Source organism: Enhydra lutris, unplaced genomic scaffold (assembly GCF_002288905.1).
Source record: "Enhydra lutris kenyoni isolate GAN:26980312 unplaced genomic scaffold, ASM228890v2 scaffoldscaffold1, whole genome shotgun sequence".
NCBI lineage: Eukaryota > Metazoa > Chordata > Mammalia > Carnivora > Mustelidae > Enhydra > Enhydra lutris.
The window spans coordinates 32,183,126-32,327,304 of record NW_019154085.1 but is presented as its reverse complement, the minus strand read 5'-3'; the positions used below and the strand labels follow the sequence as shown (position 1 = coordinate 32,327,304).

At 44.7% G+C, this 144,179-nt stretch overlaps 2 protein-coding genes across 2 annotated transcripts in view; one reads left to right on the top strand and one right to left on the bottom strand.

The window, feature by feature from the left end:
- LOC111141388 (phenylalanyl-tRNA synthetase beta subunit) overlaps positions 1 to 15,958 on the top strand; it is a 72,430-nt gene extending 56,472 nt beyond the window's left edge. The window contains exon 17 of the mRNA XM_022493899.1: positions 14,436 to 15,958. Coding sequence (XP_022349607.1) covers positions 14,436 to 14,587 — 152 coding nt within the window. The 3' untranslated portion in view covers positions 14,588 to 15,958. The remainder of the gene's footprint in view (positions 1 to 14,435) is intronic.
- Positions 15,959 to 25,184: 9,226 nt separating this feature from the next.
- On the bottom strand, positions 25,185 to 131,849 carry LOC111138525 (sphingosine-1-phosphate phosphatase 2). Its single transcript, XM_022496306.1, has 5 exons — positions 131,631 to 131,849; positions 87,575 to 87,733; positions 53,565 to 53,744; positions 50,919 to 51,008; positions 25,185 to 25,736 (listed from the first exon to the last, which is right to left on the bottom strand). The coding sequence occupies exons 1-5, from the start codon at positions 131,847 to 131,849 to the stop codon at positions 25,185 to 25,187; spliced, it is 1,200 nt and encodes a 399-aa protein (XP_022352014.1).
- Positions 131,850 to 144,179: the final 12,330 nt, after the last annotated feature.

The window sequence follows — 144,179 nt, the reverse complement described above, 5'->3', positions numbered from 1 at the left end:
TTCCTCCATGTGGGAGAACTTGGAAATTATTTAAGTGTCCTGTTCCAAATGTGTCTTTCTACTTATATCTGTATGGACTCATTATTTCTTACTCAATATTTTAATCCATTATAACCATTTCTTGTGATGCTCACATTGTCCCCAGTTTGGCAAGTGAGTGTCCTTCAGGCTGGCTTCTGTGTCCTTTTTTTTTTCTTAAAGATTTTATTTATTTGACAGCGAGAGAGGGAGCACAAGCAGGGGGAGAGGGAAAAGCAGGCTTCCCGCCGAGTGGGGAGCCTGATGCAGGGCTCAGTCCCAGGACCCTGAGATCATGACCTGAGCCGAAGACAGATGCTTAATGACTGAGCCACCCAGGTGCCCCTTCTGTGTCCTTTTAACATGTTCCTGTTACTTATTACCCTTCCCTTGCTTTGGGCACAAGAAGATGTTCTCAGGCTTATCTGGAACTTTTCATTGCCCCATTTCTCCATCCTGATTCTGTTTGTTAGGGAGTGGTGTAAAAGCCAAGATTTAGGGTGTGTTTATTGCTCTTAGGGGTAAGATTTATTTGCATGCGTATGTGCATGCACACACACATTTTCTTCCATTTGTAAGTATTGTGAAGACCGTAAGTCCACAGCAGTTCCTCCATTCCATGCAGACCTTCATGGTTCATTCCAGTTTTCTCTTGGTCCATATTTGTGTGTCTCTTCAGCAGAGAAAAACCTGGCTTCTGTTATTCCTAAGTTCTTTATTTACTTGAACAGTGACCCTGTTTGTAACCTGACTCCGTCTTTCCCCTTACAAGTTTGCTCTGCTCATCACTCTGCCTCCCCATCACTCTGCTTACCTGTGGATACCCTCCCCACCCCCTTAGGTTCTGAAGCTCCTTGCTGAACTTTCTCTTTCCTGATCTGGGGGACACACGGTGCCTAGGGTGGGGATTTCTGCCTGAAAAGTTCTGGAAGATAAGGGAAAAGACTGTAAGTCTTGAGAAACCTTTTCATTATTGTTACTAAAGTGAAGAAGGGGAAATGGTTGTATACAGGGCATGGAGGAGGCTTTTTCTAAAGCTGGTGATAATATAGAAAACATTTCTGGGCTCCTGTGTATTTTTGGTGGCAGACCTGGAAGCAGGTGTATCTCCAAGTGGCCCTGGTTCTTTTTAGTGAGAAATCTAATTTAGATCGCCATCTGGGTGCTGAACTTGCACACTGCTACTAAAGAAGTTGTTCTTGAGGCGCATGGGTGGCTCAGTGGGTTAAGCCGCTGCCTTCAGCTCAGGTCATGATCTCAGGGTCCTGGGATCGAGCCCCGCATCGGGCTCCTTGCTCAGTGGGGAGTCTGCTTCTCTCTCTGCCTCTGCCTGCCTCTCTGCCTGCTTGTGCTCTCTCTCTCTCTGTCAAATAAATAAATAAATAAAATCTTTAAAAAAAAAAAAGAAGTTGTTCTTAGGACTTTGGTGTGTAGAGCTGAGGAAATTGGTTTTTTTTGTTGGTGGTGGTGGTGGCTTTTTTTTTTTTTTGGTCCTCTTTTAAATGAGAAAACATTGAGTTCATGTGGATATTTCCAATTTATGTTTAGGATTAGAGGATTTTTACTTAATATACTTGGCTTTATATTTATAGCTCTTTCCTTTACATTGAAAATCTCGGTTCCTAATGAGCTTATGTTATTTGCTTACTCTACGTGTTTTTCTTTCTTTTTTTTATTATGTTAGTCACTATACAGTACTTCATTGGTTTTTAATGTAGTGTTCCATGATTGATTGTTTATAACACCCAGTGTTCATTACAACATGTGCCCTCCTTAATACCCATCACTGGGCTAATCCAGCCCTCCACCCCTCCCCTCTGAAACCCTCCGTTTGTTTCCAAGAGTCCATAGTTTCTCATGGGTTGTCACCCCTCTGATTTCCCTCCCTTTATTTTTCCCTTCCTCCTTCTTACGTTCTCCATGTTATTCCTTATGTTCCACATATAAGTGAAACCATATGATAATTGTCTTTCTCTGCTTGATTCATTATACTTAGCATAATCCCCTCCAGTTCCATCCATGTCAAGGCAAATGGTGGATATTCATCCTGATGGCTGAGTAACATTCCATTGTGTATATAGACCACATCTTTACTCATTCGTCTGTTGAAGGGCATCTCAGCTCTTTCCATAGTTTGGCTATTGTGGACATTGCTGCTATGAACATTGGGGTGCATGTGCCCCTTCTTATCACCACATCTGTATCTTTAGGGTAAATACCCAGTAGTGCGGTTCCTGGGTCATAGGGAAGCTCTATTTTTAACTTTTTGAGGAGCCTCCATACTGTTTCCAAAGCGGCTGTACCAGCTTGAACTCCCACCAGCAGTGTAAGATGCTGCTTAACTTCCTAAATTTAGGGTAAAGAGGGTTCCCCTTTTTCCACATCCTCTCCAACATTTGTTGTTTCTTGCCTTGTGAATTTTTGCCATTCTGACTGGTGTAAGGTGGTATCTCAGTGTGGTTTCGATTTGAATTTCCCTGATGGCTAATGATGAACATTTTTTCATGTGTCTGTTAGCCATTTGTATGTCTTCTTTGGAGAAGGGTCTGTTCATGTCTTCTGCCCATTTTTCGACTTGATTATTTGTTTTTTTGGGTGTTGTCACGCTACGTGTTTTTCGAAAATGAATCAGTATGATTATTACAATAAATTAAATGTTATCCTCTGTTTTCTTTGTACTTAAGATATAGCTTACAAAATGAAGTGTATTAGAATTCTAGCTTCCATTTCTATTCCCATCATACTGTTCCCTCACTGCCTGTATAGGTTATGATTTTTATTAGTTTTCAGTTACCTTTTATAGTTTTTTAAAAATGCATGTGTGTATTCTCCACGTTTTTGACTCAGGAGTTGATACTTTACATAAGGTTTTTTCTGTACCTTGTTTTTTTACTTAATCTGCACCTGAAGCTCACTGCAGCCACACAGGGAGGGAGATCTGCCGCTTTCTTTTTTCAGAGCGCTGCTTTGGAGTGCCACAGTTGATTCGGCTAATTCCCTGACGATGGACGTAATTAGGGTCTTTCCAGTCTTTGCTGCTGCAAATAATGCCACGATGACTAGCCCTGTGCATATGTTATCTGGTATTTTTGCTAGTGTTTCTTTGGGACAGATTGCTAGAAGTATGGGATTATTGGGACAAAGGGTAAATTCATATGTTTGTTTGATACTGCCAAATACTCCTCCAGAAGGCTTGTGTTCTAGCATTGTACAAACCCAGCAGCACTGGATGAGAGGACCTTTTTTTTCTGAACTGTGTTCACAGACTTGTCAGACTTCTCTATTTGGGGGATAGTCTTTCAGGAGGAAAAATGTATCTACTATAGTTTTAATTGGTGCTCTCTTATGAGCAAGTAAACATATTTTCGTGTTTTAGGACATTTTTATTTCCTTTTCTGTGAATTGCCTGTTCCTGTGTCTTATTTTTTCTTTAGGTATGTTGGTCTTTTTCTTCTCTGTTTAAATTTTTTTTATGCATTTAGGGATATTAACCCTTTGTGATGTACATACATCACACCATTCTTTATAAGTTCTTAAATTACCTTTTTTTTTTTTTTGGTTTTTGCCATGTAGATTTTTATGTAGTAAAATTTGCTTTTTCCGTATTGCTTCTGGATTTTGGGTCCCAAAGTTTCTTCTACTCCATGATGAGGGAGGAATTCCCTGTGCTTCCTCTAGTGCTTAAGTGTTTCATTATTTTACATTCACACCTCTTACCTGTTTGTAATTTATCCTGAGTACATTTGAGGAATAGATCCAGTTTTTTCTTTTTCCATATTCTTTGGAGAGTTTGATACATGCTGTTTTCCAGTTACTGCTCACTTGCTTGCTTTCTTCTTTTTTTAAAATTTTTAAATTTTATTTATTTATTTATTTATTTATTTATTAAAGATTTTATTTATTTGACAGAGAGAGATCACAAGTAGAGAGAGAGAGAGAGAGAGAGGAGGAGGAAGCAGGCTCCCTGCCCAGCAAAGAGCCCGATGCGGGACTCGATCCCAGGACCCCGAGATCATGACCTGAGCCAAGGGCAGAGGCTCAACCCACTGAGCCACCCAGGCAGCCCTTCTTCTTTTTTTTTTTAATGATGCTGCTTAACTTCCTAAATTTAGGGTAAATGCTTTTTTGGAATGCATGAAAGAATAGAAGAGATCTGAACTTCTATCTTTGGTATCTTTAAAAGATAGAATGGTTTTTGGAAGTCCTCTGTTAGAGTGAACAGGTACAGAAGAAAACACGAGGATATCTGAATGGGTCAGACTATTTGAGGAAAAGAAAACTTCCTTTGTTCAACTCTTGGGAACTATTTTAAGAAACTGGCAAGCAGAATCAAAGTTGGCATGATAGTCTCCTTAATCAGCCCAGCCTTCTTAGTCCATTGGCAGTCTTTTCCAGCATTAAAATAAATGTCTTGTTTATATGTAAAGGTAGGTAATTAGAAACTGAGGTGAGACCTTAATCATGTAATATATTGGTAAGATTCAAAGATACTCCAAAGGAAACATCTATACTGTAACTGGGGAGTTTATAAAACCTTTAGCTGATGGTGTATTTATATGTTGGCCTTATTTTGTAATTGTTTGTGTCAAAGTAGAGGACTCTGTATATGGTCCCATCTGTCCTGGAGCTGGAGCAAATGTTGGTATCCGTCATCCTCTCAGAGCACCTTGCAACTTAATAACCAGTTTCCCATCCAAGGACTTTGTTTAGAGTGATGTGTTTGTGGGGTTGTTGATTTTTGGTTTGGTTTGGTTTGGGTTTTTTGCTTCTGTCCTTTTAGAATAACAAAGTCATTCCACTCGATGCCAGCACCTTTCTCGCAGCCTCGGTTTTGCTCCCTCCTTGCTTAGTTGAACCAAAGGTATAGATTGATGTAGTAACTCCCACTGTTCGATAGCTAATAGCTTACTATCTGTTACGGTTTAGGAAATTAAAAGGTTGTTAAAAATCACTGACCAACATCGTCCCTTTTTTTAGCAAGCAAGACCCCGGGATCTTTAATAACCTATTGCTTGCTGATTTTTATTTATTTTTATTTTTTATTTTTTAAGATTTTATTTATTTGTCAGAGAGAGAGAGAGCACAAGCAGGCAGAGTGGCAGGGAGAGGCAGAGAGAGAAGCAGGCTCCCCGCTGAGCAGAGAGTCCGATGCGGGACTCGATCCCAGGACCCTGGGATGATGACCTGAGCCAAAGGCAGCGGCTTAACCCGCTGAGCCACCCAGGCGGCCCTGCTTGCTGATTTTTAAATATCAGCCCATAATCTGCTTTGTTTAAAGATGAGAAATGCATATTTTACTGTCACTTTGGGGCATTGGGGAGGCCGAACCATAATCACACGTTCGTTAGATATCTGTCTTCTCCAGAGCTGCTCTCATCCGCCAGCACCTTTTCTCTCTCCCCACATTGTGTAGAGAGACCGTTTTCTGCCATTTAGCTCAGTCTTCTGTTACCATTGCAGGAATGCCACAGATCGACAGTCACAGTGTCCCAAGCTTTTAAATAAATGATAGAAGGACAAATTAACTTCGTCAAGGCCCCAATCGAGAACTTGGATCTTGAGGAGTTACTTTGCTTTACGCTGGTGTTGAATAGCTCTGGCCTCATCTTGACCTGTCTGAGAAAGCAGTGCTCACGGTCACGAGGGTGACGGTGACGTAGCCGTCGTCTCCTCCCTCCTGGAAACAACTCTGAGAACTGCAGGCGCAGGCAGGGTGGGGTCAGGAGTGGAATCTCCTTGCCGGGGGTTATTCTGGCCTGACAGGTCAGAGGTGAGGTGGCAGCTAGTGTTCGAGGACCCCTGGCCTCGCTGTGCTGCAGCCCTTGCAGGCCGTCTGTGTCGCGGGTGTTCGTCCCACTCGCCCTCTTGCTCTTCCCTGTTTCCTTCTGTTCCCTGAAAAACATTTTCTTCTCAGCAAAGGATCTGACCTCGGTTAAGTTGGTGCATATCAGTGTGAACTTGAGAGATGCTTTGATTTTTAGCTGTCTTTCTAATTATGAAGGAGCAGAAATATGGTCCCTTTATAACAATTTCAGGTATTAGCACAAAGAATGGGGGCTAATTCGGTGGAATAGAAAAATCTCCCTGCCCTCTGAAACCATGCCTTCGTGAGAGCCATTCTCTTACGTGAAAAACGCATATTCGGGAAGAGGTGGAAGGAGAAATGTGGGGCCCACCGCACTGCCCAGGGTAATAGCAAATACAGGCAGTTGTTTCCTTGCCTTAGTGTAAAGGAAGACCGTGACTGTAGCTTCAGGATTTTTATTTCTTCTGAGTTGATACTGAAGGCCATAAAGAGTAAGCACTGGAGCAAACATATCAGATAAAATACTTTGCCCTGAACAGTTCCAGAATGTCCTGTTTCTACGGCAAGACCTGTTTTGAGGTGTCTAACATTCGTCAGTATCCGGTGTGTCTCTTATCAATGCTGTTATCTCAGCCACTGAACTTTGGCACTCACCTTCCGGAAGAGAAAAGTTTCTGATTATTCTCTTAACTCCTAAAGGCTCCTGGCTTGTTTGAATTACATTCGCTGAACAGAGGCCTTCTCTTAAAATTATTTTCCTCGGCTGCTTTGAAGCATTTTGTTTTCACCCACCAGTAGAACTAAAAAAGGTAGTAGTTGGTACAATGCAAGGGAAAGTATTTCTTAATTGGTGTCACACAAGATGGGATCAGCATAATCCTTATTAGTGTAAGTTTGTGGTTTGTTGCTACTACCATTGCTAGAAGTCTGTTGTTGAACACTTATATATATAAAGAGCTAGACAAGGATTTGATTTTTTTTTTTTTTTTAACTTGTGTGGTATTACTTTTGGCTAAGGGAAAGAAACCAAGAAAGAGCAAGAAGCAATGTATATTGTAGAAGCCCTCTGTATAACAGTGGATAATTGGAAATGACGCCAACATAACATACTTTTAGAGTCTGGCAACACTATGGCACATAAAATGGAAATGTTAAAAATCTCTTTACATGTATGAATATAAACTAAGTTGAAATGCAGATCCCGAGATGGTAGAGACACCATTTAAGATGACAGGAAGAGTACGTTCTGTTAGACCCTCGGATGCGTGGTCAGCTGTGGTACAGTGAAAACAACCCTGGATGTGCTCCTGGTGATTTAGGACTCAGTCCTCTCGTGGCAGCGTCTTCATCTCTAGTGGGAATGGTGGGGTCTGTCCGCCTGGACCACAGAGTTGTTGAGAGTCCGGTAAGCTTGGGACAGCATTTTGGAAGAGCTCCTCTCCAGAGTAAACCCAGGGCAGATTTCAACTCTGCCCTTCAGGGAAGTATCCCCGGAGACAAGAGTCTCCACGCTGCTGCTGCCTGGCTGGGTGGTTTTCCTCACCTCTTCGGTACCGTTTTCTCATCTCTAAAACAGAGCACAGACAGGGTCTTCAGAGCCCCCGCCAGTGTGCAGACCTACGGGAGTTTCTGCCTTGGCACCAGGCTCTGCTGCGAGTTCGGACGGACCTGCCATTCTTCCTTGCCTGTTTAGTTGGTGTCGCTGTGGTGCTGACTGAGCTGCTGACGTTATTCTAGCTTTGTCTCGAGAATCTGGAGTTTATTCTTGAAGGGTGCCTGTGTTGTGTGAGATCAGAAAAACGTAGTTCTCTTTTCCCTGGAAGGCCTGGGGGTTTGTTCCGTTTCGTCAATATTATGTTGTATTCATAATTTTACAGAGCGTACTTGGCATGTCCTAAGGTTAGAAGTTGTCAGGTTTTGTTTTGTTTCGCTTTTCCCTCTCAAGTTTTGTTTGTTTATTTTATTTTAAACCAGAAGGAGTTTGCAAACATGAAATGGACAGCTTGACCAAAAGTTTGAGAACACTATCCTGTAGGCCATCTGTGTCTCTGGGCCCCACACAGTGAGGCACCCCTGTCGGTGGCCGCGGCACCTTCAGCGTGCTCTGTAGCCGATACTGTTGCTCGCCTTGGGCAGGTCTCCTAATCTCCTTGTGCTTCGTTTTTTCCCCATCTGTAGCTTGCTTGTCCTCAGGGGCTTGGCCAGGGCTGCGCTGGGACTGAGGAGGCACTGCCTTTCCTGGGGATGGAAGGAGAGGAATAGAAGGCCGGGTGCTCTGGCTTTAACAGTCTCTGTTTCTTTCCTTTTTCTCCTGCATTCCCTACTTGTCAGCAGTAATCAAACTCTGCAACTAAAGCCCATCCATCATAATTACACATTGGAAGTTCTGTTTACTGCACTTTGGCCAAAGGTCTGAATTTGAATAGTAAGTTAACTAATTGTGAAATTATAGATATAATCTTATTTACTCCATATTCCCATTTTTCCCCAATTAGCCCTGTAATAATCTGTTATTTCACTATAATTGTGGAGAAATTAATAAAGTTGTTCATATTTGGCTTGAGAAATTGTCTCCTTAAAGGATTTTATAAGTGAAAAACTAGAAAAGAACCATTTAATTGGCCCAGGAAGGCAGGTGATCCATACCTTTTATTTCTGAGGCTGTAATTCTAAAACCATCCTATGAGTGTTTAAGAAATGTGACAGTTTGGGGGAAATGATTTACATGTCAGGTAGTGGCATTATTTTAGAATAGGAATTTCAAAACCAGTAGAGATAGCGCACTTTTAAATCTGGAGTTAAAAATCCTTTGGTTTTATACAAGTAAATTTGAGACTGATTTAAAATCGTTATTGGATGGATCACATTTAAATTCTTTGAACATTGCTGACCACCTTCAGGTTTTTAAATATGAGTGTGTATGAAAGGCACGTAAGATTAGACTTTAAAGTAGATCTTAAGAAATGTTAAGTGATATCCATGGAAATAAATGGCAAATTTCTCTATACAAAATAAAACTGGGAAACTTCGGAGTTCTGATTCTAAAAACTTATCATAAGGTTGATTGTGGTGATTTATTTTAAAAGGTTCTTTATTGAAGACATTTCTCCTTTTTATTCGAAGACTAGATAGTCTGGGCTCTGCTGATTACTTTTTAAGAATAAAGGCTCCAGGATCCAGTAGGGGTTTTGTCTGTCTTGTCTCGATAGGATGTTGCCATGAGCACAGGCGTCCTCCCTGGGCCCGTGCTGTGGGGTTAAGCAGGCACCCGGTCTCCTCATGTCCGGTTGCCTTCGCTTTAAGAGTTAATGATGTCTGCAGGTGTGTTGGGATTAGCACTGTAAAGTTGTGTAAGGGCTTTTTCTTTCTTTTGATCTTCTGAAAGGGATGAAAGATAGCCATTAAACTCAAGGGATTAGGTCCCTTCTCTTTAAAGACTTTAGGTACCATAAATATTTCACTTAAGATGTAAGGTGAAGAATTGTATACGTCTGAGGGAAAATGGGTGTTTTATATTACCAGTTGGAAATTATTCAGTCTCCACTTACAAATTAAGTGATCTTTGTAGAGATATTTTCTCCCAAACTGTAGTGGACTGAGATCGGGGGAAATAAATTATGCAGGCATATATCTCAGTTATTCTGATTGTTTTCTGTTCTATTCCTACCTTTTTCTTTTTTATAAGTTAATATGTTGCCTACATTGTGTCTCCCCCTTGCCCCTTCGGATCTCCCCACTTTGTATAACTCTGCTTGTACGCTCAAAAACTCTTGCCTTGAAAACTTGGAGAACAACCAGCCATGCTCCCATGTTCAGTTTAAGTGTGTGCCGTTTTTTTTTGTTTTTTTGGTTTTTTTTTAAGCCCTTTATTTTGTCCTTCCTCTTCCTTTAAACAGACGCTACTCGGAAAAGGAAAGGGAGGTTGAGGTGCTGGCAGCAGAGTTAGACAGTCGTGGTTACTCCATGCTCAGAGAGCTGGTGGGAAACCGGGAGACGTGTCCTGTGTAGGGAAAGGAAACATGATTTGAGCCCTCTTCCACTCCGACCTGTGCCCCACTCTGTGCCGTGCTCTGCTGGCTTCACTCGAGAATGGAACACTGGGGATTTTTTGTCCTTTGTGTTTTTCCTAGGATAGACTGTTCCACCATGGAATGGATTATTTTATATATATCTAATTGTATTTAGAATTAGGGATTTAGGACAGGTAGGCTTTGGTAGGGCCATCCCTAGGACCAGCCTGTCAAGTGATTATTTCTATTCTATTACGCATATTACATCATCGGTCATTTAGAACAGATTTAAAGCACACTCAGTTGGCCCACTGGTCTCCTGTATCAATAGAATTATGCATTTTGTATTTATTGGTATTTAAGCCGACAGTGATGGTTTCTCTTTTTTGCTGTGACACATGAGATATACACTCAGTCCTTTCTCAGAGTTCCTTGCCCCTTTTCATTTTGTTCTTATCTTTCTTTGGAGAAAATCGGGGTGATGAAGGCAGGTAACAGTATGTAGATTTGAATCCCGAAGCATGTCTTAGTGATGTGAAGAGAGGGGAAAATAAAATTGTGAGTCAGATGGTTATTAGAGATGGCGAACTTAAGTACCAGATGAATTAGTTGAATATAGCCAGTGGCAGGGGTTGAAGATTAAGGCATTAAGGGCCTCATGCTTGATAACCTGTCCCGCGTTCGGATAGGGGTCTGCTCAGTTACCGCCCAAAACCTCTACTTCCGATGCTTCATAAAATTACAGGAATGACTCGTTGTGGAAAGCTTATCCGAACTTTGGGCCTATAATACGACTCTAAAAAGAAAGACAGGGGAAAAAGAAACTGTGAAAGGTGTTTGGCAACGAGCAAGAGTGGGAGCTCACAAACTCTTTGAAGGTCAATTAGCCAGAAAATGCGCTAAAGACTGGGTGCTGGGCTGCGTTACTGGCCGAGAATTACCCCCAAGGTCCTCAAAGTGGTCCTGCCGCTTGAGCACAGAGAGACAATTACAGACCTCGAGGAGATGCTACAAAAGCTTTAATTAAGGGACTTACTTACACCCCACTAAGTTTTGGAAATTAAATTCTTGCTTGTGCTTAACTGATGTTTCTTTTGTCTGGGCTTCCACATGGATTTCGGCAAGAGAGCGCTATTTTCCCCCAGGTCTGTTTTATGTTGGAGGCTGTTTCACTGTGATGGATACCAGCAAAGCGGAGCACTTAATCCGTGTCAGGAACCAGGTGGAAAAGTGGGCTGAGGGGCTTTGTGCCGTGGAGTGTTTGGGGCACAGGTTGAAAATTGGAGTCTTTACAGCAAACCAGGAACTCTTTTTGGGCTTAGACACGTGAAGAGTAGGCAACTGTATTTTTTAGATTTTGAGTTTTAGATTTCCCATTCATAGGACAACATGGTTTTCCTTGAATTGACAACGTTGTCTCTGGACCCAGCAGGCTGCTCTTTCTCCAGAGGCACCTGTTTGGTTTTTGTTGAGGGGGTTAGAGTGGCCTCTGACTGCCATCCGGGTACGGTTTTTCACAAGCCCAGACCCAGACTGTGGCTCTGTTTGGATGTGACTTCTGGAAAGGCTGGTTGAAGTTGCCTCCTGTCCCGGCTCTAGAGTGTTAGGATCCATCCATCCACCTGAGTTACTGAGCACCACCACAGGGCTGCTGATGGGAGACGCCTTTGTCTTTGAACTCGGGCCGAATTGCCGTCCCAGCAGGTGCCCTTGTTTCGGTAGCAAAGCAACGCTCTCTTGACTGCCTTCTTTGGAGCGGTTCCTTTCTGCTGCCCAGTTTGGTTGCAACCACTCAGTCTTGTATTTCCTTTCAGGATTTCTAGTCCACACCCATCAGTCAAGTCCCTTTTGTGTGCCTCGCAGCTTGTGCGTGTGAAGAACAAAATTGCAGCCTTGCTCTAACTAAACAGAGAGGAAGCACATCCTAAGGGCTTCGTATCATCATCTGACTTTGTGAGAAATGAAAAATGGCAAGAAAATGATCATGGTCGTCATAGGCTAAAGTGTGCGGTTTTCAGCAAAGTTTATGCAGAAATCCATTAGTGAATGTCATTGTTACGAGCGGTGGGGGGGGGTTAGCTCCGGTTGAGAGGCCGGAGGACCCCTCTGGCGCCCGCTCGGTTGGGAAGCAGCTCCTCTGCAGTGAAGCCGGGGTGTGATTTGGGGTGTGACAGGGGCTCTGACAGATCTGTGTGCGGGGCGGAGAGTTGTTGATACTTACATCAGGTAGAATACTCTCCTACTTGAGTGTGTTTTAAATAATGCAAGTACAGATTTCAGTTTTCTTTGCTTTTCTTCAGAAAGAGGGAAAATTGTATTTAGTAATAGGAACATTTTGTTTGACTGAGACCCGACTGGTTAATGAGCTAAAGCCAAGCGTGGTCCAGACTTCCGGAGAAAGGGGCAGAGACGGCATTGTGACGCCTGCTCACCGAAGAAGAACATAACTGTGTTTCGCTAAAAAGTGCTGATTCAAAAAGTTGTTTTATGAAGTAAAAATTCTAAGGTCTTATCTCTTAAGCTTTATTTTGCTAACATTGTTAGAACTAGCACATCTGGCTTAGATTCTAAAATAGTCTGGTTTTATGCTTCAGTTAAAATGAATCCAATCAAATTGGAATTTGTAGATAAAAAGGAAGGATTTTGATACACACTGAGGATTCTTAAACATGGCAAGGTTACCAGAGAAGACCTTAAGCTTCCTTTCTGGATGACCTTTAAAAATAGGTTGGTTTTGTTTTTTGTTGTTGTTGTTTTTTCCAGTTAGTGAAGGCTGTTCCGCTATAGTTCTGTAAAAAAGGGGTAACGCATGGTGAAGTGAAGGTTTCCTGATTCTTGGTTACACTGCTTAGCATTAATGCTTTATATCAGCTTCACTTTTTTGTCGTTTGAAGATTTGGGCCAGGGAGAGGGGCAGAATTTTGTAAATTGGGTTTTTGTTTTGATAGTGTTAAAATAGGCCATCTTGGGACACCTGGTGGCTCAGGTCATGATTCCAGGACCTTGGGATCGAGTCCCATATCCGACTCCCTGCTCAGCGGGGAGCCTGCTTCTCCCTCTCCCTCTACCTGCAATTCTCCCTGCTTGGGCTCTCTCCCTCTGTCTCTGACAAATAAAAGCTTTAAAAATAAGTAGACCATCTTTATTAGATTTAGTGCTCTTCATATCTCACTAAGGCTCTACATTATCAGTTCAGTTGGGTTTCTGTGTTTTTTGAGTTCCCTCTCTGCGCCCGTCCCCAGATGTGGAGTAATGTGCGGGCCCTCTATTTCAAATGCAGTGCAGTGAAAGTCTTGCTTTAATAAGACAGTGGGGCAGAATTGTTTAGTTTGAGGGCTTGTGGGGAACAGGCCACCTTCTGTTCCAGCCCAGGGTGCTTTGGGGGTTAAGAATGACAATTAAAAATGTTTTTCAGGAATATAAACACACATCCTCCTAGGCTGACTGTGAGGTAGGTGGAACTGTCCTGCGTCTTTACGGTGTGGCTGGTACTGCCCACTTTTTAGCAGAATGCCCTCCCCTGCCAGTGCTGTATTTCTTCATCCTGCTGACCTTGGAGCCATTAGTAGAGACTCAGCAGTTTATTCTTTCATAAAGAATGCACTCACTCTGAGATGGCAGGCTGCAGGCTTGTGGCCCAGCCCTGCTGGGTATTTTTAGTTCATGCCGGTAGGGAGCTGTGGGTCTGATCCCTTTTCAAGTTGGTGGCAAGTGAAAGGAGTCAGCTTTTTTTGAATCTTGAGTACGGCACAAGCACTGAAGCATTGATGAACTCTTGTGGCCCTCGTCAGTCAGCGAGTATGGAGTGGGCCCGGATGGTTGCTTGTTTTTAGCTGTTTGGATCTCCATGACGGTTCCTGGTTCGCTGAGCCCTCGCCCCGTGCATTGATACCCAGAAGAAGAGAGCACTTCCCACCTGCCTTAAGTAACTCGGGGCTCACCCCAGACTGGTTTGGTGCTTGCCTTTGCGAGCGTGGGTTTTACGGAAGGTGCTCTGAAACTACTGAGAAAGTTCTTTCTCCAGCAGGAATGTGGGTCGCATTCGGGTAGCAAAGCTCGAGCCTGCCGGTGACCGTGCGGCTTGTTTCTCTGTGTAACAAGGTAGAAAAGTGAGTTTGGAATCGTAAATGGATTCAGGCTGGACTTTTTATCCAGCAGGTAGGACTATGGAAAAACCTGTTTCAAAACAGGTTCTTCCCATGCAAGGTCATCAGTTTTACATTTCCTTTCTCCCCTTTGTCCTTCCTCCCTGTGGAGCTCCCCAAGGACTTCTCTAGCTGTGCTCCTCCAGCCTCTTCGTCTTGATCCTGCCTTCCTGGAGCCCCATGATTAAAACAAACAAACAAATGAAAAAACCCACAAAAACAAAAACCCATGCAGGGCCCTAACTTGCATATTTGCCCTTAACCTTTTCCTTTTAAGAGTTTCTTGCTGTAATACCAAATATTTCAAGATTAGAAAGTATGAGGATGGCACTTTTATTTCCTAGCCAGTTGGTTTTAAAGAACTTACTTTTCCAGCAGCCTAATGAAAAACTTAGGTGTTAAAAGTCTGTTGATGCTTTTGCCAGGAGAAACGTTGATTTCTGTCCTCTTTTTCAGGCCCTGCTTTCTTCCCTGGGAGATGCGCGGAGATCTTTGCCAGGGGTCAGAGCATCGGGAAGCTTGGGGTCCTTCATCCTGACGTCATCACCAAATTTGAGCTGACCATGCCCTGCTCCTCCCTGGAAATCAATATTGAGCCATTTTTGTGAAGATGGGGCTCCGCTGTGTGACTCTCTCCCCGAGTGTCCCCTTCTCCTTCCCTGGTGTCCTGTAGCCCTCCCCACAGGGAGTATCCATTTACGCTTTAATGTTTAATAAAGTAGAAAGTGATTCTGGCCCGGTGGATAAATGCCGCCCACTCCCTGCGTTAGGCCAGCTTGTGCGAACACGGTGTCCGTGAAGCTACATGGTTAGGAAGAGCCCAGAGGAGCACAGGACTGGAGGCTTACGGATGAAACAGCAGGAGAGCAGATTTGGACGCAGGGCGCACGAGTAGGAGCGATGGAAGATTTCCAGTCAGTGCTCACATTTGACATTCAGCATTGGGAAACAGTATTTTTAGGAGACCATTAGGAAGCAGTGACAGTCTAGCAGTTAGTCTTACAGCCGTTGAAGTTATTTTAAAGTGAAAAAAAATGTTGCAAGTATTTGAAATATTTGAATGTGCAGAGGTGCTTTCACTCCCTGATACCCTGAGACCGAGCACCTGCTGCATAGCTGTGTTCTGCCGGCCGAGTTACACATGGTGACAGCAGCGCCCCGGGAACATCGGAAACGGTGAAAAATTACTTCTGCCCTAGGCCATACATTTCACTGTAATCAGTATTATAAAATCGTGGCGTTAAATATTTAATTGAGCAACTAGGTTCTGTCTTCTTTTATAGGGAAGTATTGGATCTCCTCTGAAGCTAATTTTCTGTCAGTCCTCCTTGTCTTGCCTTCTAATTTACTTTTATACTTTGATCTAGACTCTTCCAGTAGGTACTGATAGTGAAAAAGCTAGGTCTAATGTTTCTTAGTTACTGTTAAGATGACATGAAACACAAAATGTAAAACCTTAAGTTCCAGTAGAAATAGCTAACGGAGTGAGGAAGGGTTATGTTTCTGGAGCTCTGCTGAGCCTACTGTGAGGAGCCCCGCCCCGTGACTGCCTTGCCTCAGGGCAGCAGCGTCCGACCTGGCAAGATCTGTGCACATACAGACTGTCCTGTTCTTTCCCAAGTCTGTTGTAAGCACAACCTAACAGCATTTAAAGGAAGTGAGATAGGCTCACAAAAAAACCTCAAAAGGTTTGTATCCAGCATCCTTAGAGATTTAAACAGATATTTCCCCAAAGAAGATACAGGAAATAAGCATTTGAAAAGAGGCTCACCGTCCTTAACTGTCAGGGACACGCAGATAGAGACCACAATACAAATTGAAACGGCTAAAGTTTGAGAGACTGGTTCATACCCAGTATTGGTGAGACCAGGGCGTGGGACCTCCATGCCCTGCTGGTGGGAACAGAAGAAGGTTATTTATAGTAGCTACCACCCAAATGTTCATTAGCAGCTGAGTGAATAAATTCTACTACATCTGTATTATGAGTATTTCTTTTCTTTCTTTTTTTTTAATGAGTATTTCTTGGTAATAAAAAGGAACTGCTGGGTGCCTGAGTGGCTCAGTCAGTTAAGCGTCCAACTCTTGATTTCGGCTCAGGTCATTATCTTATGGTCATGAGATCAAGCCCCTTGTCAGGTTCCATGCTAGGCATGGAGCCTACTTAAGATTCTCCTCCCCTCCACCGCTGCAAGAGCGGGGAGCGGCGGCGGAATGAACTACTGAAGAATATGAATGGTTCCCAAGGCTCAGCAAAAGAAACCAGACCCAAGACTACTTGTGATTCCATGAAATTCTAGAAAAGTCAGACGCAGTTTGGTTGGCTAGAGCTTGTGGAAGGGAAGGGACTGCAAAGGGCACAGAGGAAGCCCTTGGGGACGATGGAAAGAAGCTATTCCCTGATAATTTGACACAACAGATATATGCATAGGGTAAAAGAGCACGAGTTTTTTTTTTTTTTTTTTTTTTTTAAGAGCATGAATTTTAGAATTGGTATGCCTGCTCAGAGTGGCTTACTGGTCCACTGCTATTAAGGAGATACTTTCCCCCGGTTTCAGGTTTGCTGGGGGTAGTCCTGGTTTGTGGGCCACGTGGTCGCCGCTATTGAAGTGAGTGGGGCCATTTGCTCTGTTAGCAGCCAGCCGCCTGGGTGTATTTTGGTGGGTCAGAAACGACTTGTAATGAAAACCCACTCATCCCTGATTGTTGATCCCAGCATGAAAGGGGAAAGATCAACTCCATCCATCATGGGGAAGTTTCTGCCCTCCGAAGCAGGAAACCGTAAGAAGAAACACCACTTCGGGTACTTGAGAAGAGATGACCCTCCAGTCTGGGCCTTGAGGTTCCGCAGGAAGATCAGGTCACACTTGTCCTGGCAGGGGCATTTGGACTGGAGCCCGGGCAGTCGGTGGGCTCTGCCAAAACCTTTGCTGGAGAAGACACACGCCTTCTTAGGAAAAACCGGGAGCCCGAGTATCAAGAGGGAAATCAGAATTGGTGTCTTGTGTTATCTTACAGAGAGCTTCCACTGAAGCCTGATGTTCCTGCGTCGCTCTTCGGGTTACAAAGTATTTTCACATATGATCTCATTTCAGCATTTTTTTTTTTTTTAACAATGAGAGGAGGTAGTCAGAAATAGGAATTCTCGCTGCTTGATGAGATGAGAACCTTAGCCCTCAGAGAGATTAATGATGTGCCCAAAAGTCCCATGGGTAATAAATGGGATTGTGACAATGAGTACAGATTCAGTCGATTACAGTGTTTTGTGTCATTTTCCTACTTTTCCAAAATGTTGAAATTTGAGTTTTTTTTATAAAAAATTACTGAAAAACACAAAAAGTTAAAAATCTTAACTACTTTAGGAAATTGTACAAAGTAAAATCTTCCCAAGCTAATCTACCCTTCCTCCCCCAATCTCCTACTAAAGTAACTAACCCCTGTTAATAATTTAGCTTGTGCTCTTTCTGACATTTGTCTTAGTTTAGACCGTCATACCCCCTCGCCCCCTGACACACACACGTGCGCGCGTGCACGTGCATGCGTGCTCTTGGTTTTTGGGTCATACCGATGACTACTGATTTGCAACACGTTTTGATTTCTATTTTACATGGTATGTCTCACGACATTTCACTTGGCATGTCCCATTTTACTAGGTCAGTCCCTCTAGACCCAGCTCCTTGTTTTAAATGATGCACTACTGTAGGCTGGCCATAATTTGTTCAGCTTTTCCTCTGTTGACATTCTCTTGTTTCCAACTCTGTAATTACAGTGACCAATGGACTTCCATATGCCTCCCCCTAAACCAGCACTAGTTGGAGGCCACAAAAACCCAGCCCTACTGGCTACGTGAACCTCCACATTTGGTGTTTGGCAGACACATTCTGAGAGGCATGGGGCTGCTTGGATAGTTCTTAGATGTGACTTCTGCACTCGAGCAGTGTCTTATCCCAATAGGTCAGAGTCCTAGAGGTAGCAGATACTCAATTACTATTACCTTTTGAACAGGAGTAGCCCAACTAGGAACCAGCTTGCCCAGCTGCCCTTCTTGCCCTCAGCCGTTCCGGAGCTCATCAGGTTGGTAAAAGAGCTCTGTGTATGATCTTGTGTCTCAGTCTTAGCTTCCGTTCATGCTTGATGTTTCCTGTAAATACCACAAACCCCAAGTTCTTGAGTTGGCTCTTTGGTCCATTTTATCCAAAATTGGCAGACAGATGCCTTAAAGGGACACAAGTGCCTTCAGTGAAATATGCCCTCAACTCAACAAAAGCACGGGACACATCTGCTATCTTCCAGGTTGTGGCTTACAAGGAGCTTGAATAATAGTACTTAAAAAAAAAAGAGGCTGGCATACATAGTGGAATTTGATGTGGCAGTACACCTCTGGGACAGTCAGCAGCAGCTCCCTAAGGCCCCCGAGCACAGTCAGCACGAGGCAATGGGCCTCCTCGGATAAAGGGGGGAGGACCCAGGCAGCCAATCCTTGACAAACAAGCGGGGCCGCGGGAAGGCAGAGCCGACCCAAAGTGATTTTAGTTTCCACCAGGGCCCGCTTTGTTGTCAAGTGTCATAGTCTCCTTTAACTTTCTAGTAAACACAAAGGAATAACTGCAGACATGACAGCTCCACTGTGGGTTGAACAAATATCTCCAGCAATGAGTTCAGTTGAATTGTGTCTGGCTAAAGCCCTGCACGACTTTTCTCCCCCCGTGTGACTGATGGCAGCGTTCAGATATGCTCACGTTCTCCATTCAAGTTTTACACTCGTCCGTAAGGTTTGGCCTCTGTCGTCTCTATTTAAGGGACAGGAGTTGATTCTCCATTAGAAAACATTCTGAATTGCCCCCCTCGGAGGAGGCCCTTGTAAGAGGTAACCACTGCAGTGTCCGAACTACAGGACTTCCCAGCCATTCAGAGCAAAGCTGTCCTTAGGACAGAAAAGTGAAGATATGGAGGAAAGGCACTTGTTTGATAACAAACCTCGTATCAAAAGAAATTTCCTGCATTCCACAAGGCACCACTTTTTGTCATGAGGCATGAAAGCATGTCTGAAAACACCCCACCTGCTTCAGGCCAGCTGGAAGGCAGCTGCAAAGGGTGCAAATGTGGTAAACCCAAACGTGAATGCTGGACATACAGCGAGTAGAAGGCCAACCAGAGATGGACGGGTGTAGACATTTCTCAGGTGTGCAGAACACCTAAATGGAGAGTTTGCGGGGGGGGGGGCAAGGCGGTTGAAGCAAGATCAGCCAGATGGAAAGGCGCCCTGTGAGCAAGCTGCGCAGTGGGGAAGAGAAGGACCCCGTAGGAGAGATGCCTTCAGGAAGTCGCTGGACCCGACCGTCTGCAAAGGCCCATCTCCAGGGGACTAGCGGTCAGCCTGTGCACGTCTCTTACAGAGGAGACGGCCTCTAACCATCCACAGAGACCTGAAGGAACTGACGGAACCGTTCCCAGAGCTCACTGAGGCCAGCCACAGCTAGAAAACCTCAGATGTCACAAGGCAATGCAGAGAAGTCCCAGAAGGATTTTGCCTCAGTAGCAGGGAAAACCAACTCTAGACCAAACGCCGCTCCAGTTCCACCTCATAAAGCTTAAAAACAAGACCCAAAGAAACTATTTGCAAGGAATGAACTGCATCCCAGAACAAAGCTTAAGAATATTTACAATATCACTAAATATCCACCACCCAACAATGTCAAAGTCACAGTATTTGGCAACCGATCAAAAATTACCAGGCAAGCCAAGAAGCTGGGAAATACCACCAATAATGAGGAAGGGGGGAAAAAACGAATCAGAAACTGACAGGGCAGAGATGATAGAATTAATAGGGAGGATACTCTTTTTTTTTTTTTTTTTAAAGATTTTATTTATTATTTGACAGAAACACAGCGAGAGAAGGAACACAAGCAGGGGAGCAGCAGAGGGAGAGGGAGAAGCAGGCTTCCCGCTGAGCAGGGAGCCCGATGTAGGGCTTGATCCCAGGACCCTGAGATCATGACCTGAGCCAAAGGCAGACACCTAATGACTGAGCCACCCAGGCACCCCAAGGGAGCATATTATTCTAACTGTATTCCATCTGTCCAAGATGCTAGAGGAGAGATGAACACGTTGATAGAAAATACATATTTTCACCTTCTAGACATAAAAACTAGGAGATAAAGGAATAAAGCGAAAAAAATAATACCAATACCTACGTAGTAACAGCAGAATTGACTTCGTGAAAAGTTGACATTATGCTATGGTTTTCCATTCACCACAAAAATAACTTTCCAGCGATGTATTCTTACTGGCACCAACTTAAGATGGCTCACGAGGACGGTTCGGTGTGCCCCGGGCATCCTTTGCCCCCCTCCCAGCACTGCTCGGCAGGTCCCCACGTGACCGAGATACACCGCAGACCTGAATCCCAGGAGGCTCCAGCCCTTTCGGATCGCAGCTGCAGGTCCAGGGCCTGAAGGCGGTGGCGACTGAGCACCCTGCCCTGGCCTCAGCCATTTGATGCTGGCTTTGTGAGGAGGCGCGTTCTTTGAACACCTCCACTGGGGTCCCCCGGCAAGGGGACCCCGCTGTCCCCGCACCAAGGGGTGCAGCGAGGCCAGCAGCTGTGCTGAGTGTGTGCATTAAAGGAGCGTCCCAGCCGGAACTCCTCGCTGCATCCTTTTGCTTTGCTTGTTTGTTTTTGGATGCCACATAGACAGGCGTGGAAAAGGAAAAACGGTTTCTGGCTTCATAGAGCTCCCTTGTCTCATGTGGCTACAGTTTTAAAATGTAACATTCTATTCATGGTCCGCATCCAACTCTTATTCTTCTTCATATGCGTCCCGTAAATAGTCAAGTCTGTACTACAGGTGCGCCCCGCTGCAAGAGAACAATGGACACATGGTGTACCCCGAGTAATCCACTGAAGAGCCTGATGTTTACAGAAATGAAGGATTGCCATATGATTAAAAATGCCATTTATAACCAGCAAATCCCTGGGTGCACTTAAAATTCAAGTTAAAAAAAAAAATCGAAACAGCTTTTAGGCAAACATCTATCCTCTAAAACTAGATACATCTACGCCACTTGGTTCTGGTTAGCCTGTTACTAGAGAACCGGGGCTCCGTTCCCGGATAGAGGGATGTGAGCGAGCACATGCACAGGTCTCCTGAAGAGCCAGGATCAAGGTCAAATACTTTTAAATCAAGTTCCACTGGAGAAGTTCGGGGAACTGAACCAAGAGAAGAGGGGGAATGGGACCAAGGACAGGGATGGAGTTCCTAGCAGCCATCACCTCTGCTGAATGCCGAACAAGAGGCCCTGGGAATGAAGCTAAGCCTGAGGGGCCAGGTCCAAGATGGCGGAAGGGGAAGGTGCCCACTGCCGACTGTTTAATATTTGAATAAGAAATGGTGGAGGAGACTAGGAAATCACCTCTGGGTGTCACCTCTTCTGGAATGGTACCACGGGGACATAAAACGGACTAAGGGGCTTTCTCACCCCTCCTTCCTGTTCCTGTGATTGGGTTCTGCAGGGTCAAGCCCCTGGCTCATCCCTGTTCCAGCACCACACACAGTCGCCAGTCCCTGGGTTCGGTTCGGATTCTCCTTCTAAGAGCTGCAGGTGTTTGGGGGAAGTGTCTCTGGCAAGCTGCCCCTCGCCACGGAGGATCCTCTCCTACCTACTTCTCATCACGTCCCTGTGCAAACCCCATCTGCTCTGGAAGCCTGGCTCACATACTGCCTCTCCCCGGAACCTTCCTTGAGCTGCTGCGGGCCTCGGGCAGGAATTAACCTCCCCTTCCTCCCCTCTTCTCCATTTCCCTGAGCCACAGTCCCCTCTCTCCTGGAAGAACTACACAGGGCAGATCAGGTCCCATCCAATGTCCCATGTCCGTGGTACCCAGCAGAGCAGGTATTAAAATTACAAATAGGCTCCTAGCCCTGACCTTGCCAATGAGGGTCAGCTCTCTGTACCATTTCAAGTAGCAATCTGGGATGCTTAAAGACAGAGCATATCATTGTAACCGTGTGAATATGAAATCGGGTCATGTTCATCTGGCTCAGCAGTGGACTCATTCATGAAAACCTTTAAGTTACCTTAACTAGCAACACCGTAACATTTACTTTTCAACACAAAGTAACATTTATCTCTGACCACACTAAGGTAAGTATCAAGGAGTTATGGGAGGTGCTCATTCCTCTTCCTGTTCACATCGATGGTGGCCATGAGACTCCCCAACACCTGCATGCGACTGAATTAGGACAGCGACAGAAAACTGGATAGCCTGTCATTTCTTTTTGCCACCTCTTTTCAACTCAGGTCCACTGAACCCTGAAAACCCTGAAAAATCCAGGGGAAAAAATCCAAGGAAGCCCAACACTGGCCTTTGAAACATTTAATAAGAAGTCATAATCAAACACAAAATGATTTTATTTTAAAAAGAATAAATTTACATACAGTACATAAGCAAGACAGCTGAAAGCTTCCAAAATAGAAACCGGGAGCATATGGCCCCAAAACACCACATGCTTTGATTACACCCGGGAAGCAGGAGATGCCTACTTGGGGGAGAAAAATCCCAGGTTACAGTGCGACCTTCAGGCATGTTGTAGAGTGACTTCGGCCACAGCCATTTAAGGGTTTTTAGTTCAGGATCCCATCTGTGTTTCCTTCTGCATATTCTGTTGTGGTGCAGGCCTGAGCAAAACCAGCACGGAGCGACAGCTGGTTGTAAGGACGCTGCAGGAGGGCCTGGCCCAGAGTGGAAGGGGGCTGGGACGGTGGGACGCTGGGAGGGCCTGCCCTGCCCGTAAGGACGAGGCCATGTTCTGCTGAGCTCCTGGAGGTGCCAAGTCGTCTTGAGGGCTTTGAGGGTTCCAAATGCAGGGTTGGCCAGACCCCAGGTCCTAAGTTTATCTTGGATACATCATGGTGAGTTTGACTTTTAAAAGACTTTTAAAAGTCTTAATCTCCAAGTCTCCGGCAGAAGAGGGGCTCTGGACCACGACCGAGGCTACGCCAGCAGGGGGCAGTCTCTCCCCAGAGAGAAAATCCAAATGTCTCCAAGGAGCCGGTAGGCCTGCTCTTTGAAGGGATAGGGGTGGGGTGTGTGAGAGAGACCTCGGGCCTGGGAGGGTATAACAAGTGCCAGAGGAGGGCCAGTGAGCAAGAGTAGGAAGCAGGTAGTGACTTTTCCAGTCTGTTCCTGCAGAGCAGTAGAGCTCAAAAACTAAAATGGTCTTCACCAATATACACTCTTTTAATTTTCCAGTTGCAAAACGAGATACTTTAAAAAATGACCAACCACGACAAGCCCTTGGGTTGTTCTTTAAGATCCAAAGCTAATCACCCTCCATCCAATCGTGTAAATATAGCCTTAAATACATTGACACAGCTGATTGCTGTCCTATTGTTGGGACTTAAAAGGACAGCATTAAAAATCACACGCACACAATTGAGTGAATTGCCAACACCCACTGCTGTGACAATTACGGCCCCTCCTCTCAAAAGATGTAAGTGGGAAACCCTGATCCTTTTGCTAATTAGCTTCAGAAAAAGCAACTAAAAATGATGCAGGAACATGCCTCGTCTGCCGTGTGGATGGCGGGGCTGGCCCAGGGCAGGGGTGCCTGTACGTTGCCACAAATACTAGGCAGAGTTTGCTCTAAGACAGTCAAATAAATGGCAGGTCCTTTTGATTCCTGCCTCCTCTAACTACGAAAAATGTCAGAAGGATTCGAAGGAAAAGCAGAATGGTTTCCTCAACATTGTTCTCGGTAGACCTGAGCACTGAGCCAAATAGCAAAGGGGACCTCGACAGAAAGCTCAGGGGCCGTGTTTGAAATCAGGACCAACGGGGTTTTCTGTTTTCACACTGGAGGCAGAGGGAAGAGCCCAACCCTGAAGTAAGTGCCCAGAAACCAGGTGCTGGGATTCAAGTCCCTGGTTTCAGTGGCCCAGGTCCCACACTGCAGAAGAGACTTCCTGACCACGCATTTCTGCTAACTTTTCAGAGGACTGTTGATGCGCGTTCCTGGTCCTTCAGAGCGGAAGATGTGCCCCCGGAGGGCGTGCTCCCCTGACACGGCCTTCCTACGCCCCGTGAGGACACACGCAGGCTGAAAGGCTGTGTTGAGTTTGGTCAGCCTGTCTTCCCAACAGAGGCTGACCCCGCTCTTGCATTAATTACATTAAGTGCATTAATTAACACCGCCACGAGATAGGAGGTAGGGAGATGGAAAGGGAGCCCCCGATACTATTTAGTAGGTGAAAAAATCGGTTTACAGAAAGTTAACAGAAATGCAGGAGCAACATCCCGGAGGCCACTTTCCTCCTTGTCGGGGCCCAGGGAGGGTTCAGTTCATGGGTTGTATGGGGCCGCTCTTGCAGGCAGATGATGGCGCCTCCCCAGTTTGTAGGGAAGCATGAAACACCCAAATACGGGCCGAGGGCTCGCCCCAAGTTGCGGCGAAGCAGGAGAGAACAGGACACCCCGGGAACCCCGACGTACAGAGGTGCGGGCAGCCAGTGGGTTTCCTGGATCGGCAGAGTGGGGAAACACGACCCGGAGTTCTGCAACACGCACGGACACGGACGAGCGGATGCCCCCAGAAAGCGGGGCTCCGGAGGGAAACAGGCTCCTGCCCACGATCTCCCACGGGTGCTCCCGTCTCTTACCACCCCATGGTGCGGTCCGCGACGCTCTTGCCACCTGTGTGGGCACAGTCGAGTCCTCTAACAAAAATGTCACCCTGTCCAAGGAAGGCAGTTCTACACGACGCCACCCCTTCTCCGGACCCTAGTCCCAAGTTTGGACATGAGGCTCTGTGCCAGGCAAGGTCATAACGGAAGAGAAACACTGACCTCCAGCCTCTCAGATCATGCCTGTCTCTTCTGGATCGCCCAAACCAGGCCACAGTTCCTTCCGGCCCACGACTAGACCAAAGTCCGTCTAACAGGGCAGGAGACCCTCAAAGAACAGACTGTGGGCTTAGCCCGGCTTCCCCTGCAGCAAGATGCTTACAGACTGATGGTCCTAGGACACAGGACTTCCTTTCACACGGCAGCAACCCTGATCTCAGCTATCAGCAAAACGGACATGTGACTTAGGAGTTCTTTTTTTTTTTTTTTTTTTTAAAGAAAAATGTATTGTCAAAACTTGCCCACCTCAGCCCTTTCCTGTTTGGGCTCCCTGGCCCAGGGGACTCCCTTCCAACTCTTTGAGGTTCAGAGCAGTCCCAAAAACCTGTGCAGCATGGGCACAAAGGTAGTAGCACAGAGTCCCACAGACGCGTAGGTGACAAACTTGTAAGGCACTTCGATCTCTAGTCTCCGCCTGGCCTCCTTGTTCCTGGTGACCACCTTGAAGCAGGAGTACAGCACCTGCAGGGAGAGGTTTTGTACCAGCTGACGCACTAGAAGGATCAGCACGATCCCCACGGCGAATCTGGTCAGTCCCAAGACCAACATGTTGGTGGTGAGTGGCGGGATGTTCTGAACGACAGGGAGAGCCTCGACGGGCGCGGACGCGAGCTGGAAGAAGTGGTTGATCCAGAACCCGAGAGTCACCCCTGCCCCTGCAGCTAGAACAGTAGTGGTGTCCGCTCTGGTGGGGCTATAGCAGTCAGACACGGGGTAGTTGTAACACAGGAAGAAGGGCACCACGATGACACACACGGGGAAGAGGGGGCTGGCCGAGTCCAGGCGGTCGATAAGGGTCCAGGCAGGGTAGGTGAGGACGATGAGGACTGCAGTGACCAGGATGCCACCCAGCACATCCTGTGGGAAGGAGAGAAAAGAAGGACGTAAGCCCCCGTGGTCTGGCATAACTGTGGGTCAAGTACGGCCGCTTTGACATCGGAAGTACAATTTTGGCATTGCTTTACTTGGCATTGCTTTGAAAAGTGTAAAGTTGCAAAGATTTGAGAATGGGAAGAACACTCATGATATTCACGTTGTGTATTTCCCAGTTTTCTCGTCCTGTGGACAAATGTTTTCATGATGCGCAGCTCTAATGCCATTTTTTCTCCATCTTCTATCATTTTAACATTGGGTCGCAACGGTTGTCATCATCTTTGCAGAGGCGGTGTCGTCCTGTCTTGGCAGGTCAGGGGTGCGGGCTGGCAGGGGCGGGGGAGTTAGCTGCTGGGGGCGCCCTGTGCATGCCGCCAGCGGCTTCCGTCCCTTCTTTTTTTTTTTTTTTTTTTTTTTTAAATATTTTATTTATTTGACAGAGAGAAATCACAAGTGGAGAGAGAGAGAGAGAGAGGAAGAAGCAGGCTCCCCGCTAGGCAGGGAGCCCGATGCGGGACTCGATCCCAGGACCCTGAGATCACGACCTGAGCCGAAGGCAGAGGCTTAACCCACTGAGCCACCCAGGCAGCCCGGCTTCCGTCCCTTCTAAGGTACATTTATTTGGGGTGGTTTGGGAAGACATTCTGGATGGGGTGCTGCCAGAGCCCCACCTGTCTTGGCACCATTTTCAGAGACAGAATTTCAAACAGCACGCAGACTGTTTTAGTGAGTGGGTGTACCAGGCTTGTCTTCACTAATCCTTCTTTAGGACATTTTAGATTGGGGTCTTCTTTCTTCCATTCCTCCCTTTCTCCTCCCCCTGTGCCCTGCCCCACTCTATCCCTCCTTTCTTTTCTTAAATGCCTATTTAAAACATCTTTAGGGGTGCCTGAGTGGCTCAGTGCCTTAAGCAGCAGCCTTCGGCTCAGGTCACAATCCCAAGGTCCTGGGATGGAGCCCGGCATCGGCATCGGGCTCCCTGCTTGGTGGGGAGTCTGCTTCTCCTCTCTCCTGGCTTGTGCTCTCTGTCACTCTTTCTGTCTCAATCTTTCAAATAAATAAATAAAAATCTTAAAAAAAATTTAAAAGCTGGTGGACTTTTTTTTTGCTTTTACTAAATGCCATTGTTGGGGTGTCTGCTGCTGTGTGTTAAGCAGAGACCTGGACGCTTACAGGCTCCCAGTGCCCCCTCCTCCGCCCCCCACAAAGCGTGCTGGGAGCGCACCTCTCGCCTGCAGGCTCTGACAAACTCAGAAGCCTGAAAACATTCTGCGGATGAAGCAGTAGAAGGGAAAGGGGACTCCTGCTCACGCAGTCGTATGAATGCAAAATGGCACAACCCTTACGAGGAGGAAATTTTTGATTGAACCTCTGACCTACAATCTCTCTCTGGGACTTGACCATAGAGATATGCCTGCCTGCATCTGAAATGAGGTGTGTATTTATAAGTGGTCCTTGTGGCAGTGTCTGTGCTAACCAGGGACGAGAAAAACGCTGCGTTCCCCTGAGAAGGACCGGTTAGATCTCACTGTGGTATAGTCGGTCACGCAGTGCAATATGACATGGATGAGGAGGTTTCATTTGGGACATAGGATTTTTTTAAGGACTTATTTATTTGAGAGAAAGAACGAGAGAGAGAGAGAGAGAGAGCGCATGAGCATGTGAGGGAGGGGCAGAGGGAGAGGGAGAGCATCTCAAGCGAACTCCACACTGAGGACAGAGCTGACGTGGGGCTCCATCTCACGACCCCGAGATCACAACCTGAGCTGAAACCAAGAGTCATAAGCTCAGCCAACTCGGACCCCCAGGAGCCCCTCTGATGTGGGATTTTTAAAAGCATGGTGCAGTGTGTGTGGATGCTACCGTTTCCATTTTTAAAAAGATAAGGAGAATATATAGATACATTCTTACTTGGATATGCCAAAAGTTCACTTGACTGGCAGAGGACACAGTGGGCAAGGAGACCCTTCACAGGATGCCCCCGTGTGCATCTGGAACTTTGTCATCATGCAAACACATTGCCTCCTTTAAAAATTTTAAGTGAAATAATTCAGTCTCCCCTCTACCAACAGGATCTGCCTTGGATTCCCATATGAAGTGGGGATCCCAGCTGAGCCCAGCTGTGTCCTCCACTGGGGCCTTGGCATATCTGGTGAACGGGGGGCGGGGGGGGGGAACGGCCCACCAAAATGTCACCTGCTGAGGACTGAGAACACGTGTTTTGAGGGAAGGAGGAGACCCAGGTACAATGAATTCATTGAACTCAACACCCCAAACAAGCCTTTACTGTTAGTGGGGAGAGAAGATTCTACCACTCAGAGGGTCTCCTGGCAGCCCCACTGTTGTCCCATCTGAGCTCTGAAGAAGTCAGGACAAAAGAGTCCTTTTGCCTCAATGTATAAAACTCAGACCTGAAGAAGGCTGTTTTGGGACCCCTCTGGCCAAGGACTCTCCAAAGGGCAGAATCCATCTGTGCTCATACCTCCAGGCCCCAGTGCCCCATGTGAGCACTGGATAATACCCCTTGGCAGGACATGGTTCATGACGGCCCCTGAATCTGTCTCTGGCACAGACTCCTCGACCTGAAGGGGCGGCGGAGAAGCTGGTGACCGGCAGGCCAGCAGGGAAGGGGGCTGACGGGGCAGAGCCACGGTACTTAGAGTAACACACGCCTCTCCTAGACCCCCTGTGGGGCAGTCACTGCCAGGATCAGGGAGCTGCTGAGCCCCGAAGGCAGTGGGCAAGCCCAAGGTGCTCGAGCTCATGGACTGGTCAGGAAGCAAGAATTGCAGCCAAGCTGTCCCGAGACCACCCTGCTGACAGCAAGGAGGCATGAGGGGGCTCAGACTCGTTCAGAAGTACCTGCCAGTACTCCAGAAATACTTCGTGGGGGGCATTTCAGTTAGGGGTGGGGACAAAGTGCAGTTTTGCCGGGGTGGGGGGTGAGGTGTGGAGTGATCTTGTAGGTGTTCAGGGAAATTCGCATGATCCATATTGCTACTGGGGTGCCCCGGTGTCCCTGGCCACGGAAGCTCAGAGTCCTGCTGGCTGTACCCCACTCCTCCCTCCTCTCGCTGCCCACACCCCCCCAACTATATTCCAGAGACTCCTCCTTCAGTAAAATCCCTGCTCCTGCTGTCGCGATCCAGAGTTTGAACCTTCAAGTCACCTCCTGCCTGCCACTCTCCCTCACCCAAACCTTCACTGACTATCCTGAAGGCTGTTTCAATAGCAAATGTTTTCCGATTTTTCGGAATGCTTTGCAGTCATCGAGAAGGATTATTAAAATGCAGATTTCAGGGGTACCTGGGTGGCTCAGTGGGTTAAGTCTCTGCCTTCTGCTCAGGTCCCGATCCCAGGGTCCTGCTATCCGGCTCTCTGCTCAGCAGGGAGCCTGCTTCCCCCCCTTCTCTCTGCCTACTTGTGGTCTATTAAATAAATAAATAAAATCTTTTTAAAAAATGCAGATTTCGGGGGACTGAAGTGGGCCCAGGGGTCTGCACTGAACACCTGCCCTAACACCGAGGCAGGGAGCCCAGATAAAAACCCTGAGAAATACCAGCTCACAGATTGAGAGAGTCCAGCGTGATATGGGTTTGATTAGTCTATCATTCTAGGGCTTTCACTCACTGCTTTCCCATTTGAACTTTTCCACTGCACTTGGATAGAGCTGCTTGCTTTCCCCAAACATGCCCCGTACAATTCAGTCACCCCAGGTTTGCATTCCTTTTATGTCCCGTACACTTTAACCATCTCTATCAAGATCCTATCAGTGCATCTAAGGCTTGGCTCAAAAGCTATTTCCTTTCCAAAATATCCTTGTGTATCACCGCAGCTGGAAATAACCTCTCCCTGAACTGAACGCCGAGGCCCTTGCTCAACATCACTCAGAAAGCCCTTCCCTTCCCTTGCCTTTGCTGCGGTCCTGCGTCCACATGCTTTCCCCTGAGTTGATTACAAGACTCTAGTCAACAAAGGTGCATTCTCTTGCCCCTTGGCATTGTCCTCACTTCTACAATAGAGCCAAACACATAGCAGATTCCCAGTTTATAGTGATTAGGAGAATTTAATGCCTTTCTCTTATCCTGAATATCCCTAATCGGTAATACCCACTGTTTTGATACATAAAAGAAAATTTGCCTCTCTTCCTTCCTTCTGTCTTTTTTGTCACTGCAGTTACCAATTCCCAGACATCTGGTTGGAATATTCTTCATAAGCTAATTCTGTTCCTCTTCAGTGCATCAGGAGACTAGACGCTTTTGGTCCATAGCCCTAGCATTTGCAGCAAAAATAATCTTTGCCAATATGGCTGCTGGCATGGAGTTTTTTTCCTTCCAGCCACATGGTTGGATTTTCTGCCATAAAAGGTGATACTGTAATAAAGACTTTTAGGTTTTTTTGTTTTTTTTTTAAGAAAAATACTTGAACCATCTCAAATGAGCTTTCCATTTGGGGCTCTAATGGTCTAGTAATAAAATGATCCTAACGTCTCTAATGTTTGAAAATTCAAGAACAACTTTTTATACTATTCTCAAGCTACTCAGACTACAGGGACTGACAAAACTTGCCATCTCAGAATTGCATCTGCTGTTTTGATGTGAGCACATTCTAAACAAAGAGGGGAATTCTTTGGAACCTCTACCATTCGGCACAGTACATGGGGCCAGAGAGAAAACAGTTCCCAGGTCTTGGGGAAGGCGAAGATGGGCTGTGGGCAGAAGTCAGTGCACAGGGCACACGGCAGAGGTGGGCAGCCAGCAGCCAGCCCTGGGACAATGCTGTCCTGAGCAGGTGGATGTGACAGGGAGGGCAGAGAGAAGAGAGGGAAAGCCATGTGTGGTTTATAGGGAGATGTGGACGGCACAGGAGATCGGGGAAAGGGAATGGGACTAACACATGGTAAGAAAAGACATGACAAAAATGGCAGAAGAGATATTCCTTACTTTGGAAAAAAAAAAAGGTTTAAAACATTTTTCACAGAATATAATTGGACTGTGAAGCGTACAAAATATTCACCACCTTGATCCGATTATTCCACTCCTAGGAGTTTATTCTAAAAAAAAAAAAAAATTAAAGAAAATAATAAAGCTGTTCACAAAGATTTGTGTAGAGGAATGACTCCATTGGGTTAGTTCAATTCATACCAATTAAGTCCAAAAAGTAACAGTGCTCCATGACAGAAAAATTCAGGAACACAATCAAGTAAAAATAGCACAAGGAATGGGGCATGCATCATAATAAGAAAAATAATCTAGAAAGATATAAAATCAAGCATACTATAAGATAAAATATGTAATAACATGCAATAAATAAATAATATGCAATAATATAGCATGAATATTTGAGAGGATACATTTCTGGAGCCTTATTTTTTATGGTTTCAAAGTAACCCAAGGTGAGATAATATCAAGCAGAATACATACTTTGCATAAAGGATGCTCGTAGTTTTATAGAAATACATACTTGCATGCATGGGTAAAATATCAGAAGAAAATCAACTAAAATGTTAAAAGCAGTTTTTTTCTGTTGGCGTATTACAGATGATGATTGTCTTCTTTGTGCTTTGTAGTATTGTGTAAATTTTCTGGTCAACACCTAGTATTTTATTATAATAAAAATATAATCCAGGTGAAGAAATCAGGATGTTAAAATTAGACTGTTTTGAAATAGATGAAAACAGAAATAGTTACCTGATGCTTACAAAATGTTCGCATGATGCTAAGAAAGGAAGCGCCCCCAAGCATGATATGACCGTCTGCATTACCATTCCTCTAGGATGTAACTACGTTGAAAATAAGGCACGTGAGATCTGTAGTCAGGGCTTCCCTGTCGAGCATATTGTTCAAAATATAATGAACCTTTAGTTCCATTTACCATCCTGGGTTTGAACAAAACCTTTTCAATTATTTGGAAAAAGTCATCACACAAGACTAACATTTTCCAAGTTAGAAGGCAGAAGGACGACTTTTGTACCTATTCCCATTTTCAGTTATAAGACTCAGTACTTAGATAAAAGCTTGAGATTTATTTTGTCTCATTACAGAAAACAAAAATTAAGACGGGCAATCTGGAGCGTTCTGGAAAGAAATGCTAATCAAGCTAGCCCAAAGCATCAGGACAAACTCCAGCGAGTGCTTATAGAAACACATAAAATCGTGTTTTTATTCTTAGCCAAACAGAAACGCTCCTCCTGGTCAGCACCTCCAGATATTTCAAGGCACAGGCCCCCACCCTGAGAACGAACGGTCAGCGTTTCTGAATTCTGACCCTACAGCGCGACCCCAACGGCAGCTTCCTGCCGCAAACTCACATTCCATCTCCAAACATCTTCACTGAAGAATGCTACTGAGCAGAACAACACAAGGTTAGCTAACTAGAAAGAAGGGGGTAGAAGAAACCCATTCATTCGATTGTTAGGAAAGAATGCATTCAAGATCTCGGAACTATTTATGCCGAGAACTCTACTCTGGGATTCTGCCATCTTCCCCTCAGCAGGTCCCCCGCTGAGAATGTGAAGGGCCCTCCGCCCTTGGCTGCCTTCACAGAGCAGGCCGCAGCCAGGAGCGGAGGAAAAGCCAAGACCCACTTCTTTGTAGGCACAGTGAATGCCCTCAGTGTGGGCAGACCCCGACGTTAAAACAAACTGGAAAAAAAAAAATCCAAACTCCTACAATCATTCTAGAAAATAACTTTTAGTTATCGATCAGCATTTCCTAGTTAACACACTCTGAATACGTCCTCATTTCCATGCTGGCTCACAGTTAGTTCAATTTCTGAGAATAATGCCGATGAGATTCAGCAGAAGCCAAATGGCAAGAGGGAGGCAACGCTGTTCATGAATATGAATATGAACGATTATGGAGAGAGACCTACATGTTATGTGATTAACATATGTATAGGGGAGAAAAAGCGAATGCATAAGTTCAAAAAATATTAATTTCCCATTGAAACACAACAGCGTTCACAGGGACCAAGCAAAGGCAGGAAGACTGACCTTGCCACATGGTGTGAACACAAGCGGTCGACTCTCCTGATAGTCATGGCTCTTTGAGGGGGGGCTCTGTCGCTGATCCCCCCCTTGCCACGACTGTCTCCTGAGCCACCTGACAGCCAAGCACAAATCTAGGACTAAGGGTCACTAGGCATGGAAATCTACGGCCATAAAGAGAAAGCTCTGAAAAGGACCTTTTGAAAACTCACCAAGCTCAGGAGTAACTATGTGAGATAGAAGAAAGCAAGCCACCTTTCACCTTCTGCAATTTTAAAATAAATGCTCACTTTCTAAGGGAGCACATTTAAACCTTCATTAGAAATTATGCTAATTTGTTTTTTCTTTTTTTAAAGAAAAGGGTTTTCTGTAAGCGTGTTAAGAGAAATGACATAAAACTTGGGCATGAGGCAAAAACCAAAAAACAAAAAACCTCCTTTCAATGTCATATGCCGGAAAAGGCCACCCAAGGATTATAGAAGGGATGGTGCTCTGTTCACTGTTTACTACTGATTGGATAGAGGTCTTGGACTTCATGATGTGACCGGCTAGTTGCTAGATTTTTGTTTGTCAGAGATGCAAATAATTTCTGTCCAGTGGAAAGGATAACCTCAAAGTTGACAGTTTGTTGCCCTATAGGACAGGAAACAATTTTGTATATAACCCAGCAGTCTCAAAGTAGTATTTCTTTATTAAATTATCTATAAATATTTCATGCCATATATCTTGTAGTTTCCTTCATTAACTAATCAGGTGAATAAAATTTTTGACACTTTTTTTTGTTTGGGCAAGAGTTAGGATTATACCATTGTAGATGATACCCAGGCAAGTAAATAATTATTTCCATGTGTATTCATTTGACTAATTATCTTGGATGACTGAATATGTGCATTCCCTATACTGACCACCACTCTCACCTCATTTTACTTTGTCCATCTCTTAAAATGGCACTGCTTTACTAAACAAGTAAAAAAGGCTGGTGCCGTGTTTCCTAATGTGATGATGTAATAAGATACCACTGCATGCTTCTTATAATACCAATATTAGCTAAACAGATACTTCGGTATGTACCCCTGAGCCTCAGTCCGCACGCCGCGTGGTTTCGGAAACAATCGCTAGCTTGTCTTGGCTTCACAGAATCTAACAAGTCCAAACAGCAGATCTTCACGGGGCAGACAAAACTCCCCCACCCACAATTCGCATTAATATGCAGAGCTCTAACTATAATGAATCACAAGGCTTGGCAGGTCACTGGGATTAAGACAGGAGATCAAGCAAGCTTCGAGACAGGTTATAACATCATTTTTGACAACTGCTAAGCAGCCTGTTAGAATGACAAGCATAGGGAAGGGCAACCTGCTAGAAGACACAAAAGGCACTGTCAAACATTTAAGCGATTTTTCTCCAATCTGGGTGGGCAGAGGGGCCTCTGAGCAACAAGAGAACAGAAGAAAGTCATGTTCGATGTAGTATTATTGAACAGGCCCATGCAGGTTGAAATTTAATTGGCATTGTCCCCATAGTTGCTGGGATATTGTATAGAGGCTGTTATGGTGCTTCTCAAATTGTATCTTGCATTAGAATCTGCTGTGAGGCTTCCTAAAAGGCATGTTCTGATTCAGTGGGTCCGGGTGGGGCCTGAGAGTCTGCATTTCTAACCAGCTCCCAGGGGATGCTGAGGCTGCTGGTCAGGGCCCAGTCTCACCTTGCTCAACCCCTGAGGCCAACATGGGCTTTTCTCAGTGAATGTAGCAGGTCAGGGCTGCTGGAGGGCTTCTTTGAAACACACACAAAAGACTAAAACTTCTGGATTATAGGAGTACCATACTTGAAAGTGAGCGTAGAGTTTTTGAAAGTCCTAAGGTGATCCTCTGATGTAGAAACTCTTGTGTATAAAGACGTACGAGAGAGAGATCTGAGAATTCTTTGTTGGCCTAGTAACAGGGGTGCTCACAATTGGAGGGAAAGAAAATCTGTTCCAGCCCTTTGTCACTGACCTTAGGAAACACTGGCTTGAACCCTCGAGTCCTGACCCCCTGTGGAAACACAGAAATTCTAGGCATAACCTGTGGCCCTTGCATCACGGTAGGAACTAGAGATTAGGAACCTGGAAAAACACGAGTCTTGCTCTGTAGACTATCCTAGTGATGTCAAATACGGCCCCGCAGTGTCCTTGATGAGGCTGGACGATCCCAACTACAGGATTTCCACTTCCTCGTCACTAAGTATGTGCTAAGTGAGAAGGAGGCAAAGCCATGTCACTTTATGAGAAGTGAGAGCCAGGATACAATGAGGCACAAGACTGGTACGTGGGCGACCCTTTGTTTTCACAAGTGCGGGGAGATCTCGGGGTATGGTACAGAAAACCATCTACGCACATGAAATAATTTTATGGAGGTTTCCATCTTTTTTTTTTTCTTATTTAAAGAATCAAATCAATTGTTGCACTTACAGGAACACTTGAGTGCATTAAAAAATATGATACATGAAGTATTTACTTCCTTTCCCATGTGAGCATGTTTTAAGGAACATTCCCCACAGACATACCTTAAACACGGACCCCAGTGGTGTTTTGAGATCAAAATTAAATTCTGGAGCTTGTGCTGATTTTCAGAGGACAGGATGCAAGGCAGCTCCTTGACTCCTCTCTGTCTGTCTGCTGTGGCCCAGTTGGGTCTGTCAGATCAACAGCAGGACAGACTGGGGTCATAAGACCAATTCTTGGGCAGTTTTATGGCTGTATTGGATAAACACCCCCTTTGCCCTTTTTGGCTAGAGAAACACTGCTGTTGCTCTCTGCAGGCAACGTCGTCCAGCTCAACTCAACTCTTCGAGGTGAGCTTCTCATTTTGAAACAGCACTACAGAGAAGGGCTGGGTGTATAGTAACTCTGTTGAGAAGTGGCTTCCCTTTGTCAATCAGGTTTGGGAGGTAGGATTACAGCAACGAAGAGGAATTTTGCTAATCAATGGTTTGCCAATTTGATTGATTCTCAAACAATAAACAGATAAGAGATGTAAGCTCTTTGAAACTCACGTATCTGTTTCATTGCCAAAATCCATATTAAGTGTTGCTTCTTGAAGAAAAAAAAACACAAAAAAAAACGAAACAAGACAGTGCAGGGGAATACTAAGAAATGCAAGTACCCAGTCAAAGAAGTTATTGTTCATGACACTAAAGTCTGAAATCTCCCTTCTAGGAAATCCTCATATAAATAATAATAGAGCTCAAATATTTATTAATGCATCCATTCAGGAGCAATCATGTGCTTTTATTTTCAACTGGCTATTACACACCAAGAAATATAGGAGGATAGAGGGAGAGTAAAATGCAGTCTCTGTACATTAAACAAAAATAGCTTTACTGTTTTCGTCAAAAACAGTATTACAAGTGCATTGCAGAGGCCTCTGTCCGTAACCACCCCCTGACACACATGATTTCACAACTAATGGAGCCATACTCTATAAGCTGTTCCATGGAGTTCCAAAGCTTTCTTTCATTGACAATATGTCATACACATTTTTCCATGATTACAAGCATGACTCATTAAAGCATTACTCCAATGGCTATGGGACACTCCACTCTGTGGAAACACTATACGTTACTTAACTAGATCTGATCGATGGACATTTAGTATATTCTCATTGTTTGCTTTTAAATGCATTAATAACATCCTGGAGGGGTAGTACAGAATGGTAATTAAAAGCATGAATTCTGAAGTCAGACTGCTTGATTTTCAATCTCCATCCAATCTCTTACCAACTACAGAACCTTGGTCAGATTACTGGACCTCTCTCTGCTTCCTCTGTAAGCCTGGGATAACAACAGCACCTCCCTAGTAGGGTTGCTATGAAGTAGTCAACTGTCCTGTGAAGAAGTCAATGCATGCAAAACACTGAGAATGGTGCCCAGTAGGTTATAAGTACCTTATAAATGTTTGCTATCGTTTTCATTTTTACACTTGTGTGATTATATGCTTTAGAGAAAACTCCTAGAATTGGGCTAGAAGCCCAGAAGACGAAGAATGTACACTTTAGACATCCATATATTCTGCAAAATGCCCTCCAAAAAGCCTATACTGATGGGTTATCCATAGCTCTAAAAATAGTCCTCCTTGCTTGGCAGATCTGAGATCTGAAAACTCACTGTTATCTGACCAAGCCAGTTATACCAACTTAGTACATACTGTGGGCACATGGAAATGGCAAGAATCCAGTTCAGGGACACTGAAGGACAGGACACAAAGAATTCTATACCTAGCAAAAATATCCTCCAAAGAAAAAACCGAAAGTGAAACAAAGCCTTTTCCAAAAGAAACGAAAACTGAGAGAATTCATTACCAGCATAACCATGCTGGAACAAACACTAAATAGACTAATGGAGGCAGAAAGAATGAGATGCCACATGGACAAACAGAACTGTAGGAAGGAATGAAGAACAGAAAGGATAAATACACAGACAAACCTAAATACACGTTCACTATGAAACAATAAAATTAAGTTCTTGTGGGCTTTACATCTACGTAGAATTGAATTTCATTTAATGACACACTCCTCCCAGGGAGTGGCGAGGTACTAATTTGCATTTGACTCTCATAAATCAAGGATGCGTGTTGTAATCTCTTGGGTAACCACTAAAAGAACTGTGAAGACTTTCTAATAAGCCCACAGAGGATCAGAACCAGGAGAGTTACAATACTTGACTGAAGTTGGCGGACTTTTACCATCTGACATCAAGACTTATACAAAGGTATAGAAAAGAGAGAGATGGCATCGGGATGAAGACAAACACAAGAGAGTCGAGTGTATACACATAGAGAGCGTCAACAGTCATTTGATTTATGACAAAACTGATGCTTCAGTAAATGGAAAAAGGACAATCCTTATCAATGGTGTTGCGCATACTGGGTATTTCCATAGAATACAGATGAATCAAAAATCAATTCCAAGTAGACTGCCCATCTAAATAAGAAAAGCAAAATAATAAATCTTCTCAAACACAAAATATCTTCAAGACAGTGTGGTAGGCAAAAGTATCTTAAACAAGACACACAAAAAATTGTAAATGTAGGTAAAATTTGATCATTGGGCTATGTTAAAATTTAAAAATGTCTCTTTACCTAAAGATACCACCAATAGGCTCTATTGGCAAGCCACAGGATGGGAAAAGAAATTTGCTATACTGTACATATATCTGACCAGTGACTCACCAACAGAGACAAGCAACCTGGCCAAAAAAAAAAAAAAAAAAAAGAAAAAGTCAAAGACAAAAGGCACCCAACGAAGGAGGCTATATAAATGGCCAACAATCACATGAAAAGGGGCTGAATTATTATGCATCAGAGAAATCAAAATAAAAGCACAATGAACTACCATCACACACCCAAGGGATGACTACAATGTAAATGGCTGACATCAGGAGGGTGGGGAGAGATGCAGAGAACTGGACATCTCATAGACACCAAAAGGAGTGAAAATTGGCGTTAATTCTTCAGAAGACGCAACGGTATATCCTAAAGCTGAGCCTACCTGATGACTGAGCAATTTTACTTCTACATTTATACTCCTAGTCAGATGTACATACTTGCTCTAAAAGCCACATCAGAGGCACCTGGGTGACTCAGTGTGTTAAGCCTCTGCCTTCAGCTCAGGTCATGGTCTCAGGGTCCTTCGATCAGCCCCACATTGGGCTCCCTGCTCAGCCGGGAGCCTGCTTCCCCCTCTTTCTCTGCCTGCCTCTCTGCCTACTTGTGATCTCTGTCTGTTAAATAAATAAAATAAAATCTTTAAAAAAAAAAATAAAAGGAAGCTCAGAGTAGCATCATTTATAACAGCCTCAAGCTGGAAACAATCCAAAATACCCATTGATAAGAGAAGGGATAAAGTGTGATATAGTCATATGTTCTAATACTATCCAGCAACGAACAGTAGTGAACTAAAGCTACATACAACAGGGGTGAATATCACAAATTAGTAAGTGAAAGAAGCCCAAGGCAGAAGAATGTCTAGCGTGTAATTCCATTTACAGGGAGTTCCACTAGGGGGTGGGGTCAGAGACCTGGGGAGGGTGTCCCTGGCGGGGTACAGTGTAGAGGGCATGGCGGGGGGGGCACTTCTGAGATACTGGTAATGTTCTATGCACTGCGACCTGGGTGGTGGTTACTTGGGGGTGCTTACTTACCTCTCCCTCTCTTCTAGGTGCTACTTACACACCTATATCCAGGCCCCAGATTCTCCATGAAATTCTCAAGTCCGTTAGGAACTACAGAACCTTCTTCCTCATCCTTGGCTGTAACATCATCCTATTTGCTCAATGAAACGTGGGGGGTACTGAGTGGCCTGTCTTCAGACCCCCTTCCTTCTCTCCTAAGAACTGGGCCGTCAAGGAGCCTCAAAGCTTCGTGCTGCTGAGGCCTGTTCCACGGTCCCTTCTCGCACAGCGAGACGCCGGCCACATTCGACTCGGGGAGTTCGAGAAGCTGGAAATGGAGCAGCTGTGCATACACGGTATTCACTGTGGCAGTGACACACCTAATACCTTGTTCATGAGTTTATTCTTTCAGGCAGAAGGAAATAATGTTGAACAAATATGAGATGATGTGAGCTAGACTTCTCCTACGGTGAAGGCAGTATTCAGACTAACAGGTGTATCTTTTCAAATCTACCTCAATAAAGTACAAAGAAATAAAAGACAAAAACATTGATTTAGGAACTGATTACAGATGCCATCCCTACCCCTCGATGTTTACTGTGCACTTACTGCCCGCTGGCAGGCACTGGTGGGAATTGCCAGGAATGCAACGGTGAGGAAAGTAAGATTCTTAGCCTCAAGAGCCTAATGGTCGAAAGGATGAACACAGCCAACCGCATGCCTGTATCTTAGCTTGCTCTTAACGGCTAATAAAGTGATCTTTACACATCCAAATGCACACTGACCTAAGACACTTCGGATGAAAATCTCTCAGGTGTCCTAAAATCTATGAAATAGAAACATTTGTAGATGAGTTAAAAGAAAGAAAGGTCGGGAAATTCACATTCCTTCCTTTTCTCTTGGCAAAACATAGGTTTCCCTAGAAGGTGCACTTCTTGGAAATTACCATGAGCAGAGTTTTTCAGAGTCTGCTTAATAGAAACTAGATGACAGTGGGAACAAGGATCGCGAAGCCCAATGGAAATGGTCAGCTGGTCTCCTGGGTCATTCCCACCTCCTGCTGAACTGGGGACATGGAGAAGGTAAAGGTGCCGTCCCCACAGCTCCTCTGGAAGTCAGGTCACCCAGCCAGTGCACTCACGGGGAAGCCACCTTCCTCTGCTGCTTCTGTGACCTGGTGAAGTCCCGGCAACACGAATTGAAGCGGCTGGTCTAACGATTCCGGTGTCTAATCACTGGCTCCTAGTTTCTAGAAGCATCTCTGGGCATAGTTACAGTGGTGGGACTCAGCCTAGCATCTGTTCATGCAGTTGGTGAATCTGTGAGACGTGGGGCTCATGACGGGGGCAGTGGCGTCGTCACCAGCAGCCCTTTGGCTTCTGGGGGCAGCAGCAGCTACGGGCTCTCTCTGCCCATCAAGCCCTTCCCATGTTCTGTGAGCACCACATTCCCCTGTTTAAATTCCCTTTGCTAAATATCTAGAGTTGATTCTATATTTTTCACTCCAATATAGAGTTTTAGGTTGTGCTTGTTTTCAATAAAATTTTACTGTTTAATTAGCAGTTACCAAGTGCCCATCAATAGATGTCAGGACGGAGGCAGTCCAGGAACGTACAAAGTAGCACAAACAAATCACACTCAATTTGAGATCAGAAATTTCCACAGAAATAATTGAGAGTTGGCCAGAGAGAGACCTAGAATGCATCTTAAAGTAAACACTTAGAATTTCCTTCACCATTAGTGCACCTGGTGGCTCAGTTGGTTAAGTGTCTGCCTTCCACCCAGGTCATGAGGGATCGAGTCCCATATCGGGCTCCTTTCTCGGAGGGGAGTCTGCTTTTCCCTCTGCCAGCCGCTCTCCCTGCTTGTGCTTTCCCACTCTCTCTGGAAAATAAAGAAAAAGAATTTCCTTAACTGTATAAAATGGGATAGAGCCTTGGGTGGGTGAGCCATGTTAGATTGGTTTCTTTGACTTTAAATGTTTAAGAACCTCGGTAGACTCACAAACTGCTTCTGGGATTTTTTTTTATTCTTACCAGAGAATCTCATGGGACACCTGTTCCACAGAACTCTGCAAAAAGCAACAGCGAAGAGTACTCTGTTTTTTTCACTTGATACATATTAACAGATTTCCGTGTTCTAGAACTTTTTTTTAAAAAAATTGGAGTCTCAACCTTGCCATTTGCAATGATGTGGATAAAACTAGAGGGTATTTTGCTGAGCAAAATAAGTCAATCAGAGAAAGACAATTATCATATGATCTCCCTGATATGAGGAAGTTGAGAGGCAAAGTAGGGGGTTTGGGGGGTAGGGAAGGAAAAAAATGAAACAAGATGGGACCAGGAGGGAGACAAACCATAAGAGACTCTTAATCTCACCAAACAAACTGAGGGATGTCAGGGGGAGGGGGTCAGGGAGAGGGTAGTGGGGTTATGGACATTGGGGAGGGTATGTGCTTTGGTGAGCGCTGTGAAGTATGTAAACCTGGCGATTCACAGACCTGTACCCCTGGGGCAAATAATACATTATATGTTAATTAAAAAAAAATTGGAGTCTCAGAGTTCAGTCATTAAGCATCTGACTTTGGCTCAGGTCATGCTTCTAGGGTCCTGGGATAGAGCCCCATGTAGGGCTCCCTGCTCAGTGGAGTCTGCTTCTCCCTCTCCCACTCCCCCTGCTTGTGTTCCCTCTTTTACTGTTTCTCTCTCTGTCAAATAAATAAAATCTTAAAAAAAAAAAAATTGGAGCCTCTTCAGCTTTTATTCCTCTATATTTCTCCCCTTCTCTCCCTAGTCTGCCCTTCTTTCATATTTCAGAGTATAATATAATTTTTAAATTTACATCTACTAAAATTCACCTTTTCGAGTTCATAGTTCGGAGGTCTGACCCACGCAACAGCTAAGAGAACCACCACACACATAAGGACACAGAACAATGGCGTCATCCACCAGAACTCCTTCACACCACTCCTTTCCAGAGAAGCTCTCCTACACCCCCAACTCCTAGCAACCACTGATCTTTTGTCCCTCACTACAGTTTTGCCTTTTCCAGATGTCATATACAATATACAATCTCTCAGTGAACATAATTCACATGAGAACCAACCGCTAAGAGTTTGTTCTGCGTTACCGCTGAGTATAATCCATCCTGTGGAGGTATCCTGGTTTGCTTATCCATTCACCGGATGAGGGTATCTATCTGGGTTGTTTCCAGTTCGTAGAGATTATGAATAACTGCTTTATCATAAATACATAATTATATAATGTTAAATAATTGGATGTTGTCCCAGGTCTTAATGGATAGTTTGTTTAATTGAGCAATTCCTTACTGCTGCACATTCAAATTATTTTTCATGCTGAAATATCTTTATTTTTAAAATTTTTTTTTAAAGATTTTATTTATTTATTTGAGAGAGCAATAGCAAGAGAAAGCATGAGCAGGGGTTGGGGAGAGGAATAAGCAGACTTCCCGCCGAGCAAGGAGCCTGAGGTGGGACTTGATCCCAGGACCCTGAAATCATGATCTGAGCTGAAGGCAGACGCTTAACTGACTGAGCCACCCAGGTGCCCCAATGCTGCACTATTTTTTTTTTTTGAAGATTATTTATTTATTTACTTGAGAGACAGAGATCACAAGTAGGCAGAAAGGCAGGCAGAGAGAGAGGAGGGAAAGCAGGCTCCCCGCTGAGCAGAGAGCCCGACGCGAGGCTCGATCCCAGGACCCTGGGATCATGACCTGAGCTGATGGCAGAGGCCTAACCTACTGTGCCACCCAGGCGCCCCTGCACTATTTTTAAAGAACACTACCCCCAACATGTTCAATGATTCTTTAGGATAAGTACCTGGAAAAGTTATGCATTGTACCTTTTACTGCTTTTGATACATATTAGATCAAAAGGTCCCCTTATGAGAATATCCTATTACTTAACTCCTTATCATCACTGATTTTATTTTTCACCAATCTCACAAGCAAAAATTTTAAAATGACATCTCACTTTCACCTGTCCTTCATGACTTCTATTACATCCCTGTAAATACAGGTGAGATTGATTCCTTATGCTTATTGGACATTTTTACTTTTTTTCTTTCAGGAATTGCCTGTTCTTGTTGATTGCCTGTTCTTGAGTCCTCATAATAATTGTTTATCTATCATTTACTACATTTGTGTTTTTAATGATGAATTTCTTTTTTAAGATTTTATTGATTTGTCAAAGACAGCGTGCACGATTAGGGGGAGAGGTAGATAGAGGGAGAAGCAGGCTTCCGCTGAGCAGGGAGCCCAATATGGAACTTGATTCCAGGACCCTGGGATCGTGACCTGAGCTCAAGGTAGATGCTTAACTGACTGAGCCACCCAGGCATCCCTTAATGATGACTTTTTTTTTTTTTTTAATATACAGAACTTTAGTGTATGCAGTCAGCTCTTTTAACTTTCCTTTGTGGATTGTTACATTTCACATCATGACTTTTTCTATTTTAAGCCTCCATAAATATTCATTAATGTTTTCTAATCTTTCCGGTTTTTGAGACAGTGTGATGAGTAGAAGAGGCTTCCTGGTTGAGACCACGTCACCTCAACTTGAGCACCCTGGATTTGCTTCTGCCCCTGCGGCTCTGAACTACTGATAATAAATGTGTAGGATTCTTCTTTTCTAAGGGGTACATCAGTCATCTGAAGGTGAATAGTTTACTGAACTAAATCGAATTTTTTTTATGATTGGATTTAGAAATAGGCTCCATTCTCAGGTTTCAGGGGGTTAGCTGAGGATCACAGCAGATCATTCTCCCTCTCCTTCCCTTTGTTCCACTGGTAGGAAAAACCAGTAACGATGTAGAAAATTGCAAGGAGAATAAAGTGCATCCGCATGTGCATGTCAACATTTTCTGGAATGTCACAGCAGCAGTGAGCATTATGGAATATATATATATATATTTTAACCAAGGGGCCAAAGAATATCTTTCAAAAATCTTGTAAATAGAGGCACCGGGGTGGCTCAGTCAGTTAAGCATCCACCTTCAGCTGAGGTCATGATCTTAGAGTCCTGGGATGGAGCCCTGCATCAGGTTCCCTGCTTAGCAGGGAGTCTGTTTTGCCCTCTCCTTCTCTGTCTCCCTCTACCTGCTCGTGCTCTCTCTCTCTCTCTCAAATAAATAATAAATGAAATCTTAAAAAAAAATCATGTAAATAAATGGGAAGGTCTGACTCATTTTACAAAAGCTGATCGCACGGATTTTGAAGACTGTGGGTTTTCTGTTAAGAGAGGCATTCAATTATAAGCTTATAAAAACACTTCACCCTTCAATGAAACTGTAACACACTGTATCATCACAAAGGCAAGTACCTAATAAAAGAAACAGGAGGAGACTGGGCTTCTGCGGAAGGTTTAATCCAATCTCTTGCTCTTACGTTACGAGCAACTGGAACTCAACGTAAAGCACAAGTGTACCCGTGTAGTCCTAGATCTCAGCGCTGGGCTCCGTCCCTGGATGGGGTTGTTTGTATTTCTTTGGCACAACTGAAAGCATTCTCAACACAATCTAGACTTGAAACATTTACCCAAGCTCCCTTTTTAGCAACCTGGGATGGAAGGACACTTTTGGGATGCTGTCACTGGGGTAAATGACCTTTCCCCATGGCCACCTTGCCTGGCCCACTCTACTTCAATGGACCATCTCCATAGCTGCCGGCCATGTCCACTTGGCTTGGCTGTCCAGCCATTAGTCTCAGAGAGTCAGGCTAATTGTCAGTTAATTTCACATGCCCTCAGGTCTGACAACCTACAACACTGGAACAGCTTCTGAGGCCAACCAGTTTCTTCTGCAGCAGGAAGGATGGACCTGACTTCTGGTCCGAGGCCAGCTGGCCCCATTCTAGTCCATGCCTGCCTGCTTCAGCGCTTTACGTTTTTGCTCACAGCCCACAGGGACCTCTGGGCTCTGCACGACTCTAGCGCATGGACCACCTTCTGTCTTTGCCTGTCTTCTGTGGGCTACATGCAACTGTCAGTTCTGCTCCCCTCCTGGATTCGGAGCACTCCCGCCTAGCCCACTCACCTCACACTCATAGAACAGACAGAAAACTGAGCCGCAGCTGTGGCTTTTTGGTAAGCGTGGAGAAAGCAGATGAAAAAATAATTTACCTACGTTTATTGTTAGGAATACATATCGCAAGCAGCTCTTGCTGGAAATGCCCTACCTTCAGTTTGATTAACACAGAAGCATATATGGGTCATCAGTTTCCCTTTATATCATCCTAAGGAATGGCTGTTGGGGCTTCTACAGTGGTTAACAAATAATGATTTATTTCATCTTAAAAAACAACAACAACAACAACAACAACAATGCAACAACAGCTTTAAAAACAACAGAGGTTGAATGTTCTACCCCGAGTCCTTAGTAGGAATTCAGAAATAATTCTCTATTTAATAAAAGTATAAAAATAAGTCTCTCCAAGGTAAAGAATGGCCAATGTGCATAGTAAGGGGATGCTCAGAAACAGAACCAAATCCTCTTTTTATCTCAGTAACTGACTTATCCTACAACAGAAAGTAAGGCTTGGTTGGTTATAGTTCATACTATAATTAGCTTTCTTTTCCATATTAAAAAAGGGAGTTTGGAGTAAGGGGGTTTTTATTTGTTTGTTTTTAAAGTAGTTTCAAAGAGCTTGGGAAAAAACAAAAACAAACACACCAGGACTGCTTTAGTCCAAAGCCAGAACACAGTTTTGTATGGGCTGCAGATAATTTAATATTTGAGAAGCCTTTTCAACGTTCTCCAACTGCAACCAAAACTAAAGCCATAGTTAGGGGAACAAAATAAATGAGTAAGCCAATAAAACCCAATATCTATATAATTATCCACAGATCAAACAATTTAGGGACAATAAAATAGAACAGCATTTCAGCTAATTCAAGTTCAAAATAATGGGACAACCATTCACTAATCTAACAACAACAATTCTGGCTAATTTTACTGTTAGCATATTGGGGATAATTGCCTTATCAGTCAAGAGATTTAAAATCAGGGACGCCTGGGTGGCTCAGTCGGTTAAGCTGCTGCTTTCGGCTTAGGTCATGATCCCAGGGTCCTGGGATCGAGTTCCGCATCGGGCTCCTTGCTCTGCCGGGAGCCTGCTTCTCTCTCTGCCTCTGCCTGCCTCTCTGCCTGCTTGTGCGCTCGCTCTCGCTCTCTCTCTCTCTCTGACAAATAAAATCTTAAAAAAGAAAGATTTAAAATCAATTCTGTACAAGTTGACTTATTTCAGGCACTGAAAACTGTGCATGAAACCTTCTTGACTTGCTCTAATCCTCCTTTCCCCACATAAACAACCATAATGTCAGTTTTTGAGTCCTTGAAAGAGCAGGAAAATGCAATAAAGTCAATGTAGAAAGGATACCAGTGGGGGGCTTTGTCTGCTCTCTTCTTTGGGCAACAGTCCCATTTCATTTTGGAGAACGGCCCCTCCCACAGGCCAACCCTAATCCCATACCTAACCGTCACTGCCCATTGTGGCCCCTGCCCCCACAGGCTGGCTCCTGCCCCAGCAGGACCAAAGCACCATCCTAGGCCCCTCACATAGCTTTTGGTGCAGCAAATGGGTTCACTGTCCAGGCCAAGCCATCAGAGACTTTCTTGAAATTCTCCCTACTATAATCCTTTCAGGAATAAAACAAAGAATTGAAGCCCAGAGCTCCTTGGATCTAGCCGCAGAGAGAAGGCAGCCCAGGAGCATGGACCCATCATGTGCAGAGACGTACAGAGAAGCTTAAGGAAGAGTGGGCGGGGGGGGAGACTTCTAGCAAAGATCTAGACCTCAAGTCCTGTTCTCCCAATGGCGACCTGCACTTCTGCCCTTCCTACAGTGTGTATCTAAAAGCGAATACACTTTCCTTTAAGCTTAAGTGAGTTTGAGCTGGTGTCTATTATTTGTACTCCAGGAGTCCTGATCCATGCAGACGGTTACCTCTTGGGTTTGGGAATTCTCAGGAGTGAACTTACTGAGTTGTCTTTCTAGTCCCTGTTCCTGGGGCACTGCCTTTGCGGCCAAAGGGGTGACTTATGAGGTCTTGTTTCTGCTCTTGGAAACTGTTTCTCTCCATGAGCCTTACTGGCCCAAGGGTAGCATGCAGGGCAATCAAGGTTTCACCTCTGGAAATAAGGTTTGGATTTGAGAGGTTGGGGGTTTCTTTGAGCAGTGGTGCTCCGGAGGGACAGGAAGGCATTCTCAGAGACACTGTGGTTCGGCTCCTTCAGAGCTTTAGTCACTCAGCCCCATCCACAGTGAGCTCCATGAGCTGCCCCAGTCCAAGGCATTCTACCCTGTCTCTCTTCCTCCCCCTACCCCCTGCGCTTCAGCTGGCTACAACTGGTTTTGTCTTCAAACCAAGAGAACATGAAATTTTACACACAAAAAATTGTTTCTGTAAATTATTGGTTAGGATATTTGTCACCATGGGAAACATAAGACTTCAATAAAAATCAGCTTGAGCAATAACGAACTTTTTACCTTGAACAACAAGCCTCGAGGCAGTAGCCCCAGGCGTGGTGTATCAGCAGCTCAAGGATGTCATCAAGGCCTCCATGTTTTATTCCCGTGTTTTGCCAGGAAGAGGACTGACTTCTCTCACAGGTCAGTCCACCTAGAATCCCCAGATGGCTGCCACCCACAGTTAGCGCTTCCTGGGTCATCTTTCCCATCCAGCAGGGGAAGGAGACACTCCGAACATCCTGGCGGTGGTGTGAGAGCAGCTCTAAGGCATTTTTAAGAGTCAGAACTAATTCAGCTTGGTGACTGCCTGGCTGCAGGGCGTGGGGAGGGAGGAGCTGGGGCAGTGCCCAGCTTTCATGCTGAGGCATCTTGGTGGATGGAGACACCCTTCTCTGAGGGGCCTCCAGAGCCAGTTTGGCAGGACAGTGACACCGCTTGTGGGTTCCCTGCCTCTTTGGACTTCGTTCAGGCCTGTCCAGGAGTCAACTGGGGCCTGTCCCCAAAGCCTTGACATCAGAGAGCAAACCACTCACCTCTGACAAGGCGTAATTTCCTGAAGGGGGAGCTAAGTAAATTTCTGTTCTCCTTGAACTGCTTCTGCTACATGGGCAACTATTTACATAAAGCAGGCAGCCCCTGAGGAGGGCATGACGTCCCCGCTGTGACTGTCCTGTCCCAGCTGTGCGAAATTAGAGGAGCTCACACTACGGACGTGGTGGGTGTTTACATGGCATCCTTCTCCACCTGCTTTTCACCTTCCTGCTTCAGTTTGGTTCAGGCGCAGGCTTGTGGCCGGTCCTAAAGGATAATTAGTCTCATCACGGCTCTCCACCCTGGCTGCGCGCTGAAATCTCCTGAGTTCTGAACAAATACCAACGCTTACCACATAGGCGTGTGTGTATGTGTGTGTGTGTGTCATTTCCACTCCTCAGCTACTGTGAATAATGCTGCTGGTATGAACGTGGGTGTCCAGATGCCCCCAGGGATATTTTTAAAAAGCTTTCCATGGGATGTGGGATACGCAGTCAGGGTTGAGGACCATTAGCGCGTGGCAGTCCCTGGCCACCGCAAGGGGTCTGGGTGAGAGGCATGCCACCTTCCTCGGCCTGATGCAGCTGCTCCCTGCTAATTACAGCACTCAGCAGAACCCACAATCAGCAGCTCCCACATCTGTCAGCATCCACCTGTCAGCATCCACGCTCAGACGTCCAGAAGCGCGAGGCAGGTTTCGTTTACCTCCACATCTCAGTGACAGAGCTCCCACCCGGGTACCCCACAGGAAACGATTGAGTTGCTGTTGAAGGAAGAAGACTTCCAATCCCTCGTTCAACCGGATCCCACTAGCAAAGTCAACTGCCCCCCTTCTGCTACTAGAAATGATGTGCCATTAAACCCTCGGCCACGCATCTGGCCCCACTCAGGCCTGGTCCTAAGTCAGGGTCTCAGACCTTTATAAAATAAAGATGCCCATGTGGAAGGAGCCCCAGGGGGTGGTGGGGGCCCGAGGTGGGGGTGTGGGTTGCTGTGGCCTCGCTCCAGTTTCTTCTGGGACAGATGTTCTGAAAGGAGCCCCTGTGCCCATTCCTTGCAGCTGAATGAGATGCTTAAGTAATCTTCCCCACAAATGCCGGCTTCTCTAGCCCCGTAACCCACTTGAAAAAGGAAAACTGGACATGATGCTGTGTTTTTCCTTGAGGTGGGTTTTCTGTGCTTTCTACTCACGTCTGCAGCCCCACGTCCGTGTGTTTACACCACTTTTCATGTCGGCCTGAATTCTCACGATCTTTTTTTTTTTTTTATTACAGCCTATGGAAATTAAAAAAGTAGCCCCAGATAAAAGAAATGCCAGAGCACCCGCGAGACTTCTGCCTGGTTCCATTTTTAAGTCTGCGGACGTATTTGGAGAGAACCTCTTTCTAATGCGAAGCAGGAGTGTGGCAAATCGAGAATGCTCTCCTCTCTGTTCCCCTGTGGGCTCAGAAGCCAGATGCGCCACGTGACGGGACCGGACAGCAAGGACACGGCTTGGGAGGGAGACGAGGAGAAGGAGGAGGCCCCTAGCTGCTTCTGCAGTGTCTTCCAGATCTGGTCAGGCCACGGTGAGGATGGGGCAGGAGAAGCAGTGAATTTGGGGGCGGAGCTGGTCTTCATTGGAAATGTGGATTTTTCTTTTCTAAAGGTTTTATTTATTTATTTGACAGAGGGAAAGAGAGAGAGAGTGCAAGCAAGCAGAGCAGGAGGCAGAGGGAGAAGCAAATTCCCTGATGAGCAGGGAGCCCGACGCGGGGCTCGATCCCACGACCCTGGGATCATGACCTGAGTGGAAGGCAGCCATTTTAACCGACGGAGCCACTCAGGTGCCCCAGATGTTTTGTTTATCATAGAAACTTTTCGTGTTCATTTTGATTTTTTTAAGTACTACATTAAAATTGCTTACCTCGGTCACGGAGCTGTCTGGCACACCTTCCATTTCATGTCTCACTTCCCTCACCTTCCCAGCCCTGACTCTACTGGCTCCCGGCTCCTCCTTGCTTTTCCTTGAGTTAGGCTGTGCGTTTTCATGAGGGAAGCAAGATGTCTCTCTCTGAGTCTTGTGCAGCCATAAGCTTGTTTCCTCTGGGCTTACTTCCTCCCAGGCCTCTGCCTCTGCTCATTTCGATGAGCTCTTGCGCTGCCTGTGTTCACCTCTGCTGCTTCTGCCCTTCCAGGCCTCCCCACCACCCTTCTTGGGACCACCAACACCAGGAGAGAGAAGAGGGTGGCTTTTCCCTCCCATGTCTTTTGCTAACACAGTTTTTGAGCTTCGTATGGAGAGTAACACAATTAGCAAGGGCCCATTCCTCTTTAGAGATGTTTCTCAGGCCAGTTATGATGAGGAGTACTGCCCTGTGGTAGATCACGGGCAACCTTGTGCACTGGAACATCACGGCAGCTGGCTGATACACCAGGAAGTTGAGCTCTGAGGTAATGTTAACCGTGCTAACCAGAGCACCCCTGGAAATCAGAGTACGGTAAACAGGTAGCTGAACCTTTATGTGCAGGCAGGTCTCTCTGTGCCCACCACCACCTCTGGCCCAGAACAGTACAGAAGGAAGCAAGCGCATGATTCTGGGCTCTTCTGACTCAACAGGACTCCTTCCCTGAAGGTCAGCTGAGATCTTTAAAAATCCAGGCTTGATTCTGTGAGGCCTAAGTGGGGAACCTGATCCACCCACCTGCCTCCTTGACCCTGGTGTTTTTCCTGCACTGTTTCTGCATCATCAGTAAACCCACGTGAACCTAAATGACTGGGTCGCTGTTGCCATTCTAGCCGATCTTCCAAGTCATGAGGGTCTAGGCCAGCTCAGCCTCCTTGATATCATCTTAATGATTCATTATTATAATTAGGCCACAAAATAATAATGACTTACCTTACTGGCCTGAAGGGAAATATAATGACACACACAAACAGCTTCAGAAGTAATACAGCATGAAGAACACACTGAAACAGGGGCCACAGTGTCATAGGGACAGTCACCCGAAGGCCTGACGGCAGCACTTACCAGCACCGTGTGCATCCCGGTGTAGAGTCTGCTGAGACACACCAAGGTGGAAAACACCACAGCCATCAGCAGTCCCAGAGCAAAGGGATACTGTGGGGGGAGAAGGGAAAGCAAGGCCATGAGATCATGCTCGCACAGTTTGATGCTGTGGGAGGAAAGGATTCCCACCCAGTGACTGCTAGTCTCAACCTCAGTTTCCCTAGACCAGCAGTCTCAGGGTCTCAAACCACTTGAAAAGTGGGAAAAAGAGCAAAGAGAAGGGGAAGACGTCCACAGCCACGGCTCTGGGAGGAAGCTTCTCACCATATAAACCTACAAATCAGATACGGTTAGGACTTGGCGTTAGGCCTCATGACCACAGACACGGTGCTGACAGTTTTCCTGAAGTAAATCATTCTTTATTTCAGCCTATTCTTAGCATAACATGCATGAAGGGTACAGTATGGAGCAAGGGGCAAGGTAGAGGGACAGTCCCATCATCCGGAAGTGCAACCGACAGCTTCCCCATTGAGGGCTGGGTGGGTAAAGCTTCCCAAGGGAGCCCAGCCCAGGCTAAGAATGGGCACCTTTCCATACAGATGCTGAGGCAGAAAGCCAGACTCTACTACAACTCAACGTTTGCTGGTGGGTAACAACAGCAGCCAGAGGAATCGGGCTACTGCTGAGTCCTATAGGGATATCCTGCTTATAAATGAAGACACAGAGATGTAACCCATGTGCTTCAAGCTTGAACACCTGTGCTGTCCCATGGTGAAGAGAATAAAGGCGACAGAGAGCTGTCTGCATTACAGGAAGCACTTTAGAGCCCTGCGCTCCTCCCTTCTTCACACAACCCTATGAAGTGGATTCTATTATTAGCTCCAATCCACAACCGAGGAAACCCTTAACCTTGACAGTTACTGTTAAACTTAAGCACAAAGATGCTTTCCCATCCATCATCCCATTTGATCCTCAAAGCAGCAGCTGGCCCCAGAGAGGTCAAATGACCTGCCCAAGGTCACACAGCCCGTAGAGGGGAAGAGTCAGAACCAGAAGCCACCTCTTCTGAATCCAAGCCCAGCACATTCTTTCTGATGCAAGATGAAGAACAATCACACATGGTCGTAGGTCTTCTCCTAACATTTATCGTTAACTGGGTCTCAGAATTTAAGAAAAAGTGTTAAAAATGAATGAGTGAATGCATTCAGAAATTAGAGTTGGGGCATTTGCCTGAACACACAGTCATATAAATAAACCATATTTAGGACTGTTTACAGCAAATAACCCAAAACGCTAAATATATTTATCATTAAAAATTGAATAGGAGAGACGTCCATAACAACTCAGGCTGAAAACTGCTGCATCATATGAGCTGAAAAGAGTTTTTTGGGAAGGACCAGGCGGCCTTGAAATAAGTCTGTAAACGTTGTTGATGCTGCGTTCTTGCAGTCGGCTGCTACTTGGGGCTTTCTTCCTGCATGAGGCCTGTCTGGATGCTGGGAGCAGCCCAAGGGGACCTGCCCTGGGCCCCCTATGTCCTTCTGGGGCAGATACCCTGTATGACATAGCTCAGAAGTCTGCATTAACTGAACTCAGACAGTGCGGAGATCCCGGACATCTCTAATCCTTGCATGACATGCAAGTGAGTTATGACAGAAGATTATACCTAGTTGGGCATATTCCTTAGACTTGTCCCATTCCCATCCAGGAAACAGGTCTGACCCCCCCATCCCCCTGACTAGGTGAGCAGGCATAAGACTACAGAGAGAGAGCCAGGACCCAACCCTAATCTTGTCCTTGTCCCCTAGTTCTGCACCACCTGGAGCACAGAATATCCCTGTGTTTCGAGGGTAAAGGGATGAGGTGAAACACTACTGTCATTTACATACAAGACAGCTAGGTTGAAATCTAAATTGTTCAGAGAGTAAAGGGTAATATGAAATGAAACACACTTGGAGCAAAATTTGTCAGACAAGTGAAACAAAACCTCAGGGCTGTGCGAATGTAACTTTTAAAAGGTCTGACTGTAACTGGCATCTAAGCAGATATTAATTAAGTGAAATTCTTCTATTTGCAACATTTATCAATCTGCTGTCAGAGAGTCCTCTAGAAAACACGGAGCCATTGTTTCTAGTGGTTGAGCCCCAACCAGGGGCAGAGGCATCCTTGGGAGCCAATCTGGGACACAGACTCTTTCCTGCCCCAGGCCCTGGGGAATATAGCAGGAGGATTTATCTGGGGAATCATCTCAGCCCCGGAGGATTATTTACGAGGATCGTCAGCTCCTCACGTCTGCTGCGAACAGAAGAGGAGAGAACAGATCGTGTGCTGTCTAGTTGGGCAGCTCAGAGTGACGATGCAATTCTGGGGAGACTCCATACCTGGTTCCCAGGACTGTCCATGTTGTCACATTGTGGAGGTGTTGTCACTGGGGTATCACTTTCACTATGAGGCACGGCCTCATCTGGACACTAAGCCATATGTCACTTTCTCTATGAAGAAATTGTCACTGATGGCTCAATACATTTCGATCCCCCATAGTCTTCATTTCGTAAGCCTCAAAGTCCCTCAAAAAGGAAAATTCTGAGGCAAAACCTCTTTTTGCTGTCTCGCTGCATGGATGAGGTTACATGGGGGTAGGGCGGGAGAGGAGTCAGGGGGCCTCACCTGGTATCTGTCCATAGTGGAGAGGAGGAGGGTGAAGGAGATGACGGTGGCTGCCATGGCGTGGGTAGACGGCATTCCGTACTCGTCAATCACCCTCTTCTCCAGCTTCACCACCGGAGGGGAGAGGGGGCGGGGCCACTTCAAGATGTCCTTGGCCACCTGGCCGATGTACATCACCAGCTGAAAAACCAAAGGACCGGGGTGAGTCCAACCAAACAAGTGAGACCCTCAGAGTGCGTGAAGAAACCAGGAAGTTTTGCTACAAAATCTGTGGCTGACGGTACCACGGCAATACCCCAAAACCCAGGACAGTTTTCAAATCAGACAGCCTTCATTTTTAAGTTTTAACCAGAAAAGTGACTGTTCTCACAGAGCATCGGCTTTAAAAAGTTGTGAATTCCTGATGCAGGTAGGTAACATACTGGATAAAATTTAATTTCTTTCAGTCATCAGAGGCATCAGTAAAATACACGGCATGAGTATTTTCAACCCTACAATACAGAAAACTCACGCTACAGTTTTTTTCAAATGATTTTTCATGATGGCATGAACGAAAAGACTGCCCCCCTTTCTTTTTCTTAAAGCACAAGATAGAAATCAGAATTTAGCTTCTCTGCCCTTCAGAGAGGAACAGGAGTATAACCATAGACTCATTTTGTCAGGGAACTTTACAGGATGATTTCAGGATCAGTGATAAGGAGGGAAGAGCACTCATTTCCTCACATCTGCCTTTGCAGCTCCAAGTGTGGTCTGAGGACCAGCAGTGTGTGCGCCACCTGGGTGCTGGTTTCAAAGGCAGAATCTCAGTCCCCAGCCTCCTGGACAGACTGAGTTAGAACCCCTGGTCACAAGACTCCCAGATGGTTCATGGGTGTATGAGAATTTGAGGAGCCCTGTTTGACCCTGCGTCCTTGCCCAGGCCCCTTTGTCATGGACTTTAATCATAAACCTTCCCATCATCTTTCCGCGACCCTATTGATTTTACGAGGGCTTTATTTAGCTCATGATGGATGGAGTTACCTCGCTTTGGAACAAAACCCACGATGAAGGACTATTTCAAAATAACTTTAATTAGTCAGCCAGAGTGCTTTGGGGTTTCCACATTCTGGTCCTTTCTTTTAACTCATTCAATTCGGAGCATTAGTCCAGCATACACACAACCCCCAGAAGGCACTACTGCTGTTTTGTGCTCTGCTGTCATTTTGCTCAGGTTAAGAAACCAAGAGCCACCGTCTGTGCACAGCAGGCCTGATCCACAGGCTTTAAAGCCTCAGTGACAATCAGTGAATTCCATAGCTGTGATTTCTAATCGGACTTTGAAATCCAACCTCTTTACCATCCCCTTATTACCAGGAACTACTGTCCTGGAAACCAACTCACTCTTTTATGTTTCCGCCTCCCTCCTGTGAACCTGTAAAAACCACATCAGACTGACAATGATGTGTGGAGTTGAAAAACTCGCAGCTATCACTGACGACCAGGAATGTCTCAGAAGCTGCTTGAGATGGATTTCTCAACACTGCCCCTTCCCTACTCACCGGCTGAAATAAAACACTGCAGGCATCATAACTCTGGTTTGCTCAAAAATTCTTAAAATCCTCAGACAGGGACCCTTAGAATCATTAGGTGAAGACAGCCAGGGAGGTCTTCAGACACAGTTTTAAATTTCCTTGACATTCACAAATCCCTCTGACTTCACTTCTATTTCGCCTTCTGTGTTTGAAGGATGCTTTTAAGAATTAGGACAACTGTTCATTTCCTTTCAACAATATTACCACAGCATCACATTGTATCTGATCAATAAATTTCAAGTAACAATTACCGTAATGACAGCTCTCTTTAAACAGAAAATAGGGCTATATTTTTCAAGTCATAGGAAAGGAGGACCACTCATGGCTTGAGAAGTACTGTCTCTGTCTTTGTATTCACTAGAGTAAAGTGATGATGTGCCCAGCCCTGTGTTAAGTTCCCATCTTGAGGGGAAGAAACCATCGCATAAGCAGAAGACCTCATCATAATGCAAATATGCTTTGAAAAAAATTATCTAACAAATTCTCTGGATATGTATATCTGCAGAAGCAGAATGAAGAAACCAAAACAAAAACAAAGAAAAAAGAAGCATATACTATATAATTCTGTTTTTATAAAATTCTTGAAAGTGGTTTAACCTTATGGCACAGAAAACAGACCTATGGTTGCCAGGAAAGGAGGAAAGAAATCACAAACGGGCATGAGGATACTTTTAGGATGATGGATATATTTTTTAATAATTGTGATGATTCCAGGGGTATGTCAAATATTCCGACTCAGACATTTTAAAATGTGTCATGTTTGTGAACACACTAAGAATTATGGAATTGGACATTTTCATGTTCTTTTGTTCATGTTTTTTTTTTAAAGACTTTCATTTGTTTATTTGAGAGAGAGAGCACAGAGGGAGAGTGAGAAGGAGAAGCAGGCTCTCTGCTGAACAGGGAGTCTGACGTGGGGCTCGATCCCAGGACCCCGGGATCCTGACGTGAGCCGAAGGCAGACGTTTATAACTGACTGAGCCACCCAGGCACCCCAGAATTGGACAATTTTCAATGGGTGAACTGTATGGTGTGTGCATTATAGCTTGATAAAGCTGTTGAAGACATGCAATTTACTGTATGTCAATCACGTCTTAAAATGTGGCTGTCTTAGCTTGGGTTGCCATAACAACCAAACATAGACTGGTGGCTTATAAATAATGGAAATTTAGTTCTTACATTCTGGAGGAGAGAAAAGTCCAAGATCAAGACACCAGCAAGTATGGGGTCTGGTGGAGCCTGCTTCCTGGCTCACAGCCAGGCATCTTCTCGCTGGGTACTCATGTGGCAGAAGGAGTGAGGGAGCTCTCTGGAGTTCCTTTTAAAAGGGCACTAACCCTATTTGTAAGGGCTACACCCTCATGACCAAAACACCTCCCAAAGGCCCCACCTCCTAATACCATCCCATTGAGCACTGGGTTTCAACATGTCAACATTTCGAAAGTTTTCTCAAGAATGAAGAGGTGTTTGTGGGGTGGGCCTGGCTGTGAGACACTGTCTGGAAGGCCATCTGGAGCTTCGGTCCACTTGGAGGTTTGGGGAAGAGGTGTAGGCAGACCTAATCTGTCCTCTGGGGCCATGGACAGAGTGGGGGCAAAGACATCAAGACTAGATGGAAGGAGACCAGGTAAGAGCATATTGCAAAATCCAGGTGAGAGATGAAGGTGGGTTCAAGGTCAGCAAAAGTGGGGCAGCAGACAGATTAAAAGAAATTTTTGTTTTAAACTGGAAGAATGGGGACGCCTGGGTGGCTCAGTTGGTTGGACGACTGCCTTCGGCTCAGGTCATGATCCCGGAGTCCCGGGATCGAGTCCCGCATCGGACTCCCAGCTCCATGGGGAGTCTGCTTCTCCCTCTGACCTTCTCCTCGCTCATGCTCTCTCTCACTGCCTCTCTCTCAAATAAATAAATAAAATCTTTAAAAAAAAAATAAATAAACTGGAAGAATGTTGAATAGGTTTATAAGTCTTGGAAGAATGGCAAGTAGAAATTATTTAAATAAGAGGGAGGGGAAAAATCCTCAGAAATCAATGGACTAGGAGCCCAAAGGTGATCGTGTATGTGGAAGTCTTTAAGTTCAGAACAGCTAAACCACTGGTCCCCACAAGGAACATATGGTTTCCCTGGAGACACTCTCGGTTAGCTCGAAGATGGTGGGCACCGCCAGCATGAAGAGAGAAGTTCGGGTCGCAGTGTGCCATTCAATGCACAAGATGGTACCATTCTAGAACATCATTTTTTGTTTCTAACGTGACTCTTGAGGACTCCACCATTCCTGTAGGTGAACACCTATCTGTAATCCTCTGAATGGAGGGCCTAAGTCTCTGTTACAAGTCAACACCAAATGTTTTCTTGCAAGGTTTGAACATGCACTGAAGGTTCTGAGAACATAAAAACCAAGTAAATGGAAGAAAGACTGAAGCTCGATTTATTTGGAACTGTATCTAGAATTGCTCACCATTTGGAGGAATCGGGTCACCACTGGAAATGCTATTTGTTACGTTTGAGACTCTAATGCCACATGCCTGTGTCCACGCCACCATAGCTGACACGCAGGGACCCTGTTTATAGGTTCAAGGATCCTACTACCCTATGTGGACAGACCTAGAATTTGCTTATTTTAAAAGCCACCTTCTTATGACAAGGCAGATTTTTAGGAATTATGCAAGTAAGTCATATTTTCTATGAATCTCACTGAAGGAAAGCAACTACAATACATTTAGGGTATAAAAGGAGGTAATGCTATGCTCAGTTTAGGAAGACAGACACAAAAGACTACATACAAATGATTCCATTTATATCCAGAAATATCCAGAATAGGCAGATCCAGTGAGACAGAAGAGAGATTAGTGGTTGGCTAGACCTTGGAGACCAGATGTCTGTAATCAAGGTGTCAGCAGGGCCACACTCCCCGGGGTTCTAGGGTAGAGTCCTTTCTTTGTCTCTTCCAGTTTCTGGTGGCCACACCCCCTGTGATCACATTGCCTCTTCCTCTTCCTTCTGTCTACTGCTCTTCCGTCCATCTCAGCTCTCCCTCTGCCTTTTTCTCATAAGGGCACTTACCATTGGATTGAAGGCCACTCACATATCCAAGATAATCTCCTCATCTCAAGATCCTTACCTGAATTACCTCTCCCATTACTCTTTTTCTAAAAAAGATAGCATTCACAGGTCCCATATGCTAGAATGCAAACGTATCTTTTTGAAGACTACCATTTAATCCACTATATTCAGCAAATAGTGTATGAGTGACCAGGCACTGTGCTGGACTGGGGATCACCATGAAGAACAAGATAGACCAGATCTTTGTTCTCAGGGAGTCTATGAGTCAAAACATGAACAGGAAGTATGCTTAGCTTCCTTGCATTTCATTTACTTCAATAAAACAACATTGTCCTGCTTAAAAAAAAAAAAAAAAGAAAGAAAGAAAGGAAAAGAAAGAAAGAGAAAAAAGAAAAAAACTCTGCTGGGTCTGACAGAATCAAAAAGTCCAATATATTAAAAACATTACCGCAGATATAAGCATCACGTCATTAGGGAATTACAAAATAAATCAATGAAATATCATTACACACCTACCAGTACAGCCCAAATCTAAAACACTGACAACGCTAAAGGCTGGTGAGGGGAAGCAACAGGAATGCTCATTCTTTGCCAACGGGAGTGCAAAATGGCAGAGCCACTTTGGAGAACAGTTCGGGGGCTTCTGACAAAACGAAACAACCTCTTACCGTAAGATTCAGCAACCACGCTCCTTGGTATTTAATCCAGATGAACTGAAAACTTATGTCCACACAAAACCCTGCACATGAGTGTTCATAGCAGCTTTATGTATAAGTGCCGAAAGTTAGATGCGACCAAGATGTCCTTCAGTAGGTGAAAGGATAAACAAACTGTGGTATATCCAGACCAAGGAATACTAGAGCTAAAAGAAGCGAGTTTTCAAGCCATGAGAAGACATGAAAGAACCTTAAGTCCATACTACTAAGTGAAAAAAAAAATCTGAAAAGGCGACATACTATAGGATTCCATCTATATGATATTCTGGAAAAGGCCAAACTGTGGAGGAGTAGATGATCAGGGGTTAGCAGATACTGGTGGGGAGGAAAGAGGACTAGGGAGAGCCCAGGGGATTTTTAGGGCAATAAGACTACTCTGTATGGTACTGTAATGGTGCATGCAAGTCATTAGACATTTGTCCAAACCCACAGAATGTTCAACATCAACAGAGAATTGTAGACTATGGACTTTGCAGGAATATCACGTGTCAGTGTAAGCTCCTCAAGTCTAACAAATGTACTGGTCGGGGGCGGGGGGATGATCATAATGGGGGAGGCTGTGCTTGGCTGAGGGCAAGGACTATATGACAACTCTCTATATGTTTCATTCAATTTTGCTATGAGCCTAAAGTGCTCTAAAAAATCAAATCTATTAAAAAGAACACTATGGCAGGGGTGCCTGGATGGCTCAGTCAGTTGGGCAGCTGGCTCTTGATTTTTGGCTCAGGTCATGATCTCAGTTACTTGGGATGGAGCCCTCAGGGGCTCCCCGGCCAAAGGGGACTCTGCTCGAGGATTCTTTCTCCCGCTCCTTCTCTTCCTGCCCCTTGGTGCCCCCAGCCCTGACCGCATGCTCCCTACAATAAATAAATCTTAAAAAGAAAAAAAAAGAAAAAAAAGTACTATGGCAGAAGAGAACTATTTCTCCATTTTGTTTGTAGTTCAAGAGTATAATGATTAACTTGACATGGCTTGCCCTAAATGGAAGGCTTCACTCTGTATTGTTGAAGGGTCCTCCTACCTAAAGGGACCAAATTAAGTTTCATCATCCATCATGTTCCTTTGGGCTGAGGCCCCAAAGGCCTATATGTGAAGGAAAAATCCATGAGACACAGCAATGCAGGAAGTAATTATAGATCATTAACGCCTTAGCAAGCTGTCTGGGTCCCCTGTACGGTGCTGGGGCCCTGTGGCACTTGGTGACAAGGAATTAGTTTTTTTTTTTTTTTTTTAATACTTCTGCCCTGATTACAAGAGAAAAGAAATGTATAGGTGGGGGGATAAAATCTAGTTTTCTGGATAGGCTACTGTTGATCCCAAGCAGACAAAAGGCTTTTTCTAGGAAACCAGTTCTGTCAACACAAAATATGTCTTGCCTGCATGGAAGGACTTGCAGCTTGGGGTCTAATCTTAATATATGGGCTCATCTGGGGCACTCAGAGAAAACAGTGCATGCTCTCTTTGTGTGGTTGTCCTTTCGTGTTATTACAATTCCACTGACAACTCCACTGTGTCTAACACATCTCACATTAACAAGACTTTACTCTTCACACTAGTATAAATAAAACTCAGATAGTTTTGAAAATAGAGGATTCTTGCAAGAACATTATTACTAGTAAGGCAGTTAATCATTCTTTTTTATACAATGAGATTACCAGCTCCCCCATTTGTTCTCCCCCTCTCGAAGCATCCCCATCCCCATGGTGTAAAAGTTCCACTGTTGTTATAATAAAAGCTAAATTCTTATGTTCCCCCAACCATCCTCCATCCACAAGCACACTTTGATAAACTTTAACATCTTTCCTCCTTCCTCCTATACCCATAGCTCACAGTAACATAAAATTACAATAACCAAAAAAATTACAATAGCAAAAACTGTGTTCCTTAGGTCTCATGGGGCAGAAACATCGTGAGCCACTGGGATTTATAGCTCACCTATCCACGGATTTATTTTTAAGAAGTCAGGAATTGAGTTATATCATTCTTTAACTGCTGGAGACTAGAGAACACTAACATGTAATCCAAGGACCACAGATTCTCTGGCCATACATACCCATCTTGTTTCTTAGTCCAACCAAATTACGCTCATTCCTCTGCTTCTCATTACTGATCTGATGATTTGGATGAAGAAAGACCAATCATTCCACTTCTAGTTACGTACCCAAGAGAACTGAAAACCTATGTCCTCATAGAGACTTGCCCATGAATGGTCTTATCATCCTCCTTCACAATAGCCACGAAATTTAAACAAACAACCCAAACATCCATCCACTGATGAATGGAGAAACAAAATGGGGTATATCCTTACAATGGGATATTATGTGTTCATAAAAAGCAATGAAGTACAGAAACAGTCTATAATGTGGATGAACCTTGAAAAGATTATGCTAAGTGAAAGCAACCATATGCGAAAAGGACAAATACTGTATTATTCCATGTATGTGAAATGTTCAGCATAGGCAAGTCCGTAGAGACAAATTAGATCAGTGGCTGTCTGGGGCTAGAGAGGAGGAGAATGGGGATAGGAGGCTTCTTTTAGGGAAGATGAAACTGTTCTGAAAGTAGATCGAGGTAAGGGTTGCACAACTTCATGAAAACACTAGAAACCACTGAATTACATTCCTTAAAAAGGTTGATATCATGATATGTGAATTTCATCACATTTTGAAAAGAGAGAGAAACTAGACATCAAAATGGGTCCTCGAAACACCTCTTCTTTGTGTCCTTGAGGTCCTTTGCTGCAAAGTGTTACTGACAACGCCTTCCAGTACTGATTCCAGAGAAGCCCTAGGGGGATTACTAATATTCTCTGGTTCAGGAGCCCTGCCCAGCTCTGCCCAAACTGGGTACTGGAGGGCAGCCAGGGGGTGACTACCAAGGCCACACAGAAGGCTGCTGAAAACCCACCTACTCCAAAGTAGGAGTAGGGGACTCACTTTAAAGCATTTAGCTGCGGAGGCTTTCCAGATCAACACTTTTTACAAGAGACTGGCCGGACTGGACTGTGTTCTTGTTGACCCTAGGTACTGTCCTTCCTTCTCCCTGGAAGATGTGGGGATGGGGGTGGGGGTGGGGGTCTCTGTGGCAGCTTTAAACAGCTCTTTGTTATGGTTATTTCAGAACATTTTAGAAGCCACTGCCTACCAGCCAGCATGAGTTGTTTTCAGCTAGTGAATGTCTTCTTGTACTTGTGGCATGGCTTTATTTTATAAGCCCATTTCCAGTGTGGGGTGTGTGTGTGTGTGTGTGTGTGTGTGTGTGTGTGTGTGTAGTGGGGATGGGGTGGGGTGGTGAGTCACTAAGAGAAGCAACTGTAATTTCAAACTAATAAGATTTCATTCCATGCCTGAAGCACCAAAACAAAGAAATTACAGAGCAAATACCATAAATCACTGAAGACTGACAGAAAACTGGTCTTTACATATTCAAGGTCCCTTGGAAATGGAGATATAATAACTAAAGCACAAATGACAGGTGAGAAAAATAAAATAATTAAGTTACAACATTTGCTGGTTCTTCCTAATGCTCCATTTTTTTTTTTTCAGGCTCAGATCTGCTTCTGAACTTTTTGAAGACATATTAAAGGCACAAAGATTAGTAATTAAGTCATAGACATATGAACACCTTTAGGAAAATTACTTACAACCAAATGAGCCTCCTTTTCATTATTAAGAAGGAGCTGGGCTCAGTAATAACCTAATATTTGTACAGTGATTTTTTTTTAAGAGTGCGTTTTCAGAGACCTTATTTATTTTAATATTCTTATCATTCCTACTTTATAGATGGGGAAACTGAGACGGTGAACGTCTCACTAAAGATAACATAATCCATGTAGTGGAGCTGGACTTGAATTTTGTTTTCTGATTCCAAATCCTATGGTCTTCTCACCATATTCCACCATCAAGCATTTGACAATTAATATATTCAAACAGATATCTTTCTTTAGGAGCCCAAATTCCATGATCCTAACCCGTTACACACATGTAGCACACAAATGAGGTCACTTGACTACCCTGGGACTAAGAGATTAAGATGTCACTGCTGACAAGAAAATTACCAAATTCATAGCTGTACCATTCCACCAATGAACCATCCAGCAGAAGGCTGGGACCACAGTATCCTTTACTCACTACTGGAGAGATGTCACCTCCAAAATGGCACCCACTGATGGAATGGGTGTCTTCAGTCCTAATAATTATAGAGCACATACAAAAGCTAAAATCATGCATAAACCCACCCTCCTTCAACCAGCCAATCACAAAAACTTGGAAATTAAATATCCATGACAGACGACTGGTTAAATAAATTATGCCACAGTTCAAAAAGCATTATGAAATAGACAGTTAAGTGAAAAAAAGCCAGAGTCTACAAGAGTACATATTGATCCCACTTGTATTTTTTAAAAATGTGTTTACATATAAATGCATGTAGGTGTGTGGGAAACTGTGTATGGCAGAATCACGGGCGGGGGTAGAACTGAGGTCTGGGGTGGCTACCTTGTGCACGATTTGAGTTTTTCATACAAATAAAAAATACAAAATAAAAATTCCCCTCAGATAACAATGCAACCATTGCAAAAAAAATTCCTTTTCATGAGACTCCTCCCTCACATTTTTAAGTATTTTCATTGTCGGCCCTGCTGACTACAGAAGAACAAACTGCAAAATAATGTTGAAAGATCAAAGCCTTTATTTTTATAGACCCCTGAAAGAAAAAATGCAATATATGTTAGTCACTCACCATGTTCAACTTTCTCATCTGATTAAAACCACAAACTACTTGCATCTTCAAGCATGCGCTAAAATGCTGTGCGTGTAACCCAGCAAGCCAGCCTAGGCTATAGCCAAAGAAGAAAAAAAATTCTCAGAACTTAAGCTGGAAGGAAACTCCACCTTCAGTTGTGGCTGACTGACGACTAAGCCCAGACTCTTCCTGCTCTTGCCTGCATCAAAAACAGTAAAACCTGCAACGGGACTTTCCCACAGGGTGGAAACCCAACAAATTCAGGAAAATCACCCCAAGCAATCCAAACCAAGAGCCTAAAAGAATTCTTTGGCGATCAGCTTTACCAATCAGCCAAGCATCAGCCTTGGTCTCTGTGGGGCAAGGACAGCCTGAACGACTAGCTTCTTAGTATTTTCATGATTGAGTTGGCATTGTTTTAACTGGAATGTGTCTGGACCTCTGTTGTGACCCTTTCTGCGGCCCTCCTATCCAGCTGGGTTTGGGGTCCCCCCCAGGTCAAACTCTCATTAGCATTTTCCAAACGACAGTCAGTTACACACCACCTTCTAGATTTTGCTGCATCCATGGACGTCTCATGTTATTAAATAATACTGGTCTTCAGAGTGGCTTACTCATTTCTAATAAAACATTTGTGAAATCAACCTGATTGTTGGTTATATTTTACAACATAATTTTACATAATTATGAGGTTGCCAATCACCACTCATTTTCATATGATTACCTCTAGATTAGGCTATGCTTTTTTTTTAAAGCTTTTATTTATTTAATTGAGAACGAGAGAGAGAGAGAGAGAGAGAGAGAGCATGTGTGCAAGCAGGGGGAGGACCAGAGGGAGAGGGACAAGCAGACTCCCCACTGAGTGTGGAGCCAGATAGATACAGGGCTCGATCCCATGATCCCGAGATCATGACCTGAGCCAAAATCAAGAGCCGGACACTGAATGGACTGAGCCTCCCACCTCCCTGGCCCCTGCAACAAACCTAGGTCCTGAACGCGTGCAGCATACGAGCAAGCAAACAAGCAGTAAATATGCACATATCCATCACTATCCAAATTCTTGTTTCCTGAAATCTGAAGCTGAAGAGACGGAGGTAAACATTTGGATAAATTTCTTGCTATCAAACCTCATGTCACTTGCCATCTGGAACTCAGGAACCAAATAGATTTGAACAAATCACAGCCCTTTGTACTCCACCTTGCTACCTGGACTTGGCCTAAAATGTATTACTTCCTTTTTCATGTTTAAAACTCACACAACTCTCAGTTCTTCCTCACTCAATAGAAGCTTCACCTTTTTTTTTTTTTTAGATTTATTTATTTTAGAGAGAGAGAGAGAGAGAGTGAGCGAGCATGAACAGAAGTGGGGCAGAGGGAGAGGGAGAGAAATCCTCAAGCAGACTCCCCCCTACTCCCTGCCCCCAAGCATGGACCCTGACACAGGGCTCAATCCCAGGACCCTGAGATCTTGACCTGAGCCTAATCAAGAGTCAGCCTCTCAACCTACTGAGCCATCCAGGTGCTCCAGAAGCTTCACCTTGTTACGCGGTGCTGGTCACATCCTTGTCATGATGGTAAAAGTTGGATTAAGGGGATTTGCCTGTATTGGGTGCCTTGTCACCAGCCCGCTTCCAAAGTGGCCATTGTGGCCATTAGTGATTCCTTTCCTTGACCTTGATAACATGGACTACATGTTAGTAAGTGATTCTACCCTTAGCAGGTGCAAGGAAACATCAAGGCTGAGAATGGGAAGCTGACAGCAGGAATTCCATCCCCATTTTCCTGAAGCAAGATCCCACCAACATCAAATGGGCTGATGTGCTGAATACCTCATAGAGCCCACTGCTATCTTTACCATCTTACACAAGGCTGGTGCTCACTTGAAAGGTGAAGACAAAGGATTATCATCCTGAACCCCTGTGTTGATGTCACAATGTTCAGAAAGGGAGACAACTGTGACAAGGACAACTGCTTGAAGACTGTCAGCAATACCATCTATAGACCAAATGCTCGACCCTTCATGATGACCTCGGCAATGTAGAGGAGCCCAAGACCATGGTCCATGCTATCACTGCTCATGGATCGTGATGGTTCTGTGATGATCATGGGTGAGGATCATAATGGCCCTTCTGGCATGTTGTCATGTAATGTCCATGATCATTACTCCTGAATCCCTAGTCCTGCCAAGGCTGTGTGCAATGTCATCGCCAAGCTGAATGGGAAGCTCACTGGCTTGGCCTCAGTACTGTTACCATTTCTAATATTAGCTTCCAGAATGAGCTATCATCTCCCCCCAGAGCTCTTGTGTTTATCAACAGCAAGCCAGAGCTTTTCAGCACAGTGCATTAATAATAAGCTGCTGCTGCCTTTCCCTAAATCCCTACTTGCTTGTATATCCATCAGCTTGGGAGCCATTTAGAGGTTACAAATCAACATTGCTAACAGCAGCCTATATATGGTGCATATGATAAAACAAATACGGGATATGCTCTAGTAAAAAGTCAGGAAAGCACTGTTTTCTGTCTTCAAAGGACCCTGGGAAGTCACTCTCTTATTTATCTCCAGAGATATAATGAGAAGGGGAGACCAGTAGGTTAAATTTAAATTATGAATTTTTGAAATTCTTTTTTTTTTTAAAGATATTATTTATGTATTTGACAGAGACACAGTGAGAGAGGGAACACAAGCAGGGGAAGTGGGAGAGGGAGAAGCAGGCCTCCCGCCCAGCAGGAAGCCCGATGCGGGGCTCAATCCCAAGACCTCGGGACCACGACCCTCGATGAAGGCAGATGCCTAATGACTGAGCCACTCAGGTGCCCCAAATTATGAATTTTTTATCTCAAAGTTTTCCCAAGACATTTTCACGTACTACCCTAATTCCTGGTGATTTTTTAAAACTTAATTGAGCAAATCTCCTACCTCACCTCGGCCAGTTTCTCTGTTTTGTTCATCTTTTACAAATGTTCCCACAATTCTATCAGTTGTGTTCTAGAAGTGGGCCTAGCAAATGGGAAAATTTATGAGAGTGACACAAGGAATGTCTTCCTTCTTCAAGCTCAGGCCAGGCTAGGGACACCCAGTAACTTCTGCTTCACCATAAAGCATCTGTCTTAAAAATTGCTGGTCATAAAAACAAATGTCCCCTTTCAACTCCACCCAACCCCAAACATTTAATAAAACAAAAACAGCTGTGTAGACTAAAGCATTTACTTTTCTATAATGTGTGTCAGAATTTTCTGAAGAAAAAAGAAATCAATTGGAAAAAGTGTAGGTACTATTTAAATGGGATTTAGGCTCACTAGATCTTGAAATATCTCTAGCCTCAGAGGGAGTCTAGTCTTAAGTTGGAGACAAGAGAAAAAAATCTATGTTCTATGGCAGCATCTGTGGAGGAGGGAGTCTCTGGGCGTGGGGAAGTTGGGGTGGCCATCATGCTGATTTTGACAGACCCTGAGCCTGATTTTAGGCTAACGGTCTGATATTAGACCCCTAGTTTTCCAGGCTTTCCTCACACATTTAGTCAGAGTTGGGTCATTTCAAGTTGGCTTCCTGTAAAGAGAGGGTCTTGAGATTTGAGAACATTTGGAGCTAGAGGTTGCCTCAGTGGGTTTGACAGCCTGAATTCCTATACAACTCAGAAAAGCTCTGAATGGTGGTCATACAAGAGAAATTTTAAAAAATAAAAAAGAAAGCTCTCTTTCTGGAAGGATTAAAGACTTCAAGGAGTCAAGCCTGCAGTCTCATCCGTTCAAGTTCTGAGTGCAGTCAGCCGCGTCTTGGTGGCTTGCCTTTCCCAGGACCACTGAACCGCGCTGCACAGAAAGATACACAGTATGGCTCAGGCTCAGGGAACTCCTGCTGTAACCCAAAGGGATTACAACCCTCTTTAATCAGGAAAACAGTGTGCTAATGGCCCTTCTTGGAGGAAGTTCAAGCGTTAGGGGCCGTCTGCTTGCCCAGATTTGTTCCCTCCATATATGTCCAAATCTTCCTCAGCAAGGAACTTAACATCGAGCTAACTGGGGTAAGAACAGCGGATGACAGTCCCCAGACCTTCAGGTCTGGGTGCTCTCCGTCTCTAAAGGCCGGTACCACCAAATACATTTCCTCATACTCGAACAGCCACACCTTCGCGCGGAAGGCACGCTTTCTTGATGAGGTGCCTTCTTGTGCTGCAGTCCCTGAGCAAATGAAATTACCAGTTAAAAGGCTGGAAAGGAAATGGAGAGCTAAGGAAATGCATAAGAATAAAAATTCAATATGCAAGCTAACAAAATTATGGAAGCCATAATCATAGGATGTAAGGAGGAAAATTCACTTAGGAAAACGCGGATGATGTCAGTTTGGGGCGAGGGCAGCCTGGCTATGTATCTACTCAATGAATCAGGGGGAATAGCCAAATGGTCTCCTCCATTTTATTCTTTTACACAACGTTTATTTCCACTCTCAGACTGACATCACTGGCTGAGCTATCAGCACCAGGCAAAGCCAATTTCATACTCTTATTTATTTATTTATTTATTTATTTGACACAGAGAGAGAGATCACAAGTAGGCAGAGAGACAGGCAGAGAGAGAGGGGGTAAGCAGGCTCCCTGCTGAGCAGAGAGCCCAATGCGGGGCTTGATCCCAGGACCCTGAGATCAGGACCTGAGCCGAAGGCAGATACTTAACCCACTGAGCCACCCAGGCGCCCCTCATACTCATGTTTGAACAATTATCATTATTTCAAATAACTACGAATGTTAGGACCCATGCAGTCATGACTCTGCTGCTCCCCTCCCCCACTATCACCAGCCCTGGGAACAGCAGCTTCTCATCCCACTTATGAAAGTATCTGGTCCTGGTCTAAGACTTAACCTCACTCCTGGGAAACATCTGAACCTTGGACAGTCTCTTCTAGAGAGGGGAGAGTACTTGAACCCGACATCCAGGTGGAGGTTTTCATACCTCAGGCACGAAACCAGTCAGCCAGACACACTGGGTTAATTCCTCTGCAGGTGACATCTTTCTGCCAGCCAAATGGTTCAGACCGACTCTGAGCCAGCCTGATGGGAGAAGGTAACACTGTAAGTTCTCATGTCGGCTGCCGGCATCCTGATCCTTCAGGATCTCTGCCAAGAGACCTCTGGTTCTAGTGAGCTCTATGGAAGGGCTTGCTTGGTGTAAACATAACACCAACCCCCAAAACACAACTCCCACCCCCTAAAAACTGAGATGCCACTGCATCTGACAAGGGGTGGTAGATGTGGAAATAGTCTCGAGCCTGTCATCTCTGAAAATCAAGTTTCCTTTTCATTTCGGCTGCAAGAATGTCTTTCCTCCAAAAAACTGTTTTGTTTTTGTTGTTGCTGTTGTTGTTTTGTTTTTTTTTCCCCTTCATGTCCTGTCTTCGCTGCTTCCTCTGCCTCTCCGGGAGGAAGGCTTCATTACAAGGCTTCTCCAGGCAGAGAAGAATTGGCCCTCCTCCCCTGGAGCTAGACGACTCCCCAGAAGCACAGATCTATGAGCAGGAAGGGACAGGACTCCCAGAGGGTCCCCTGCCTGACGCCTGCTCTCTGCAGGAGGCAAAGGGGGGCGGGGAGTCTGGAGGAGGACGGGCATAAGGGACACAGGCTCCACTGATTTTCCAGTTGGCCAGTGAGTGATTAACTCTATTAGGGGGGGCTGGGGATCACACAGTCAGCAACCCCCAAATGGGACTGCAACCAGTGCTATAACCTCCTGGTGACCCTTTGTAATGGGAGAGGCTTGAGAGCTAGTGTCTGCTTTCTGGGCCAGCAGGCGCATCCATGTTCTTCTCGCTGAACCCTTGTCCCTCACTTGCACCCGCCACGGGAAGGCCACAGTCCACGCAGTGGTGGGCAACACAAGCCTTTGTGCAAAGTTCCACAAAACATCTGAGAGATTTGAATCACAGCCCAAGTTTTGCTTCAAAGACAGAAAAGCCCCACTGGAAGGTGGCTTGGAGCTTTTAAAAATCTTCCCATCTTCTAGCTTCTTCTTCGGGTCTTGCTTGCCAGTTCGTTCAGACTTCTTGAGAACCCCGGTTTCCAAATGAATACAGACATCGTGGATATTGAAAGACCGCTGCTGGGGCGCCTGGGTGGCTCAGTGGGTTAAAGCCTCTGCCTTCGGCTCAGGTCATGATCCCAGGGTCCTGGGATCGAGCCCCACATCGGGCTCTCTGCTCAGCGGGGAGCCTGCTTCCTCCCCTCTCTCTCTCTCTGCCTGCCTCTCTGCCTACTTGTGATCTCTATCAGATAAATAAATAAAATCTTTAAAAAAAAGAAAGAAAGAAAGACCGCTGCTAAGTGTGAAACATTCCAGATTTGCCACAATTTGCACGTGAGCTCTAAGTAACTACATGTCAAGTCAGCCCTGTGCCCAGATGCTACCATCTGGGAAGGACCTTCCCTGACCCCCTTCCCTAACACGGCTACCTCTCCCCACACCTTTTTATGTTTCTTCATAGAATTTTACCCTGCCTCCATTTAGACTATGTATTTTTACTTTCTTGTCCCACCTTCACCCTGAGCAGATGCCCTGCCTTACTCAAGACACAGAGTCTGGAATAGTGCCTGGGTCAGCGGGGGATCCTTGCCCTTTCCACCTGTCTCAACCTGGAAACCTCTGCCCCAGCCTCCCACCTGGCTGGCTCCCCCTCATCCTTCAAGCCTTGGGTTAAATGAAACAGCACAAAGGGTTTTTCTTTTTCTTTTTTTTTTTTTTAGATTTTATTTATTTATTTGACAGACAGAGATCACAGGTAGGCAGAAAGGCAGCCAGAGAGAGAGGAAGGGAAGCAGGCTCCCTGCTGAGCAGAGAGCCTGATTCAGGGCTCGATCCCAGGACCCTGGGATCATGACCTGAGCCGAAGGCAGAAGCTTTAACCCACTGAGCCACCCAGGCGCCCCCAAAGGGCTCTTTCTTGATCACCTTCTTTCAAGTAGGTCTCTGCTCTTCCCCTAGTTGTGGCCCAAACGATAATCAGACCATCTCGACTGTATCAATTTCCTTATTTCTATTTTGCCTCCATGGTAATCCCAGGAGGGCATCTGTCTTGTTTGCTGTTCATTCCCCAGTACTTAGGCTAGTGTTGTCAGATGTTGGTTAAAGGAATAAATGAGTGACTAAGATTCGAGCTGTTGCCCAACAATGATAGGGTAAGAAAGTCTGACCCTCTTTTTAAAAAGCAAACGAAGTCTGGGTTCTGATTGGACTATTTATGAGTTCAGAAACAAACATAATTGTTAATCTCATTCTGAAAACACCTTGATGGAACCTTGACCAAATGTGGGTCCTGACTTTCCAGCAGGGACACTGGAGAACCATTCCAGATGGTGGGGAGGAATTCCATTTTGAAAGCTCTCCAGGGCGCTACTCCAGGATTTTGTAGATTTTGAGAGTACCTTAAGTATACTGAACTGTTCGTTACTTCTTTGCAGGTCTGTCCCCAAGAGGGGACAACTCTTAAGTCATCTTTGTAGAAACAGCCTTTATTTATTTTACCCAATTATTTGAGTGGCTACTATGTGGTAGCTTTGAGGGACAATAAGGAGCCATCTAGGAGGGAATGCACATACAAGATCCAGGTGGCTTTTCTAAAGATGAAGCCGGTGCTGAGTCTTGCAGCAGACAGGGGCTGGGGACATCATGAGAGGCAGTGGCAGTTCTGGGAAGGAAGCATAAAGCAGAGCAGGGCATGCCTAAATGCATACCCTGAGATGGGAGTGTGGGTCACCACCAGGATTTCTGCAATTCCAGAGAACGGATAGGAAGAAGGACTAAAGGTAGAGATTTAGGCAGGAATCTTGTAAAAGGCCTTACATGTAGTTTTAAGGTGTTTGGACGTTAACGTGTTTTAAAGAGTGGTGTGTGGTCAGATTTGCACGAAAGGTCACACTACATGCTGTGGGTGTGGGGGCAGCATTTAAATAGCTGGAAGGAGACTCATTAGAAAGTTAATGCAATAGCGCTAAATGAAGATGATGCAGGCTTGCACCAAAGGCATATTTCCAGAAATGTGGGAAATATAAAATTACAAGGACACAGTATAGAACAAAAATCTCTACTAACTGAATAAGTGCATTGCTCATGGTTCCCTGGAGAATGGCTCTGCTCACTGCTTCAGGAAGCGGATCAATCTGAGACGTGAGGACCCAGTGGACATGAACAGTTTTAAGGCGGCTCGTGTTTATTTTATAGCTTTTCTGTTTCACAGCTCCCTGTGTGAAGGGAGATCATTCAGATGTTTTGATTTAAAAGTCCTACTCTTTGGATCTACCAAGAAGCTCATGAAAAAATAAAAGTCAACAAGTCTAGCATATCGGCAAGTAATTTAGGATTGTAGCTTGTAGCCAGTGCTCTAGGACAGAACTGAGAATCTTATGTACAATGCTATGTAACACCTTCTTTGATACTATGTAACTTGTAGGCTCACCTACTAAGGTGAACAAAAAATTGTAGGATTGATTACTCGAGATCTGATCCTACATCTCGTGAGATCAAGGTCCCTGAATTAACCAGCATGTCGAGTAGAACATACATTTGATAAAGTTGAATCAACAACCTACATATCCTAATAGAATTAGTTTTTCCACATATTACTTGAAAGTGATACAGCACTCTTTAAAAATCCATGATCTCTGTGAACTATTTATTCATTTAGAAACAGTAATAAAACAAGTTAATAGACCGTCTGCACCCCATGGAGAAGGGGGTATTAGAGAGCAGGTTCTCAATGGTTCTCATGAATGCTGCGAAAGCCAGCCCTAAAATAAAGGGGGAAAACATACAGAAATAATGCAATGTTTGGTTGTGGAAGATGCTTTTGTAGTTACATTTGAATATACAGTTGGTCCCTGAAACAGCACAGGGGTTAGAGGCACATGGGGAAATGTGGAAAATCAGCGTGTAACTTAAAAACGCATTTTCTTTTTATTTTAAGTAAACTTGATACCACACGTAGGGCTCAAAGTCACAACCCCGAGGATCTCCAGAGTGCCGTGCTCTACTGACTGAGCCAGCCAGGCACCCCTCGAATGTCATTACTAATAGCTTGTTGTTGACTACAAGCCTTACAGATAATCCAAACAGCTAGATAACACATTTTTTTTGTATGTTCTACGTGTTATGTATGGTATCCTTACAATAAGTGAGCTAGAGAAAATGTTATTAGGAAAATTGTAAGAAAAATGCATTCACCTTTATAGTGGTAGGCTGCAATTACTGAAAAAATCTGAGAGTACTGGACCCACAAAGCTTAAACCCATGATGTTCAAGGGTCAACTGCCTCTCTTATAATCTAATCATCCCAGCTAATGCTTGTGATTGGACACTATAAAAATAAAGCTAGGAACCTATTTCCTGTTCAAGCAGCAATCTTTAGATCTCTATCTGGTTTCCACCACTAGTCCAAGTGAGGCTAAATACCAGCCCGAACAAGATGGCCCCGTTTCCTCATTTTGTTATTTACATGTCGCCTTAGAGGAGAAATTCAAATGCCTTCCTGAAAGTTTTTCTGCAACACAAAACACTGTATGTGGCGTAAGGGCAACAAACACAAACTAAAATTTGCCACAAAATAATATTTGGAAGAAAACGGTAGTGCCGCCCCACACAGGGATTTATTCTAGGGTGGAATTCTCCAAGCTTCTTCATTGCCTCCATCAAACAAACAAAAAAGCCCCAAATCTGGATTCAGGTAAGGAGAGATTTATTGGAAAGGATTCTTGCAAGAAATGGAGGGGACTATGGCAATCAGGCAACTTCTTTGAGTGGGAGATCTGTGAGCATTCAAAGATTAGGGAGAGAAGGGCTTTCCTTTACTAGGGAGGAATGAAGATGTTCCCCGGGTATGGAGAGGTGGACAGGACAGTAGATCAGAGCATATGGACCCTGAGCTAAATTTATTCTCAGGAGGCCCCTTCAGGAGGGGCTATGTGCTATGTGGGGCAAAGGTGGGTCAAAGTTCAGGGGTGTGGGCAGGGAGAGAAGTTCCAAGTTTGGTCAAGTCACTTATTGTCCAGACTGGTCAGGGGAGATTGGGTTCAAATCATTGACAAGGCAAAGAATGGGAGTTGAAGGGTTGAGTCTGGCCTTGTCACAGGTCAATAAGGGGGAAATCTGTGAGTGTTGTTGAAGTCAACTGGGGACGGGTGGGTCCTTGTAGTGAGTCATTTCCTGGAACACAAAAGAGGGGAGGATTGTCTTCAGGGTTTCAGGTAAAATTCAACAGATGCTCTTGGCTTAAAAATAAAAGAAAGGGAAGAATATATTGAGAACTTTACCTAAATGGGTTTTGCTTTGTAGGAGAAAGTGTAGGTTTAAAAAGGATTTTGGTGAAAGTACTTTGAGATCAGCTCTGCGGTTGCAAACCCATTCACAGCTCTCAAACCATCACCTTAGATTAAGAACAACCTGAAGAAAACTGCCAGGAGCTTTCAGAGAAGCTGACTTGCAAAGTGAAACCAGGACTTGGGTCACTGGGTGAAAAGGTGCAAGGTTTCCTTTAGAAGAAACCAAAAGACCCAGTGTTGACCGAAGGTTTAGAGGTCTTGAAATCCTGCTCTTTTTATCCCATATATGTGATAGTGACTCATATGATTGTTTTTCTTTGAACTTTCCTAAGAGATGCCTTCACCCATCCATGAACATTCTCTCTACCACCCACAGGCTAACCCACTGAGCCCATTCCAAAGACTCTTCATTTCCTCCAAAACACCCTTTATTTTAGGCTGGACACAGTATGAGGACATGGGAAGGTGGCCAGATTGGGCAGGATTATCAATATCACATCCTTCATTTCATCATATGTAAATGTAGGTATTAAGTTTCTTATCAAAATGATGTTAGATTGAGATAAAAATATGTTTGGGGTGGGGGGAAAGGAACATATTTGGAAGTGTTATGCCATCTGTGGACTTGTAGGTTTCTTTTTTTTTTTTAAACATTATTTTTAGAAACAATGACTGACTCATGGAACTTCAATTTCATGTGTGGAACCTATCAACATGCTTCCAACATCATATTGTAGATAAAGAAATGCAACAGTTCCTATTTCTACAGCGTTTGCTTGTGTCCCGTGGTTTCACACAGCAGGCATGAGATCAAATTATACTCCGGCTCCATCTCATCATCTTAAGAGACAAGCACATTTTAATCTGCTTTTACTCACCCAGAGGTCCACCTGGATGTAGCTGAGGACCAAAGTGTTGGTAGCAATGACTAATGCGTTAAGTTTATGGTCACAAGATCCCCAAACAAAAAACTAAAGGTAGACACTCAAGCCTGATGTCTCTCCAAGAACCCAAGAGGCAGATGTTTTAGGAGACGTCTTCATGCTTGTCTTCCCACTTGTCTCAATGTCTGGTGTGTAAATGCACATACTCCCAGCGTTTCAGGTTGCAAAGGGTGAAAAATGGCCAGGGGACCACAACAGAGTATTTATCCTGGGGTTTTGGTTTGGGTGCCTGTCCATTCACCTTGGCTTTTGTAGGGTAATCGCAATAACAGAACCTGCTGTTCCGTTTTTCAAGATTATTTTCTGAACCGGGATCCATCTCATGAATGGTGTTTAAGGTTTTAATCTTAAAGATGACCCCCTAAAAAGGCTCTAGGTAGTTTTATATTCTTTCATAGGTTTTCTTTTAAACTATATTCCTCACGAATGTATAAAATTACCCAAGATCAATGTTCATAAGAGAGCTAGGTAACCGATTAGCACACCTTCAACACCCTTGTAGGTAAGGGAGAGGTTTTTAAATATAAATGAGCACCTGGTTTTCTGAAACCCAGGTTCTTGACAGTTTTAATTATTTAATCCATTCAATGTTAATCATACCCTTTTAATTGCCCCCCCGGGGGGGGGGGGAATAGTCAAACATTCTTTGTAGGTTAATGTGACTTTTTTTTTAAGCATAAAATTCAGTCTTACACATTTGAAAAGCTTTCTACAGTACAAATTTAGGTTTCTGAATTTCTGAATCCAGGCCCCAATAAGCAAAAGCCTCAAAGGAACATTTAGCGAGTTGGGAATGCTTACTTACCCAAGTGAACAAGTTTCTGTTTTTTGTGGGTTTTTTTTTTTTTTTTTTTTTTTTTAGTGAATTCCAATGAAACAGTTACCTTGTGATTTTTGTTGGCTAGAGAAAAATGGAGACTTTCAATCCACCCCTCCCATCCCCTACCCCCCGTGTCGCCTCTTTCTACTAAATGTTTTTCCCAATTATGTAGTTAAACACTGGAAATTGCTCAACCTTGATCTGTTTCAAGGCCCCTTCTTTAAGAAGCCCTTTTGGGGTGTGGTCAGGCGGGGATGGGCTGACTTCCCACGGGCAGCCCCTATCCCACCCGGGTGGATTGTAGCATTAGTATTACATGAAGATTCATTTTTTCCTTTGCCTGCACCTTCTATTATGGCCTCATAAAAGAAATCAGCTCTTTTATTTCTTTCATTGAGTCTTTATTGGTATAGCCATGTTAGTTTAAAAGGAAGCCTGCTTATGGCTGCTCACGGCTTGTTAATTTCCAAGTTAGAGTTTTTGGAAAAACCTTCAGAATGTCATTTCCCAACCTCTAGAGTCAAACTGCTCTGTGTTTGAAAAACATTTTCAAGTTGAACAAAACGTTTTTTCCCCTCTGATTTCAGTGCCTGTGAATGCCAGAAGAAATTTAATTTTGAAAGAACAAAAACTAACATCTTTTTCTAGTTAAATCTGCGCATATGCAATACAATGAATTCATACGTGCCACAGTGTGCACGCATGTGCGGAAGCTCAGAGCAAGATTTGCATGCTTGATGTCTGCCACTGCCATTGTGCCCAAACCAGGAGGAGTCTTGAACCCTCAGTGAGTCCCTCTGTTCCTCCTCGGCCCGAAGGCCAAATGATTCGTAGTGACTCAGACTTGAAGCGGCTCCACCTATCTCCCTAAGGACCCTTTTCATAGGGAACCACTATAGCTCTTCATGGGCGACCCCAGAAAAACCAGTAGGAGCTAACCCAGTCAAGGTGTAGGGGGCGTCTCTCCAGGGAAATATTATGGGGCCAGATGCATTGTCGAAGTCAGAACATAGGATTAAAGACTGTTATCTGGAAAGACCATCCACATCAATATTTTTTATAATTGCAAAATTCTCAAAATAAGAGGGGCCCTGTGGTTATTTTGTTCAAGTCCACATTTCATAGATGGTCAGACAGGCCCAGAAAGGTCATTTGAGGAGCTACTAGTAAACTTTGGACTACCATAGGTTGCATACCTCGGACAGCCTGCAAGCTAGGAGCCCCTCCCAGCTTGCCGAAACCCATGCTGTGTTAAATAGGGAGCAATTTTCACTTGGATTAGAATCCAAGCCTCCTACCTCGTAGGGCAAACAAACCATCGTCTCATTCAATTATTCCTTTTAAGCTGAAAGATTCCTGAGTCATCCCGACCCCAGTTCCCTCTTTTTCTTCTGTATTCATGCATGAATGCTGAGCCCTTTTTAATGTTCTAGCACATCATTTATCCCAAAGCAGTATGCAAACCCTACGCTGTGGTCAAATATTGTGTGGCTGGGGCGGCAAAGAGAAGGAAAGGGTGAACTGCCCTCCAATCAATAAAGGAGGTAGAACTTAGGAAACTTTTCTTATTTTCTACCTTTTAGTATTAACGGAGTTTGCTACTTATAAAATGAAAAAAATAAAATTGAGCATGTTAAATACATAAAAAAGTGGAGGTACGGTAAACATATTTAAGGGAAAAGGCTAGTGCAGATGGCAGTGGCTCGTGGCCAGGATTATGGGATCAGAGAGTCATGGGTTCGAACCCAGTCTCTGCCCTCACTGCTTCTTTGCCTTTAGAAGGAGAATAACAACAGTGCCTCTAGTGTGCTCAGTAATGTCTGTAAGTCCACTGTCCGCATCTAGCAGAGTTGGTACTTGACAAATGATGGCTGTCACCATGCTGAGTCATCACGGTCTTGAAAGCTGGCATGGAGGCTCTGCTCCTGGAGGAGCACATCGCTTACACTTCTGAATTTTAGGCTGTCATGTATTCATAAGCACTTATACTGCGGCTCCTTGAAAATTATATATTCTCTCCACCTCACAGGGGATAAGATAAGAGCACATGGGCTGCACCCAGACCCCCGAGGACAGTGCCAGAGTGGGGATCCGATGCCAGCAGATGGACCGGAGACAGGGCTGGGGCCTCTGAAGTCCATCAGGCCAGCAAGCCTCAGTCTCCCAGATTAACCTTCAGATGACCGAGGTCCAGCTCCCACCAAGCAGGCCTAATGCCTCCTCGCTGCTGTGTGTGCCCGCAGAGGCCACCAGAGCAAAAGGGCCTGACTGGGGCTGGTGGCAGCTGGGCTGCCCACTAGGGAGGGCCTCCCTCGCTGTCTGCCCTGGGGAGAAGAGGCTACAACTGCCTCCTCTGGGAAGCTCTGGTGCTGCGCTGGTGAAAGGACAGAGAGGAAGAGAGAGGACAGCCAGCAGGTTAGTAAGACTGGGTTTGTCTAGTAGGTCTCAGGCTTCCAGAAAATTCTGGAGGCCTAACCAAAGCATGACCTTCCAGCTATAAACAGGTAGAGCACTTAACTACCGAAGGCCTCTCCTTCCCCTTCCCAGCAAAGGTGAAAGTTCCCGACCCTCAAAAGCTCTGGGAGAGCTGCTGAGGAAAGTAAGATTCCTCATTCTCACACTGAGGGGCCCATTGGCGCAGAATGCACCGCTGATGAAGGTGCCCCGGGGACCAGAAGCCTGGGAAACACAAGGCACGCAGGGCACGGTGGTGACAAGAAAAAGGCTGGCCTTCCCCAGGAGGTTGTCTCCTCAGGCGAGGATAGTCCTCTGAGGGTCAAATCACCACCGCCTCGTGGGATAAAGGGCCACTCTTACATTCGCTCCTCCTTTTCCACTTGGCTGCTCTGCACGCTAGGGCAAGGACGTGGAGCATGGGCCCAGGTATGACAAGCCCACGGGGTCGGCAGGCCACAGACCTCAGGCTTCCAGCCCTGAAACAAAGCTACCAAAGCCCTTCTCCACCCTCCTGTGCTCCAGGCCTTCTGGAAAAGTGGAGCAGATCTGGGGCACATGGTCTGACCAGCGGGTTACTCACAGGGACTCCTGCACAGAGAAGTGAGGGGTGAATGTCTGGGAAATCTGTGACAGGGCTGTCGTACCCCACAGGGCACTTCTAAAGGAGACGTTCCAACGTCACAGGCCCAGCGCGTTTCCCGAAGAATTGCATTTTGGTGGGTGGGGTGGTGAATGAGCCAAGTGCAGCCACATTTCAAGCAAGAGGAGAAGGACCTGGAGTCTGGAGCTAGAACCAGGGGTGAGCCCTCCCTGTGTTACTCACTGGTTCTGTTCCTTTGGGTAAGTCACTTAACCCTCTGGGTTTTGGTTTTCTCATCTGCAAAGTGGGGTTCATAGATATAAAAGGTCTGGCGTGGAGAGGAGGGTCTATAAGCAGACCCGTTTCAAGAATACAGCTTTGCAAATGGAATTGATTGGTAGGAAAAAAAATGAGTTTTGTTAAGATTTAATTTGAAAATTTTATCTGAAAGACTGCCCCCCACCACCCATGGCCTGTGGATTAGGTGACAGGGAGGGAACCTGGGACAAAAGTCCCGTCTAGGAGGGTACTTTGTAAAGCCCTGCAGGGACTGTCCCACAGGCAGAGGGGGGCAGCAGCCCCCGACCCCCTTCCCGGGGCCACTTCAGTGAATTCGGTGAGTCCCAAATGCCTTTTGCTCCTCCCTGCCTGTCTGTTTTCTCACTTTCTGCTCTGGACAGGACTTGGCGAATACTATTTGGTTTTTTGGGTTTGTTTGTTTGTTTGTTTTTTATATAAGACTTGAAATGCTACCAGGAAACCAAAGGGAGCCGATAAGGACTAACTGCACACCAAACTCTATGATATATTTAGTGTTTTGCATTATTTTAGAAGCTCCATAAAGCTTGCCATTCGCAACAATGTGGATGGAACTAGAAGGTGTTACGCTAAGCGAAATAAGTCAATCAGAGAAAGACAATTATATGATCTCACTGATATGAGGAATTTGAGAAACAAGACAGACGATCATAGGGGAACGGAGGGAAAAATGAAACAAGATGAAACTAGAAAGGGAGACAAACTGTAAGAGACTCAATCTCAGGAAACAAACTGAGGGTTGCTGGGGGGTTGTGGGGGAGGGATGGGGTGGCTGGGTGATGGACACTGGGGAGGGTATGTGCTATGGTGAGTGCCATCAATTGTGTAAGACTGATGAATCACAGACCTGTGCCCCTGAAACAAATCATACATTATATGTTAATTTAAAAGGAAAAAAAAAAAAAAGCAGCAGCTCCATAAAGGCATCCTGCCTCCAGGCCCCTGGGGTTTCTAACAAACAACTTCATACCTAACTAAGCTCTAAAGCCATCACATACCCACAAGATAAATTAAGTGGCGCATTTAGAAGGGATACTTGGAAAGGGGGCCACTATCTGGGAGGATTACAATTCTGCTCAATCAAAACAGAACCAAACCGAATCCAGTACTGCAATCTTAAGGGGAAGGGAGCAGGGACAGTATTGGAGGGCGGGGTGGCAGGAGGAGTAGGGAAGACTGTGGGTACATTTTCCAGGCATAGTATGATCATAAAAGAGAAAGGGCGGATCATTTTTCCAGTAATGTGAACGATCCGCGGTCCAAAGAGAGATCCAAACTATCTGTTCCACCAGTTTTAAGCTTTTCTTTTTTTTAAACCCAGACTAAAACCAAACTATTTCCTTACTGTGTTTCAAAACCAAACCAATAGAGTTTGCATAAGAAACCCTCTAGAACCATTTACTTAATATTTAACTAAAACTAAATTAAGAGATGCTACTTCAGAGAAACTGGGCTGCATCTCTGTCGCCTAATTCTGCTTCATTCGATGCAAGTTAGCGTGGGTTACAATCTGGCCAGTGTTGAATACTTTTCAAGACTCATTAATCTCAGGCAAGAACCAATTTAACGAGCAGGGCAATCTTTTGAAGAGAACGGTGGTAGTGGTTTAAACAGAGGATCAGGAGCTAATCACATTTAAAGTCATCTCTGGGCACTAAAATTGACCCTGGACGAGGGGAATGAATTATAGGGACTGGGGGGCCGTTCCCCATTTCTTCCTTACTCCCCTGTGGGACAGCCAGATGGCAGCCTGCCCACGTCCAGAGACAGGGCTCCATTCTGCCCACTGTGACAGGTTATCACAAAGTTTGCCTCTTAACCAACTGATGGGTCAGCTTTATAAAATATTACTCTAGACTCCACGGCCGTTACACTGTCTAGATCATGGGCACAGTGTAAGTGTAAATTTCAGGTCTTTGTACCACAGATATCAGCCAGCTAGTGTTCAGTAATCAGCATGTGAGCCACGTGAAAGCATCATTTCAAACTTCAGCTCTCCAGTGTGAATATGACTGAAAAGACTAGGAACAGAAGGGCCTGGCAAAAAGAAATCTGTTCAGATTCCTTTTATATTCGCCAAGCAATTAAGCATTTTCCTTTAAAGTGTTCCTTCGATCCTGTTGAGCACAAACAGCGGGCAGCCTAACAATTATTCGGCGATGGATTGGATATGGATGTCAACTGCACTAACACTGACGGGATTCACCGCAAAGAGACAAAATTAGTAAAGCCACGTTAGCATTCGGTCTGCAAAAGAGAGGACATGGGTTTGGTTTTGTTTTTTAAATGTGATCTGGCCCAGCACTAGCTCTCTTGCTTCTTACTCCACACCATAGCTGAAGCTCTTCTACAGGTCACACAGCAGACATACAGAGAGGACTCATGACCGTGTTGTGTTGCAGGCCTCCGAGCATCGTCTAGCTGAGTCCTTCCATCTGAGAGCTAGGGGCGCTGCTGGCGGGAATCCTCACCTGCCTTGCGCAGGTTTCACTGCAAGGATTACGGTCCAAGTCTTGATATTCCGACCCGGCCCGTGGCTCTGTGCCTCAATTAACTGTCTATCCCTACCCCAAAAGAGCTGTTTGGACCAAGTTTGGACTGGCATGAGATGGCTGGAATCATGAGACTTACTGAGCTGGGTCCGTTGGTCTTGAAAATCTAAAGGAAAGGACCATTGGGAGGTGACCAGCTGGCAACAGGAGGTAAAGCAGCAAGTACATGGGGTCCCAGCTTCACTGAGCAGAGGACCACACTGTCCACAGGAGTCTGGCCCTGTGACATTCTGGCTCTCAGATTCCCTGGCATCTTACGCCAAGTCCCCCTTTTCCCGAGCAACTTTGAGTGGGTCTCTGTTTCTGGAAACCAAAAAACACTACCTATAAACATCAGCCTGGTGTTCCTTTCATGGTATTACAGGACCAGATCCTTCTGACCAGACCTCAGAGCTGAGGATGGAAGTGGAAGGAGCCCCACCCCCCGCCCAGCCCCTCACACTCGGGCCTGGCTTCCAATCAGGGACGTCAGCAGAAGCCATGGATTCTTAGAAGAGAGATGAACTCTGCCTGAAAACGTTCAGAAGCAGCCATCAGAAAAACTGTCAGAATAGTTTGGATAGGGTAATAATTTCTTAAAATAGTCATACTTAAGTAAGAATGGTGTGGAACAGATCTTTTGATGTTAGGAAAAAAATTTGCAAATTTTCTCATATGCAAACTTGCCGTGTTTACAAATGAGAAGAATGTTTACAAGTAGAAAAAAGGGCAAGGAAAAACTTGAGACAAATTTTAACTTTACTGGAGTTCGGGCATCAGGAACCAGGTTTTCTAAGGGCTGGTCACTGGAGTAAGCTATTTATGGCCAGAGAAACTCTAAGTCAGAAAGATTAGGTGCCTGAAATTAGGAATCCCAAATTCAAATGCCTGAAAGGGGCCAGGGTGGTCACAAAGGGTAAGACAACAGGGAGTGGTGAGGTCTGTGCCCAAACTGAATACCCAGTAGAAAAGCACTGAAATTCAATTTTTGTAAAAGATTTATTTATTTTAGAGGGTGATGGAGGGGCAGAGGGAGAGAGACAGAGAATCCTCAAATAGACTACCTGCTAAGCATGGAGCCCAGACGTGGGCCTCGATCCCAGGACCCTGAGATCATGACCTGAGCCAAAATCAAGTCAGACACTTAACCAACGGAGGAACCAGGTGCTGTTCAATTTTAAAGGACTTTAAGTCACTATTAATGACACTATAAATTTAAATACCATTTCTCAAAGTCTCAAACTTCTAAAAATCTTATTTGTAAAGATACATGGTCTCTGATCCATGGAAAAAATCAATAGCTCAGTATCATTTTATAACTGATGAAAAATCCATTTAAAAACTAAAGCCTCTCTTTAAAACACACACACACTCAAAAAGCAGAATAACAATTCACAGAGGAGTTCATACAAATGGCTAATAAAAATCTGAAAAATGCATTCATCTTCACTAAAACTATATGAAATGAAAATTAACTGAGATAACATTTTTTTTCCATTGGTGAAATTAGCAGTGATTAAAAAATGAGAATGCACAAAGCTTATGAGGAAACGTCAAAAGGGGTACTCACACCCGATGGGGGTGCTGTACCAAACTATTTCTAGGAAAATAATTCAGCAACAGAGCTCAACGATTCTACGAACTCTGTGTGTCAGAAGAAGTTCTGCTCCCTTAGGAATAAAGCAAATGTTTCCTGGTGGATGTAACTGAATCTCATTTTGGTTTGGTCAGGACAAAGTCAAAGACAAATGTGCGGCTCAACTTTGAATCAGTAAAGCTATATTTCATTTCAGACAAGGCCTTTATCTCCTAATTTATCCATATTTCCCCTAAATTTGCTTTCCCCATTTTTACTTGCATCTCATTCTGAATGCCAAGAGGTATCTTAAAAGAGGCAGTATAGAAATAAATAACATAAGAACAGACAAAAAGGAGCTTCCCAAGGATGAACTGTGGTATCGATATTTGCACTGCTATTTTACTAAATGGAGAATAACTTGACGTAGCAGAAAGTGAGATTTTGCCTCATGTTACAAAGCCGACCACCATGCAGAGTCAATGAAATGGTCTCTCATCTTTTTGAGACACAGCAATACTGCTTTAAAGCCTTTATTTTTTGGTGGGGCCGCCACCATACCAAAGTGGAAGACAAGAGATGGGACAGTCACTCTGGACAATGACTCTTCCTAAAGCACGGTCTACCATGTCTTTTCATGAGAATCTAGGTCAATAACCATTCACAGTCATCTCTGCTCCGTGAAATCCAATGGTGGAATCCAATGCCAGGTTAAACACCCTGGTAAGTGACAGAAGAGGGAAATGATAACTCGACTGATGTCTTTTAGCTAACTAAAAAGGCTCGCTTGTCTAAATTTTCTGGGATGAAATACTTTGACTTGTCGAGAAAGTTACATAAAAGACACTTAGATAGAAAAAGAGTTCCTGGGCGCCTGGGTGGCTCAGTGGGTTAAGGCCTCTGCCTTCAGCTCAGGTCATGATCCCAGAGTCCTGGGATCGAGCCCCGCATCGGGCTCTCTGCTCAGCAGGGAGCCTGCTTCCTCCTCTCTCTCTCTGCCTGCCTCTCTGCCTACTTGTGATCTCTGTCTGTCAAATAAATAAATAAAATCTTAAAAAAAAAAAAAAAAAAGAAAAAGAGTTCATAAATGTCAGATGGGCAAACCTGAAAGACAATCATAGCAAATATGCAATAGAAGGTAACTTTGGGGAGCACCTGTTTAGCTTAGCTGGTAGAACATGCAACTCTTGATCTTGGGGTTGTAAGTTCGAGCCCCAGGTTCTATGTGGAGATTACTTAAAAATAAAATCTTAAAAAAAAAAAGGGTAACTTTGGGCAAGTGATTTTAATGCTTAAAGCCTTGGTTTTAACACCTCTTTAAAAAAAAAAAAAAAAAAAGAGAGAGGAGAAGCTCTTCATGTCATTTAGCAGCTGCCTCCAGCCCATGAGGCCCTGGAAGCCAGGATCAAGTCCACTCAAGCCAATGTGATCACGGGTGAGTTATTCAGTCTTTCTAGATACCAGTTTCTGATCTGTTAAATGGGCTGGCAAGCACCACCTCTCAGGATCACAGGCAGGGTTCAGGGAGGTAAAAGTACGGAAGGCGTCGTCACACGGAGGCATGAGTTGTAGTACGATGCTGATGCACTCAATGTAGGCTAGGGCTCATTATTATTTGAAGCATTACTATCCCGATCTATAAAATGATGAAAATGATACTCACCCATTGTTATGAAATCAAATAAGATAACCAACACAGATGCCAGTAAAAGCAATAGAAGATGTACTGTGTGTGTGTGTGGGTGGGGGGATAGTCAGGATTGCAACGAGGAAGTGCTTACTAGAACCATAAACTCTGCTAAGCTACCTCAGATGGTATGAGTCACCCCCGTGATAACAAATAATTTTTTAATGCAATAATACCTATTGGGATTCCATCCAAGGAAAACCGTGGAACGGACAGAAAATCTCACAAGAGGTTTAGCGCTCCTGAACACAGTTGCCTTTCCAAGCCTCTTGGACGAAAGAAGATGTTTAATGCTAGGAGGCTTCGCACTCTGCCCCGTGTCATTGGCGTGGCTGCATCCTCACTCCCTAAATACCCATGTCCCTTCTGCCAGAGAGGCTGCCTCAGAGGAAGCTGCTTCCCTGGGGAGGGCCTCACTGTGCTCCATCCTGCCATCCCTCCCAACCTCCCCCACTCCCACCAAACCCACCAGGGACTTCCCTTCCCTTCCTGCCTTCCCCCCAGAGCCAAACCAAGCATCTTTTATTATCTCTGCAACAGGCACAGAGCTCCCTCCTCCCCACCTCCCAACATACCTTTCCATCTAAGTCTCTTGGGCCGCTCTCTCTCTCTCCCCCTTGCCCCTCCTGTCTCCCCCCTCCTATCTCTCCCCCTCCCACCTCTGCTTGTCCCTGTCCCTCACTGTTCTTGTCTATCTCTTAAAATGGCCTCCACTGTCTGCACAAGGAACTACTAGGAATTCCCTGCTTCGAGGATCCGACTGACCACACAGGACATGGAACCTCGAGCCCGGTGGCCTGTGGACCTGAGTGCACAACCCATTTTTTAAAAGCAAGGGACAGGTCACCAAAGCACAAGACAATCTATTACTCAAAGGTTGCTCTTTTCCTTTCTCAGGAAAAGAGCTGATCTGCTCACTCTCTGACAAAAGACTGGTAATTCCACCTCACACAGAAAGTCCTTTGGGCACTTTGAAAGGAAGACTCCGCAGTGAAACGTGACAACCAAAACAACAATCAGAGAGTTCCCTGACTACCATCCGGTGTAAAGTTTCTCTCAGCTGCTCAGGAAAAACGGACCACTCTTGGTGGGGGAGACAGCAGGCCTTGAGCCGATGGCATAAGTGAACAATTATAAAAGGGTTTAACATCATCTGCCTCACTCAACCACCATAGAAGTTGGAAAACTGGTATATATTCATATGCACACACATATAGAAAGTAAATGACAGGGAGGAAACTCAAGCACCCAGCCCCTTTGCTGCATTTCAGAAATGCTCCCTGCCCCTGTGCACGCTCCTTGCCTTCCCAGTGGAGCCGGGACGGCCCTGCTCTGCAGGTCTCGGAGGGGCAGCATAAAGAGACATGCACGACTGATGATACCACCTTTCACCTTTTGCAAGAAGCCTATGCTTTTGCAGAGTCTCAGGTCATACTCTCGCTCATACAGGAGCTAGATTTCAGAAGAGGACTGCTTGGGATACAGGGATGGGGAAAGGAACCAGTGGCTTGTCGGTTTAGAGAGAAAAGGAGAAAAAAAAAAGTCAGGAAGAATTTGGGGCCAAATAATCATAACCATAAGCCCTGGAGACCTTAGTGGTTAAAGCTCTAGGCTAGAGGCTTCAAACCAGTCCTCGTACATGTGGACTTCAAGGATTCTTTGTTCAGCTGACGCATAATGTTTTAAAGATGTATGCCTACATTTAAAAAATGGGAGGCTTCCCACGAAAAACAAATCTAACAGCTCCAGCCCGTTTGCTTCAGGGCAGTCACAGGTGGAACAGAGAGGTGGCTGCTCCCCAGGGCCCCTAGTGGCAACACCGTGGCTCTCACTGACACCCCCCACTCCCTCTACCACCCCTAACCATCCCCACCACCCTCCCCACCCAGGACTTCACCCCTTGATTTCCCTTCCCCTGTCCTAAAGGACATGTGACGTTATGGTTTCTGACTGAGGCCCCTTGAACTTGGTCTACAAACGAGAAAAATAAAGCCCAGAGTGGTGGAGTCATTTGTTTAAGATCACACAGCTTTTCAGAGCAGAGCTGCACAAGAACCCAGATCCCTTCACACAGCCAAGTGTTCCTGAACCCCCGTTTTCAGCACAGAATCTTGAGTTGTGGAAACAGCCATGCTGGCAGCCTTGCTCTGATGCGCCCCCGCCCAGGGAAGCAGTCTGACCTCTGAACTGGCTGACCATTAAAACTCCTTCACCTTCACAGACTAGTCGCTAAGCATTACCACATTCAAGCAGCGATGGGTAGCGTCCTCTCACAGGCCAGGCCCCTAGTTCTAAGCTTCTAAGACCACTTGGAATGATCAGTCAACAGCTTCTAGTTTCAGTTTTGGGTCAGATTGTACTAAAATTGGCCTCTTGGGGGGATGCATTTTTATGCCCCTACATGGGTTCTCAGAAATGTCCTTTTTTCTCTGCACCTCACATCTTTGCTCTTCTGGGTTTATTCCCGCAAACAGAGGTGTGTGCCAATGTACACGCATCACAGGTTTGTCTGGTTTTTGCAAACAAAACAAGTTATGTTCATAGCTTTTAAATATTTCCAAAGTAAACCATATAAAAATTTAACTCTAAGTGATTTAAAAAAAAAAAAAAAGAACAACAACAACACATATGCAAAGTACTTGAATTCCAAAGCAGGTGGCTGTTGTAGGTGTCGTTGTGGTTAGTAAGTAATAGGCATACTTACAACCCATATGATGATCAGTCTTCTGGATAAATAAGGATCAATGTTCCAGTGAGTGAACGGAAGAAATGTGATGTAGAAGACTTCTTGACCCAGAGCAGCAGAAAATCGGAATAGGTAATAGTAGAAATAATTCTTCACAATGTACTTCTGTACATAAGCCTAAAAGACAAAAGTTAGAAGACTCTGAGTTCCTCCAACATGTCACTGTAGGGCAAGTTTTTTAAAACTTCTGTGTAAAACTCATGAGCTCTCAACTGCCAGGGTGTTTCTATGATGTAATTACAGTAGCATTGCTATCCGTGTTCTCAACCCTGATACGGAAGAGGTTAGTTCTTCATAAAATTAAGTAGCATCATGATAGGCTATCAGCAGAAGGCACATAAGCCTCAATCTTGTCTCCTTTGTATATACAGAAGGCAAATGCTGTGAAGACACTTTCTGGGTTTAGGATTATAGTAGGTAGAATAACATAGCCAAATATTTCCCCCATCCTAAGGGATCTGTGAACTTGCTGCCTTACATGGTCAAAAGGACTTGGCAGGTGTAATTAACGATGTTGAGATGGAGAGATAATCTCTTTGGGCTCAGTGTGACCACAAGGATCCTCGCAAAATGGGAGAGGGAGGAAGGAAGGTCAAGGAGAGGGTGATCTGAAAATGGGGAGAGGGCCAATGGGCAAGGGAGGCAGGGCACCCCTGAAAGCTGGAAAAAAGAAAGGGAAGATTCTCCCCTTGAGGCTCTGAAAGCTATGAAGCCTCGGTGATGCCTTGGTTTTGTCTGAATATGAACCATTTTGGACCTTGGATCTCCATAGCTGAAAAAGATACATTTGTGTTGTTTTGAGCCACTGAGCGAGTGGTGGCCTGACAGGGGACTGCAGCAGTCATAGATAAGGAATACGGGGACTTTAGAAACATCACTCACCAGTGAGTATTTTTAGTTTACCTTTTATTTTTTTTTTAATTTTTATTTATTTGAGAGAGAGACCCAGTGGAGGGAGAGGGAGAAGCAGACTCCCCAGTGAGCAGGGAACCAGACTTGGGGCTTGATCCCAGGACTTGAGCCGATGGCAGATGCTTAACTGAATGAGCCACTGAGGTGCCCCTTGTGTTTACTTTTTAAATGGGATTAGTACAGTCAACCCAGTGGAGGGATGGTATAAGAAACACATCAAGAACATTCAGGGTCTGCTAAAATGCAATCCTATTTTCAACCATTCCTTCCCTCCCTCTTATCCTGGCAGCAGGCAGGGGGGAAAAAAAGGACTTAAGGGGGTTAAAACAGGAATATGCAATCTATTTTAAACTATGACAAATGTCCTTAAATTATGGTAGATTAGTAAGGAGTTAACAAACAAAAACATGGTCATCCTGTTAAATCAATCTTAAAAATAGAGTTTTCATGCTGCTTTTTATGATAGCCATAAACTTTATAAAAATAAAAATCAAAGCAAAATGTCAAGGATGAAAATAGGGAGAAGATACAGACCTATGGCAGGGGCAATGGTGTGAAGGGACTTTTGTAGGTCTGCATTTTGGCTCTGCTTTGTTTTACACCAAGGCTGAGGTGCTCGAATCCTGGGGGAATTCAGAGAGTAAGTTGCATATGCATTTATTCTGCAAACACTCATTCCGAGAACCTGTGCGTGCCAAGGATATTCAGATGAGCCAGGCACAGTGCCTGGCTTCCAGGCGCTCTTGTTGGGGGTGCCAGAGAGTAAGTACTGTTTGGGGGAATGAAGTCTTAAAGGACCAATATGGTGTTTGAGCTTTGAAAAAAGCCACGATTACTTTTATATTTAAGGAATAAAAAAAAAATGACCTTGGAAATTGCACGAATATTAACTATACTTGACACTGTTGGCTGCCTGCCAAGTATGCATTCCTCTCTCCTAAAAGGTTCCCAATTTTATTCCAACATCTCCACCTCCCTCCCACCCCCTGAGTCCTGTGACTCAGGGGGAAGTTGACACTGCTCTTAGCTCCAGTCATGAGAAGTTCAAGGCTTTGGCCTCAAGCCAAGAAGTGCATGGCACAACCCAGAAGAAAGTCACTGGTCAGGGGCAAGCACATGCTTTTAGCTAAACACTGCATGTCTCTTCAGGGACGAAATTTACTTCTAAGGAAATTCAAGTTAGGATGGTGACAGATCCATCCTAAATAGGGAAAATAATAATGCCCACAATGAATGAAATAAGGAAGCGTATAGAGTTTCACCTCTCTGCCAAGATATTAGGGCTGGATTTGCAGAACAAGAACCAATAAAATAAAATTGTGACAAATAAATGACAAGCTCTTTCCCCTCTCTGATAGGAGGACTTAATCCAGCGGCTTCTGTTTTATAAGTGTACATCCTACAAGGCCGTCCTTGAGACAAAACCTGTAAAAACCCCTTTGTACATAAAGATTCGTTATTTTAATCCACCAACTACCAGTATACCCAGGAACCTGTCCTGCCTTGAAGCTTTACAGGGAGGAATTTCCCAGACTCTGAAAAGGGTCAAACTCCTCTCTTGTGTTGTTTCATGATACCTAAAGGTTATAGGACATTATCAACACTCAGCAAGGACCATTTCCCTACCCCAGAGATCTCTACCTGAGACCAAGTTCAGAACCTTAATCCTGGCAAATAATTGAAAGACTGTCAGGGATGGCAGCAAATCACTTTCGTGTGACATACTACTAATTAACATCTTTTGACTTGCTTTTTACAATCTCTGAGGAATTCTCTTCTTTGGAGGAGAGTTAGATATTCTTTAAATCTTCTTAGGGAACAGAAGAAGCAAAAGTGAAACTAAAAATATCAGCGCATATATAGGACACCCGAAGGAGTTTTTAGATAACATCTCTGAATATGTAATTAAGTAGCAGGAGAGCCAATATCGGTCTCCAAATTCTTGGGAATTAGATGAACCTAAATAAAAGAGTTCTTGTCTTTTCCGAACCAGAATCTACATTTCCCTTGTAGGAAATCTCAGTGTAGGACTTCAGTATATCTTTGGACATAACAAGAATGCCAGTGCCTGTGTTGGTTTCAATGGGAACAATTAGAGGGAGCAGAAACAGGGAATTGTAGATAAAGCCAATGGCAGAGAGGAGCAGAGTCGAAGCTGGGAGAAAGGAAACCAGGTCCCAGGACTCTCTATTTCTGGAGAACCAGTCACATGCCAGGGCTGACACGCCAGGCTGTGGGCAGCGTCTCTGGACCACGAACCCAGGAGGCAGGAATTAGCAGCTAGTTTTTACACAAAAGATCATAAAGGCATTGGATATTTAGGTGGGTGGAGACCTATGCGTAGAAATCCACAATTTCTCAGTAAGCTGCTCATCTGTCACAAAGCCAAATGAAGATGTTTCTAGTCAACAGGGAGGATAAGACAGAAAGGACCACATATCCATTATTACTAGTGGCAAATGTCCTGGACATTCCTATTTGCATGTTTTGTTTATTGCTTTAGTTTTCGGGAACTTAGAAAACAAAAAATGTTTCCACAGGTGAAAACAATTTTTCCTTTCAGGGCATAATTTTCTCTAACTCGGGCTCCCAAGATGGGGCTGTTGGGAACGGCCTTTGGGTGGAGAACAGCTGCTGTGTTTTGCTGCTGCGTATTCTCAGCAAGGCTGCTTTCAAGGCATAAATAAATCAGAAGGAAGGGGAACCACACAGGGTGACTGCGGGCTCCTAGGGAAAGGGCACGCAGGTACAGGATTTCTGGACTTGGCTCTCCCCCCGCCCCACCCGCCCTCCACCCCTGAACACCTTGAACGGTGTTTGGTTTTCCAAATACACTCTGAGGAGTCCTACACAAAAAGGAAATCCGGCCAGGTCCGCATCGCTGGATGGAGTGAGGGCTGACCCAGACAGCAGAGGAGCGACCGACCGTGGAGTCGGCTTGGCAACTGGCCCAGCCTTTGAGCTTTCAGAGGAGGAATACAAGGAATTGCTTTTAGCCAAAACAATACGTGACCCTGGGGAGGTGAATTTGCCCGTCTGCACCTCAGCGGCAGAGGATGGAGTCTGGTTAGCTCAGTTGCTTTTTAATACACAAAAAACAATTACAGGTAGGGAAAGGCCCCTTAAATAAAATGTCATCCCAGAGCCTATTCTATAAAATAAGACTGAAAGACTGGACTAACTGAAAGTGAGGGGAAGTATAAGGGACCCCTAATTTCAGGCCAGGCCACCTTGTACCCCCAAGTCTTTCTCTGGAGTGTCTCCTTGAACACAGGTCGGAGATCAGCTTGAAAACCATTGACCTTCATCTCTGTCAGACCTCTAGTACCTTTCTGTAATTAACCCGGGGCCAGAAGGACACAGGCTATGGGTCTGCCGACCTTGAGGTCTTTATTTAAAGGATTTGATAAACTCAGGATCGATGTCGTTGCGAGGTCATTTTACTTATCTTTTTTTTTTTTCAGATCAGAGCTGTAACCGTGTTTTTGAAAGGTCAAGTTTGAGAGTCCTTTACTTCAACAGAGCCCGAAGGGATTCATGTCTAGGGGCATGCCGTCTGCGGCTCTAAGCTGGGCACTTTATTTTATTTTTTATTATTTATCTGACACAGAGAGAGAGAACACAAGCAGAGGAGGCAGCAGAGGAAGAAACAGGCTCTCTGCTGAGCAGGGAGCCCCCACGGGGCTCGATCCCAGGACTCGGGGATCATGACCTGAACCCAAGGCAGACGCTTAACGACTGAGCCCTCCAGGCACCCCAAGCAGGACACTTCAAATGGAAAGCAGAAGGAAGCTCATCTTCTAGGGCCGAGGGGGGTCACATCTAAATGAGGTACGGCCTGGTCTTACTTAAAAAGAAGTTAAAGGCCCAAAGCTCTTTTATAAAAACACACTGAACAGCAGCATTCCCTTCACCAAGAGGCTTGCTTTAGGGAAGTTTTACACCCTGACGAGAAAGCAGCCACTGAACACAGAGCCGTGCAGAGGGAAGGCCACCAGGCCCAGGGGTCAGGACCACGGACTCTGGAGCAAAGGACCACCATGCACGACTGCATAGTCTCACACCAATGCGATGATCTCCCAGGGCCTCAGTTTCCCCTTCTGTAAATGGGAATAATAAGAGCACTTACCCCTTAGGGACACTGGCAGGATTAAATCAGTGTTGCTGATAACGCCCGCCAAGCACTCGGCACAAAGAAGTGACTGAGCTGCCAGCCATGACCGGGAAGGTAGCAGGAGAGATTTCCCAGAAAACACTTCGCGGTTCTAACGGGCATGCGCATCACCTGGATCGGGCCGCGCGTTCTCCCGAGCTCCCACGTGATCCCTGGGCTGCCCTGTTGTGCAGCTGCGAACTTTTGAGTAGAAAGGCCAACCCACTGAGGAGTTTTTAAAGACAAAAGTCAAGCTCTCAGATTGGCACGTGTAAGAGATGCTCCCCATGGGGCGCCTGGGCGGCTCAGTGGGTTAAAGCCCCTGCCTTCGGCTCAGGTCATGATCCCAGAGTCCTGGGATCGAGCCCCACATGGGGCTCACTGCTCAGCCGGGAGCCTGCTTCCCCCTCTCTCTCTGCCTGCCTGGTTGTGATCTCTCTCTCTGTGTGAAATAAATAAAAAATCTTAAAAGAGATGCTCCCCCCTGAAACTGCAGCCAGATTGAATAACCAACTGATTATGAAGAAAGAAAGAAAGAAAGAAAGAAAAAAAGCAAGTAAGCAAGCCCACAGGCATTTGGGCTCCTTGCCTTCATTGGAGGAGGGTTTGTATAAATTCCTGGACCACAAATCCAAAATTAGTGAGAGAGTCATGAAGTTTGGAAAACACGACTCACCTCTCGGGCATCCCAACGAAGAAAAACAAACCTTATTTCCCTAAAAAGAGCTTTGCCACGCTGCCAGAATCCTGCAGGATACTGGCTTGAAAACTAGGTTCTCTGACCTCTGCAGGCCTGAGAATCTGTCCTTGGGTTCTCCGTTAAAAAGGAGGTAGCAATTTGCTTTTTTTTTTTTTTTTTTAAAGGAAAGATGAAAAACTAAGAGGAAAGTATCCCATATCCTATTAAAGCCGATGATCTTTGGAAGTTCTAAATTTTTTTTAACCCAACTTTGGAAGTTCTTTGTCATTTCTCCTTATATCCACATTCATGTGCATTCAACCTGCACACTCGTCCTCATTCATTTCCGAGGGTTGCCACCCGGCACCGGCTTGCCCAGGATTATTTTTCAAGATTGGCTATTTCTTCATGTGCTTGGGATTGTGGGGGAAGAGGGGCATCAGCCTCTGGTGTCCAGATTTTTAGCCATTTATGGAGACTGGGGGCTCCTCAGAAAAATACCTTCCATGGTTAGGGCAATGCCTCAAAAGGCAGTAGATTCAGGACTAAAACTCCACCTAGTCTTGCTGTCCTACCCTGCATATATTCAGCCAGAATTTCTGATCTAGAGCCCAGAGATTGGGAAAGGCGAATTCAAGGAACTCAATGCCTCTTTCAATAGAATCTATGATTTGCAAGTTTTGTGTCCTGCCATCTAGCTCTGAAAGACTAAGCTTGGGTGGACCTGTCCTTACACCCTGGAGGAATATTTATAAAATAAACTCTCTCAAGCTATCATGGGACACAACTACCTAGCATGTTAACACACCATGTACAAACCAAGCAAGGCCCAACATTTCAAAAGAAAACTGAAAATGGCAAATCTTTTCTCCACAGAGGCCATGTCTCTGTAGACGAGTCATTCATTGCTTGCTCTTTGGTGATGGAAAGTTAACAATAAGCAAGATTATTTCAGTCAGCAATGTGAGGAAATTAAAGCGAATAGTGTGATACAAAGTGGTATGTGTGTTTTAGGGGTTGCTCTCCAAGGAGGACCCCTTCGAGCTGAGCCCGGACGGGGAGGTGAGCCAGTTCCTTCGGGGTCTGAGGGTCAGAGAGACTGCTTACTAAGACCCTTAAACAAGCAACCAGGTCTGTGCGTCGGAACATGGCGGGAGAGAGAGGTGGGGAGAGAGACAGAGAGAGAGGTGCAAAGCAGGAGTGGGGTCTGGCCAAGCCTTGGGGTTTTAGGCGGGCAGGAGCGGTAAATTGCTGAGACAGTTTCATATAAGAGCTCTGACAATCTGCTCTGACAAGACTAAAACAAATTTTGGCTCAGAAACAGTGAGAAGAAGCCCTGCTTTAACTCTTTGGTGTTTTGATTTCTTAAACGTCGTGGGAAAATATCATTCATTAGCTGCCCTGAACTTAAATGGGGGGAGGGGGTTCCCACTGTTTCCACAGTCAGGTAGACTGGTGGTGTCCTAGATTCACGTCTGTTTACCAATACGCTCCCATCACTTTTAATTACTCTTATTATTATATTTTTTTAAGTTCAGGGAATCGAGACTGTCCAACCCACAGGGACAATTAAATGATGATTACTTAGCAAGCCTAAGAAAGATTGGCAGTGTCCCTTGAAGGGGAAACAGAAGGAACAAGAATGAGCTAGGGTTTCTCCTTTCATCTTGAAGTCCAGATAGAATTACAAGTTGGTTGAGCTCACCGATGTCTGCTCAGGGCTCAGTGATTAAAGTTGCAGGATGGTAACACTGAGAGTCAATAAAATGGAAGGGCAGCTTCCTTGAATAAAAGAGCTTGAAAGAGAACTGCCCACGAACCCCTTTCATCTGCTTGGCTGGCATCTGCTGGGACCCCTCAGTCTGTGTCCCAGAATAAGAGAGTGGCTGGAACGGACTGGACCCGATGTGGTATTTGACAGCAGGTTCTAGTGGGGTTTGAGCTTTGTTTTTTTCCCTCCTGCCGATCCATCACCTTTCAGCCCATCCTCTGGGCATTTGATGTCTTCTTTTTCTTTTCCTCAAAAGTTGGCTGTCATCTTGGGCACCAGCAGAAGGAGCAGACCGATAAGTATCACAGATTGTGAAATTCTCTCTTTTTTTTTCTTCAAGATTTTATTTGTTTATTTGAGAGAAAGAGAGTGCACAACCAGGGGGAGCGGCAGAGGGAGAGGAAGAAGCAGGCTCTCCACTGAGCAGGGAGCACCAAGCAGGGCTTGATCCCAGGACCCTGAGATCACGACCTGAACTGAAGGAAGATGCTTCACCCACTGAGCCCCACGGGCTCCCCAGATTGTGAAATTCTTGAAATTGTGACAGTGACCCACCAGGGCAACACTTCCCCACCTGAAGCTAGAAACGGATCCTACAACTTGAAAGAACGCAGTCTCATCATCACTTCCAGAACCCTGTGCCTGACACACACGATTATCTGCTTCAAAGCAAATCGAAGAATCAGAGAGAGAGAGAGAGAGTAGGACAGCGTTTTGTAAAGCTGAGAGATGTGGGCCTCTACTCAGAGAATTCCCTCCCCAGGCAGTTAAGAACAGCAGAAGTCACCACAAAGAACAGAAATAACCATTCCCATTTTTAAGCAGGGGGGGGGGGGGACCAGCTGCCCTTTAAATTCTCAAAATGTGTTAAGAACTTAACTGTTTTTCAAAACATTTTAGATCTGCTAAAACCTGAAACACATTGTACCAAACATTCTTCCACTTAATTGGTAAGCCCTTGAGTATTCAGGGGGATTTTTGGTGCAGATGTTTCTGATTCATTTATATTAACTTATCAAAATGACGTTTGGAAGAGCTGTATGTGCAAGAAGGAGTCTAATAAACTTGGAGTTCATTAGTTTTAATCCGGGAATTTCATCCCTCCTGCCCTGATGCACACATTTAGAATGTGGACAGGCTGATTTAGTTCTAACAGGCAGCATGAACTCACCCATTCCTAAGTCCCTTCAGAAAACATTTTCTACAGCATTAGAAGGCACCACCAAAACGTAAGAAAATTACTTGGGTCCATGGAAAGTTTTCTTCTTGGTGATCTTTTACTTCTAAAGACTTAAAAACACATTTTAATCAGACAAAAGGAAAATAAAGCCTGACCATTTGGCCACCGAAGTCAAGGGGGTTTTATCCAGAGGCTTTCGTGCTCCTTTCTTGTTTCGCTGGGCAAAACAGGGCATGGCATTTTTAACTTGGAGTTTTCTTTGTCCAAGGCTACCGTTGTAGTGTGGGCCTGTGTGTCCATGGAGAAGGAGGAAAGCAAAAAAACCTTCTCTTCGCTGCCCCTCCCCACTTCTTAAATCCAGCCCTCTACTTTTAGAGCTCTCCAGGAATCCAAGATGGTGAAGATAGTACTTTGGAACAATTTTTCTTTCTTGGTCCACATCCACTCCCTGGGGCACTGTCAGTAAGTGGCAGTGGGCACGAGAGGGAGTGGGGTGGAAGAGATCCAGGAAGGACAGACGGAACTGGGGAGCACGCTTCCCCAGAGGCTGGCTCCCTCCACGCTCTCACTAAGCCTTGCATGTGTGGGAGGGGAAATGCTGGGGAAGTTCCATCAATTTCCACCTTGTTTTCAAACTGCAGTTCCCTCTGGAAGGTTCTCTCTGAGCCAGTTTAAAGCCACTGGTCTCAAAAATAAACTTAGGAAAAGCTTTGAAATTGTGTGCACACCCATGAAAGGACATGAAGAAGAAAGCCACGCTGGGTCGGAACAATGGTCCTTCCCACCCAGCTTGTCCCTGGCACACTCTGGTTTCTTTGTGCCTTTGGAATGTTGTTCTTTTTTTGTTTTGTTTTGTTTTCATCTTGTTTCACTTTTAATATTTTTGAGTTAAAGTTATGGGCTTTTTTTTTTTTTAAATATATCACTTGTTTTTTTGTGTTTTTTCCCTGATTTTCTGATTATCACTTATGTTTTTTTTCTGATTAACACATTTTACTGGAGAACATTTGGGAGTCCAAAAACTACATAAAAATAAAGTAAAAATGACCCCTGGTCCCACCCCTGAGACTCAACCCCTTCGGATATCTCCACTGGTCTTTTTCTTATGTGTAAATGAGATCATGTGGTGACATGAATTCTAACAAAATTGAGATTCTGCTCTTAAATTTTTTTTGAAGATTTTATTTACTTACTTGTCAGAGAGAGAGAGCACGCACGAGCAGGCAGGGGGAGCAGCAGGCTCCCCACTGAGGAGGGAGCCTGATGTAGGGCTCCAATCCAGGACCCTGGGATCATGACCTGAGCCCAAGGTAGATGATTCACCAATGGAGCCACCCAGGCCTCCCTTAAATTTTTAAGCATTATTTATTGTATTGTATTTCCCTAGGTCCCTAAATATCATTTAAGATCACGATTTTGGCTGTCAACTTTCTAATTTTTATTTATTTATTTGACAGAGAAAGAGAGATCACAAGTAGACAGAGAAGCAGGCAGAGAGAGAGGGAAGCAGCCTCCCTGCTGAGCAGAGAGCCTGATGTGGGGCTCGATCCCAGGACCCCGAGATCATGACCTGAGCTGAAGGCAGAGGCTTAACCCACTGAGCCACCCAGGCGCCCCAGGCTGTCAACTTTTTACAAGTGTTGCCTTCATTGTGTTCCAGTTTCTCACTCACCCGTTTGCATGGCAGATCTCTGCGCAGACTGACACAGCAAACAAGCCTGAAGGCTGGCCTGTGTGCGTGTGAGCAGGACTCTCACCAGCCACCAGCTGTACGGAGTTCTCTGCATACTTCTGCGGGAGCACCTGGAGGCACCGTTCCAAGAGCCTCTCTCTTCATTCATTTCGTAACCTGACCAAATAAGTATCCACACCTATGACATTCCCTGCAACCCCCTTGTTTATATTTTTTGGTACTACTGTTTGCTTGTTTTGTTTTCCCAATGACTTAAGTTATCTTTGCCAGATTATGCAAAAGCTACAGGGATGCCTTTTAAGGCCGTCCAAGGGCCACAAAGTACACTGCTGAAGAAATAGAGAATGATGGGTACATGGGTGGCTCCGGTCGGTTAAGCATTTGCCTTCAGCTCAGGTCATGATCTCCCATCCTGGGATAGAGGCCTGCATCTGGTTCCCAGCTCCAAGGGGAGCCTGCCACTCCCCCACTTCTGTCGCTGCTCCCCCCTGCTTGTGCTCTCTCTCTCAAACAAATAAAATAAAAAAATAAAAAATAAAAAAAAGAAAGAAAGAAAAAATGACCTGGAAATGAGCATGAGCCATGACAGTCCCTATGCTGAGGAAGAGAAGCAGTCCCATAATCCATCATGCAAGGCTCTGAAAGTCCTAGGGTTTGCATGCAACCCAGAGCCCTCCTTCATCAGCTCCAGCCACCTCTGGTTGAGGTAAATGGATCTAAATGGAACCTAAGAGGGGCTGGGTGTTAGCCAGTCTTGGGTCCAATGACAGATCTGCTGGGGAGGTTTGAACTTTCTCACCTGTGCAGGAAGTATGGTCTCACCTGTGCAGTGGGTGTGTTCTCACCTGTGTGGTGCGTTTAACACCAGCTCCCTTGCAAAGATGTATGGAAGAGGAAATGAAATCCCTTCTATAAACCACATCATAACACATCAGACACTCAGTATATGTTCAATAAATGGTTGTTGTATTTGCATTGCTTTTTTAACAGTATAACTAACAAGAAATTGTCAGAAGTATCCAATTACAGTGGAATACAAGGAGAGAAAGAAGTAAGATGATTAAAAAACAAAGACATCACGGGCTCCTGGGTGACTTGGTTGGTTAGTCTGCTGACTCTAGATCTCAGCCCAGGTCTTGATCTCAGGGTCATGAGTTCAAGTCCTGTGTTGGACCCCATGTTGAGCATGGAGCCTACTTAAACACAATAATGAATAAATAAAATAAATTAAAAAAATCATAGAAGAGGCAAGTAAGATGTCCCAGAAGGGTGACTGGGACTGTGACAGACAACAAAGGGAAAACAGGCCTTCAGCCGAACGGGAGAGCATGAGGAGAGCTACGGGGGCAGCCAACCACAATGTCCCCGAGCGGGACACGTCCTGTAAGCCAGAGTGTAAGGTATTTGCAAGGGGAGCTGCTGGTAGCTGGGCCAGAGGAAGACCAGAGCCAGACAGAGGAGTCCTAAGAACCTGACAAGGAGGTTGGGTGACAGGGGACCGCAGAGAGAGAGCCAGAAAGTGACCCATCAGGGATGTGTCTAAATGGCCACCATATGCTTGCAGTCCTATCCTTTCTTATGAGTTCCCATCTCTTGCAGCTGCAGAATGTCCAAGGGTTATTCACAGACAGGCTGCCACAGGTCCACCAAACCCCATCCCATGCTGTGCTCTTAGAGGGCATTACACCTGGCCTCTCTCTGCCCCTGCCCCCCACAGACCCATGCGAGCCTCCCTGTGCTCCCATTTTGCATCTGAAGCTGAACCCTCTGAGAGTTTCCACGGGCCATCACGGAAGACGAAGACAGCCTGGTTTTGGCTTCTGGCCGTGGCTTACTCATGTGGGATCTGATGATACAGTTATTTAACAAGAAACCACAGGAACAAAAACAATTTGATGAAACCCAGAGAAAGTGAGTTATTCCATGGACAGCAACCGAATGACATGGGCCGGGTGATGCCCCACCCTGAACCAAGCCAGAGGCTCCGGGTTTCAGCTCATCTCTGTCACCGGGTCCACAGTTCATAGACCAAAGGACATAGAACTCGCTGAAAACACCAAACTCGCTGAAAATGTGGTTCTCATTTCTTTTCATGGAACACAGTTTCCAGTACGCGCGGCATGACCAGAACCGATGACCTTGATGCATCGGAGATGGTCAGAGAAACGTGGGTTTGCAGCCCTGATAAGCCAGGGAACCAGACCAGGCTGAACACCTCCCCCTCCACTACCCCGCGGCATCTCTGCTGCTTAAACGGGGCTCAGCATGCAGCGGGGAGAGTGCAGATCTGAAGACAGAAGAGAGAAAAAGAAAAAGGTTAGGGGGGTATCCTCCCACCCGGATTTCAGAAGGGTAGTCGGAGGCCCACGTAGCCAAGCCCCGTCCACTGCCTCGTGCCGACACACGCACGCTTCCCGCGGCTTTCCGGGTGATAACAGGCGCCTTCCCCGCTAAGACAGTCCTCCACGCGCTGTCTGAAATGGAGGCTGCTCCGGCTAAAATCATGCCTCAAGCCTCATCCGCGCCCTTCTTCTTGTTTGAAATTTGGGATTTGAGGCCCCACCCCGGACCTATAGAATCACCGCGACTTTTAACCCGACTCCCCAGGTGATTTGCACGTGCATTAAAAGGTGAGAAGATTAATGTTCGGGAAGCACTGATCTATACTACTGAGAAAACAAATAAAATGTTTCAATGTACTGAAATTACACTGTTCTCTCTGGGCCCAGACACCATGAAAGGGGAAACAGTTTGAAAAGCACAGAATCATGCCATGAAGACCAGACAAATGCGTGGAAACAGAAAGTAGATTCGGGGGATGCTTGGGTGGCTGGGTTGTTAAGCATCTGCTTTGGCTCAGGGCATGATCCCAGGGTCCTAGGATGGAGATGGCATCCGGCTCTCTGCTCAACAGGGAGCCTGCTTCTCCCTCTCCCGGTGCTTGTGTTCCCTTTCTCGCTGTCTCTCTCTGTGTCAACAAGTAAATAAAATCTTAAAAAGAAAGGAAGAAAGGAAGGAAGGAGGGAAGGAAGGAAGGAACGAATAAAGGGAGGAAGGGAGGAAGAAAGGAAGAAGGAAGATTGGGGGTTGCCTAGGGCTGGATTGAGGGGAGAGACTGCTAATGGATACGGGTTTCTTTTTAGTGTGATGGAAATGCTCACAGACTGATCGTGGTGATGGCAGCATAGAATATAGGGAATATACTAAAAATGAGTAAAATTGGTGAACTGCATGGTATGTGAATTATATCTCAATAAAGCTTCAGAATCTAAATAAAAACACTCAAGAGGCTTAGAAATACCAAACTAAAAACTTCTGATTTCTGTAACGGAGACCATGTGGAGAACTGGATCTTGAAGGGTAACTCAAGAGAGACTCTTCCACTGTCCCAGCTTGCTGGTTTCAACACAGAAGCACTGAAATGGTTAATTTGCTCTTAAAAGATTCAGTGCTGCCCTTAGAGCTAGGCCACCAGGGCCCATGCTCTGGACTCTGTGATTTAGACGCCCCACTCTGACACTCCTTGAGCCATGTCCTTTCTCACAGAGCAAGGGAAGAGGTCTAGTCTTCTAGATTGTTCTCCAGGCACTTGGAACCCCAGCATTCTTGGCTGAAATGCCCAAGCGCCTGCCTACTGGGCATATGCAGGTGTCTCCTGGAGGTCTGTCCTCCCTAGTGTGGATGGGAGCACCAGTGTGAACTCCTCAGACCTGAGGGCTAGCCATTGGTGGTGGGGGAGGGGGACGTGGACAGCCCAGGCACAGGGTGGGGTGGGGGGGTGGTAAGGGAGGTAGGGGATATGGGGGGGAGAATCTTGTAGTCCTGGATGGGTGACGGGCTGGCTTCCTGAATTTGCAACATTCCAACCTGAAACTCTGAGAGCCTAAGAATTCTAAACATGAACCTGACTTTCCAGGTTACAGGAAGATATATACGTCAAAGTAGGAAGCCACAACATATCATATATAATGCATAAACTAGCTAAAGAAATACTTTAGAATATGTTGTCTATGGGATCTCTGTCTCCATTTGTGACTTGTCCTAAAACACTGCAATTTTAGAGGTCGGTTATTTTTTTCTTCAAAGTTTATCGAGCAGTGAGTATTTCTGGTTTCCCCAGCATGTCAGATTTTATAGATAAATATAAAATATTCATTAAAGGCCATCTCATCTTTTCATAACTTCATACATAATAAATACCAAGGATTTATTTTTGCTCTGAAACACTGCAAGAAGCTTTAGGATAAGAAGCATCTTAAATGTGTTTGTCTTCATGTATGCCTCCTGTTTGCAAAACCTGGTGGTTAAACGAAAGGGGAGGGGACCCCCAGGAAATAAGGAGCAATGAAAACAGGCACTCCTGAGCTGCTTTTCTTCTTCTGAAGAATAGAAAAGCCCATCATCCAAAAAAAAAAAAAAAAAAAAGAAAGCGCCGGGAGCCCTTTTTTTTTTTTTTTTTTTTTTTTTAAATAATAGGAGCAGCTTAACTGGTACTTTGGGGAGGGGAAAAAACTTAATGAGTTTAAGCACAAGAGTCTATAGAGCCTCTCATGGCTCTCTGATTCTTCTTGACTGGTAGTTTGGTGACAGAATCCTGGAAGGGACTATTTTGTTCTTGTCACACACAACCCACAATCTGAGCCAGAGAAGCAACCTTACTTTCATGGCCTCCAAAATATTCTGGTTTTGGAATTACTTTTATTCCTTGTGAGCTGTGAAGCTGAGGCCAAGCTCGTGACTTTCCTCTGCCCTCCCGGGAGTGTACAGATGTCACCCATGCCTGGTGCCAACCAAGTTGACTCCCACTCAGATGTATTTCCAGAACAGGCTCCCCTGTCCCTTCTGCCTTTCCCCCAACCCTGTCATCTGGATTCCTTGTGGGAACTCTGCAGCTTTTTCTTTGTAGTGAAGATTAAGTTTAAATACAACAATTTGTATAGCATATGTTTGAAAATTTCAATCATTTTGGAAACTAGGGAGCTAGGGGACATGGGGGAAATGATCTCAGATAAGACTGAATTTGTAAGTTGCCATACAGCTGCTCCATCCAATATGGCAGCCATATGTGGCTAATTTAAATTTAAATTTAATTAGATAAAAAATCCAGTTAGTTGTTCTAGTCACATTTCAAGTGCTCAACAGCCCCATGTGGCTAATGGCTACCAATTTGAACAGCACAGGTATAGAAAGTTTCCATCCTCACAGAAAGTTCTAGTGCATGTCCTGAATGAACAGGAAGCGTTTTCATGTTTTCTCTGTAGTTCCTGTCAAGCCTTCTCTCGCTCACCTGTTGTTGGCACTGTGATTTCTTATCCTGTCACATTTTTGCAACTTAAAGCAAATTATTCTTAAATTCTCGAAGTAGATAGTGGTGATGTACTATCTCCAGAGCTATGATATCTCTAGAGCTATGGTATCTTATCTCCAGAGCTGGGTGGTTGGTTCATAGCTTTGTGAATAAATGAAAAACCACTGAACTGTACATTCTAAAAGGGTGAATTCGCTGGCATCTCAATTTAAAAAGTAAGGCCTAATTGGCCAAATATCAAGTACTAGTTTCATAAATCCTCCCTCTCAGATCTCCTCAGAGCACCTTATACAAATGACCTTATACAAATGTAAATCCATAAATCTGAGAGAACCCATTCATTTGGGAAAGCTAACAAAACAAACAATGGCTCCCCCCTGCAATGGTTCCCCAAATGTCTCCCTGTTGCACTTGAAAGTCCACATGCATGTTCCTGGTCAAGGCTGGAGATCTGACCACTGTGCATCTTTCCGGCCTCTCCGGAGGCTCACCTCCGTTTTTATGCTCCTTCTGGCCTTCTTTTAATACTTGTTCCTCGAGCATGTTACAGCCTCGAGAACTTTGTACTGAGCCTGGCTCTGCCTGGCTGGCTTCTTCCCATTTCTGAGATACCAGCCCCTCAAAGCCTCCCCTTAGAGATGCCTTCTCCAGTCCCCCGCCCAGTGGCTCCATGGCAGGACCCTGTTCCGTTCTCTTCATAGCTTATCCCACCTTGGAGTTTCTCACTCTTGGACCTGCTTGCTCATCTGCACCAGACGGCAAGCTCTTTGAGGACAGCAAGCCTGACCAACGCCTTCCTGTGGGACCCCTGGCATCCAGCACAGTGGTTGTTTTCCGCCTACCCCCCCAGCAAGCATCCGATAAACACTTCTTAAATGAACAGAGTAATGAGGGCTGAGCCTGCCATCAGCATACACTCTGAATTTAAGGGGCCTTAGAACCATCTAGAAGTTCTTAATAGCCACCCAGAGAACTGAAGAAAACACACATACCGGGACCTCACCCCTCGAGTCAGTCTGATCTACCAGATTGGGAGTGAGGCCCAAACTGGTTTATTTTTTTTTTAAAGCTCCACTGTTTGATCCAATTGTCTTGTTTTCAGAGGAGGAGACTGAGGCTCAGGCTTGACGGGGTTTCAAGCTAGTCAAGCAACAAGCCTAGGTATCAAGTCTGAGAAGCTCAACTCTCCAGGAGCAAATCTACACGAACTTTGGATCCCCTGTACCTGTGAAACCTCTGTGGCTCACGGCGAGGAGAAATCTATTCCAAATCATGGACTGGGAAGACCTCTTGTAACAGGCCACCTCAAAGGTTATCACAAAGTAGTCACATTAGTCCTGAACTTGCCCCTTTCTCTCCTGGCATCACATTCTCCTGGCATCAAGACTTACGCCCTGGCAGAGCCGTAGCCCAGGTCACCTTGGCTGCTCTTCTCCAGAGTCTGACCCCCAGAGGAGGATATAAAACACGGGACGTTGGCAAACAGGAACAGCCTCCACTGAGAGCCAGCGCGGATATATTTTCCCTTCTCTCCGTTAGAAAGATAAAAGCCACCAGGTTCTCCCCCCTTTCCCTTTAGACTCTTGGCAGGTTTAAGAGAAAACTCCCTGATTTGCATTGACAAAAAAGGCCTGAGGTAGAAAAGGTCTCATTCCTGGAGGTTCCAAAGGGACCTTTACAGAAGAGTGTTAAGTAGAGCAACGTGTTCACAAAATGAATGCCCTGTTTTGAAATACCCGAATGGCCTTTGGCACCCTGATCGGAAGAGGCAGGGCAGCACCGTGGGTAAGCACTGGGGTGTTTCTCCTTACCCTGCCACCCACTAGCACCGTGGCCCTGGCTCTGTGCCTGGGTCTGCAATTCTATAAACTACAACATCAACCATCCAGAGTTGCGAAAACGAAATGCATCAATGTGCACGAGGTGTTTAGAACAGTGCGTGCTGGGCGCCTGGGTGGCTCAGTGGGTTAAGCTGCTGCCTTCGGCTAGGGTCATGATCCCAGGTCCTGGGTTCGAGCCCCGCGTCGGGCTTTCTGCTCAGCAGGGAGCCTGCTTCCTCCTCTCTCTCTGCCTGCTTCTCTGCTTACTTGTGATTTCTCTCTGTCAAATAAATAAACAAAATCTTAAAAAAAAAAAAAAAAAAAAGAACAGTGCGTGCCATGTAGAAAGTGCTGCGTGAACATCAGCTGTTGACGATGGTAGTGACCGCTCACCCCTCCAGGCACTCAGCAATCACCGCTAGGCCCTGGGTTCCCACGCACACCTGCGGCCACGCTCACTGGTCGCGAGGATACGGTTTTAAAATCAATGTATCACTATTCTTTTTTTTTTTTAAATACTTTATTTATTTGAGAGGAAGAGAGTGAGTGGGGAGGAGAGGGAGAAGTAGACTCCCTCTGCTTTATATCAAATATTGTATCATTTTATATCAAATATTATTTTGTTAAGGGGTGAATGATTCCTTTTGGATCAAAGCATACAAGATTGCCAATATTTGATAATTATTGCTCTACAAAACAGCAGTTCTTTGGGCTCAAACCATGAATACAGAGGTTTGCATTCTGAAGGAGGAATTCTGCTGCCTTGAGTCCGGGTTTGAAGTTGGAGAGCTGCTCATCCTCCTCCTGGCCAGCAGGGCCTGGCAGAGCAGGGGTCCCAGGAGAGGGCCCTATGTGCAGAATTATGGCCCAGAGATATGCTCATTCTAGCCCACATGTGACTGGCTTTTAAAATATTTGTGGGCAGGGGCGCCTGGGTGGCTCAGTCATTAAACGTCTGCCTTCGGCTCAGCTCATGATCCTAGGGTCCTGAGATTGAATCCTGCATCGGGCTCTCTGCTTAGCAGGGGAAGCCTGCTTCTCCCTCCCTCACTCCCCCTACTTGTGTTCCCTCTCTCGCTGAGTCTCTCTCTGTCAAATAAATAAATAAATAAAATCTTTAAAAAACAAAACAGTGGCCAGAATTTTCAACCCCCCTACATTTTGTTCTTCTTTTGAGAATTGAAGGCTAGTAGCAGGGTAAGTGCCCACGGGCCTTGTGAGGAGACTCACCAGGCCTCATACAGGGCTGTCCTGCGTCCTCCATGCTCAGCCGGGTCCTCGACTTGACCATCTCCGCCTCTCACCTGACCCAGATGGACTTCTCAGTGCAAAGTGAATTAACCCAATTTTTCATGTGTCCTTACCCAGAATGCCCAAAATAGGTTAACCAGAAGCCCCTTATCTTCTCCGCAGACCACCCTCGTCCTTCCTGGTCTTTCCAAGAAGGGTCGCTTGGTTACGAGCACCACATGGGTAGAAAGGGAGAGAGCACAGCTGGAAGGCTCCGATGGCAGCAGTCACACACCCAACACCACGTCTGCAGAATCTCCACAGACGGGACTCCTCCAACTCTTCTCTCTAATCCGGCCCTAATGTTCAGCAACCTTCACTGTCAGGAAATTCCGCCATAAATAACCCAAATCCTTCATGCAGCTTAAACCCATTTCCTCTTTACTCTCTGCTCACTGGAGATGGGGAACAGCTGGTCACCGTTCTCTGTACCAAGTTCTTTGTCAACGGGATGATTGGATTCTGGCTCTGGACCACTGTCATAATTAGGAGTCTGACCAGTTCCATATTGTGCCGTCTGCAAAAGCATGTCAAGCGGGAAGATAAAATTTTGAGCACGCTGTGCTTCAGAAATGTGCCATCAGGAGAACACGAGCCCTTGCCATGCCACCGGGCTGTTTGCAGTTTATAAATTTGTGGCTGTGAGGTCTCTCACATGGAGACAAAAAGGATGTCCTTCAGAGGCTCGCTCTGCGTTGTGAGCATTAACATCGAAGGGTGCCAAGATTCTCTAGAAGCCACCACAAGTGACAACTCACACAGTGAGCATGTGTTAAGTGCTGCCCATGTGCCCCTAACCTGCATTGTTTCAGGTGCTCCGCATAGCAAGGCACTAAATTTAGCTGCACAGCAGGCTAACTCGCCCGAGGGTATGCACCTAGCAGTGCTGGTTCAAACCCAAGTAGCTGGAGTTCGGAGACTGGGATCCCTTCACTGTGTCTCCATCTTGCCCATAAACTGGGGCTGGCATGCCCAGGCAGCTCACGGCAGGGAGTGCGGTCTTTTTGTTCCAACAACCACACTTGGCCTTGGCCGGCGGTGCCCAAGAAGTCACGGCAAAAAGCGAATTCCCAAGTCTGTGCTCCGGAGCCGACCAGGATCAGGGTCCAGGCTCTGCTAAATACTACCTGGTCATTGTGGACATCGGCCCGCCTGCCTCAGGGTCCTTGGCAGTAAAGTGGGGTGTGGGAGGTGCACCTCTCCCCTCGTTCAGCTCTGTGTGTCCTCATGGCATGATTTCTACCTGACATGATCTGCTTCCCTGATTGGTATTGTGCCTCCTTTCACTTGTCTGTGAGCTCAGAAGTGCACAGGCTTTGCCCGCCTTATTCATCACTGTGACCCCAGTGCCCAGCCCTGCCATGGGAAGCACTCAGTAGTATTTGGAGAAGGACTCAGGTGTCATCAGGAGGATGAAATCAATCCATCTCTGTAAAATATAACAAAGATGAGAGTTCTTCCCACTTCCCACAGTTGGCTCCTTCAAACCTAATAATTTGCTGTTTAACTTTGTCCTATGTGTGTGACTTGCCAACTTGGCTCCTTCTGTGGTTGTGCAGTGATCTTTCTGATCTTCTCTTCCACCGTGCGGCCCCGGCCTAGAAACCAGGGTTCCTCGCTGTCCCCAGCAATACCTCCTGAATGTCCTGATAACTCAGCTTTTCAAAGCATAGCATCAGAGACATCATGAATTGCTTACTAGATGCTGCCCCATCCCCTTTGGCTTGTTAGCAGAACCCAAACTCAGGTTGAACCTCAGGCAACAGGGCAAGTCAATCTGGACAATTCTCCTCTCTCCTTTCTCAAGCTTACTTGCAATTAGGGGTGGCCACGTCATCCACTCCAGCCAGTGAGAAGTAAGGAGGTGGGGAGTATCTTCTGTTTTCCTTATAAAAACGATAGAGACAGCTGTCATTACCTCCACCTCCTTTCTAACTTGAACATGGCTAGATGCCAGGAGCAACAGCAGCCATCTTAGCATCATGAGACAAGAAGCCAACAAGCTAAAGCTGGAGGAGCTAAAAGAAGCAGCATGAGTCCTTGATGATATTGGGAAACAGCTGAACAAATGTTGGCATTCACCAACACTGGACTTACTGCTACATGAGAAAAATAAAAATTTTAAGCAACTATTATAGGGCTTACTGTTACCTATAGCAAAAAAAAAAAAAAAAAAAAATCTTGACTGATCTATTGTGTTTTTTTTCACAACTGCAATTCTTCCTGTTTCCATATTTTCTCATTTATGTCAATAACATAGTCATTATGCTCCAAATTCTTCAGGCTCAGAATGCTGAGTTATCTTTGGATACAAATGGCAAAGAAGGTATCCATCTCCAAGTCCTGCAAATCCATTCAAAATGTCTCAGTCAAATCAATAGGGATGTGCACACAAACATCTATTATAGTGTTTGGGTAAGTGCAACAGGGTAAGTGCCTGTTAGCAGAAAAAGTGGAAATGATCTTAATTGACTGGCAAGAATAAATCATGACAAGTAACAGATAGAAAATGGGATATTATGTAGTCATTAAAATATTGTGAATAAATATTTGTTGATGTGGGACAAAGTTCTAGATATGTCAACTGGAAACTCAGATTAGAAGGATACTTTTTTTGTAAACAGTATTTTTAAAAAGATGTATATAATATATGCACAGGAAAAGTGTCCAGAAAGTTATACCCCAAAATAGTAACAACAAATATCTCTGGGTGATCTGGGTACTGAGACTGGCCATTTCATTTCAAGCTTTTGGTTACTTATAGTTTCCACAGTAAATACACAATGATCATGTAATAAGAAAAAAAAATGTTTGTCCTTTGGTTTTGGTGCCTCTGACTCATCCCAATGTCTCCCTTCTCCAGTCATTACCAGCATCCAGGGAAAACAGTTCAGCCACTACCTCCAGTGATCCCCACCTCCTGTCTCTCACCATTTCAGCCCCCAAATTAACCTTCTCATTATCTGCATTCTTCATCCATCCCCCTGTTTACAGTGAACAGGTGCGAGTTCTATAAGATTAAGCCCCCTGGTCCTCAGCCTAGAATTCAAGAACAGATTAAGCAGCCAAAGAACCAACTTTATTTTCACCTCACTCCTCTGCTTTTGTGGGTCTGGTTTCCTAACTGTTCCTTCTACATAGCTCATTCATTCCCACATTGATCTGTGGTTCCCTCCTTCTGGAATGGTCTTTCCATCTCCTCTGACAATTCATATCTTCTTCATTCTTCAAAACCCAACAAATCCTTTCAAGCCTCATCTCAGAATGAGGATTCTGGGCCAGTGCATGGATGTGGCAGGTGATGGATCCATACAAGGCTGGTGCTGGGAGGATTCCAAGAAGCCAGAGCTCATTAGCCTTTCCACCTCCACTCCCTACAACAGCAGTAGATTTTCACAGCCCAATCCCTCCACAATGATTCTACTTCCTGTGCCACTTCAGAATGGCTTCCACCCTAAAATAGTTAATGCTCTCTTGGGGCAGGTGTTTGGCCAGGAATTGATAGGAATCTTGATCCCCACATGCTCAAAGTTTTACCGTATTACTCAGGCACACAAGGTATTTTCCCATTTTTAAATTCTCTTAACTTATGATACTCTAGTCTTAAGCATGAAATCTATACATCACATACTGTAATTAAAAAAAAAACCTCCAGGAATATTTTTCCATATGATATCACATTTACTGTTGTCTAAAATCTGAGACCGCCAGCTGTCCTAATTCAAAATTTGGTAAGTTTTGGATTCTCTTCATGGGTCCATCAGCAATCTTAGAAGCAACTTCTTTCAAAATGTTCACTTAGAGTTTTCTTAGAAGGAATAAGGAAGAATCTGAGAAAGGAAGATCTTGTCCAAACGAACCCTGAAAATCTTTGAGATTTTGTCTTTTCCCATCACACGTTATGTTCATCAATGTACCCAACTCCCAGATAGACTGACAGCTCTTCAAGAGCAGGAAAAGTGAGGCAGATGAATTGCTGAGTGCTCAGTGTAGAGTCCAGGGTCTGGCACACTATTTCTTCGTGTATTAGGCTGAGAACTGGTAGCATTATCTCAAAGCAAAAAACACTCCATGGTATACTTTCTGTAACTCAATAAGTTCAGAGGAGGAGGAGCAGGACCTGGGAAAGCATTTTTATGGCCAGGGATTGGATACTACAAACTATCAAAAGGAAGAAACACAAAACTAAATATGCTTCAAGACAATTTAATATACATTTAGCCCAAATTTTAGGGTAGAAGCCATTCTGATGTGGCACGGAAAGTAGATTCGATGACCTGTATGGTCCAACACTCCTCCTGCCCCACCATAAGAGAGGAAATCTATTCCAGAAGACCTGCTAGAAAGAAATCGCAGTAGGGTCATTAGGACGAGTAGCAGCATCGGTGGTGTAGACAGTTATCGTCTGATGTAGACAGATAGTGTCTTGATGCCAGACACAACATGATGCTGGGCACTTCCAGTGATGACCTGATTCATATCTCAGAATGGTAGGAGGTCTATGTGATTATTTCCCCCATTTCACAGATAAGGAGAGCAAGGTGGTAAAGCTCACGTCATACTCCCAAGGTGACGTGGTTTGGAAGTCTAAGAAACAAGGTTCCATCTTGGTCTATTTACTACACTGCCTCCCACCAAAGCACTGCACAGGCACGGAACATACAGACCTTTTACCAGGGCCCTGGCAGCCATGAAGGGCTGGCCACAAACAATATCCCTGTAGCCCATAGCTCAAGTTAACACCACCAAAACCAGTGGTGAGAAACCTAAGAACAACAGAATTACTGCAACACCTGGTCCTGGCCCAACACAGATCTCTCAGAACCACCGTGGGAGGGGCAGTAGGAAGGACCAGCCATCACTGGGGCTCCTTCCCTCCCTCTCTGCTGGCTCCTCATCCATCCTTTCTGTCAGTAATAAAGTAAACCGATATTTTTTTAAAATGAAAGAAAGAAAAAGATCCACAGAGCAAAGCCAAGGATACTTTGATTTCATGATGCGGTACTTCTACCTCACAAGACAACTGAGGTGCGGACGATATATTTTCAATTTTAATTCTGTGACTCCGAGGGGAGAAAGCCCGAACACGGTCATTTTCCTTTGAAGTGTGGGTGTTTTAGAAAGGTCCCTATGTGCAAATGTGCCAATTCCTTGGCACAATACTGTGATTCAATGTTTGGTCACTCTGAATTCAGGGTTGTTCGCTCAGGCTCCACTCTGAGGGATCCTGCCAGGCTCGTGGGTGGAGACTTCGTGGCTCAGAGTGCTACCCAAGCAGTGGCGGCGCGGAGGGAGAAGGAAGCCAAGGGCCCCCTGCGTCACGTCTTTCCAATGTGGTTTCCTAAACCGCTACACACTTCAGAGTTCAAATACTAATTCAGAAGCACGTTGCAAAAAGAAACTCCTTTTTAAAAAGACAGCTTGGATTCTTAGCCAAGGGACACTCATTTTTTATGTTCAAGGATCTTTACATAATTAAGCAAATTTTATGATGCATATCCAATGTTCATAGACACAGGAAGATGAATGGCATCATTAAGTTGTCCAGTGTTTTTCTGTGCTTACGAAAAACGTCACCCAGTAAAGCCAAAAAAAGTGAGAGAAGGGGGCTGGAGGAAGAGGCTTTTAAAATACACTACTATAAAGTCTATTAGATAGTATTTTTATCATAGCTGCTACAAGCGGTAAATGTTTGCTATTGATTATATCATGACAAAGACTCAGTATATTCCATAAATAGAAGTTTGGTTCAGCAAAGAAAATCTCTTTTAACTTACCTTTTGTAAGATTAAAGGAGCTTTAAAAAACAAACAAAACAAAACAACCCACGTATGATCCTCTCATTAGATACAGAAAAAAGAGTCAATACAATTCAGCCATAATTCATGAATATATCACTAGGCAAACAAACCCTACCAGGGAGGGAAACACTACATCAAATATAATACTTAAAGGTGAAATATTAAAACCATTCCCTTATGCTCAAGAACAAGACAAGAAAGTGGGCCATCACCACTTCTACTCCACATAATACTGGAGGTCCTTGTCTCTGCAGTAAGGTAGAAAAAAAAATAAAGAAATGAAAGGAATAAGAATTGAAAAGAAACACAAAAAATCTGCTTTTTGACTGTTTTCATAGCAAACACAAAGAAATGAGAGACAATTTGTTAGAATTAAAGAAATTTGGAAAGTTTGTGAAATAAATACACAAAATGCGACTGCATTCCAACACAGCAGCAGAAAACCAATTTCAAAGTATTGTTTTAATAGTAATAAAAACATAAAGTATCTAGGAATAAATCTAGCAAAAGAGGTGGAAGATTTTAATGGAGATAATTATAAAACTCTGCTGAAAGATATTTAAAAAAGACTTAAGTAAACGGCAAGTCCTAACATGTTCAGGGATTAGAAGACTCTGTATCATAAAGATGTTAATTATCTCCACATTAACCCACAGATTAAATATAACTCAAATTAAAATTACAGTAGGGGCGCCTGCGTGGCTCAGTGGGTTAAAGCCTTTGCCTTTGGCTCGGGTCATGCTCCTAGAGTCCTGGGATTGAGCCCCACATCGAGATCCACATCGGGCTCTCTGCTCAGCAGGGAGCCTGCTTCCTCCTCTCTCTCTACCTGCCTCTCTGCCTACTTGTGATCTCTGTCTGTCAAATAAATAAATAAATTCTTTAAAAAAAACAAAAACAAAACACTGGCTATTTTTTAAAAATCACAGTAAAATTAATATTATGTAAAAATTATTTTACATTTCTTTAGGGAAGTAAGGAATTTTGTTACTTTTAAAAAGAAAATATCCATTCATTTAGTTTTTGAAATTAGTAATTATGCTTTATTTTAAAATGAAAACTGATAAATTATATTATTCAATTAAGAACCACACCAAACAACGGAAAATGGTGGCTGTGATGTCCCTACCCTACACTGAATCCTATTTTGGGTCCCTGCACTTTTTTGGGGGCGGAGGGGTTGTCCCATCACTTTAAACACTGTCATCAGATTAGGAGAAACTAAGTTGCAACACAGAGCAAGCCCAAGATACTGCCTGCTGGTGACTCAAGAGCTAAAATCACTCACAACTGTTTGGATCTACGACAATAAAAAGAGATCTTCCCAAACAACTTTTAAAGGAACAACAAAAACTACCTGCCAAAAATCGCCTGAAGGCGGGGGAAGGGGGGGTGGGGGTTGGGGGGGGGGGGAAGAGGGGGCCGGAATGGTAACCGCAGCATCTGCTTTTCCCAAGACTTCCTGGACTCTCTAATAAGGCAACTTTGGCCAAGGAGAGGAGAGATCTTTTCGGGGCCAAACTCTTTCAGTGCATGAAGAAACTCCCATGAGTGCAGAGGACACTATGTGTTTTAAGCTCAGGCATTTCATGTGGCTGTTTGGACAGAATAGGAAAAGGTGTGCTGTACTTTCACGTGGGGTCTTTACACAGATGGTTGGGGGAGCCATTTTGTTTCATTTAAGAAAGCTTTGGAGTACTTCCAGTGGTTTAATAAATATCCCCTCAAGGTAGGAACACAAGCAAAACTGCTAATATTCGGAACTTTGTTGCAGAGATGCTCATGGTAATTTTTAAAAAGTTTTATGCAGAACAACCTTAGTAACCTTAGCAACGAAAATTCCTCAAAACTACAAAACATCCTCAGGGGAAATTTTTTTTTTCAGTAAAACAAAAATGGTTTAATTCTCTCTAAACATAAAACCACTACCTTTTAATTGTATAAAAATGCAGAAAATAAAAGCATGAACAAAATAAAAAGCGTTATTGAAGAAATATTTAAAGATATTCAGAAAGAACCACTGGTAATATTGGATTCATTACTCCAGATCCTTTTCAAAAATACATTCAAATATAAGCTTATGTAGTTTTTGAAATTTGGGTTATATTACAGATATTGTTTTTAAAATTTGTTCTTTTTTCTTTATTTTTTTTTGCATTTCCATGTCTAGAAGTATGGAATATGGAATTTTATGAATTTCATATGAAAATTTATGAATTTCATATGAAATATGAAATACGGAATTTTAATTATTTTCACGATCTCCTTTGGATGTCATTATTTAGTTTTTCCCTTTGTAGAACACCGTTGGATATTTTCAGTTGGATATTTGAAAACACTTTCAGTGACGAAAACCACCTGTGGGAGAAGGGCATTCACCTACCAAACAGACACAATGGGTTTACTTCTTGGGGAATGGCTTGTTGACCTTGTGGTTAACCTTGAAACCAGAAAAGGCAGCCATTAAAATATGAGTTTGTGCTTCCACTCAACTCCCCTGGCCATAATTTCAGCCATGGCCCCTTTGGAAAACAGTTGAAATAAAGAAGAAGCTGCTTTACTTTTTATGTATATTTGAAGGGACTTCCCTTTTCCAATTTTTAATTTAAAATTAGCTATTCTCAAAGAAAAGGCCAAAGGAAACCTCAAAAATTATATATTCCACTAAGCAGTCTCTCCTGGTTTGATTTCACTGTAGTTTTTACTGGACCAGCTGAGGCTACAGCGCCAGAAAAATATGGGTGAGGAAGCATAAAGGAGGGCAGACCTCAGATGACTCTTTGGAGATGCTCATGGTTCAAGAAAGGCAGGATTTGTAGCTGCTAGGAAGACTGCGGCTGAAAGGAGATGTTCTGTGGTGTGTAAAGAGGAGGTTGAACATTTTCAGCACGTTTACAGATTGAGAGAAAAAAATAATTGGAGGAGAGACTGAAGATGCCATGTGTGAACTTGACCTACTGGCAACACCCATTGGAAGTGACTTCCCAGAACAAAAAACAACAAAAAATATTAAATGCAAAAATCCTGCAGCTATAAAGCAAATGAGTTGAAATAAAGTTAAGGATAGATGTGCTTTGGGACCCCCAAATACTTCTTTGTTTCTCCTCAGTCAGGAAGCTAGGGTCAAGGGCAGGGTTACAACCCAACCCTACAGCTCTGGAAACAGATTTAGCAGCATGACTGGCTCAAACTCAGGAAAATCTCCCAAATTCTGCTTTGTGTTTCCTGTGGGGTGCACAAAGAGCGCCTTCAGTAAAAGCCACGGGAAGGGTGGCAGGACCAATTTTTGGAAGGCAGTAGTATTAATTTTTAAAAAGAAATTATTTTTGAAATAACTGTAGATTCACAAGCATTTGCAAAGGAGGGGCAGAGATGTCCATATCCCCTTCGCCTGTTTTCTCCCAGTGGTTCCATATGACATAATTATAGCACGATATCAGCACCAGGAATCTGGCATTGGGACAACGTGTATATACATTTCTGTGCCATTTTACTACCCCTGTGTAAACTCCCTAGACCCATGTGACCACCACTGCCATCAAGGTACAAAACTGCCTCATTATCAGAAAGATCCCCCTTGTACAACCCCATTATTGTCATCCTCTCATTCTTAACCCCTGAAAACCACTAATCTGTCTTCCGTCTTTATAATTTTGTCACTTTAAGAATGTTGTATATAAATGGAATTATACACCATGTAATCTTTTGAGATTGGCATTTTCACTCAGCAAAATGTTTTTGAGATCCATCCAAGTTGTTGGGTATATCAATAACCTATTCTTTTTTTTTTTTTAAGATTTTATTTATTCATTTGACAGAATGAGAGAGAGAGCACAGGCATGGGAAGCAGCAGAGGGAGAGGGAGAAGCAGGCTCCTCAGTGAGCAGGGAGCCTGACACAGGGCTCCATCGCAGGACTCCAGGATCATGACCTGAGCTGAAGGCTCAACCAACTTAACCAACTGAGCCACCCAGGTGTCCTTAATCTATTCTTTTTTACTGCTGAGTGTATTCCATGGTATGGATGTGCCACAGTTTATTTAGCCATTCATCTAGTGGGGAGATTTTGTTTATTTCTAGCTTTTGGCTATTACAAACAAAGCAGCTATTAGCAATCATGTACAGGTTTTTGTGTCAATAAGTTTTCATATCTCTGGGATAAATTCCCAAGAGTGTAATTGTGGACTGCAAGGTAAATGTATATTTAGTACTAACTTTTAAAGATTAAATACGTAAACTCTTAAAGTTTAAATAAGGCCATTATCTACGCAGATATACTTGTCTAACCCTGGAAGTACTCAGGATGAGTGTAGGAAGTCCCATTTCTACCCCTGCAGTGGTACTAGGGAGGTAAACATGAAGAAATCAAGGCTAGACCATTTATAACCCAACATTTTAGAAAAATTCAGATAATTCTATCAGGGTCAAAATTTTTCGGATGATAAAAATATGACTGAGGCATTAGATGGGGTTAGATGGAGGCAAAATTAAGTGATCAATGGACATTAGTCCCTCCTTTCCAAAAGTGATGGTTATCAGAAATACGTTACTGAATGAACGTTGGGGATAGTAATCCATTCCTTCTCTTTGAGGACACGTGTGGTATAATAACAGCACAGCAAGAAAGCAGCCCAGAAGCCACCTTGGGAACCAACCAAGGCTGGGAGAGCTCAGTATTGTCTGTCACCCTCTGCAGTGCACAACCAAACGAATTCTTTTCCTGCCTCACTATCACACCATCATAATATGGGGGTAACACCCTCTAAGCTACTGCCTTCCCTGCTCAGAGCTGTCAGGGATGCAGGCTTTCCCTAACCTCTCAGAACCCCCAACCCTTGCCCAACGCTACAGAAATATCACAAGCATGTCACAGGATGGGAATGATGGGCTTTCTGGACCTGGCAATAACAGGTAGAAGAACAAGGAAACCCAGCATAACTTATCTAAGCCCACAGATAACTAGAGGGAAGTTATTACTTCCTCTGTAACTCCCTTCTCCTCAGACTCCAAAGGTTTTCTCTTTACAAGGAAGGATTAGTCACTTACTGGTTGTGAGCTTATGTTAACCGATGTATAGTGGAAGATTTTGGTGCACGATGGATGAACTAAAATAGGACCATCCAAAATCAGTAGGAAAAACACCTCCACTAAAATCACAGTGGGGGAAAAAATAGATAAAGTCTCTGACCAGACCATTCACAAAAAGGGTTGATACAAGTATCTTCTAACCAGAAGAAAAATATTCAACCTCATTAGAGATGAAAGCAATACAAAATTAGAATAATGAGATGCTTTCATTCTGCTATCAAATTGGCTGATCACTTTTTAAAGGATAATGTCACCAATGGATGACAAAAATCATGGATGATGAAAATATGCCAAGAAACAAGACATTTACAATGTGTCTTAATACTGGTCTACAGCATACTTTTTATTTATTTACTTATTTTTTACAGATTTTGGTTTTTTTCTTTGAGAGAGAGAGCTTGTAAGCACAAGCAGGGGGAGCGGCAGAGGGAGAGGCAGAAGCGGGCTCCCCACTGACCAGGGAGCCTGACGTGGGACTCCATTCCAGGACCCTGGGATCATGACCTGAGCTTAACTGATTGAGCCACCCAGGAACCCTATAGCCTATTTCTTAATTGTAAAGAGAAAAACATTTACCTGGAAGAAACCACTTAACACACGTTTAAAGGTGTTTGAAGTTAAAAATCACTGGTGATGGAATAAATCAGCATTTTGTGCCTCTTAATATGATGCACTAAGAATACAATATCTTGCCTATAGTGTTCCCCACCTCCGCCCCACCCAAAATACAGAATCTAAGTGTTATCATGAGGAAACATTGAACAAATCAAAATGACATTATACAAAGTGGTCTGAACTCTTTAGAAGTCAAGGTGAGGAAATGCAAAGAAATACTGAAGAATTTCCAGAATGGAACAAAGTCCACAGACTGCACACTATTTTCTGTGCTGTGGCTATATATGATGCTAACATTAGGAAAACATGGGTCAAGAGCACATAGGAATTTTTTCATAGTGTTTTTGCAGATTTTCAAAAATCAGAAATTACATCCTAAAAAGTCAAAACTAAAATATTTCTGAAATAATACTTAATAATGCCTTGCTAGCACAGTCAGTTAAGCGTCTCGCCTTCAGCTCAAGTAATCTGCCTTCAGCTCAAGTCATGATCTCAGGGTCCTGGAATGGAGTCCCGCACTGGGCTCCCTGCTCAGCAGGGATCTGCTTCTCCCTTTAGTTCTCACTCTCTCTTTCTAAAAAAATAAGTAAAATCTTAAAAAAAAGAAAAAAGGAGAGAGAGAGTAGAAAAATTCCTTAAAAAAGGAGTTTAAAAGTACAAAAATTAATTTCAAAATATTTAATGTCTTCCTACCCGAAAATCATCAAAAGATCAAAATTCAGAACATAGGGGTAAAAAACCTCCACAAAACCCAACTTCTAACAGAGTCACTTTTCACTTGTCATGTCTTTAACAAAATCTTTGATGTATATTTCATGGCCACTTTGTAAATCACCTTTCAGGAACGGGCGATTTTTTTTAACTTCAGAAAAATGTTATCATGTTTACCTAAGTCCCTTCTCCACCAATTAAATCCTGGCTTCTCAGCTCCCAATATTTTACCCAAGGAACCTTCTTTTTTTTTTTTTTTAAAGATTTTATTTATTTATTTGACAAAGAGAGAGAGATCACAAGTAGGCATAGAAGCAGGCAGAGAGAGAGGGGGAAGCAGGCTTCCTGCTGAGCATAAAGCTCGATCCCAGGACCCTGAGACCATGAGACCATGAGACCATGAGACTATGAGACGATGACCTGAGCCGAAGGCAGAGGCTTAACCCACTAAGCCACCCAGGCGCCCCCCAAAGGAACCTTCTTATTCACCACCATTCCCTCTCCCTCCTACCCATAGGAGCCCTTGCTTTGGTGGGCTGTTTCCCATAAAACCCTATGGGAACAAAGATTTTGCCAGTTAGAAAAATCAAAACATAATTGAGAGGGCATTTCTCCAGCAGGCATGCATACCAAATAAACAGCATTCACAGAAGCAAGAATAAATCTGATGGTTTGTTTTGTTTTATTAAACAAATGGGTATAAAAATGCCAGTGAGCATTTGGGGGCCTGCAGGCAATTATTCAAAATGGTTCAAGGAAACCATGACTCCCTTTTCAGCCCTCCTTTCAAGATCTCAGGTGGTTATTTCCTTCTCCTTCCAGCCACCCGGGCTTGCACTTAAGGATTGCTTGCTTTGATTTTTAAAACACTTGGCTAATTAGTTCATACTGTGTTGGAAGCAGGAGTGAGGAGAGAAAAACATGGGTCACGCGGTCTCCACTGGATTTTTCAATATCTCATTTTCTTTCTATGTGCGGTGTATCTCACCAGGCAAGCAGATAATAAAGGCCAGTGGATGCCCCCAATTTTAGCATTTTCATAGATTTCTAACACAGATAGAAACACTCAAAACGTGTTGCCAGGAAACCGTGACAGTATTTTCTCCCAGGAAAATTCTGTGCCAAACAAAATGCAAGAATGCCTTTGTTGGAGACATAATTCTTATCAGGAAAACAGAGGATTAAATAATTAACAAAAACTGTAACAACAGACAGGCAAGTGCTTTTTTTTTAATTTAAAAATGTTGACATCTTAATTATAAGTCAAGATAATTAGAATTAAACAAGGCTTGCTGTCAACAGCTTTCCTAAACATAGTAGCTTAATCACATTTTTCAAAAGTTGACAGGTGTCTGTTTCACCCTCACGAACTTCTAGCCATCTCCAAACTCCCTTCACAGTGTCCAAGTGAAGAAAGCAAACTCATAAAAAAGTTATTCATTAATCAAAACCCTTCATCAGTTTCCCAGATTAAAAGGAAGGAGCCAACACAAAAACAAAAACAAAAACAAAACAACAACAACAACAAAAAGTTAGGCTAAAAGAACACATGGCCAGGTAAAGTCGTCAGGGATAAAATGACCCCGGTTGTGACAGGAGAGAGCAGGTGATTGTATTTCTGCCAAGAAAGAAAAAGTTGAGTTTAGCACAGCCTTCTGTGCTTCGTTCAACAGGTGGTATTAAGTAGCTGCCATGTTTGACCCTGGGGGTGCACAGGAGAAAGAGGGATCTGACCCCTGCCACTACCTACCCATCCCCATTCCCAACTACACAGAAGTGATAAAACTCATGATCTGATCACAGTTATGGGCACGCCCTCGAAGCAGCAGGGGACCAGCACAAACTGCTCACAAGGAAAGACCCACCCACGCCTCTTCCAGGGAGAGGAGTCTGTTCCATGATTCCTCAGGAAGCAACGAGATGTGCTCAGAGGCTGTACAGTCAGTCACCATCCCTGGGCACCATCTCCCTCCACCCCCAGCTGTTCCATCCCGAAGGCCAACAGTGCCTCCAGCACCTGCCCTCCGAAGTGGAGCCAACCACACTCGAGATGGAGCTTCTTTCTCCTTTTGGGAGTTTTCTCTTCGACTTCTTACCATGGCCGTGGAGTTGCCGCTCTCCTCCATACTGTGAGCTTCTACTTTCCTACTGCTTTCTCTGTCTGAAGGGTTCTGCCTGTGGCCTCCTTTCTCTCTCTGAAGCTCACCACCACTCCACCACTTCCGTCCCTATTTGTGGGTCCTGCATTCAGACTCCCCCAGGGTGCAATGCGATTGGCGCCATCAGTCACTCTCCCCTGGGCAGTGTCCCACTTGGGTGAGGTCCTCACCTCAGGCCACGTCATCAGACGTTGAACAGCCTATAGAAGGCTTCCAATGAGTAGAGAGCTGCTCCCCAATCCAATCAGCTTGGAGCCATAATGATGGGGTCCCAGGATGAGTCCCATCGTCCCAAACTATGGTATGAAAATTGGTGAAAGGAAACCTCCTTTGGAATGGAACCAGCGGCCCGCAGGGGGAGCTCTCATACCCTACCACTCTTCAGCCAATTGCAGACGCAACCCAAAACAAACCTGCAAGTCCAGACCACCCCAGCAAGAGGAAGAAAGGTTTTCTCCTGGCCAAGCAACAGCCCAGCCAATGAGAGCTGTCACAACTCAGCCAATGAAAAGCCACTATACTTCAAACTTCTCGTTTATGCCAATGGACTTTTTGTTTCTAACAGCCTTCCCAACCCCCCTCTTTGCTCTGTAAAAGAGTGTTCCTCTCCTCTGTTTTGTTATAGTTTGGTTTTGCTGGAGTTTCCTTGTCCCAAATTGCAGTTCTTTGCTCTTCCTGAATAAAACCATTTTCGTTACAAAATTACTGTTTTATTTGTAAGATTAACAAGACAAACCTATGTCTTAAGAAACCATTAGTGGTCTCTTTCCTCCTAAGAGTTTGTGGGTGAAGGTGCCACTCAAGGGTATCACAAAGGAATCCAAACAGATATTAAGGCTTGATTTCATGTTAGCACCATGTCCGCTGATGTTGGAACAGAACATCGCCATTTCTTTTTTTTTTTTTTTAAGATTTTATTTATTTATTTGACAGACAGAGATCACAAGTGGGAAGAGAGGCAGGCAGAGAGAGAGGAGGGGGAAGCAGGCTCCCTGCTGAGCAGAGAGCCCCTATGCAGGGCTGGATCCCAGAACCCTGGGATCATGACCTGAGCCAAAGGCAGAGGCTTAACCCACTGAGCCACCAAGGTGCCCCTCCATTATTATATTTTATGGCCCCAGAACATTGCCATTTCTTAAATGCTTCAGCACCAGGCTCCCCCCATACCCCGCAAAGACATCGCCATTCAATCCCACACTCTTTGCGATGGAGCACAGTGACACCCCAAGAACCTTTCTTATCACGATGCTCCATCACTTAATTCTGATTTGACACATGGCATGGAATTGATTTGCCATCCCCCTGTTTACAGGATGAAGACCAAATTCTGCAGGAGGCCACGTTCGGGCTCCAGCCTAAAACTCTGGCTCGAGCCCCAAACTTCAGCTGGTATAACCATCCCAGTTTCTTCATGCTACCCGGGCTGGATACTTTCCATTGGTCCTTCTGGGTCCACCCTACACCCTTCTCCACGGAGGCTGACCTTCGTGTGGGGCCATGGGCAGGCTCCCAGTCTCCCTGGCTTCTAATTGAATTTGGCCCAAGGAAGGCACTGGCAGCATAGGAGCGGGTATGTGGAGAATGACGTGGAGGTAGAGTTCCTCTGCTCCTCCAGCCCGGCTGTGGCTGTTTCTCTACTAAAGGCAGCTCCTGTCAGGGGTCTCTCTCTGACAGCTAATTGCTCACTGGGGCTGGCCTTACCAGAACCAATCTTCTCTTCTTCCCACTTTAGACTGACCGTCATCTGCTCCTAGACGCTAACCCTTCCTTGTGGGTTTTTCCAACACCACCTACAACTTTGTAAATGATCCCATCTTTGAATTCCCTTCAATTACCTACCTCCTTTTAGAAAAATTTAAAGACTTTTAAAATTTTATTTAAATTTAAAATTTTTATTTTAAATTTTATTTAAATTTATTTTATTTATTTATTTTTAAAGATTTTATTTATTTGAGAGAGAGAGAGGCAGTGAGAGAGAGCATGAGCAGGGGTCGGGGAGACAGAGAAGTGAGCCTGAACTGGGACTCAATCCCAGGACCTTGGAATCAAACCCTGAACCGCACACAGACACTTAAATGACTGAGCCACCTAGGTGCCCCTAGACTATATATTTTTTTAAGATTTTATTTATTTATTTGATAGACAGAGATCACAAGTGGGCAGAGAGGCAGGCAGAGACAGAGAGAGGGGGGGAAGCTGGCTCCCCGCTGAGCAGAGAGGACCTTGGGTCCTGATTCCAGGACCCTGGGATCATGACCTGAGCTGAAGGCAGAGGCTTTAACCCACTGAGCCACCCAGGCGCCCCTAGTTTTTAATACAGTTTTCAATTTGCGGAAAAATTTATTGATGCATTTTAATTAAATTCCATACTTTCTTCAGACTTCCTTAGTTTTTACTTAACATCCTTTTTTATCTATTCCAGGGTCCCATCCAGGATACCACAATGACCTTTAGCTGTCATGTCTTCTTGGACTACTCCTGGCTGTGACATTTGTCAGACTTTCCTAGTTATTTATGGCCGGGGCAACTTTGAAGAGTATAGGCCAGGTATTTTGCAGGATGCCCCTCAACTAGGATTTGTCTGATGTCTTTCTTGTGATTAGGCTGAGGGTGTGGGTTTTAAACAAGACACCCCGGTGAAGTGCCACGATGAACATGTATCAAGAGTACATAATTTCGACATGCGTCAAGAGCACACAAAATCACCGTGGCTTACACTGTTGACGTTAACCGTGATGACCTGGCTGAGGGGGTGTCTGCCTGAGTCTGTACTGTAAAATGACTCCTCTGTGGCCCACACTTAAGGAGAAGGACATTATGTTTCTCCTCCCTGAAGTAGAACCTATGGATATTTTCTTTCTTTCTTTCTTTCTTTCTTTCTTTCTTTCTTTCTTTCTTTCTTTCTTTCCTTCTTTCTTTCTTTCTTTCTTTCTTTCTTTCTTTCTTTTTTGAGGTAGAATATGCAAAACATAAAATTTGCCATGTATTTATTTATTTAAAAGATTTTATTTATTTGTCAGAGAGAGAGACAGCACAAGCAGGGGGAGAAGAAGGCAGAGGGAGAAGCAGGCTCCCCTCTGAGCAGGAGCCCAATGAGGGACTGAATCCCAGGACCTTGGGATCACGAACCAAGCTGAAGGCAGCTGCTTAACCGAATGAGCCATCCAGGCATCCCCAAATTTGCCATTTTAGCCATTTTTAAGGGCTCAATTACCTCTTAATCTGTTTCCTGCTGGGAATCTTACTCTACCCAGGCTCAATGTTTCACTCTTCACCAAAAATGGCAATGTGCCTTTATGTTTTATCACTTAAGATTCCTAGGTAAGGAAAGGAGATTCTCATAGTTTCTTTTTTTAAAGATTGATTTATTTATTAGAGAGAGAAAGTGCACATGTGAGCAGGGGAAGGGGCAGAGAGAAAGGGCGAGAGGAAGAATCTCCAGCAGACTTCTGGCTGAGCAAGGAGCCAGACCCTGAACTGAGGACCCAGGTGCCCTGAGATTTTCACATTTTCATCTATTTGACTCTTATTGTTCTTTTAGTCCCCACTCAAGACTTCATGAGCTCCTCCAGGGATGGTGAGCTACTCCTGCTATTGTCTCCCTGGCCACAAACTTATCCTATTATTATTATCAGCCTATCATTATTATTATTATTATTATTAGCTTCATATCCTAATATTATTATGAGCCTACATATTCTATTCTTGTATTCTTTACATTGTGTCATTTTCTTTGTGGCTTTCCTAGGACAGGAATTAGATCTTATTTATCTTTGAACCTTTAAGGATGAGGACAATCCAAGATAATCAGAGTAGCTGATTAAGAAATGTTGGCTGGCATATGATCTCACTCATATGTGGAATTTAGGAGAGAAAGCAGATGCACATATGGGAAGGGGAAAAAGAAAAAATGGAAAGAGGGAAAAAAACCATAGAAGACTCTTAAGATAGAGAACAAACTGAGGGTGGCTGGAGGGAGGTGGGTGGAGAAGGGGCTAGATGGGTGATGAGGAGGAAGGAGGGCGCTTGTTAAGTATGAGCTCTGGGTTTTACATGTAAGTAATGAATCACTGATTTCTACTCCAGAAACCAATATTGCATTATATATTAACTAACTAAAATTTAAATTAAAAAAAAAAAAAAAGGAAATGTTGGTTGGAAATAAAGGAAGATAATATGAGATAAAAGCGAAAGTGGCTTATTGGAGTGCCCGGGTGGCTCAGTTGGCTAAGCATCTGATCTCAGGGTTGTGGGATTGAGCCCCACACTTGGCTCCATGCTCAGGGCAGAGTCTGCTTGAAATTCTCTCTCTCCCTCTCCTTCTGCCCCTCCCCCTGCTGTCACACACTCTTATTTTTTATTAAATAAGTAAAATCTTAAAAAAAAAAAAGATGCAGGGGTGGTCTATTTTCACCAAAGATTAAAGAGGGTGTTAGTACCTACTAGTGGTGAGGGGCTGGGAAAACCTGCACTCACAGTTATGTAACCTAGTACCCCTGTTCTGCAGACAGCTTAGTGGTGAAGGCCGTAGTACGTGTATTTCTACCCAGCAGTCCCATGGCTGGAAATTTAAATTAAAAAGACAATCAAAGACTGAAATCAGTCTTGGCAACGATGTTTTTGGATTTGACACCCAAAGCAAAGACAACGAAAGCAAAAATAAACAAGTGCGACTACATCAAATTAAAAAACTGCTGCACAGCAAAGGAAAACATTAACGAAATGAAAAGGCAATCTACCACATGGGAGAAAATATTGGCAAATCATATAAGTGATAAAGGGAATTGTTTTTCAAAAATCCCATTAAAATGGGCAGAGGATCCAAATAGACATTCTTCCAAAGAAAACATTCAGATGGCCAACAGACACACAAAAAGATGTGTAACATCACTCAGCATCAGGAAAATGCAAATCAAAATGATGACGACATATCCCCTCACACCTGTTAGAAGGGTTATGATCCAAAAGGCAAAAAACAACAAGTGTTGGCAAGGATGTGGAGTAAGGGGAATCCTTGAGTGCTGTTGGAGAGAATATAAGTTGTCACTATGGAAACAACATGGAGGTCACTCAAAAAACTAAAAATAGGGGTGCCTGGTTGGCTCAGTAAGAAGATCATGCAACTCTTGATCTTGGGGTTATGAGTTCAAGTCCTATGTTGGGTGTCAAAATTACTTAAAAATAGAACCTTGAGGGGCACCTGGGTGCTTCAGTCAGTTAAGTGTCTGACTCTTGATTTTGGCTCAGGTCATGATCTTGGGGTCATGGAATTGGGCCCCACATGGAGCTCTGTGCTCACCAGGGTGTCTTCTTGGGATTCTCTCTCTCCCTTTCCCTCTGCCCCTCCCCCCTGCTCTTTTTCTCATAAATGAATGTCTTAAAAATAAAAGAAAATAAAATCTTTTTAAAGATTAAAAATAGAAATACCATATGATCTAGCGATTCCATTTCTGAGTACTTATCTGAAGAAAAAGAAAACATTAACTTGAAAAGATATCTGCACCCCCATGTTCATTTCAGCATTATTTTCAACAGCCAAGATACGGAAACAACTCTAGTATCTATGGATGAATGGATAAAGAAAATATGCCACACACACACACACACACCCCACACACACACACACCCCACATACACACCACACACACACACACACACACACACCACATACACACCACACACACACATCACATACACACCGCACACACCACACACACACACCGCACACACACACACTGTAATATTCACCATAAAAAAGAAGGAAATCTTGCCATTTGTGAGAATATAGGTGGTGGAACTTGAGGGCATTATGCTAAGTGAAATAAGTCAGAGAAAAACAAATACGGTATGATCTCATGTATATGTGGAATATAAAACAAACAAAAAACCTGCACTCATAGATGAAGAGAAGAGATTGGTGGTTGCCCGAGGCGCTGGGGGCGGGAGTTGGTGAAATGGGTAAAGGTGGTGACAAAATACACTCGTAAAGTTACAAAATAAATAAGTCATGTGGGTGTAACATACGGCATGGCAACTACAGTTAATAATGTATATTTGAAAGTTGCTAAGAGGGTAGATCTTAAAAGTTCTCATCATGGGGTGCCTGGGTGGCTCAGGTGGCTAAGCACCTGACTCTTGGTTTTGGCCCAGGTCACGACTTCAGGGTCTTGAGATCGAGCTCCTTGAAGGGCTCCATGCTCAGCTCGGAGTCTGCTTGAGATACTCTCCCTCCCTCTCCCCCTCGGTCCCTCCCCTGGGTTGCGTGCACACACACACTCTCTCTCTCTCTCTCATTCTTTAAAATAAATAAGTAAAATCTTTTAACAAAAAAGTTCTCATCACAAGAAGGAAAAACTGTAATTATGGGTGGTGATGGATATTAACTAGACTTACTGTGATCATTTCATAATACAGTATTTACAAATATTGAATCATTATGTTGTACACCAATAACTAATACAATATTATGTGTTAATTACATCTCAATTAAAAGAGACAATCAAGATATATGGAAAGATACTTATATAAAGATGTTATTTTTAATGCAAAAACTGGAAAAAACCTAAAAGCCCAGCAATAGGCCAACTAGATTATAGTTTATCTATGCTATAGAGTAGCATACAGCCCCTAAAAATCAGATTGAACATTTACTGCATGATTACCTTTGGGCAGTGGTATAATGGCCATGAATTTAATTTTTTGTTTGTCTTTTTCCAAGTTTTCTCATCTGAACAATATCTGTAACTAGAAAAAAAAAAAAAAAGATCAAAGGTACCTTTTCAAAGTGGCTTATTTTACCATTGCAAACCTGAACATCAAAGAAAATCAAAACTTGAAGTTCAGCCCGTTGGCCAGTGGAGTCATGAGCCAAAATGTCCCAGTGGCCATGACCGCTGCCTCCAGTACCACCATTCTCATCCTGAACACACTAAGTGTGGTGGGTCCCAGGAGAAGGGAGCTTCCCACCTCTGTCTGCCGTTTCTCCAGACCCCACTTCTCACCTGGACCCTGGACACTGGTTTGTTGTGTTTTCAAAGTTCCTCTAACTGACTATATTGTGCAGCCGCAGGTGGAAACCCATGGTTCTATTCCACTCTGCCCATTCTACAGATGAGACCCAGAGAATTTCAAGGTGACATGAAGGTGGAGCCAGATCTAGGTCTCCCGATTGCAAAGATGGCTCTTTTTACTGGAGCAAACCAACAAAAGAAGGGTGGCTTTTTGTAGATTGACAGACCTGGGGGTCCCCAAATATTTCAAAATAGGGATGCAAGGACTTCTCTAAATACCTCAACCCATCTGTAGAACTATGCCTGAAAAAATAGTTATCAAAAGGTATTTATGGAACACAGTACAATTTGGAAAGATCACTCTAGTCTAACGTAATGATAGGGAAAGGCTCTGCAAAGTCTGTCTTAATGCAACTATGTTGAGTAAGCAAAGATGATAAAAATCAAAATACCATTCTATCCGAGGCTGGATTTACCCCAGAACAAATAAACACTATTCTAACCAGAACTTTGCCCTCCTCCTTGGTCCCAGGATCCCTGCCTCTTGATCTTGGCTACTGCCAGGAATGTCCTCCTATGGTTACTCTTGCAAACCAGTTATCCTTGCACTCTGAAAGCAACATGCTCCCTTTCCACCCAAATTCTGCCCAGCTCCCAGCCAGCCCCAACACCTCACACCTTCTCAGTGAGACAGATAAAATGAAACCCTGGAAGGTGCACAGAAGAGAGCAGTTTAGACCTGAGCATCAAAAGACCTGCTTGTGTGAAAGTCTGGGAAGTCCTCAACAAAGCCTTTAACCCTTCAGGACTCAGAGCTGTCTGTGAAAGGCATGACTACTGAGCAGTCTCTGAGGTCCACTCCGGCTTCTTCAACGACAGTTTTGTGCAATCCCTGCCCAGCCCGGGTTTGTGAAGGATGTAGTTAATCTTTAACTTAGCAGGGCGTGGTGTCCCGGAAGTCGTTAATCATTTCTGCATTTGGCCTGTTTTAAGGATTAAAATAAATACAGCAAATGTGCAAGGTGAGAAAAATTAGGTATGTTGCATTCTGAAGTCACCCAAATGAAGAAAACATTTCTCTACTGTTAGGAGGGTCTTAAAGCAGTGTCCATGTGCTTCCTGATTTCTAGGCTATGCGGAAAACACTTGATTTTCCATAGTCACTCTTCAATTTTAAAAAATCTTTAATCTCTTATTTTGAATTTTTAGCACTCTCTTACTTTTTCATGATCTATAGTGAGTGAAGTCATGTTTGGGATGGGAAGGGGGAAACCCCTACCATGCTGCTTGCTGAAGCAGCAAGATGAGTCTTTGCAAGAAATCTGCTTATCTTGCTTTTATAGGGCAGATTTTATATTATAGTCTGCACTCATTTATTCCCAAAATTCACCAAGCTCCCATGTGAAGAAAATAATGAGCACACCAGGCAAGTTTCCTGCATTCTCAGAGCTTTTCACCCACTGGAGAAAACTGACGATAATCAGGTACCACCCCCCTCAAAGGCATATTTACATAATGTGATAAATGCTGTAATGAAGAATCACCAGAAACAAAGAGAACCTCTAAAATGCGGAGTGAGACTCAAAGGTGAGCAAAAGAGTCTCTTGAAGAACTGACCTTTGAAACTGAAGGATGAGTGGGGTTATTTGGAGAAAGGAGAGGCAGCTCAGGCCTGCCACAGGTTGGGCAGAGGCCAAAGGCCACAGGGAAGAATAGCTTGTTGGAGAGAAGTTTTCCAATTGTCCCCTTAGAGTCCTATTAAGGATCTAGGACAGGTATGCAATCTTTTCCTATTGAACCCTCTCTATATTTGCAAAATATTAATCTCCCCAAGTCACCTGAAAACAGCTTTAAAAAAGACCCACCTTTAAAAACATTCACTAGGGGCGCCTGGGTGGCTCAGTGGGTTAAAGCCTCTGCCTTTGGCTCAGGTCGTAATCCCAGGATTCTGGGATCCAGCCCCCGCATCGGGCTCTCTGCTCAGTGGGGACCTGCTTCCCTTCCTCTCTCTCTGCCTGCCTTTCTGCCTACCTGTGATCCTGTCTGTCAAATAAGTAAATAAGATCTTTAAAAATAAAAAAAATAAAAATAAAAATAAAAACATTCACTAACCTCTCGTGTATCAAATGCTCTTCTGAGCTATTTTCCCCCCATCATACACCAATACAATGACTTCTCACCGTGAATCTTGAGCTTCCTCTCAGTATTTCACCGACTATGGTGAGAAAGGTTGTGTATTGGACGGGAAGAGCGAGATCCCTGCTATGTGGCTGGGGGCACAGGCTTTTTAAGCAGGTAGAGGTCACCTCTCTGCAAGACATCTGTTTATCTTGCTTTTAAAGGGCAGGAGGATCCTTTTCCAGAATTGAGGTAATGTTTAAACAGTTGGAAAAGCATTCGAGGGAAAATGCACCCTGCTTAGCTTCCGGAATTGGAGAAACAGAGGGGAAATGTGGGGAGAGAGCATCAGAAAGCCGCTGGGGCCCCTCCCTGTGTGTTAAACGGTATGTACGTGTGGGCACAGAAGACGCCCTGCCACATTTCAGGTATGTGACTGGTTCTTAGCTCCTCACTCTGTCCCATTTTTAAGACAAGGCAAGAGGAAAGCGGGAGGGGTGGGGGCAGGTCTCAAACTCATCTAAAAGTTACTAGATGTCATATGGGACAGAGAAGGAACAATTGAAAAAAAAAAAAAAGAACATTATAGAGGATTTCTCTGGAGTGGAGCACACACCCCACCCTCACTCTCTCAAATAAATTTTCTGATTCAATACCCGCAATATGCCATCCCACACTGAAGCCAGGTCTCCATCATTCCTCATTTAGGAGATCTGGAAAGCTACACGTAAATTCATCCCTCCCCAACTCCCGCCCCCAACACAAGGAGTGGGAATCGTCAATACATTGCTTCCTTCCTCCAGTGCCACACTGTGAGCTCTCCCAGGGCGAGGGCAGCTTCTGCGGGTGGCAGGGCCGATTCGGGCAGCCTTCCCCCCGCTGGGGAGGCCAGCAGCCCTGGCCCACTAGCATCTGCAGCCTGTTCGGTCCCTCCTGCTTTGAGTCTCTGTGCACCGCGATGACAACACACGCCGGCTCCCCAAAGCCGCAGTGGGTTGTATAAGCACACTCTGAAAGCCTGGAGGGGAGCGCGATGAGCTTCTCTCTCCACAGCATCTGTTCAAAGTCCCTGGTGCCAGTCACAAGAGACCCACTCGGCAGGAAGGGGATGGGGTTTTCGCCCCGGTGCGGGTAGGAGTGCGGTTTGTAGATCTCTCCAGGCGCAACTGAAACCTTAAGTTCTGTCCTTAGAGCTGGAAATGCGGGACAGTGAAGGGCACAGCGAGCCCTGCTACACCCCTTGAGTGCGGATCAGGCGGGGAGGGGGGGCGGGGATGGGGCGGAAACTCGGGAATCCTGCGGGAGTCCTCAGAATTTCTCCCCAGAGACGCCTCTAGCGAAAACGCCTCTAGCCAAGGACATGCCCCCCGCCCTTTTCAATTACGTAACTCTTACACATTTGGGAGAAAGCTCAGCAACATAAATTTCACTCATGAAAGGAGAAAGTCTTTAGACTGTGTCTAAAGCTCCTGGTGCATCTGATGTCTGAACGGACGTGGGTGCTACTTGGCAGCCTAAGGGATGGCATCCTGGTGACTGGACTCCCCGCCCCCACTCCCCTCCATACCCGGCGCCCGCAGCCGGGTCGCCGCCGGGGATGGCGCTCGCCGGTCCCCGCGTAGCGGAGTCCGCGGGACCCTCAAGTCCGCGGGCTGCGGCGCGGGCTGTCCCCTCCCCCACCCCCGGCGAACACCTGGCCGCGGTTACCTGCGGGGCCGCGACTCTCCGCAGCCCGTTGGCCGGCCCCCCGCCGCCCTTGCCGTTGGCCGCAGGGAGCTGCCCGAGCCCCGGCGTCCGCGGCGCGCCCTCCGCGGGGCCCGCGCCGTTCTCGCGGGGGCCTTCATCCGGCGCCGGGAAGAGCCCGCAGCGGCGCTGGAAGCGGGCGACGAGCTGGGAATCCTGAAGGCTCCGCAGCAGCTCGGCCATAGTGCTCCCGGGGCCGCGCGCCAACACCGCCACGCCGATACCCTCGGCTCGCACTGTCCCCGCCGCTCGGGCACTCGGCGGGCCGGGCACTCGGGGCGGAGGGCGGGCGGGGCCCGGGGCGCCAGCCAACAGGTGCGCCGCTCTGGTCCTAGCGCCGCCCCGAGCGCGCGGGCGCCCAGGTAGCCGCCTCCACCTTGCGCGGGGCACGTCCGCGCTCCTTGCCCTCCCCGCGGGCTCGGAAGGGCTCGGGCGGTCCCTGGCGTCCCGCCGGCTCGCAACTGGGCGGAGGCGCACAGGTGTCTAAACCGCGCCTCTCTTTGTGTCACCGCGCCCCTGGTCCCTTCGGGCTGGCGCAGAAGTGCCACCTAATGGGGAGCGGCCGAGCACGCGGAGACCTGCGGGAGTCCTTCCTGCCATGCGCGGGCTGGTCCTGGAGTGACCCCACTTTCACTCTTGAGCCCAAGGTGAGGTCGGATTTCTTTGCAGCTTCCGGCACCCTGGCGTCTACTCCGCTCTTTCTTTGCCCGCTTCCTGGAAGAATGAGTCCTCTAAGAAAGATTCCCAAGTTTTTTCCAAACTGTGATGCAACGTCTCCCCGGAAGCCCGACCTCCTCGACCTTGCTCAAGAACTGAGGAGGTTGAAAGTATGCCCTGAATCATCCTGAGTCCTTGGTGCTTGCTCTCGTGATTGGGCAATTGGTGAATACTTTTTAGACGGGTGTGGAGGAAACGCTACTCTTTCTCAGTATTCTGCATTGGGAAAGATGATGCTACCCCTCCCTTCTACTTTTTGTCTGCTCTGCCTCTAATTAGGAAAGGGCACTGAAGAGACACAAGATCGTTCACGACCTTTAGGCCCCAAGCGAACCAGGTGAAGGGCGGGGAGGAGGATTGGACATCTCACCGCACCCTTGCCTGCTTTAAGGATCTCAGCAGAAGAGGAGCCAAGGAAACTGCGATTCTCCCACGAGGGCCTCTGCACTTCCTGACAAGGAGTGAGAGGTACAGTCAAATTAGGCTGAGCTGCTCAGCCTGCAACAGAAGTGCAATCCTAGTCCTGTCCTCAGTTGACAGCCATAGGCTGTGTGCTATTGGCAGTCCACGCAAAGCCTACTGAGTATTTGGTTGCACAAATGACTATCAAAAAACACCTGCCACTTTCCTGTTTATCCAATTGTCCTTTTGGATCAGGATGTCTTTGGGATGTAGCTTTCAAGGATGATTTGGTCTCCCTCATGCCTTAGTTTCTGTTCTCCTTCCCAGTCCTGATGGAGAGCAAGATCAAGGTGACAAAGCAATGACACTTGCGAGATACTTAGTTTACAGGAGCAGCACAGGGCTACTGTCACAACCCAGATGTGTGACACATGGCGATATCCTGTCCTGGAGGCAGAAGGCTTCTCTCCCCCACATTGCTGTCATTTACAGCCCCTGGGACCAAACCCTATCCTTTAGTTTTTAAAAGCTAAAGTTGGACTAGTGCAGGACCCGTTGTTTTTATGTGCGAATAAAATAGGTTCTCCCATGAAGACACCTGAGTGGTGTATCTCTGAAATTTCATGCTTCAGTTTTCCTTTCTTTCAATTAGACAGAAGAAGCAAAGCGAGCATGGCTTAACGTAAGACCAAAGAATTGTGCATTCAGATAATGTACTTTGTCTCCTTGGAGGACCAAGTAATGGTTCCAGCTTCCTGTGACTTGTGATGCCACTGTGTGCCTTGGTTTTTTTGTGTGATCAAATAATAATAATCTTCACTTCTTATCTTATAAGGCTATTGTGAAAAATCTTTAAGTAAGCTCTATAAGGCAACATGGTGAGATAGCCGTAGCCTTCTGTATTGTTCAAGAGCCATTCAATTCAGGAATGAATCTTCAGGAGGATTTGGCTCTGAACAATTTGAGTGAGACTGAAAAGCCAGGGACATCTGGCAGTGGTCTGTAGGCTTCCCCAGATCCTCTCTTTTAGGGCATAGGCTGATGTTCTGAACATCCCATCTAACAAAAATCAATGTCCTCGAGAAGTGCTAGGCTGAAGGACTGCTCTAGCCTAACATTTAGTGGAGAAGTTACAGAAGTTACAAGCCTGAAGTCATGCATATAAATAAATGACATTGATGCAGGAAAAATCACCTGTAGTTGTAGTTGTTTGGACAGTTTAACATGAGTCATGCCTGGGAGGAATAGATTTTGCTGGTCCCTCCGCCCCCATCCCCCGGGCAGAAATCCAGGTATTAGCACTTTGGCTAATTGTGCATATATAATAATTACTAAGTGACATATTTTAAAGGGACAGCGATGGATGTATTCATTAAGCTGCTGCAACAAAGAGACCCCAAAATCTAGGCTTGAAGAGCACAGCTTTTTATTTCCTTTTCATATAAGAGTTCCAAGGTGAGAAGTCTGGGTTAGTGGGAGGCTCTGCTCCATGAAAGTGCACAGATTCTTTTCATCTTGTAACTCAGATTCTTTTCATCTTGACTATCACCCTTCCCTATCCTCCCCCACCCCCCCTCCCACCCTGCAACCAAGCCCAAGGCCACTCTCCTCTTCTGCATGATTGAAGCTGGGTTATGGGCACATCTGAAATCCGTGAGTATCCTGAGCAGCTGCCTGTGTTCCATCAGTAAGAACAAAGTCACATGTCCCAAGACAGACTTGGAAATGTCATCTCTAGCAGGGCAGCCTATGTCCAGATTCAACTACATTTCTATGAAAGCAGGGAGGACAGATTTTTGGCAGACATCAGTTATGAAAATCAAACCAATGTTGGTTTAAATGTTTTAAGATATAAATCTATGTTATAATTCAACCCATCATCTGCCCAATTTTATCTAGGCAGTCTGTCTTTAATTTGACACATTCTAAATATGCATGTGCAGATACAACTTTTTAAAAAGAAAGTGCTAAAAATAAGTAAAGTCAAAGGGAAACCTTTCATATCTTTGTTGAATCAAAATGAAGAAATTATAGGTGAGCCTGGTGGTGGATATTAAGGAGGACACAAACTGCTTGGAGCACTGGGTGTGGTGTATAAAGAATGAATCTTGGAGCACTGAAAAAATAAAATGAAATTTAAAAAAAAATTTAAAAATTAAAAATGAGGAAATTAAAACAAATTGATGTCAAAATGCTTTTTAAATGAAAAGCTTTGGTATTAATTGCATTATTGCATTTTAAATTCTGATTTAGAGTTCTCTCTCTACAGAGAAGGTCACTTCCAGATTTCAACCAAACCATTCAGTTTTCAACTTGACAATATTTCCTAGATTAAAACAAATATCCAGGGTTGGGATTCTGTATTGGTTACCTATTGCTGCAAAACAAATTATCCCACAAATAGTGGCTTAAAATAGCAGCGTTTATTATCTTGAAGTATCTATGGGTCAGGAATCCAGAAACATCTTAACTGGGTCCTCTGGCTCTGGGTTCTTCACAAAGTTGCAGTCATCTCAAGGCTCAGCTGAAGGTAGATCAGCTTCCAAAATCACATAAGTGGTGGTTGGTAGATTTCCATTCTTTGTGGGTCATTGGCCAGAGGCCACCCTTTCTTCCTTGCCATACGGGTCTCTCCATAGGACAGCTCATAACCCAGCAGCTTCCTTCATTGAACAGGGAGAATCAGAGACAGAGCAAGATAACGGAGTCATCTTTTATGATCTGATACTGGAGGTCACACCACAGTATCTTATGTCACAGTCTACTTATTAGAGGCCAGTCCGTAAGTCCAGCCCACATTCAAAGGGAGAGGGAATGAGACAAGAGTGTGGACAGTAGGATGTAGGGATTACCAGGAGCCATTTTGGAAGGTGCTTACTACAGGTTCTCACACCTACATTAACTTTCTAACTTCATCTTTACAATATCAATATTTATTGCCCCCCCCCAAAAATGACACATAGCCTTGGCCTCAAAGAGCTTCCATCTATTGCCAAAATAAGATGCACGTACACACAAAAAAATGTGCTATGACATGATAACAATGGTATAATGGAAGACCTAGGGCATCAGAAGACTAATTTCTAGTAAAACACTGCATGTGCTACAGTTATAATTCTCAAATCTGTGATCAGAATTACCTTACGAATCTGCCAGTCATAGACACCTTAAAGACAACTGAAAGACAATTGAAAGCAGAAATTATTAAGTTAGGAAAGAGAAAAACAATGAAACTGATAAATAAATCCAAAAACAGTCTATGGAAAAAAATTAACAAAATCAAAAAACCACTAGTATGGCGAAGAAAGAATAAAAGGGAAAAAAGATGAAAGCTTAAAATTAGAAATGCTAAGGAAAAATAATCATCAAAAGCAGAGGAAATTTTAAAAGTGTTTAGAGGGTACTTCCCATGCCCCTGTGCAAATAGATCTGAAAATGCAGATGAAATAGTTAGTTTTTTAGAAAGAAACAACTTACCTAAAATTGGCCCCAGTAAAGAATGTCTAAGAGAGCAATTATCACAGACCAAGATAAAGGGGTTCAAATTCTCCCCCATAAAAGCACTTAGCCTAGATGGTTTCACAGGGAAATTCTACCCAACCTTTAAGGAATGGATAACCTCAGTGCTACTTATTCTAGAAGAAAGAATTTTTCAAAATTCCTGTTATTAAAGCCATTATGATATTGATCTTAAAATTGAAAGAGCACCAAAAGAAAAACAACAGAATACTCTCACTGCTGAGTGGGGTTCAAAATCTTGATATCAACAGCTGAAATCCAACAGTCCATTTAAAGAAGAAGATATTATGGCTAAATGCAATTTGTTCCTATCATAGCATGAACAAGCATCATTAAATAACAAAAAAATCCACCAATATTATCCATCATATTAATAGTGCTAAGAAGAAAAGTCATATGATTTATTATACACATTGAATTGTGTTTCCCTGCCTCCAAAAGATAGTCGAAGTCCTAGCACCCAGTACCTCAGAATGGGACCTTCTTTGGAAATAGGGTCACAGCAGGCGTAGTGAGTTAAGATGAGGTCATACCAGAGTAGCACGGGCCCCTGATCCAATGTGCCACGTGCGCTTCTAAGAAGATAGGCACACAGGGAGAACACCATGGAGGATGAAGGCAGAGATTGGAGTTACACAGCTGTAAGGAAGGCCGAAGATGGCTTGCAAACCATGAGAAACTAGTAACCAAAGGGGTTTGGGAAGGACAAGGCCCTGCCAATACCCAGAGCTCAGGCTTCCCCCATCTAGAACTGTGAGTTAAAGAATTCTATTGATGCGGGGCACCTGGGTGGCTCAGTGGGTTAGGCCTCTGCCTTCGGCCTGGGTTATGATCTTAGGGTCCTGGGATCGAGCCCTGCATCTGGCTCTCTTCTCGGCCGGGAGCCTGCTTCCCTCTCTCTCTCTCTGCCTGCCTCTCTGCCTACTTGTGATCTCTGTCGAATAAATAAATAAAATCTTAAAAAAAAAAAAAAGAATTCTATTGTTGGAAGCCACCCAGTTTGTAGTACTGTGACAGCACCCCTGGGAAACTTGGACAGACTTGTTTGTACACATGCAGAAAAGTTATGTGACAAAAGTCAACATGCGTTCTTGTCAAAACCCCTCAATAAAATAGAAATGGGTATCGTGTCTGGGTTGGAAGGTACTTTTGTTTGGTTGGAAGAGAGAGTTCCCAGTAATGGAGTGACGTGAGGAAGAGAAATTGTGTCCTGATGTAAGCAGGGGGACCCAAATGGCGATTAAAGTTTGTGGTTGATGTTTGAGGTCATGAAAAGCCATTGGAGAGCAAACGAAGAACCTGTGAAAAGCTGTGTTTCCAGATGATGATTGGGGAGGCTGGCTATGAGACGAATGGTAGCTGGGGCAGGGAGAAGCTGGGGGTGGGAGCTTCTTCACAGGATCCTGTCAATAATTCAGATTTCTCAAAGGACTGTCTCAAGTGGTATTTTACTTCATTGCATAGACAAGCAAATGTGAATCTACGGTTTGTTTTTTTTGGATACAAATAGTTACATTCCTTACATAATGTTCTCAGTCTTGCTTCTTTTACATATTATATAACTAGAGATTGTTCCGTATCAGTGGAAGAGGCGCTATACTTTACCAGTCATCCACTGATGAACATTTGGGGTGCTTCCAAACAATGGTATTCTTGACTTGGATGTCATGTTCAGCTCTGGTCCAGTGTTCACCAAGGTGCCAGACAGAGCAGATTCTGGTCCCGGAGTACCTTTGGAAGCCCGCAGGACAACCGTGCAGGTAGAGAAAGGGACCAAACCTGGTCTGGAAAACCTGTTCAACCCAAGGTGAACTGGGTGGGTGTGTTCTCAGAGCAGTAGAGAATCTTCCCAGTAAAGGCAGTTATAGGATGACTCCTCGCCCTGTCTACCAAGGTTATTGTAGTGAGAGCTACATTATTAACACAAATAATGATAGCCTCCATGGATCGAATAAGTACTGTGTTAGTTTCCTAGGGCTGCTGTGGCAAATGATCATTATTTGGATGGTTGCAGACAACAAACATTTATCCTCTCCTACTTTCCGGAGGCCAGAAGTCCACAACCAAGGTGTGGGCAGGCTAGTTTCCTTCTTGGGAGCTCACAGGGAGGATGTGTGGCATGCCTCTCTCCTTGTTTCTGGTGACTGCTGGCAATCCTTGGTGACCCTTGGCTCGTGGGAGTATTGCTCCCATTTCTCTGCTGTCGAATGGGTTCTCCCAGTGAGACAGTAGGTACACTTACTAAAATCAGGCACTGTTCCAGGCTGGGGGGGTTACATAAGTTTAACAACAACAACAACAACAACAACAACAACAACAAAGTCCTTGGATCATGAAACTTATACTTTGGTAGGGAGCACAGGTAAAAAGAAATCAAGTAATATGTAGTTTTAGGGAGCGGTAGGTGCTGTGATGAGGGACAAGTTACTGGGAAGGGGAAAGACATATTTAGGTAAGCTGGTTACCTCTGAGACTGGATATTTGTGTAAAGACCTGAAGGAAAAGAAGGAGTCCGTCCTACCAAGACCAGATAGGGCCATGTAGGCTGTCATAAGGAGTTAATACTCCCACTCGACAGATGAGAAGACTGAGGCTGGAGAGAAGAGACATGCCCAAAGCTCACAACTGATACATGGCAGAAGGAGGACTCCGTGCAAGGCCCGAGCGACTCCAAAGTGCCCTCTCTCTGTTACCACGTTCACATGCTCATCCCAGAATCCATCTTCACTCTTCGTGTTTGTATTAGAAAGCGTTTCCAGTGTGAACCAAGGGCTCAGTATATACTCATTCAGTGAATGGTGACCAAGAGTAAAATCTCACCATTTTGAGAGTTTTTAGAATTTACAACTCATTTTCAAATGGTTACAACTCATTTTCAAAAAGGCTACCACTCTTGGGGCGCCTGCGTGGCTCAGTGGGTTAAAGCCTCTGCCTTCAGCTCAGGTCATGATCTCAGGGTCCTGGGATTGAGCCCCACAAGGGGCTCTCTGCTCAGCAAGGAGCCTGCTTCTCCCTCTCTCTCTGCCTGCCTCTCTGCCTACCTGTGATCTCTGTCAAATAAATAAATAAAATCTTAAAAAAAAAAAAAAAGGCTACCACTCTGAGAGGGGAGTGGTTTTCTCTTCATTTTAGGGGAGGCGCCAAGATGTGATTTTCCCCCGAATTACAAAATGTATTAAATACTTTGTGCAGGGTCTGCGCAGACAGGCTCCCCAGGGAAGGCAGAGGAATGAATGGGAGGGGAGGCTACTAGTTAGCTTTGAGCTGCTTGGCTTGGCCTGTCCACCCCCCAGCCCCGCCCGCCCAGAGCCAGAGCTGGCTGGCCTTAGGCTGGACACTTGACCTAACTGGGGCTCACCAAATGCTTTCTTCTTGGGAATTTGGATTCCAAGCCCCCTGGCAGCCTCTGCTGAATGAAAGAGAAGAAAACTTGGAAACCAGAGCTTACAACATGGCCCAGATACCTCCACTCTGTGCTGTGAGGAAGAAATGAGGCAGGTGTGCCAGGAAGCAGGCAAGGGGAGCAAACCACCCCTGAGACGGTTCCAAGGTGCCTGTTTCAGTCACTGTGAGGTCCTTTCCTGTGCCATCCTCAAATTCTTTTTGTTTTTTTAAGATTTTATTTATTTATTTATTTATTTATTTATTTATTTATTTATTTGACACAGAGATATCATAAGTAGGCAGAGAAGCAGGCAGAGGGGGAGGGGGAAGCAGGCTCCCCGCTGAGCAGAGAGCCTGATGCGGGGCTCGATCCCAGGACCCTGAAGATCATGACCTGAGCCAAAGGCAGAGGCTTAACCCACTGAGCCACCAGGTGCCCCCCCCCATCCTCGAATTCTTGGTATCAGATTCCCATTTCTGTGCCTCCTACCCTGAAGAGGCCTAACTCGGACGTCCAGGAATTGGCAGAACACGGAAACTGAAGCTCTCGGACTCAGACTTGAGCAGTTTCCCACCTTTCTCTCCAGACTGGGCATCACCACGGGCCCACCCAGCTCTCACTGCAGGAGGCGGCTTCTTGCTGCCATGGAAAGCACGGGTCCCCCACCTTAGCTCCCCAAACTTACACCTGCCCGCCCCAGGCCCCTGGGGTGTTGGAGAGGGCAGTACCTTCTGGGCTTCCTAGGATAGTCTGGAATTCAGTGAATCTATGGACAATATTTCCTCTCGAAATGAATCAAATTGCTTCCTGGGCTTTGCTGGAAATCTAGTCACTTCATATTGGGGAATGCATTCTGAGATCCAAGCAAACTTTTGGCACACCACCCTTTCAGAATTTGCAAACTGCTATGTAGGATGATGGCTGGCAGGTCTTTTTAAAAGCTACTGTATATCTTTGTATGCACATTATGTAAAGTACCCGAGGATTAATAGCCTCTGGCGACTAGGGATGACCACTTGCTGATAAATTGACCAAAGCCCTAGGCTCTAGGACTCTCCCTGGTTCTGTGCACACCCATCTTGTGTGGTTCACAGAGCTACTCTTTTCTTCCAACTAATGAAAACCATTTTTTCTGTGTGGACACTTTCAATAAATCATCCAACATAAATTCTCTTGAAAGGGAAAAAAAAAAAAAACACCTTTTGGGCTGGGAGAAATGTCAGCTTAAAACCTTGCTTTAAAAGAAAACAGTTGCAGGATATGTTCCTGCAAAGAGGGGGGCTGGAAGAGGAATGGCCCTGTGCGCATGCTCTCATCAGGGCGAATGAATATCGGTTAAGAGTTTGACTCCGGTTGAATCAATCCATATCATAAAAAATACTTCTTTTTTTCTAATAAGTTTTGATGGATTTTGAGCATTTTATGAGGAACAGTGTAAATTTTAGCATGCTATATCTAACTATGGGATCCGAGGGATGGGAGCCATCCCTCCTGCCAAGAGGTTTCAGCCCTTCTCTTTGTTTGGCTTATGCTTTGATAAAACATGTCAAAACACTGAAAAAGAAAAATGAATAATTTTTCCAATTCCATCAGGCTTGCATTGGATTGGCTCAAGCTCATGTAATAAGTGCCCCAACTTAAGACAAAATAAAATGTATTTGACTCTTCACAAGTGGTATATTAGGGATGGTCATTCTTATTCCTAAAGAACATTCCCTATGAATATCACTCATTGTTGAATCATTTCCAATAGCCAGTTTCCTGGACATTTTTATAATACGATTCAATGTACAAATTCAGCGAATGTAACACTTTCTAAGGCTGTGTTTATTAAATAGATCTGGGTAGAACTATCCCACTTGGTTATCAAGATTTTAAAGCCTCTACATAAGCTTCCAAATCCAAGGCAAGCATTTTTAGTTACACTTCATGCATATATTCATGAATCATCTACAAGATTTATAAAAGCTGGTCAGAAAACTTCACAGATATTCACCTCCAACACGGTGTCTAACACACAAAGCAGGTCCCAGAATAATACGGGACAGTACGTACGGCATTTTGCTATTTACCTTTAAGATATTAAGGTACGCAAACTATGTATCTGTGTGTGTGCGTATGTGGTTGTGTGTGCACATACAAAGGAACAGAAGATCCGGGATAAAAACACCCACTTGCTGATGCACACCTCCTGGCATAGGAGAGGAGCAAACAGGAGCTTTCTGTTGTAAATTTACTCTATGCACTTGGGATTTGTTTCAGTTTTTCACAGCCATGAATTACTCTTATGACTTAAAAAGATCTGTTTTTCTTTTAAAACTCTTCTAACGGGGGTGCCTGGGGGGCTCAGTGTGTTGAGCATCTGCCCTTGGCTCAGGTCATGATCTCAGGGGCCTGGAATGGAGATTGGGCTCCCTGCTCAGTGGGGAGTCTCTCCCTCTCCCTCTGCCCGCCCCTCCCCCTGCACATGCTCTCTCTCTTCTCTCTGTCAAATAAATAAATAAATAAAATCTTAAAAAACAAAAACAAAAACCTCTTCTAACTGGTCAGACGTGGCTAGTGAGAGAAGCACTTTTTCTAACACTTATATAAAAGAGATTATTGTAAGTAATTATATCAACGAGGTGACAGTCATGGAAAAGTGGCCACAAACCACCAGATAATCACAAGCTCGTCTTTCTCACACAGTTAACCATTCCCCTGTCACACTCACCTGATTGACAATAAAACATTTTGAACATGTGGTCTAGAAGCTTTTGGATTTTCGATTGGGTGATTTAATAGGTCATATTGCGGAGTGAAGGACCATGGACAGTGGGGGGGGTAGTGCGGAGGACACAGAAACCCTCAGGCTCTCTATGTTCTTTATTGTTGAGGGCAGCTTAGTAATGATCCTTTAAACCCAAGCATCTGTAACTATGTCTACAATGGGCAGGTGACCAATCGGGAACCAGCCCGAGCACACGGGACCAGCACCCACTTCTCCAAAAGCATCTCCGAGCATCAGGCCTGCCAGGATAGGTTCTCGGATTCAAGGCCACGGCCCGGCTTCAGCAGACAGGCTCCCTGAGCACAGTCTCCAGACAAAAGTCAGAGCTAATTCACACACAGGAAGTGACATCGAGAGACTTCAGAATCTGGCCCTGATCTTAAAAATGGGCTTAACAGCCAACCTTTAAAAAACATCAGATGATTGTGTGAACAGTAGACATTTTAGCCTCTCTTTAAAAACTGGAAACTCTGGGACACCTGGGTGGTTCAGTCGGTTAAGCAACTGCTTTTGGCTTGTGTCATGATCCTAGTGGCCTGGGATCGAGTCCCACATCGGGTTCCTTGCTTGGCTTATGCCTGCTTCTCCCTCTGCCTCTGCCTGCCACTCTGCCTGCCTGTGCGCGTGCTCTCGCTCTCTCTCTGACAAATAAATAAATAAATAAAATCTTAAAAATTAAAAATAAAAAAATAAAAACTGGAAACTCTGATATCACTGGGCCAAGCAAGATTCCTTATGGCAACAATGACCTGAGCTAAGTATCTGGTGCTCTCCCTAGATGGGGCACCATGCTAGGGTTTTCTTCAGTTCTCCTCACTCTGTATTATTTTGCACCCTCCCCTCATTGCTCATTTCATTGTTAGTTTGGTCCCTGAAGCATCTGGGTTTACAGTCACTGCATATAAATCATGGAAGGCCAATGCTTCTTGTTAACAACGCTGTCCATGGGAATACTGTCTCTCAAGGTTGCTACAAAAAGAAATCACCATCCCTTACCTGAAGGAATCTGGAACGCGGTAGAGGAGACAGGACAGGAAGCTGTGTCATTAAATCTAGTAATAAATGTGGCTCTCGAATCTTCTCACCTTCCTTAAGCATAGCTGGTAACAATCAGTAAATGATCCTATGTTTGACTTTCCTCGTTTGAACTTCATCCGTCTGGACATTTGTTGACTTCTATTGAAGGTATGTTTACACTTTGGCAATTTTAATAAGGACATTGTCTTGCTCAAATAACAAACACTTATCTCCCCAGAAAAATTAACCAGAGTGCTAATTTATAACTTTGCTCATCATGCTTTCTCATCGCTGGCAGTCTTCTTCACTGCGAATTCCCTCTCTCATTGCCAGTAATTCTGGGAGGCAGAGTGATCTGGCATATCCCTCATTCATATCCAGGCCTTTCATTTATTCTTTGATCAATTCTCTTAATTCTCTGAGCCCACGTATAACCCTCTGTAACCACGGGAACTATCATTTCATAGCCCACTTTTTTTTGAAGGGTCACAGAATTTTCTCCAGATCCCCCAGTTTTTCCTGATCTGCATCATCATGGACTCAGCTACCCCTACATCATTATTTGGCTAATTTGCTCCATGAGGTGAGATACAGAGCTTTGTTGGGATCATGGACACACGCGTGGCTGACGGGAAGTGCAGAAGAGCTGTTTTCGTGGTCCTCGAGGACCATGACAGGAGGCAAACGGAGCACCCAAACACAC

What these genes read in the sequence shown, in the direction of transcription:
- LOC111138525 (XM_022496306.1), bottom strand. Translation starts at nt 131,849, where the DNA reads ATGGCCGAGCTGCTGCGGAGCCTTCAGGATTCCCAGCTCGTCGCCCGC. An exon ending in GGAGAGTCGCGGCCCCGCAG is followed by an intron (nt 87,734 to 131,630) that starts GTAACCGCGGCC and finishes TTTGTCTTTTAG; the next exon opens with GCTTATGTACAGAAGTACAT. An exon ending in CCGGGATGCACACGGTGCTG is followed by an intron (nt 25,737 to 50,918) that starts GTAAGTGCTGCC and finishes TCCTTCCCACAG; the next exon opens with GATGTGCTGGGTGGCATCCT.